The 144179-nt window shown below is 35.0% G+C and overlaps 1 protein-coding gene and 1 long non-coding RNA gene across 2 annotated transcripts in view; one reads left to right on the plus strand and one right to left on the minus strand.

Moving 5' to 3' along the window:
• Positions 1 to 12893: 12893 nt before the first annotated feature.
• Positions 12894 to 79195, minus strand: LOC136036854 (discoidin domain-containing receptor A-like). The gene is made up of 6 exons (XM_065719181.1): positions 79057 to 79195; positions 70468 to 70574; positions 65356 to 65461; positions 22372 to 22603; positions 17003 to 17150; positions 12894 to 13087 (listed from the first exon to the last, which is right to left on the minus strand). The coding sequence occupies exons 2-6, from the start codon at positions 70541 to 70543 to the stop codon at positions 12894 to 12896; spliced, it is 756 nt and encodes a 251-aa protein (XP_065575253.1). The 5' UTR covers positions 70544 to 70574; positions 79057 to 79195.
• Positions 79196 to 119498: 40303 nt separating this feature from the next.
• The window catches only part of LOC136037087 (uncharacterized), a 215806-nt gene continuing 191125 nt past the window's right edge, over positions 119499 to 144179 (plus strand). The window contains exon 1 of the long non-coding RNA XR_010619864.1: positions 119499 to 120355. This is a non-coding gene — a long non-coding RNA (uncharacterized LOC136037087). The remainder of the gene's footprint in view (positions 120356 to 144179) is intronic.

Below are 144179 nucleotides of genomic sequence, written 5' to 3' on the forward strand. Positions count from 1 at the left end.
AAATTTGATGAAACTTATATATTTAAAATCAACATGAAAAACTGATTCTTTTGATGTATATATTAGCATCAAAATTCCGTTTTTTAGAGTTTCGTTTACTATTGAGCCGGGTCACTCCTTACTACAGTTTGTTACCACGAACTGTTTAATAATGAACATAATGTTTGATAGAACCGTTTCACTTGCTGACCGTGTTCAAGAGTTTGGGAGACTTCCCACCAAAATTTTACAAACTCTTTTGTTGAAGTTTGGATGAGCAAACTTGAAAACTGTCCAACCCTCCCCTTAACCATAGCCTGTGACAATTAAATTGAGTTGTAAGAATAAAGTTTTCACTGGAGAAATTGAAAAGGTGTAATTGTTTAATCTAGAAAAATGAAAATATGAAATTATCCCGCAAAACAAACAATTTTACCGTGTAGTGTGGGTTAAATTTCTGCCAGAGGGCTGGAACTCCAATATAACTCTGACTGATATAAAAAAAACAAAATGTATTAAAAATAACAACAAGTGCAAAATATGAAAAGAAAATAAAAAGGAAAAATTAGAATAAATAGCGTCAGATATTAATTAGAATAAATACTAGCATTATAAACACGAAGATATTGGTATTGTTCTTTTAATTTAAAATATTTAGAAAGTTTCTACTCAATTTTCTTCTTTATCTGTAAAGGCTCATCTTATACACCTTAATAAATCGGTTTTGTACTCAGTAAAAAGTACTCAGTGCCGTAAACAAGAATATTAAAATTCAGAGAGATAATCACAGAAATGTTTCCACTAATCATTGAAATGCTAACAAAAGACGATGGATTTCAATAAATTCAAAATTTGAGTAATATTTTCACTAGTGCAACTATTACTAACAACTCAAAGCGTTTAGGCTAACTAAGAACAAAAATATAGAAAAAAGTATTTTTAGCGTTCTTTCTTAGGAGGTTAGATGGGCATTAGGAGGGTAGGTTACTGAAGATACAAAACTTCTCAAAAAAAATTGTCACATAGATTCGTAAACACCAATCTCTGGAATCAGTTAAATCTAATGTTGTTTCCAATAACGGTTTATCTCACTTTTAGAATTAGATCTAGCCAAAACCAAAGATCAGTGATTTCAACTTCTATAACATCTTTGAAAGTACATTTTAAGAATTATGGCCAAAAAAAGAGATCACTGTCCCTTATGTCATTGTTAAAAAGTGTGCTTTAACTCCATTAGTTTATTTTCGTGATGTGTTTTCAAAATCCTTTACATTTCTCCTTGAACAGTTGCCGAATAGAGAAGCGAGACACCATCTTTTTCTTACCCATTGTTGTAATTGCTCGTTGTCCAATCCTTACTAGCCCTTTCTTTAGCAATGTTAAGGCAGTAGAAAGAACGAAAAGCTTTATAGTCACACCATCTTTTAAAAGTAAACTCTCTGTTCTTCTATGGCATTGGCTTTTTTCAGCATTTAGATGAACACCAAAAGCTATTTAATATTGTCAGGCAATATCAGAAATCGAAAGTAGGTGAATTTAAGTGTAACTAAATTCCTATTGTAAATGGGCTTTAAGTAAATACCTTTAAAGGCCATTTTCCCCAATTCAGGATTATGTAGACTTAGCACTTTCACAGAAGAGAGAACAGCTGAACTGATAATCAGTTCAGTCTCTCTTTCTCTCTAGGCATGCAAGATGAATAACATGGAAATTCACTTAGCATCTACTTCAAAAGGTTCTACTAAAGCAAAAGAAAATGAAAAAAATGATGACAGCAGCTCGGTCAACCGAGATGACCGATCGTGTCAATTCTAACTACTCCCTATTCACATTGCAGCTAAGGGGCAGTAGGCACTATGTCATTTTGTGTATGTCAAAGGCAAAGAGGTATGAGGTAGGACTGCAAGCTGGAGGACAGAAGCAGTTGAGTAATTAACGGTGAGGGAAGAGAGGTGAGTAGACAAAGGTGCGCCAATGTATCGGAGATGATTTATCCTATTTGTTTTCAGATTAGTATCTCATACCTTAGAAGAAGAAAAACTACATTTTGAGATGCTAGCGAACATAAGATATATCATCGAATTCTTATTTCCAGAAAAACAAAATGAGTAATTTTCTTTTTGTTTCAGTTTTACACTTTTTTCTTTTTTTAGCTATTACCATAGAGTCGTTTTTGGAGAAAAACGTCATAGGTTTATATGGGTTTGTTTGACTTGTAACTCAAATCTTATTTTATCTTCTGATATTTCCAGCAACTGCTTTCCAATTATTAATTTTAAAATAATCTAAAATTTGGCATGAAGTAGAAAAAGAAAACCAAACTTCTTGAATATAAAAAAATTTATTTCCCTCGAGTAGACTAAATTAAAATGTTATATGAATGTAATGTGTTTTAAAGTTCTTTGTTTATCTATTGCAATACTCACTGGGATTTTAAATCTCTTATAAGGCTACTTTAAATGATTTGTAAATGTAGCTACGGTTTTCCCCGAATTTGGCTTGGTCATTTAATTTTGGCTTCTAATTCGTTTTTCTAAGATATTTTTTTGTAATAATGTAAGATATCAAAATAATAACATAAAAATGTCCGTTTCCATAGGCTTAAAATCGAAACTCTTCTAACATGACTAATTATTTTAATGTAATGTCCACTACGATACATTTTTGCTTATTCTTATAATTCTTTTAATTATTTTAAAAGCAGGAAAAATTTTTAAAAAAGGAAAAATTATAGTATCTTGCTGGTTTGTATAAATAAATTGAAATAAGCTTGGACGACAAAATCCGATATTCTTCCGCAATCTTTCAAGAGACAACATACACATTTATGAACAACTGATGATCTATTTATTTACAGAAACACAACCGAAAATGAGATAGGCTTCTTTTTAGGGGGGGGACTTCGCTTCCCAAACCCAGCCCATAAATTTGAGCCTCAATAATTTTCCCATAACATGCTATAGGCCTATTCACATAAATAAATTTTAATTTCTAACATTTTTTTTCAGACTCATCACAAAATCATCCCTCACACAATATTAAATTTCCGAGTAGATGGTTAGGCTTCGGCATGCAGACAAATTTAAATTTCTAAGGTAATTTCCATATACAATCATTAATTAAAAACTCGCAGCTTCCGATAGAATACCTGCTTAATAAATATGCACCATATAAAATATGAAAGCGAAGAATGTTTTTTTGGTCTAGTATCTGTTTAACTAATAAATCATCCTTTTACTATTAAAACAAATTATATGCATGTTTAAATAATATTATACATGTTTTCTAAAAATCCAGTCTTTCTGATTTCAATAAGGAATTTCTATCAAATTATATGTCTTTTCTAAATAGATTCTTTGCTGGGGTTTTTGCAGACTGTATTATGACCTAATAAAGTAAATAATAACGAGTTGGAACGAAAGGACAAGGTGTAAAAATGCACACTCATTCATGACTTTTTGTTCATTTATGGATACAAGTAATATGGTTGAATATTTAAGGGTATAAACTCGATAATGGTCATGGGCAAATAATCAAAAGATTCATTTGAATACAAAAATGGAATTTTACATACTTTTGTTAGATAAAAAAAAATCATAAAGGCATTTCAGATTCCTTTGTCTTAAAGGTTGCACCTTTTTTTCATAGCACGGATTGTGGCACTACTAATGGAACACCACCAACATTGCTTTACTGCTAATGTTAGCAAATATTATAAATGAAATGAGATAATAACCAGTTACGTGGGCAGTCCAAGGGGCTACCAGCTTTCTGTCGCTTACGGTGCATCTTGGAGCACTGCTTATTCTACAATGCATGACACACCTCCTCCATGCCAAGCCTCTTTTTGAAATTCAAATACATTCCCGTGCGTATGGTGAGCACAATGTATTGCAGAAGACTTTTGAAAGCGCATAGTCCCATAGGCAATCAGTCAACATACCAAACATAAAATTCATGAATAAAATGCTTCTTTTTAAGAAAAGAATCGTAAGTAGCCTTCTTTTCATAATCTGTAAAGATTGTAGTAACCCTCTAAATGGCCTAGACTAGGCACTCGGGACTACCTATCAGGCTCAAACTCTTTACACAGTTATCAGTCACATTGCTGTAATTAGTAGAGGCCAAGCTTAAATTGCACAAAAGATGTCTTTTTGGTCAAGCTATCTCGGGTCTAAAAATTGTCCTGGACTCCCGCTGATCTGAAATCCTAGCTAAGCCTTTCGGTTGGGACAATTCATAAGTCATTCTGTAAATTTAATATTCACACTTATGTCCTGTGGTGGCGCAGTGGGTTTGACCTTAGCTTGGTAATAAGGGACCCAAAGATCGAATCATGCTGTAGTAATGCACTGCAGGGACGACGCAGGGACCTGAGTAGTCAAGAAGCGTCGTTAATCTGTTACAATACAATATTCACACTTATCAATTAAGCTTGCTGAATGGATTACAACAGTCAGAATTCCATCATTTTCTCTTTTCGTTTGGTGTTAGTGTCACTTTTTAGAGGTTTTTTTCAAATGAGTTATGTTTCATTTTCTTACTTACAAGAGTAGGGGAGAAGTCACATTATTGGTTGCACAATTATTTTTTCCGAGTTTCGAAACACGCAAAAAAAGTCTCCCTTGTTTAAATATCAGATCATTTTTGGTAGTAATAACAAACATCGGTTTTTTCCTTCTTTCTTTCATTATTGTCTTATAACATGGAAAATTGTGAATTAGTTCAGCGGAGAAATTTTTCAAGTAAATTTTAGTAGGCTACTCTCGATTACAATACCTTGCATAGAAAATTCTTGATAGTTTGATGCTTAAAAAGCTCTTCATAGGGAGATCCTTGGGGAGAGAAGTCTTGCATCCTTCTTTAGTGAAATGTCCTCCCCCAAGAAAATTTAAATTAAGTATGTGGTTGGTTACTAAAAGCAACAAGGCAAGATTTATGTGACATAAGATGATAGGAAGTCCGTTATATCTCAGTATACTATCATGCCCAAAACAAAAAGATACACATTAGAAAAATTAAATACAAAGTGAAATATCTTAACAAAGTAGTGGTTTCAGGTTGCCGTATTTTATATTGCCATTTTGCCATAGTGGTTTCATAGCTACCGAAAAGAATGTAAAACGGTCTAGGATTAGTCAGTTGAAAATAATCCACCAAAAAGAAACAAGCTCAAATTCTTATTGGTTTTAAGCAAACCAGTGTGGAACTCCAATGTGAAACCACCATAATGGATTATTATCTGTTAATTACGCTCGGAGTAGCACGTTTACTTTATAGGATATTACTAAATATTTAGGGGGGGCAAAATTGTCTTCTTTTTAAATTTTGTCAATAAAAATACCGTCCTATCCCAAAAAATACAATTTTTGATGAGCTTCCCCCAAAACAGGCACTTCTCAAAATCTTGGGGGAGGGAAAGGCCAAAAATATAGGAGGCATAGGCCTCTATCCCCTCAAAATGACGCCGTTGATTTAGTACCTATAGCCCAAAGACGACAAAACACAAATGTTACTAAATTCTTCAACAAAAAGAAAAAATTCAATTGATGAGTTTAAAAACTATATTTCTGCTGTCTGTAAAACTATTAAAATATTCCCCCTTTCCTTTTGTACAGACCAATGTATAGAATATCAAACCTTGAAATAGAATACCTTTTCCCTTATCCTCAGAATTCTCAAGATCATGCAAATCTAAAACTTAATTCATCTATCGGGAGTAGAATCTATACAATTTCTTAGCTCATGCCCCGCATTTCCAAAAGAAAAACAGCTCCAGTATTTAGAAGGTTCCTAAGAAGCCATTACTTTACATTATCCAAGATCCCCTTGTCCGATGCTGAACGATTTAAGACAACTCTTCCGCAGAAAAAAAATTAAAGGAACTCTTAAATAACGAGTTTTGTTTGTATTAGTTTCCCTGCGATTTGTTAAATGCGGATAAATTTTAGAGAAGAATTTGCTTTTAGAATGGGACTTTCTGCGAGGTGTAAATGATCTATATAAAATAAATGGACGGGAATATTATTCTCCGTAAAAAATAATTATACGAGCAAGGGAAGATTGATGTCAAATAATATTGACTGAACTCTTAGAGAATTGCGTATTAGCTTTTCTGTGAGATTATTTAACGGATAAAATAAATTGGTGAATTGATCTGAGAAGAGCCTTCATTTTCAGAATGAGACTTTCCGTGAGGTGGAAATGATTGATTTCACAAGCTGGATAGAATTATTAATGGTCCATAAAAAATTATAAGAGTAATGGAAAGGAGGTGTAAAATATTGCAGACACTCAAGGAAGCGTAAGAGTGGGGTTTAATATTAGCCACTTGAGCAATGCGAGAGAAAATATTTATTACCAAGATGTTATGAATCCATGAAAGCATTCGGTATGCAATAACTATCATACAAGAGTTAAAGACCTGAGAAACAAGTTTTTGAAATATTTAAAAATCACCGTTTTCAAGTTGAGAGTGAACTACCTTTACTGTCATTTGGTACTGGAAGAATTGACGTTGGATTTTGTTATAAGCAAATACAATGGAAATTAAATTTTATTTTTTTTATAGAGTTTTAGCTTTTAAGCACTAAACTTATGAGTATTCAAAAATAATTCGTATCAATTCATTTCAGTATTTTCGAATTTTTTTCACCCTTATAGTTTTATATATAACTCATCAGGACCCTTTTATTGTTTGATCAAACTTTTAGCAAGAATTAAAAAACAAAAACAGAAAAAAAATCAAGTTTTTTCAACTGAAAGTAAGGAGCAACATCAAAACTTAGAACGAACAGAAATTATTACGTATATCAGGCGGGTTGCCTCCTCCTCAATACCTCACTCTTCACTCTAATGTGTTTAGTATTTAAAAAAGTTAAACTTAAGCGTAAAGAGCGAGATATTGAGGAGGGGGCAGCTCCCTCGTATATGTAATAATATCTGTTCGTTTTAAGTATTAATGTAGCCCTTGACTTTTAGTTGAAAAAATATTCTTTTTAAATTTAATTTACGATAGTTCTTTAAATAAAGTTGGGAATTCCTGTTCCCCCTCAACGGAAAATTCCCTCCCCCCTACAGGAAATCCCTACATAAAGTTTCTACCAGGTAAAATGGTTACCATTTTCAGGTTACCAGAACATCATAGAGAGATCCTTAATGCCTCATTCAGAAACTATTTTTCATATTTACGTGCTTTTCATAAATTCTGCCACCTGAACGTACCATATGGCACTAAAAAGGCACTTTTGTGCCATTTCTCAAGGGCTGGCACTAGCAGGCTACCAGTACATCATAGACAGAATTTTTATGGCTCATATAAAAAATATTGCTCATGTCTACGTTGGTCCTATGAATTCCACCATCTGTAAGTTCCAAGTAACGCTAAAAAGGGCACTATTGGAGCCATGTCTCAAGTGGAAAAGCTGGGGCTATTGGGCTAGCAGAACTTTTAAAAGTTATGTTTAGGCTCATTTGAAAACTATTGCTCATATCAACATACTTTATACCAATTCTACCCTTCTCAAGTGTGATGTAGCACAAAAAAACAAAACTTTTGGTGACACTTCTAAAGTGGAAAGGATCAGTACAAAACAGGTATTATTGTAATAGTGATGTTCCAGAACCCTTAACTGGAGGTTTACAATAACCCCTTCCGTACACTCCCCCTCTCAGCCCCCTTAGTAAGTTTCATAAATCGTCTGCTCACCAGTCAGCTACTGCAAAGTTAGCAGGCTGCCACACCATAGTAGATAGATGTTTAACGGCTGAATTAAAAACCATTGCTTAGATTTACTTAGTTTTTACAAATTCTACCATCTATTAGATTTCACAGATATCAATGTTAGCTAGTTTCTTGGGAGAATATGCAATGAATTTTTTGTCATGATTGAAGCATTAGCTGCATTCTAGTATAGAGCGAACCCCAGCCCATAGTAACTAAAAGTTGAAGGATATTTAAACGGTCTTTTTTATTCTTTTTCTAGGCCTACCGGGATACTAAACATCATATAGAGACGTTTAAAGTGGTTTATATAAATTCTGTCATCTACAAGCGCCAGATGGCACGAAAAAAGGTACTTTTCATGCCATTTCTCAAGGGGTGGGGCTAGTAGGCTATTAGGACATCGTAGATAGATTTTTGAGAGATCATAAAAGAAATATTGCTCATATCTACGTTCTCTCTATAAATTCCACCATCTGCAAGTTTCAAATGACATTAAAAAGGGCACTTTTGATACCGTGTCTCAAATGGAAAAGCTGAAGCTAGTGGGCTACCAGAACTTTTTAGGGTGATGTTTAATGGGTCTTGTGAAAATTTTTGCTCATATCTATGCACTTTTTATCAATTCTACCATTTGTAAGTGAGATATATCACTGAAAACAACACTTATGGTGCCACTTCTTAAGTTGAAAATCTTGGAAGTATAAAACGGTAGCATTGTAATATGGTCAAAACCTTTAACTGGACCTTTGCTAGGACACCTCCTGCATTTTCCTCCTCCAGGCCTGATTAATAAGCTAAGCAATTAAAGTCCTACAAATACCAATCTATTAAATTAGATTATTAGAGGTGTGGTTCTGTTAGTACAGCACTGAACTTCAAATATAGGATCATGCGTTCGATTCCTGCTTAATATTTTTTTTTTAATTCAATCATGGTTTGTCCCTTCTTATGATTACTTTTCAGATAATTCACCGTTTTTGCAAATGTGATGCACTCATATTTCAAAGCATTTCCCGGGACGGCTTATTTTACAGCTATTACTCATATCTACATGCTTTTTATCAATTGTACCATCCATAAGTGCCATATTGCACTAAAAACGGTACATTTGGTGCCACTTCTTAAGTGGAAGAATTTGAAAGCATAAAACGGTACCATTGCAAATATTAGGGTCCAAAGCCCTTAACTAGAGGCTTATAAGAATCCCTCACGCATACTCGCCCTCCAAACCCTCTTAGTAAGTTCTTAAATCGCCTACTCATCTTGAAAGTATGAAATATTATTGCGAAAACAAATTAACTAAAACTAAAAACTTTTCAACTAAAAATCTACCCAAAATTAAAGTTGAATAATCAACAGTTTTGAATTTAACCTTAAAACTTCACTCTGTGATGAAGCTTGTGTGCTAGTTCTAACGGTGGTAATTAAGAGGAAGGGACGTCCTTCTATTGGCGGTAATTAAGAGGAAGGGAAGTCTATTATGTCTTATTTGATCTTCATTTCAAGTAATACTTAAGCATATTTCTTACAATTTACATAATACTCACTGTTGGTATTATAGCTGGTGAGATCAAAATGCAATCTGATAAATCAATCCAATATTTCTGTATGCGGTTCAATGACTTTGCGGTTATTAAAAAACTATTTAATTTTACGCTTATGTTTTTAAGATAACTTTAATTGTATCCTGAAAGTTACTGATGTCACAATTGGCGTAAGACTATGAAAAGCTTTAAAGATTAGTTTATTTTTCTCAGGCTACATACTCACTTTTGACTCTCGAATAAATATTCCTGTTTTTTAAACTTGACGTTTGTGTTTTCAGTAAGGCGCTAGTTTTCTATAATCCTAGAAACAGAGGGAAACATAATCCGTTGGTTCGTTTGTATTATTTTCATTAATGCGGATTAGATAGGCTGTGAAGAAGCAATTTTTGTTTGTTTAAATTTCAACTTTGCTCTTTACTTCCCTTGGAAAACTTTTTTTTTCAAATTAATCGCTAGTAGGATCTAGTAGCATATAATTTGGGGAGTCTGCAGCCTCTACTAGCTTGTTTACATGTTGATTTTTTTTTAATAACATATTTCACGGCATTGATTGAATAGACCCCTTAGTAGGAAAGTTCCAGATTAATTTGAAGTATCAAAGGTGGGTGCCCGTTATGCCAGTTACGTTAGGCGCCAGTTACATTGGATATATAATATCCAATGGGAAATTAAGTTAGCTTGTAGGAATGTCTAGTGAAAATCTCAAATGGTTGAAAACAAGTTTGAAAACACTATTTATCTCATGAAGGAATTGACGCCCAAAATAGTTTGTTTAAATTTCAACTTTGCTCTTTACTTCCCTTGGAAATTTTTTTTTTCAAATTAATCGCTAGTAGGATCTAGTAGCATATAATTTGGGGAGTCTGCAGCCTCTACTAGCTTGTTTACATGTTGATTTTTTTTAATAACATATTTCACGGGATTGATTGAACAGACCCCTTAGTAGGAAAGTTCTAGATTAATTTGAAGTATCAAAGGTTGGTGCCCGTTATGCCAGTTACGTTAGGCGCCAGTTACATTGGATACAGAATATCCAATGGGAAATTAAGTTAGCTTGTAGGAATGTCTAGTGAAAATCTCAAATAGTTGAAAACAAGTTTGAAAACACTATTTATCTCATGAAGGTATTGACGCCCAAAATAGAGGAAACTAGGAAAAATCTGTAGACTATTTTCAAGCCCCAATTCGAATTTGATGCTAAGCCCACTAGCCAGAAACTCCTCGCACAAGAAGTCTGGGAAATGTAATGATCGCCTTTTTACCTCTAGAGGATCCTTAGCCCCTCGTGAATATTGATTTGCTTTCCGTTAGTCAAATATATAAAAGAAAGGTAATATCCACAAGCTAGCTAGCAAATATCACTAGTGGCACCAATTATAAGGGGTGTTATACTTAGATTTTTGCCCCCCCCCCTAAGATTTCAAATTTACCTTTTGTTTTGAGATTTTAATTTAAAAATTATCCTTCGCCCTACATCTTGAAAAATACATTTTGTTCCCCCCCAAACATTTTTGTGAATTGGTGTCAAGTTGTTTGTCTCTTTTTTCGCTTGTCGTCTTAACGATGAATGACCTATGGTTTTTCATATTTTGCAGTAAGATAACAAAACCAGTAATTTTATCAGATTGATTTATGAAAAAAAATTTCAAAAAATATGTTTCAAAGAAAAGAAAAAAGCTTTTCCATACCATATGTTATCCATACCTAAGACGAGCAGATATTAATTCATATAATAATTCAAACCTCAAGCGAAAAGAAAGTACTATGAATGAATAAATGTAATCATGAAACGAACTGAACTTAAAACGGAGACAACAAAATTTGTTTATCTAGTTCCAGGTGTTGCACATGGATGCAACCAAACTTCAAAATCCTTCCTTAGAATCGAGGTCTACTTGGCCCTTTTTACGTTCCCTGTAAGTTCTCAGCATATCAGAGACAAAACAAATATTAGGTCTATTTCCAGGCATCGGTTACTGATGCAGTGCAAATCATCTCCAATTTTTGTATTTTGAAATTATGTTTTCAGTTTTAAATGAATTATGTCCCAAGTATTTGCTCTATTGGTTTTTCTTGGAGTAGCGAAGACTTAGGACTGGGAGCCGCTTTAAATCCTTGGTAAATTCAACTTGCATGGTTTTTGTTCCGACGGAGAATTTCATAGCTTTCGTATAAAAAAAGGTAACCTAAAGTATTTTCCAAGAAAAATTTGCATTTGACCATGCACGAGATTCATGCCTATTATGTTGGACGGTGGACAATAGGGGGGACAGAGAAAAATATTGTCCCTATTTTTGATATCTTGAATTGATAAAGCATTGTTTTATTTCCATTTTTTCGATTAAGATTCTCTCATCCCCGTCTACGTATAACTTTAAAACGGATCGAAAAAAAAAATATATCTGATACTTTCCAAACCTACTTTTAGAAAAGAAAGTACGTAGGCTTTCTTTAGGGCCTTTTTCAAGGAAACCAATATTTTGCTCAAAGAATTGAGGATCTTAATTGGGAGCCAATGAAAAAATGACTCATTTTGTAAGACCTAGTCCTCAAATTATTTTTTTTACAATAGGTTTCCCCTGGTCCGGAGAACTGCAGCAGTCAGTTTCAAAAGGGCAACATGTTTTTTTACCTACTTTCAGACCCCCTAACACCCTCCTCTTTTTAACAACATGTTTGGTCCCCTTTGCCTGGGCAAAAAGCGGAGAAAATTTTTCAGACCATCGCAGGATTTCATATCTGGTGGCCTCCTGATCCAGCTAAAAATCGTCGGCAATTGCACAGACCTCCTTTTGGGGTAGACAATTTCCGTATTAGGTTTTTTTATTCGTGGATTGCAGTTACCATAGCCTGGTGACTCAAAGATATGAGTTTCAACCCGATTAAATAAGTACCTTTTTTTTTACCGTACATTTTTCTTTGCAGCTGTAAGTCTCAAACTAATCACGAATAAGAAGCTTCTTGGCCCATTTTTGGTCTCTTTAATATCCTCCTCCGACAATATCTATTATTCTCTAGCCCAGAGAGCAACTACTGAAAGTTTTACGCAAATTTGACAAACAAGATTGAACATGTGCCGCTTTACCAACTTTGATACATAAATATAGCCAATTCACAAAATGCATGGTCCCTGTTCTAGGAATTATGGAGGAACATCACTCCCAGAGGCACTTTATTAGATTTTTTGACTACTTTGAATAAAATGGCTATGTCATAATTTGGACTCGATATCAGGTGATGGCACGGGGTCAAGGTAGTAAAAAGAAGCAGACAGAAAGGCTTGATGATCTAAAGTCATTTTCGCCCCAAAAAAGAACACCAAAACTTCCTATTTCTAATAAAACAAGCCTCCTATTAAATTTCTATGACCATACCTTTCAATAAAAGTGCCTCTGGTAATATAAGTCACCGGTCAAGATCAAGCGCGTGACAAAATGAATTGCGGTGCATAATAACTTTAAATGTAAACATAGCTTTTGATCAGTAAATTTAAAATTAATGTAGCTATATTTAAAATTATAAATCGGAAAAGCATAGTTTTCAACGTAGTCGTGGTAGTCATTGGGCTAGGTTAAACCCAGTAATTATTCAATCTTAATTTCTTTGCGTAAATATTGTAATTTTTATTTTGAATAGTCTCATTAAAGTAGCTTACCTTTATCACGCTCGTAAAATGTAGACTTGAAGTTCTCGGGGCCAAGTCTACCATCCGTTAGTTGCCCCAGACCTTGTTTAAGGAAGGATCCATCCCAGAATCCATCATATGACGAGTCATAGAAATTCCAATTCGATCCCCTTTGGTCTCCTTGTGGCATAGAATAGCTTAGTATACCGTCTAAAAAGGAAGCAATTATTAGATTTTTAAAAACTTTTATGATTGGTTCCCGTCAAATATGAAAATAGCAGCAAAAATGTGATTTTTACAATGAGGTGCGAAAACTGAACAATCTTTGCGATCTTTCATTTTAATTAAATAGAAAAACTGGTTTTTTAAACTGAAAGTAAGGAGCGATATTAAAACTTAAAACAAACAGAAATTACTCCGTATATGAAATGGGTTGTCCCCTCCGCAATCCCTCGCTCTTTACGCTAAAGTTTTTAATTGTTTTAAAAAGTAGAATTGTGGCAAAGAATCAAACTTTAGCGTAAAGAGCAAGGGATTGCGGAGGGGACAACCCATTTCATATACGGAGTAATTTCTGTTCGTTTTAAATTTTAATATCGCTCCTTACTTTCAGTTTAAAAAACTAGTTTTTTTATTTAATTTCTGAACGTTTTTAAATTAATGCATTTTTGATTTTGGCTCTCCGCACATTAATTATTAAAATGAAATTTGCATATTAATTTGTTTTGGCTAAACGGCTTTCTCTTAGTTTTGATCAGACAATTTTGAGAAATAAGGGGTGGGGAAGGAGGCCTAGTTGCCCTCCAATTTTTCGGTTACTTAAAAAGGCAACTAGAACTTTTAATTTTTAACGAACGTTTTTATTAGTAAAAAATATACGTAACTTAAGAATTAACTTACGTAACAAACTTTTATACTCTTATATTTTTTATTATGAATATGAGGGGGTTTGTCCCCTCGTTAATACCTCGCCTTTTACACTAAATCTTAAGTTTTGTCCCAATTCTTTAAGAACGACCCCTGAATCAGAAAGGCCGTGGAATAAATAGTTGAAATTACTAAAAATACTTTAGCATAAAGAGCAAGGTATTTATCTCCTCCTAAATACGTCGCTCTTTATGCTAAAGTATTTTTAGAACCCCTCATATGCGTAATAATCTCTGTTCGTTTTAAGTTTTAATGCTACTCCTTACTTTCAGCTGAAAAACTTTTCGTGTTTATTTCTTCATTGTTTTTTTTTATAGTAATGCTAGAAAGTCCCGCGCCCTTTTCATTGAATTTCTCGCCCCCCATGACAAAATCCCAAGAGAAGATCCTCCCACATAGCCCCCTCCCCTCAACCCCACCCCAAACCAAAACAATCCCCCTGAAAACGTCTGTACACTTCCCAATAACCATTACTGTATGTAAACACTGGACAAAGTTTGTAACTTGCAGCCCCTCCCCCAGGGACTGTGGGGGAGTGAGTCATTCCAAAGACATAGTTAATATGGTTTTCGACTATGCGGAACAAAATGGCTATCTCAAAATTTGAATCTGTTGACTTCGGGAAAAACATGAGCGTGGGAGGAGGCCTAGGTGCCCTCCAATTTTTTGGTCAGTTAATAAGGGCACTAGAACTTTTCATTTCCGTTAGAATGAGCCCTCTTGCGAGATTCTAGGACCACTTGGTCGATACGATGACCCCTGGAAAAAAAAAAACAAATAAACACGCACCCGTGATCTGTCTTATGGCAAAAAATACGAAATTCCACATTTTTGTAGATAGGAGCTTGAAATTTTGCCAAAGGGTTCTCTGATACGCTGAATGCGATGGTGTGATTTTCGTTAAGATTCTTTGACTTTTAGGGGGTGTTTCCCCCTATTTTCCAAAATAAGGCAAATTTTCTCAGGCTCGTAACTTTTGATGACAAAGATTAAATTTGATGAAACTTATATATTTAAAATCAGCATGAAAATTCGATTCTTTTGATGTATCTTTTAGCATCAAAATTCCGTTTTTTAGAGTTTCGTTTCCTATTGAGCCGGGTCGCTCCTTACTACAGTTCGTTACCACGAACTGTTTGATACCGGAGTAAGCTGATTTTTTCAACTTAAATCGCAGTCATCTTTTGAAATGAGGATTTCTTAAAGGTTACAACTCTGAAACATAAAAAAACAAAAAATTATTAATTTGCATAATTTGTATGACAATTTTTGTGAAAAGTGATGATTAGCCGGGATTTTCAAGAAACTTTTGATCAGACATGTGAAAAAATATCAAAAATGAAATAATTCAATCAACACAGAGTTTTATCTTCGAAAATAACAACAACATAACATTAATATTGATTAAATAAATGTTTCAAATTAGAATAAAATACGAAATTTAAACACCCTTTTATCAACAATCCAATCTATAATTTACTGAGAGAATGATAAATATTTATAGTACATTCAAATTCCAGCGTAAAGAGCAGATATATAAATATAATATTAGAAAAAACACTCAATCTTCTTCTGTTTTGCAAAATATTTTCTCCATCTTCAACCCTGGCAAAGCAACTCAAAAATCTTCCGTCAGTTTAAAATTGCTATCCCAAACATTGCAGTAGCTAGAGTAATAACTAAAAACAATAAAAAAGTGAATATGACCACCCAGGATTGGTTTTCTGGACTATTTCAGTAGTCTCCGCCTCTTCTTTTATGTTGTTGTTGTTGTTTGTTGGTTTTCCTTTTTTCTTTATCTCTTTTGATCCGTCTTGTTGAAAACTTTATATTTTTGTATGTCTGTGTAATCACTTTATACCGTGCAGTTTGAAAGAAGTTAAGAAGTTTTTGTTGTTTTTTTGAAGTGTTTCTCTTCGCGCTCAGAATGTATTTCTTCTTTTTTTTCTTTCGATTACTGTTCCGTCTTTTACTTTTTTTGTATGACGGGTTTTCCAATAGATAAATAATAATATTAATATATATATATATATATATATATATATATATATATATATATATATATATATATATATATATATATATATATATATATATATATATATATATATATATAAAGAGAAATATAATATAACACAAACACATATAAAAAAAAATATATATATATATATGTTTTTAACTATGTAAAAATTGCGAATATACAACATTCTTCGATGTCCCATTGTCTGTGCATATAAATAGATTGTCAGGTTTACCGACTCTTGAACATGCAACATAAAATTGTCCATGGGAAAAACAATCCGTATTCAGATCTATACCTCATTATTCTAATGATTGCCCTTGAGTTTGATGGTGATTGCTAATCGAACACTCCCTGTGTCTCCGTCGTCATTTATATATCCCCCTGTGCCCCCGGCATCCCCATTGTAGTTGTGTCCCGGTCGTCATTTATATTCCCTGTGTCCCGGTTCATTTAGTTTTCTTTTTCCCTTTGTATTTTCATTTTTTTTTCCCGGTTTTTTAGTTTTTTTTTCTTTTAGTTTTTAGTTTTTTTTAGTTTTTTTAGTTTTTTTATTAGTTTTTAGTTTTTTTTTTTTTAGTTTTTTTCTTTTTTAGTTTTTAGTTTTTACCTTTTTTTAGTTTTTTTTTTTAGTTTTTTTAAGTATTTTCTTTTTAGTTTTTTTTTGTAGTTTTTACCTTTTTTAGTTTTTTTCTTCTTTTGTATTAATGCTAAGCCAAGGTTCGAACCTGGAACCTCTCGGACCTAGAACCTGGAACATAACGCTTTACCAACTCAGCTACTTCGGCTTGAATACATTCGTTTTTGAATTGGTATATGATGAAATAATTCAGACGTCATATGCGGACAGACAGACAAACACACAAACAAACAACTTATTTATATATATATATATATATATATATATATATATATATATATATATATATATATATATATATATATATATATATATATATACGTTGAGAGAGAGAGAGTGACAGTGAGATTTTTAGTATGCAATACTAATAAAAGATGTTTTTAGCAAGCAAAAAACCCTGAGAATCCATAAACAGTAGGAATACCAAATCCAGTGAAGGAAAATTGTATGCTCATATTCAACCAATGTCAAAATAACAAAAAAGTAGATTAGTAACTGTTATTTTCTATTTATTGTAATTAATTGTCAACTAGCTTACCATTCCAATGACATCCATAAAGTTCCACCCTCATACAAACCATCCTCACATGATGACTGTGCGGAAAAAATCTGATTTTGCTTGCAAAAATTGGAGGGTCAAGATCCTGCTTAACCGGTGCATAAGTGTTTATATTACCACGCAAAATCTAGAAAAAAAATAGGCTATATATATATATATATATATATATATATATATATATATATATATATATATATATATATATATATATATATATATATATATATATATATATATATATATATATCATATGTAATAATATATTGACATCTGGTTTGGGTTTTCGGTTTTAGATCAAAGACAGCGTAAAAAGTCGGCAAATATTACTAATTGACTTCATTAGTAGAAAGTTGAAACCAGCCGTAAGAAGTTATGTTTTTCCTTAAACATTAATCAAGTCTCTTCCTACAACATCATTACTATCAAAAAGTCACTATTATTACAGCTACCATTGTACGATATGCCCGAAAGGCGTAATCAAGGGTAGCAGAAAGCTCACAGAAAAGGGACTAATTAAAACGCATCCTTAACGTTTGTTTAGTTTATGAATTCTCGTAAGATTGGTGTACTAATAGGCGTATTTTTGGTAAATGAAAAGCCATATTTAGCGAACTAAAAAAAAACACATCCACGGTTATAATTAAACAATAGAAAAAAAAGTTCCAAATTTGAACCAAATGGGTATGTAATAGGCCGTGAAGACTGACATCATGAGCTCAAGCAGAAGGTTGAGGTCACATTAAAAAAATTAAATAAAAAAAACAAGTTTTTTAACTGAAAATAAGGAGCGACATTAAAACTTAAAACGAACAGAAATTACTTCGTATACGAAAGGGGCTGGTTCCTCATCAAAGCCCCGCTCTTTACGCTAAAGTTTGACTATTTCTCTCAACTCTACTTTTTAAAACAGTAAAAAACTTTAGCGTAAAGAGCGGGGCGTTGATGAGGAAGCAGCCCCTTTCATATACGAAGTAATTTCTGTTCGTTTTAAGTTTTAGTGTCGCTCCTTACTTTCAGTTAAAACAATTTGTTTTTTTATTTATTTAATTTCTGAACGTTTCTGAATCAATGCATGTTTTGATTTTGCCTCTCCGCAGTGGAATAATTAAAACGAAATTTGCCTGTTTATTGTTTTTGGCTAAATGGCTTTCTCATAGTTTTGATCGAATGATTTTGAGAAAAAAGTAACGGGGGAGGAAGCCTAGTTGTCCTCCAATTTTTTTTTTACTTAAAAAGGCAACTAGAACTTTTAATTTTTTACGACTGTTTTTATTAGTAAAAGATATACGTAACTTTAAATTAGTTTACGTAACGAACTTTTGTATTCTCATGTTTTTATTACATATATGAGGGGGTTCACCCCCTCGTCAGTACCTCGCTATTTACCGTAAAGCTTAAATTTTGTCCCAATTCATTAAGAATGACCTCTGAACCACAAAAGTCGTAGAATAAAAAGTTGAAATTACCACAGAACATGAGCCTAAAACGAATGAAAATTATCCGAGGGACCCCAACCATCAAACTTGTAACAGAAAGATGGCAGGTTACATCTTGTTCAAAACCGGAATCATGCAATATCTTTTTTTCAATCTGTATGATTAGACGGAAGAAAGGTTTTTCCTTGAAATTGGTCAGGACTTTCCTTGAAAGTCATCACAGGAGTACCTGGGGAGTGGGGGCAAAAAATAATGGGGGGAAAGAGTTTCTTAAGTACAGATACTAAAGAAGTGTTTTTGATATGTAATGGGGAGGGTGTGTTTTTTTTCTGATTTGTTGAATAAAAATAACAAAAAGACATTTTCAAAATCTATGAGCCCAGGCTAGACGCCAAAGCTGCGAACTCACTATGCGGAAAAACGAGGTGAGAACAAAGTGCGGAATTTGCAGTATTGCTGTAGACCAAACTTGTTCTAGTACACATATTCATTCGGTACACACAAGTACACACATATTCAGTACACACAGGAACTAAGTCCAAGGCTCCAAACCGACTTGGTGCAAAAGCAAGCTAAGTTTTGACGAGGAGCAGAATAGAGCAAAATCTATGCAGCAGAGCTACGCCCTGAAAGGGCAAAAAATCCAACAAATGGTCCATATTTTTCACAAAATCGTTCTTAGTCTAAAATCGGGATAAAACTGCCTAGGTCCGGCTCTGGAATGTTAGTTTTCGGCTGGGCAAAAACAGAGGATTTTCAGTCTATGTGATGGAAGAACCAAAGTTCATCGGCAGCCCCTTGGATTTCTATTCACCGCTTACTCTTCAGGAGACACTAAGTCATTTAATACCTTGTTTAAACTGGAATCATGTAAGGTCTTATCCTTGAACAATCACAAGATCCCGTGGACACTCCATCACCCCTCCCGCCAATCATTTATTGCAGAAAGTTAGGTATGTTGCACCTTGTTTGCGCCAAAATCTTACAAAAGTTTAATTTGACAAAGTTAAGTGTAATGTGACAGTGTGGCCCATAGTAAACCCCTCCCCCCGACTATCACCGATTCTTAAACATAAAAACTATGTAATTTTTATACATCGGCTAGAATCTTCTGGAGGAAGTACCTTGGGTCACTAGGACACAGAAAAAACGGTTTTTAAACATATACGCCCCTTCTCTGACATCAGCACAAGCCTGTTCATATTCAATTGATGTTTATGAAGCTAGTACCGTGGGCTAAGTCGACAGGGGATACCAGATTTTCAAAGGTAGACTTCACATCCAAATATATCCTACCTTCCATAAATAGCGCCTAGTTCCACTTGAATTTTAGTGAGCAAATACATAGCCTACGGTAAACTAGACTTCTCCCAAAAACTTTGAGACTGCTGGCTGTATCCAATGTAGGTGCCAGGAGGCTTCAAAGCTTCAAAATATAGAGTTTCACGAGCTTTTAACCATTGAAACACCAAAAACGCCAGGATTGTAAAATTCATTGGTCAAACATCCATTCCCCAATACCTACAAAACTATTCTTTGATTGGCATTTCTACCTTTATTTTATTTTTATCTTAACAAAGAAACTTTGAAAATTTTATCTTGAAAAGGTTGTTTTAAAAGTAGTCGAAAAAAAAACATTTATTTAATTTAATTTAAAGACAATAAAGAAAGAATTCTCACACGAATGACCAATGCCTATACATACGCTCACGATACACGCCACAAGATAAGTATAAAATGCCTTCTGCCCTTAGAAGACCAGTAATAATGCAAGAACTTCAGTCCATGTGATTGAACATATCCCTCTCTATACATCCCAATTTTGCAAGTCTTGACTTATTTTGAATAAAATCTAAAGAATTAAAAATCTAGGCTTAAAATTAGACTTAAATCTTATTTGATTAATCAAGCTAAATAACAAGAGCCAAGAGCTCATTTGGCAATTGTGACGAGGTTGGAAGAGCCAAGAGCTCATATAGCACATGTGACGAGGTCGGAACCTCGGACAAGAACCATGGACAAGAACTTCAGTCCATGTGATTGAACATATCCCTCTCTATACATCCCAATTTTGCAAGTCTTGACTTATTTTGAATAAAATCTAAAGAATTAAAAATCTAGGCTTAAAATTAGATTTAAATCTTATTTGATTAATCAAGCTAAATAACAAGAGCCAAGAGCTCATTTGGCAATTGTGACGAGGTTGGAAGAGCCAAGAGCTCATATAGCACATGTGACGAGGTCGGAACCTAAAATAAGACTAGGTACAAGAGTTGTCAATGTTGCTGTTCTTCGTTTATAGGCAATTATTGCAAAGATAAACGATAAAAGATTAAAATATAGGCTTAACTTCACTCTATAATTAACTAAAAAAACACAGACTTTAATTTCACCTGGGTCAGGGACTAAACGACATTCTTCTATTTTCAGAAGTTTTTTCGACACTTCAGACAAAATGAACCATTGACTAGTTAAATACTTAAGCAAGAAGAGGTTATTTTCTACAGGGGTATGAATTTATCCGTTCTATCGGAACATAAAAAAAAGACAAAGAAAAAATACTTTAGCGTCTTACTCTTTGCGGTTAAACAAAACGCTGCAAACTGATTTCAGGGTAGCCTATCCATAAAACATGCTAGTTACAACCCATTACAGAATTTTACAGTATAAAATATTGTCATTTGACCTCTGTAGCTCACGCACACAGTGATGACGCTGATGAAAAACAGCGCGGAATTCTTAAGTTAAGTGTTTATTACTAATGTTTAACGTTGTTTTCATTGTAAGCTGTTTGATGTAAACTCTCTATTAAAAAGCAATTCGTAGACAAGCAAAACCATGTCATACTATCAAAAAAGGAAAAAAAAAATCTGTCAACTAAGGTTTATGTCATGTAAGATTATCCCTGCATAGTAATCACAAAGTATAACATGTTTTCAATGTAAATTAGAGACCAAATTTGGGTATGGACGCCAAAGTAGATGATTCATGGAGGTAGACTCATCACGGTACAATATAACGGCACAGATACGGATTTAACAATAGCAGTTATGGATAATATTGCTAATTTTCACTTGGGGGGTAAGAAGTCTCATCAGTATATAGTACTTTTAGTTGGTTAGAGGCATTAAAGAAACGAATTTTGATTAAATAATTTCGAGAGGGGTTTTATAAGATTAAACATGTGATTTGTTGTATTTCTGTGTTTGCGACAAAGATTTTTTACACGAAACGTCAACTCCTAATAAAACCTAACTTTATTTACATATCCTCAGGAGTCTTAGCCGCTTTAACACATTAAAATTTATAGAAAAGAAAACATATTTTTATCGGGCATATTCAGATGCATTCACAGGACCCTAAATACTATGATGCTTAAGATCGTCCCAGACGTCTGTTCCAAAAGTCTCATTTAATTTGCATGTTTTTGTGTATTTGACGAACATGAGGAGCTTATAAAATTCAGCCTTTCCTTTGCCTCTAAACAAACTTCTGCGTGGATGTCTAACACGAATGAACATTCTAAGAGAAGTACATTGTTATATAGGGAGTTACGAGGCACGCGTAATTTTCAGAACCTTCTTGGACGCCTCCACAAAACATTCGTATCAATCTGACATAAGCTACACACCGTAAATTGAGAGGTGTATCCAGAATCGGGTGGGTGGGTGGGTTTGAAGCTCTCTACCCAAAACTATCTATCCAACCCATAAATTAGCATTTACAATACAGGTGAAATTAAAATCCCTGGAAATACCCAAACAAAACCGTTTTTTGAACTACCTCCCCCCAACAAAATCCCTCATCATGGCCCTGCATAATTCACACTGCGAATTTGCTTTCATTCTCGCTAGATACTATTTGTCTTCTCCTGGGAAATTTAAAGCATTGATCTAAGTGTAAAAAAAGTACCTCTTCTCCTTTGTAGTTTTTATAGCGGGTCCATTTTCCAAGTGACTCTCGCCAGTACTCAACCATAAAATGCTCTGCGTATTCTTGGCCCTGGCCATTCCCAAAACGCCCTTGTGTCTCTAAGCTAGTTATTACATGTGTGATCTTCAGATTTACCTCCAGCCAATCACTTGGTTCGTGCATAGTAGGCTGGTTGGGACACCACGCTCCTCCTAGTCGTTCTTGTCGCACCCTGTAAAATTAAGTGTTTTGAATTTTTACTTCTAAGACTCCTGCTAATAACACCTCATTGTAGCACCAAGCCACCTGAGGTCAAAGAAGCTACGCACGCTTTTTTTTTACAAACCACTTTGTTCAGGACTTCGCTCTTTACTTCCTCTCACGAAGTTCTGATTTCCCAATGCTGCGGGTAAATGAAGCTGTCCACTTGAGGGATTTTTATTGTATAACATCATCTCTTCATCTACTTTAACTTCTCTGCTATCGTACAAGAAACTAGAATTCTGATACTGACCTGCTTTTTTCAGAGTAATAGTTCTTGTAACATGTGAGGTTAATCTTGTACCTCAAGTGTCAAGGTTTAATTAATATTACTTATCAGATAAGTGACTGGTAAAGACCGAAACCGCAAATCAATGAATATATAGATTTTTCAGTAGGTACCACAGTAGAAAAAATAAAGACTCAATCGATAAAAAACACATCTTTCTAATTTTACAGTTTGTGTTTTTGTTTTTTTCCTTTCCATCATATGTTTTGCTCAATCTTTTTAGTTTTATTTTTTCGCTAATAAGGGCCTCCGGACGTGAAGCCAAAATATTTGAACTTTTATTATTATTAGTTTTAAAAAGCTTTTTCCACAAAATAAGTTTTTCATAGAAAAGCAAAGAACTCCATTAAACCGAAAATGAGCATTTGAAATGAAATAATCTAACAAGCGTGAAACTAAACTACCACAAAATCAACATTAATAACTAAATGAAACCAAAAACGAACAGAAATTACATTAAATAACAGAGTCAAACTCAAAACAAGCAGAAATTAACATGAGTAGGAGTGACAACCCCCATACCTTCTCAAGACTAGAACAAAATTAGTACTTCACTAAAAAAATATGTTTTATAGACTGACAATGCACATGGATTCGTTTTTTTTTTTCGTTTTTTTTCAGCAGCGTACAAATTATGTTCTGGCTTGAGAAGGTATGGCGTTTCTCAATCCACCAGTGGCGTAGTTTGGGGGGAGGCAATGGGGCAGTAGCCCCCTAATAATTTGAAAAAAACAACTATAATTCATTAAGTAACTTTAAAACTGTTACTCGTTTTAAGCTTGAAATTCGCTCTTTACATCGATCAGATAGTTTTTTTTAGTTTATCACACCTCGTTTTTAATATAAAAAATACTAAAATTAGTGGCGCATTACGCTTCCTCATTAATATTTATACAAATATACCGCCTTTGAAGTCTTATCATCAAGGAAATAGGTCATCTACTTCTTATAGAAGCGCTCAGCGTAACATCAACCAGGGAGGCTTTTGCTCTTGTTGGCAGGATTAGTGCTTGAAACCCATAAAACGAGAAACAAGTTCAACTGTTTTCAATATATGTTATTTGATACTTGGTCTAGGCTATCTCATAGGGCAGTGCCGAAGGAATTCAGAAAGACATAGGTGTAAGAACCTAAAATCCTGATTAATGAATGGTATTACGCTCTTGTTGCTATTGAAACTGGTTCCAGTGGTGCCAACCACGGGTGGGGGTATGCTTCCTAGACCCCCCATCCCTTGATTTCAAAAATAAATTTTTATTTGGTATTTTCATAGAAAAAAAAGAAGAATATAGAATTGAGGCGATTGAATATGTTAAAAACAATCCTTTGACCTACTTAATAATATGTCGAATAATTTTAGTTAACACATTTTGACCGCAGCTGCACTAAATCTTACACCCACCCCTCCTTCCCCCTAGTATGCAAACGTGACTTTGCCATGTGTCTCTCTGGTTTAAAAGCGAAAAATTAAATAAAAAGACATTAAATGTTTAAGATATTAAAGATAAACATTAAATAAAAAAAAACAAGTTTTTTTAACAAAAGTATACGTTGTGAGTGTCATATCGCACTTTATGATTGCCTTCACAGTTCAGAATTAACTAATAAATGTGATTTTATAGGCCCTTAATTGCCCCGAAAACGTGAAGTTCCAGTGAAATTAGGTGGGGGTACAATAGTTCCATATGAAACAGCAAAGGAGTTTTTCAAAAATACAGTGTTGTATCCTGTTATTGATGTTCTAACTGCAGAGATTGAAAGTAGGATAGAAGAGAACATTTTGGACGATTTGAACAAATTAACCGTAATACTAGGTACAAAAAACATGAACAAAGACAATTTAAGCTTTGTGTGTGAATACTATAAGCCCGACTCTGAAAGATGCATGTCTGAGCTACAGCGTTTTTACGGAGTTGAGGATATAAAAAACAAAAATATTCAGGAAAGAACATCTGTTTGGCTGAAAAACGCTTGAAATGTGTGTTTTCTATGATATTTGATCAATTTAAACTGTAATTAATTTTTTCTATGAATTCTGCGTAATCTGAAAGATCTTTTTCTTGCCTTCGATGGTTAAAGAGGTACTGCCGCAACACCACGGGACAAGAAAGATTGTCTTCACTTGCACTGTTGGCATTTGTAAGAGAATTACAAACTGACCTTGATAAAGTAATTAAATAAAAAAAAAAATTAACTGAAAGTAAGAAGCGACATTAAAACTTAAAACGCACAGAAATCACTCCGTGCATGAAAGGGGCTGTTTCCTCCTCAACGCCCCGCTCTTTACGCTAAAGTTTGGCTGTTTCTCTCAGTTTTACTTTATAAAACAGTAAATAACTTTAGCGTAATTAGCGGGACGTTGAGGAGGGAACAGCCCTTTTCATACACGGAGTAATTTCTGTTCGTTTTAAGTTTTAATGTCACTCCTTACTTTCAGTTAAAAAAAATTGTTTTTTTTTATTTAATTTCTGAACGTTTTTGAATTAATGTGTGTTTGATTTTGGCTCTCCGTAAATGGATAATTAAAACGAAATTTGCGTATTATTATTTTTTTTTTTTTATAAATGACTTTCTCTTTCTCTTTGATCAGACGATTCTGACTTTCTCTTTGATCAGACGATTTTGAGAAAAAGGGTGGGGAGGAGGTCTAGTTGTCATCCAAATTTCGATTACTTATAAAGGCAACTAGAATTTTTAACGAACGTTTTTATTAGTAAAAAATATAAACTTACAAATACAAATTTGTAACTTACAAATTAACTTACGTAACGAACTTCTATATTCGTACATCTTTATTATGTATATGCGGGGTTTGCCCCCTTGTTAATGCCTCACTCTTTACACTAAAGTTTTAATTTTGTCCCAATTCCTTAAGATTGACCCCTGAATCACAAAGGCTGTAGAATAAATAGTTGAAATTACTAAAATACTTTAGCGCAAATAGCGAGGTATTTAGGAAGACATGAACTCCTCATATGCGTTATAATCTCTGTTCGTTTTAAGTTTTAATGCTGGTCCTTACTTTCAGTGGATAAAAAACTTTTTCATATTTATTTTTTCATTGTTTTTTTTTAATAATACTAGAAAATCCTGCGCCCCTTTCATGGAATTTCTCTTCTCCCATGACAAATTTCTCCAAGGGAAGACCCTCCCACGTAGCCCCCTCCCCTCAATCCTCCAACCAAAAAATCCTCCTGAAAATGTCTGTACACTTCCCAATAACCATTTCTATATGTAAATAATGGTCCAAGTTTTTGACTTGCAGCCCCTCCCTCGGGGACTGTGGGGGAGTAAGTCAGCCCCAAAGACATAGTTGTTATGTTTTTCGACTATGCTGAGCAAAATGGCTATCTCAAAATATTGATCCGTTGAATTTGGGAAAAAGTGAGCGTGGGAGGGGGCCTAGGTGCCCTCCAATTTTTTTGGCCATTTAAAAAGGGCACTAGAACTTTTAATTTCCACAAGAATGAGCCCTCTTGCGACATTCTAGGACCACTTGGTCGATACGATCACCCCTGGGAAAAAAAAACAAAAACAAACAAATAAACACGCATCCGTGACCGGTCTTCTGGCAAAAAAAAAACAATAAGATTTTCAAACAGTTCGTGGTAACGAACTGTAGTAAGTAGCAACCCTGCTCAATAGTAACCAAAACTCTTAAAATCGAATTTTGATACCAATAGTTACATCAAAGAATTGCATTTTAATGCTGATTTTAAATATATAAGTTTCATCAAGATCAGTTACACCCATCGAAAGTTACGAGCCTGAAAAAATTTGCCTCATTTTAGAAAATAGGGGGAGACACCCCCTAAAAGTCATGAAATTTTAACGAAAATCACACCATCAGATTCAGTGTATCAGAGAATCTTATTATAGAAGTTTCAAGCTCCTGTCTACAAAAGTGTGGAATTTCGCATTTTTTGCCAGAAGACAGATCAAGGATACGTGTTTTTTTTCCAGGGGTGATCATATCGTCTGAGTGCTCCTATAATGTCGTGAGAGGGCTCATTCTAACGGAAATGAAAAGTTATAGTGCCCTTTTTAAATGACAAAAAATTGGAGGTCACCTAGGCCTCCTCCCACGCTCATTTTTTCCAAAAGTCACCGGATCAAAATTCTGAGATAGCCCTTTTATTTATCATAGTCGAAAAACTTTAAAACTATGTCTTTGGGGCCGACTTACTCCCCACAGTCCCCGTGGGAAAGGCTGCAAGTTGCAAACTTTGACCTGTGTTTACATATAGTAATGGTTACTGGGAAGTGTACAGGCGTTTTCAGGGGGATTTTTGTGGTTTAGGGGGAGAGTTGAGGGGGGGGTTACATGGGAGGATATTTCCATGGAGAAAATTTTCATGGGGGAAGAAAATTTCAATGAAGAGGGCGCGGGATTTTCTAGTATTATTTGAAAAAAACATTGAAAAAATAAACTTGAAAAGTTTTTTCTACTGAAGGTAAGGAGCAGCATTAAAATTTAAAACGAACACAAATTATTACGCATAAGAGGGGTTTACCTCCTCGTTATACCTCACTCTTTACGCTTAAGTATTTTTAGTAAATTCAACTATTTATTCTACGGCCTTTTTGATTCAGAGGTCATTCTTAAGGAATTGGGACATTTAAGCTTTAGTGTAAAGAGCGAGGTATCGACGAGGTTTGAACCCCCTCATATACGCAATAAAAACATACGAATATAGAAGTTCGTTACGTAACTTAATTCGTAAGTTACACATAATTTTTACCAATGAAAACGTTTGTAAAAAATTAAAAGTTCTATTTGCCTTTTTAAGTAATCAAAAAATTAGAGGGAAACTAGGCCTCCTCCTTCACTCCTTTTTTCTCAAAGTCTTCCGATGATTGCAATTAATTAATATGGAAATTTTGTTTTAATTATTTATGTGCAGAGAGCCAAGATCAAAACATGCATTAATTCAAAAACAGCCAGAAATGAAATAGAAAAAAACAAATTTTTTAATTGAAAGTAATGAGCAACATTAAAACTTAAAACGGACAGAAATTACTCCGTATATGAAAGGGGCTGCTTCCTCATCAAAGCCCCGCTATTTACGCTAAAGTTTCACTTTTTCTCTTAACTCTATTTTTAAACAGTAAGAAACTTTAGCGTAAAGACCGGGGCGTTGAGGAGGAAGCAGCTCCTTTCATATACAGATAATTTCTGTTCGTTTTAAGTTTTAATGTTGCTCCTTACTTTCATTTAAAAAACTTGTTTTTTCTATTTAATTAAATAAAAAGAACTAGTTTTTTTTTAAACTGAAACTAAGGAGCGACATTAAAACTTAAAACGAGCAGAAATCACTCCGTATATGAAATGGGTTGTCCCCTCCGCAATCCCTCGCTCTTAACGCTAAAGCTTTTAATTGTTTTAAAAAGTAGAATTGTGGCAAAGAGTCAAACTTTAGTTTAAAGAGCGAGGGATTGCAGAGGGGACAACCCATTTCATATTTGGAGTAATTTCTGTTCGTTTTAAGTTTTAATGTCGCTCCTTACTTTCAGTTAAAAAAACTAGTTTTTTTTATTTAATTTCTGAAAGTTTTTGAATTAATGCATGTTTGATTTTGGCTCTCCGCACATAAATTATTAAAATGAAATTTGTATATTAATTCTTTTTTTTTTAGCTAAATGGCTTTCTCTTAGTTCTGATAAGACGATTTTGAGAAATAAGGGGTGGGGAAGGAGGCCTAGTTGCCCTCCTATTATTCGGTTACTTAAAAAGGCAACTAGAACTTTTAATTTTTAACGAACGTTTTTATTAGTAAAAAATATACGTAACTTAAGAATTAACTTACATAACAAACTTTTATATTCTTATATTTTTATTACGTATAGGAGGGGGTTTGTACCTTCGTTAATACCTCGCTCTTTACACTAAATCGTAATTTTTGTCCCAATTCTTTAAGAATGACCCCTGAATCAGAAAGGCCGTAGAATAAATAGTTGAAATTACTAAAAATACTTAAGCATAAAGAGCGATGTATTTATCCCCTCCTATATACCTCGCTCTTTATGCTAAACAATTTTTAGAACCCCTCATATGCGTAATAATCTCTGTTCGTTTTAAGTTTCAATGCTACTCCTTACTTTCAATTGAAAAAAACTTTTCATGTTTATTTTTTCATTGTTTTTTTATAGTAATGCTAGAAAATCCTACGCCCTTTTCATTGAATTTTTCTTTCCCCATGAGATATTCCTCCAAGGAAAGATCCTCACACATAGCCCTCTCCCCCCAACCCCACCCCCAAACCAAAAAGATCCCCCTGAAACGTCTGTACGCTCCCCAATAACCATTACTATATGTAAACACTGGTCAAAGTTTGTAACTTGCAGCCCCTCCCCCAGTGATTGTGGGGGAGTAAGTCATTCCCAAAGACATAGTTAATATGGTTTTCGACTACGCGGAACAAAATGGCTATCTCAAAATTTTGATCCGTTGACTTTGGAAAAAAATGAGCGTGGGAGGGGGCCTATGTGCCCTCCAATTTTTTGGGTCACTTAAAAAGGGCACTAGAACTTTTTATTTCTGTTAGAATGAGCCCTCTTGCAACATTCTAGGTCCACTTGGTCGATACGATGACCCTTGGAAAAAAACATAAAAAAACAAAAACAAACAAACAAATAAACACGCACCCGTGATTTGTCTTCTGGCAAAAAATACGAAATTCCACATTTTTGTAGATAGGAGCTTGAAATTTTTGCTATAGGGTTCTCTGATACGCCAAATGCGATGGTGTGATTTTCGTTAATTCTATGACTTTTAGGGGGTGTTTCCCCCTATTTTCCAAAATAAGGCAAATTTCCTCAGGCTCGTAACTTTTTGTGACAAAGACTAAATTTGATGAAACTTATATATTTAGAATCAGCATAAAAATTCGATTCTTTTGATGTATTTTTTAGCATTAAAATTCCGTTTTTTAGAGTTTCGTATACTATTGAGCCGGGTCGCTCCGGTCGTTCGTTACCACGAACTGTTTGATTGTAGATAGGAGCTTGAAACTTCTTCAGTAGGGTTCTCTGATACTCTGAATGCGATGGTGTGATTCTCGTTCCTATGACTCTCTATGACTATGACCTTTAGAGGTTGTTTTCCAAAACAAGGAAACTTTTCTCAGGCTCGTAGCTTTTTTAAAATCAGCTTAAAAAATCTGATTCTTTTGATGTATCTATTAGTATCAGAATTCCGTTTTTTAGAGTTTCGTTTACTATTGAGCCGGGTCGCTCCCTACTACAGTTCGTTACCACGAACTGTTTGATAAAGGAATTTAATATAGAAAACATAGACGACAACAATTTTCGTAACGTCTGTGTAGTAGAGAGCCAAAATATTCCTTTTTTTTATTCCATCATCAAGTGTGTGTTGTAGGTTTATTTAATATGTTCAGTTGTTTAATTTTTAAATATCATACGAATCATGTTACAATGTAATATTAGATTTAGAATTATTAAATTAAAAAAATAATTTTTTTAACTGAAAGTAAGGAGTGGCCTTGAAACTTAAAATGAACAGAAATTACTCCTTATATGAAAGGGCTGTTCCCTTCTCAACGCCCCGCTCTTTACGCTAAAGTTTGACTCTTTCTCTCAACTCTATTTTCAAAACATTAAAAAACTAATGTAAATGGTAATGTAAAACTAGGTAAATGGTAACTTTTCTTCAGTTGCGCTCGAACGATTCTTTCCCCCCTCCCAATAAAAATGCTGGCACTACGCCCCAGCAATCCACGGTCATTTTTTCAGTAAAGTGCAAAATATATTCTGTAAATTAGATCAAAATTAAGCAGGTGAAAAAAAATAATTATCTTAGACACTTGTAATTTTCTTACTCCACTGAACATGTAATGAGAAGAAATCCTCATACAAATTGACCTTGTAAAATTTTTCTTTTTTTTCAAAAAAAGCAACACAAATAAATTTCTGGAAAAATTCTACGATCCATTTATTCATTTCTTTTCTGACTTTCCTTTGAAACTAATATAAGAATATTGAAGAGCCAGCAAGGTTTCAATAATAACAGCTCTTTGTTAGCTTAGCGGTGCCGTCATCCGAAAGAAGGGGGCAGATTAAAGCTATTCTATGACAACTTTGATATTTTCAACATATGAAAGCATTTGTGCCTGGTTCTAATCAACTGTAAAATGTGTTTAGCTTCAAATTTGATCAAGTTTAATTAGGTGTGGCATTCTAAGAGTATCAAATTTTGCGACGCCTTTCACATGTGAGGAAAACTAATAAAAGATACTTTACAAAAAGTTGGAAAAACAAAAACTTACCGAAAAAATAAGCTTCAAACATGATCAAAATTAACTAGGTGTGGGGTTTTTACAGCATCTAAGATGGTTCGCGACGGTACTTTGATGTGAAGAAGAATGACCAAAGGTACTTCGTAAAAACATTAACAAAACGAAATTCACCAAAAAAAACAGTAATATGTAATTTTACTATTAAAAATAAAAGAAGAAATACCTAGCGAATGGAAAGATTAAAGTGTGAAAACTATCCACGTTTTTTCATGAGATCAAATAATGAAATGCAACGTAACACAGATGTTTATTGAAAAAGAATAAGAAATTAGAAGAAACTGAATATATATATTTGCCCCCCTCTATGAATGAATTAAAGCTCAGTTTACCAATATTTGTATACAATATAACACTTATTGACTAAAAATCTTTTCAAACTTCTACCAATAGCAAGATATACCCGGCTTTCCTCTAACCACTTTCCTTAATTACAGCTTTGAATTATCATTGTTTAGTTCCTACAAAACCACTTCAGATTTTAATGTGCTACCTAATTTTGCACAGTCTGGGAGGTATTGAAGGAGTAACAAATGGAATAAGACAGGAAGAGAGAGAAAGGGGGGGGGGGAGATTTTGAGTATATCTGAATATGCGTCTCGGTCCACTTGTCTTGTAAAGATTATTATGATAACAGAAATATACTGTAACAATTTTTTTTTTACTTTTTCCTACTCTTTTAATTTCTCTTTTCCTGTTAACATGCACTGTTTACTCCTTCTTCCCCGCCCTGGAAGGGACACACCTGGAATGCGACTCCTTCTTATCTAAGAGTTGAGATATCAGTTCCACAAGAGTACAACACATGTAGATTGAATGCATGGTTAGGTAATCCTATCTCTCATCTTAATGAGCAGTGACATGACGGTTTAAAATTTGGAATCCACTAGGAAGTTCCGCTTTCGAATTTTATAACACCATCCGTTCCAGGTGAATAAAAACTAACAGGATGCAGGGTTAAAGGGTAGAATAACCTGAAATCGACAACTAAGGAGCTGCTGACTTCCAAAAAACGAAATAAAAGTGTTTTCTTTTTCTGGGGGGGAGGGAGTCGAGGGAAATAAACCAGGCTGGTTTTAGGGGAGGGAACAGGATACACCTTATTCTATTTTATTCTTGACTTTCGCTTTCATAAAACAAGAAGAAGAAACAAGACAAAATATAATTACAAGAACAAAACTTTATTAAGTATGTAAATGGTAAAATTTGGTGTTGGTTTTGTCACTTACCCTTTGTTGTTTTAAAATTTACAAGTAAATATAGAACATTCAATTACTGTGGATTCACCAATAAATAGAAAAATCAGAAAATATCAACGCGGTAGCTCCCGAAAATGTTTGGGACAATACTCTGCAACGCAACTGTGACCACGGCTGGAGGCTCATACGGAGGTAGTTTTAGACTGATTAGAAACCAGTCTCATTTAGATTGCCTCTTGGGTGGGTCCTCACTGTACTTCAAGGCCATGGTCATAAAGTAGCTGCGTGCGCAAACGGTTAGCAATTCTATTCTAAAAACAGTTGCCCCGTGGGCGCTGGGCCTAAGACGCATTGTTGGAAAGACGAGCGATACCAAAATCATTCATTTTTTCTATTCTGGTAAATATGTACCTCAGGTTAGGATCTGTCAGGAAAAACTAAGATCTAATCATTATTTATTAGCAAAATAGTTAAATTGTCTGCTGGTCAGTTATGTTTGATATGTGTTGACAAGACTAAATTTACCCCTCAAGACCTAAATTTACCTCTGTAAATTTACACCTCTCTTTACCCCTCGAACCGTTTCGGAACAGATATCAGAAGTAACGAGTAGATAAAACTAAATTAAAACAAACAAGCTGTTCGTTCATGATCTAGTAAAATTAATCATTTTGGATTGTCCGTAGAAAAACACTGTTTATTTTCAAAACATGGTGTGACTCAAAATATTGTCCAGGCTTGTACCGGCTTATAATTTTGTACAAAAGAACCTACCAGGTTTCACCTACTTTTTACTGACAAAATTGACAAAACAACAAGATATTAAAAAGAAAAAGTTATTTGGCCTCCATTTTTGATTTTTGCTTAAGGAATAATGGACTGGCTTGTAAAAATAAATCAAGAAAGTAAACCAATGAAATTAAAGCACATTTTCCAACATGATGGCAAAGAATAGTAGTTTCCATGTTGTTCTTTGGCTGATCTTTCTTCAAATAATACTTGAGTAGCGTCAAGGAGATGCGTAAGCTTACAACTGAGTTAAACAACGAGGGTATCCCAACAGTAATGTAGCCCTAGTTGGAGGAGTTAGGTACTATCCCTGAAAATTGAAAAATAATTGAAATTGAAAATTGAAATAAAGTTCTATAGCACTAAGATCTTACTTCTAAGATCTTACATCTTTCTGTATAGATTACCGTTTTTTAGTTCTTCACTGTTCTAAGATATTACAGCTCGCTTATGTTAATAAAAAATGCAAAGAACGCCATTTTTCTGACGCATAGAACAATGACGAGAGAGTCTTGATGATATACTCATCATTGTTCTAAGATGTTGCAGCTCGCTTATGTTAGTAAAAAATACAAAGAAAGTAATTTTTCTTACGCATAGAACAATGATGAGAGAGTCTTGATGATATACTCATCGTTGTTCTAAGATGTTGCAGCTCGCTTATGTTAGTAAAAAACACCATTTTTCTGACGCATAGAACAATGACGAGAGAGTCTTGATGATATACTCATCGTTGTTCTAAGATGTTGCAGCTCGCTTATGTTAGTAAAAAACACCATTTTTCTGACGCATAGAACAATGACGAGAGAGTCTTGATGATATACTCATCGTTGTTCTAAGATGTTGCAGCTCGCTTATGTTAGTAAAAAACACCATTTTTCTGACGCATAGAACAATGACGAGAGAGTCTTGATGATATACTCATCGTTGTTCTAAGATGTTGCAGCTCGCTTATGTTAGTAAAAAACGCCATTTTTCTGACGCATAGAACAATGACGAGAGAGTCTTGATGATATACTCATCGTTGTTCTAAGATGTTGCAGCTCGCTTATGTTAGTAAAAAACGCCATTTTTCTGACGCATAGAACAATGACGAGAGAGTCTTGATGATATACTCATCGTTGTTCTAAGATGTTGCAGCTCGCTTATGTTAGTAAAAAACGCCATTTTTCTGACGCATAGAACAATGACGAGAGAGTCTTGATGATATACTCATCGTTGTTCTAAGATGTTGCAGCTCGCTTATGTTAGTAAAAAACACCATTTTTCTGACGCATAGAACAATGACGAGAGAGTCTTGATGATATACTCATCGTTGTTCTAAGATGTTGCAGCTCGCTTATGTTAGTAAAAAACGCCATTTTTCTGACGCATAGAACAATGACGAGAGAGTCTTGATGATATACTCATCGTTGTTCTAAGATGTTGCAGCTCGCTTATGTTAGTAAAAAACAACATTTTTCTGAGGCAAAGAACAATGACGAGAGAGTCTTGATGATATACTCATCGTTGTTCTAAGATGTTGCAGCTCGCTTATGTTAGTAAAAAACACCATTTTTCTGACGCATAGAACAATGACGAGAGAGTCTTGATGATATACTCATCGTTGTTCTAAGATGTTGCAGCTCGCTTATGTTAGTAAAAAATACAAAGAAAGTCATTTTTCTTACGCATAGAACAATGATGAGAGAGTCTTAATAATATACTCATCATTGTTCTAAGATATTACAGCTCGCTTATGTTAGTAAAAAACACCATTTTTCTGACGCATAGAACAATGACGAGAGAGTCTTGATGATATACTCATCGTTGTTCTAAGATGTTGCAGCTCGCTTATGTTTGTAAAAAACGCCATTTTTCTGACGCATAGAACAATGACGAGAGAGTCTTGATGATATACTCATCGTTGTTCTAAGATGTTGCAGCTCGCTTATGTTAGTAAAAAACACCATTTTTCTGACGCATAGAACAATGACGAGAGAGTCTTGATGATATCCTCATCGTTGTTCTAAGATGTTGCAGCTCGCTTATGTTAGTAAAAAACGCCATTTTTCTGACGCATAGAACAATGACGAGAGAGTCTTGATGATATACTCATCGTTGTTCTAAGATGTTGCAGCTCGCTTATGTTAGTAAAAAACACCATTTTTCTGACGCAAAGAACAATGACGAGAGAGTCTTGATGATATACTCATCGTTGTTCTAAGATGTTGCAGCTCGCTTATGTTAGTAAAAAACACCATTTTTCTGACGCATAGAACAATGACGAGAGTGTCTTGATGATATACTCATCGTTGTTCTAAGATGTTGCAGCTCGCTTATGTTAGTTGAAAACACCATTTTTCTGACGCATAGAACAATGACGAGAGAGTCTTGATGATATACTCATCGTTGTTCTAAGATGTTACAGCTCGCTTATGTTAGTAAAAAACGCCATTTTTCTGACGCATAGAACAATGACGAGAGAGTCTTGATGATATACTCATCGTTGTTCTAAGATGTTACAGCTCGCTTATGTTAGTAAAAAACGCCATTTTTCTGACGCATAGAACAATGACGAGAGAGTCTTGATGATATACTCATCGTTGTTCTAAGATAATGCAGCTCGCTTATGTTAGTTGAAAACTCCATTTTTCTGACGCATAGAACAATGACGAGAGAGTCTTGATGATATACTCATCGTTGTTCTAAGATGTTACAGCTCGCTTATGTTAGTAAAAAACGCCATTTTTCTGACGCATAGAACAATGACGAGAGAGTCTTGATGATATACTCATCGTTGTTCTAAGATGTTACAGCTCGCTTATGTTAGTAAAAAACGCCATTTTTCTGACGCATAGAACAATGACGAGAGAGTCTTGATGATATACTCATCGTTGTTCTAAGATGTTACAGCTCGCTTATGTTAGTAAAAAACGCCATTTTTCTGACGCATAGAACAATGACGAGAGAGTCTTGATGATATACTCATCGTTGTTCTAAGATGTTACAGCTCGCTTATGTTAGTAAAAAACACCATTTTTCTGACGCATAAAACAATGACGAGAGAGTCTTGATGATATACTCATCGTTGTTCTAAGATGTTGCAGCTCGCTTATGTTAGTAAAAAACACCATTTTTCTGACGCATAGAACAATGACGAGAGAGTCTTGATGATATACTCATCGTTGTTCTAAGATGTTGCAGCTCGCTTATGTTAGTTGAAAACGCCATTTTTCTGACGCATAGAACAATGACGAGAGAGTCTTGATGATATACTCATCGTTGTTCTAAGATATTACAGCTCGCTTATGTTAGTAAAAAATACAAAGAAAGTCATTTTTCTTACGCATAGAACAATGATGAGAGAGTCTTAATAATATACTCATCATTGTTCTAAGATGTTGCAGCTCGCTTATGTTAGTAAAAAAACACCATTTTTCTGACGCAAAGAACAATGACGAGAGAGTCTTGATGATATACTCATCGTTGTTCTAAGATGTTGCAGCTCGCTTATGTTAGTAAAAAACACCATTTTTCTGACGCATAGAACAATGACGAGAGAGTCTTGATGATATACTCATCGTTGTTCTAAGATGTTGCAGCTCGCTTATGTTAGTTGAAAACACCATTTTTCTGACGCATAGAACAATGACGAGAGAGTCTTGATGATATACTCATCGTTGTTCTAAGATGTTACAGCTCGCTTATGTTAGTAAAAAACGCCATTTTTCTGACGCATAGAACAATGACGAGAGAGTCTTGATGATATACTCATCGTTGTTCTAAGATGTTACAGCTCGCTTATGTTAGTAAAAAACGCCATTTTTCTGACGCATAGAACAATGACGAGAGAGTCTTGATGATATACTCATCGTTGTTCTAAGATATTACAGCTCGCTTATGTTAGTAAAAAACGCCATTTTTCTGACGCATAGAACAATGACGAGAGAGTCTTGATGATATACTCGTCGTTGTTCTAAGATGTTGCAGCTCGCTTATGTTAGTTGAAAACACCATTTTTCTGACGCATAGAACAATGACGAGAGAGTCTTGATGATATACTCGTCGTTGTTCTAAGATATTACAGCTCACTTATTTTAGTAAAACATACAAAGAACGCCATTTTTCTGACGCATAAAACAATGATGAGAGGGTCTTGATAATATACTCATCATTGTTCTAAGATATTACAGCTCGCTTATATTAGTAAAAATATGCCATTTTTCTGACGCATAGAACATTGACGAGAGAGTCTTGATGATAATATCATCAAGACTCTCTAAGTTCTAAGATATTACAGCTACATTATTCCTCATAAAAAAATAGCTATTAGACTGTGAAGAGAAAAGCATGCTTTTATTGTTTAGATATTCTAATTTTAAAGAAGATTAATCAAAAATCCTTAAGTAAACAATCTGTTTACACTAGACTTTTCGCCCTTTTTCGAGTCCCAACTTAATTAGAAGGTTATGAATATAAAGTCGTTTGTAATTCCTTACCGAGTCCCCTACAGAGTTTTGGGCGTGTTATTATTCATGTGAAATGGTTAGGTTCAACTTCCATTTTAAAGTTCTTGTTATGTAGTCAGCATGCCGCTTAAGCCTTTTTTGTTACTGAAATGTTTATCCAATCTTGTCAAATTGATTTTTGATAAAAAAATTAACTTTAAGTCTACTTAAATTAAAAATTACATGTTTTTCTCTTGGTACCAGGAAAATCGAAATTTTTTCAACTAAAAGTGAAAGCATTGGTCTAAGTCGTTAAATGATTATAAAATGTACCATGGCTTTCCCACGGTTCTACTTTCAGTCTAAGAGTTCAACTTTTCTAAGTAGCAGGAAAAACATATTATTTTTCTCGTTTTAGTGCATTTGGAAATAAAAGTGTTAAAATCATTTTTTTTTATATCATCCTTTATTGACCCTTAGTAATTTTTTCAGGATAGAAAGTCATATTCATCCTTCGTTCTATTTATACACTCTTTATCCTAACGATTTCGGTTGCAAAACCTCGTGCCGAGACCCCGCCTTCGTCTCGTTCAACCAATAGCCATAGCGTTAGCTTTATTGTTATGAAAGTCATCCTGGAAACGACTATGTGATCTCCTGGTGATTTTATTTTTGAATTAAATAATAACCATTTTTTTAACTGAAAGTAAGGAGCGACATTGAAACTTAAAACGAACAGAAATTACTCCGTATATGAAAGGGGATGTTCCCTCCTCAAGGCCCCACTCTTTGCGCTAAAGTTTAACTCTTTCTCTCAAATCTATTTTTTTAAAAAGTATATTTTTTAAGAAAAAAAGGACAGAATATTTTGAGACCAAAAAAAAGAAAAAAAAAGTTTGACAATAAGGACACTAAGTGGAATAGTATCCGATAAAATCTTAGCATTATTAGGTTGCGTGGCTTATGTCGATATTTGACTTGTATTTTCGCTATTTGACTTGGAATTTTGTATTTTTTGCCAGAAGGCAGATCACGGATGCGTGTTTATTTGTTTTTTTGTTTGCCTGTTTTGTTTCAAGATAATCGTATCGACCCAGAGGTCCTAGAATGTTGTAAAAGGGCTCATTCTAACGGAAATGAGAAGTTCTAGTGCCCTTTTTAAGTGACCAAAAAATTGGAGGGCACCTAGGCCCCCTCCCCACGCTAATTATTTTCCCAAGTCACTGGATCAAATTCTAAGATAGCCATTTTATTCATCGTGGTTGAAAAACCTTATAACTATGTCTTTGGGGACGACTTACTCCCCCACAGTCCCCGTGGCAGGGGCTACAAGTTACAAACTTTGACCAGTGCTTAAACATAGTATGGGTTATTGGGAAGTGTACAGACATTTTCAAGGGGACCTTTGGGTTGGGGGAGGAGTTGAGAAGAGGGGGATATGTTGGGGGAACTTTCCATCGATGAATTTATCATGGGAGAAGAAAATTTCCATGAAGGGAGCGCAGGATTTTCTAGCATTATTTAAAAAAAATAATAAAAAAATAACATAAAAAAGTTTTTTTAACTGGAAGTAAGGAGTAGTGTTAAAACTTAAAAAGAACAGAAATTATTACGCATATGAGGAGCTCACATCCTCCTAATACCTCGCTCCTTACGCTAAAGTATTTTTAATAATTTCAACTATTTATTCTACGGCTTTTGTGATTCAGGGGTCATTCTTAAGGAATTGGGACAAAGTTTAAACTTTAGTGTAAAGAGCGAGGTACTGAGGAGGGGGTGAACCCACTCATATACATAATAAAAACATGAGAATACAAAAGTTCGTTACGTAAGCTAATTTGTAAGTTACGTCTATCTTTTACTAAAAAAAAAAAAAAAAAAAATCTAGTTGCCTTTTTAAGTAACCAAAAAATCGGAGGGCAACTAGGTCTCCTCCCCCACTCCTTTTTTCTGAAAATCATTCGATCAAAATTATGAGAAAGCCACTTAGCCAAAAAAGAAAATGAAAATTTCGTTTTAATCATTCATCTGCGGAGAACCAAAATCAAAACATGCATTGATTCAAAAACGTTCAGAAATTAAATAAAAAAAAACAAGTTTTTTTTAACTGAAAGTAAGGTGCAACATTAAAACTTAAAACGAACAGAAATTACTTCGTATATGAAAGGGGCTGCTTCCCCATCAACGCCCCACTCTTTACGCTAAAGTTTTTTACTGTTTTAAAAAGTAGAGTTGAGAGAAAGAGTCAAACTTTAGCCTAAAGAGCGGGGCGTTGATGAGGAAGCAGCCCCTTTCATATACGAAGTAATTTCTGTTAGTTTTAAGTTGTAATGTCACTCCTTACTTTCAGTTTAAAAAAACTTGTTTTTTTATTTGATTATAAAAACGTCTTTGAGACTGGCTGCCAAAAAAGCAAGATTAGTTTTGAAAACATGTATCTATTTCTTTTGCTCTGTTTTGTTTGAATGAATTTTATATTCATTGTATATTCATTGTTATCAAACAGTTCGTGGTAACGAACTGTAGTAAGGAGCGACCCGGCTCAATAGTAACCAAAACTCTGAAAAATGGATAGCTACATCGAACAGAAAACGAACAGAAATTATTCCGTATATGAAAGGGGCTTTTCCTTCTCAACGCCCCGCTCTTTACGCTAAAGTTTTTTGCTGTTTTAAAATGTAGAGTTAAGAGAAAGAGTCAAACGTTAGCGTAAAGAGCGGGGCTTTGAGAAGGAAAAGCCCCTTTCATATACGGAATAATTTCTGTTCGTTTTAAGTTTTAATGTCGCTCCTTACTTTCATTTAAAAAACTTGTTTTTTTTATTTAATGAATATAAAATGAGTATATTATCAAGACTCTCTCATCATTGTTTTATGCGTCAGAAAAATGGCGTTCTTTGTATGTTTTACTAAAATAAGTGAGCTGTAATATCTTAGAACAACGACGAGTATATCATCAAGACTCTCTCGTCATTGTTCTATGCGTCAGAAAAATGGCGTTTTTTACTAAAATAAGCGAGCTGTAATATCTTAGAACAACGATGAGTATATTATCAAGACTCTCTCGTCATTGTTCTATGCGTCAGAAAAATGGCGTTTTTTACTAACATAAGCGAGCTGTAATATCTTAGAACAACGATGAGTATATCATCAAGACTCTCTCGTCATTGTTCTATGCGTCAGAAAAATGGCGTTTTTTACTAACATAAGCGAGCTGTAATATCTTAGAACAACGATGAGTATATCATCAAGACTCTCTCGTCATTGTTCTATGCGTCAGAAAAATGGCGTTTTTTACTAACATAAGCGAGCTGTAACATCTTAGAACAACGATGAGTATATCATCAAGACTCTCTCGTCATTGTTCTATGCGTCAGAAAAATGGCGTTTTTTACTAACATAAGCGAGCTGTAATATCTTAGAACAACGATGAGTATATCATCAAGACTCTCTCGTCATTGTTCTATGCGTCAGAAAAATGGCGTTTTTTACTAACATAAGCGAGCTGTAACATCTTAGAACAACGATGAGTATATCATCAAGGCTCTCTCGTCATTGTTTTCTGCGTCAGAAAAATGGCGTTCTTTGCATTTTTTATTAACATAAGCGAGCTGTAATATCTTAGAACAGTGAAGAACTAAAAAACGGTAATCTATGAAGAAAGATGTAAGATCTTAGAAGTAAGATCTTAGTGCTATAGAACGGAGCTAATCTAACCAACTATATAACAACTTATCAAAACGATACAGCCACTTAATCATAAGTACTGTCAGCTGAGTGACCTTGAAATTTTTTTCTGTTTTGTTCATTCTTTCTAAGGACACTCGTCGTCAACACCCCGCCGAGGGTCTTGAGTACATGTGCAGCTTCGTCATATAAAAAGAATCCGAGTCGTAACTTATTGCTTTTATTTTTGAGAAGGCACAGTTAGAAAAACATAATTTGGTTAAATTATATTTTCTAAATAACATACGGTTGAATCATGGGTGTACTCCATCTATGCTATGTTTGTGTTCACTGTCCATTTAAATTTCGATCATCTTTTCGATGGGTTTAGGCTCTTTTTTCACTTGAAAAATCATATTCCTTTTGCAATAAATTACTCTTCGGTTTAATGAGAACAAATATAAATATTCTTAAATTAGTATTAGATGGAAAAAGTTTGTCACTAAAACGTTTGTTGCAAAAGTTGGTATTTTGAACTTCATCTCCTACGGGTCATGGTTCGATATTTACTAAGTTGTAGACGAGGTCCGCTTTTTTTTTCTAGGTTGATCAGTGTAAATTCTGTCTAAGTTGGTACGGTAAAGGGTAAAGGATACGGCATTAGACTTTACAGTCCGTACCGGCGGTGCTGATCTCCGTTTCTTGGCACTTCAGCCAGTAAGTTCAATGGGGGGTTGGGGGTCAGCCATCCTGTGCTTTCGCACACCCTTCCTGTTTACCTTCCCCAGATTTCTCCGGGTACCCATTTAGAGCTGGGTCGACTCTGGCTAAGCTTACAGAGTCATGCCACTGACCCCCGTCCCAAACTGAAGAATGGGGTACATTGGGATTCGAACCCGCGTCCTCTCAGACGAAGGATCCCGTATCCAGCGACCAACCCTGACTAAGTTGACAAGGTGACCATTGTGCATTAGGCATATCAGCCAACTCTTCAATCCCAGGTGATATTTTCTGACATTCTTCTTGTCCCTATGGTGCCACTGAAGTACTGAAATTTAAGGTTTTGTATATCCTTAAGCAAGTATAGATGCTATTTTTAGGCCAGAACTTTCTTTTAGTGACAAATTTTACTGAGCCCCCACGTTCAGCAACGGATTCAAATCAAACATCTACAGAAACATTTTCCAGCTTTAAAACTAATTTTTCGTGAATTACAGACGATATTACAAGCCACCTCTCCCACTACTCTTTTTTGTAGATCCCTGTGTTTGTGAGTGGATAATTAAACAATAAAGAAGTCAGAAGTAACTGGATACTCCCATCAAACAGCTTTGTTCGGCTAAGTCTGTTTTATCTCTCTACCTGGGAAAGTAGAAAGAAGGTAGGCCTGTATTTGACATCCACTTGTCTTTGTAATCTTTGATCTTAATCACAAAGAAGCCAAGGAAAAAAATGTTCCAAGATACTTTGTATTTTTTGTTTCAAGGTTGTATAAGTGTCTCGAGAAATATGTCACTACATTGATAAAAAAAAAAATAAAAAAGACCGATTTCTCTCAGTTACGCTCTTTCTATGTGTTTATTTTTGTGTGACGAAGATTAGGCATTTAGCAGCCTTGGAAAATGGCTCGAAAACTTCCTTTTCAAAATTACATGCTTTAAAAAAGAACTTGAAGTGCCAAAATTGGCCCAAAACACACTTGGTGTTTCTTACCGGGTGTTTTTTAGAGGTGAACAGGATAGTATTGCGACTTAAACATTGGGTGGTAAAAAAAAAATGCACGGTTAAACAAACACTGACGACAACAATGAAGCCGTCCACAGTCACTGCAATAAACGAACTGCAAAATAAACAAGCGTTTATTTTAACGCCTATGCGGAGATGATGGCCTATTTTACCGTTTTTACCGATTGTTTTTTGTCAGAAATTCAAGGAAGTTTGTCTATGTCTACTGACAACTGTTGTTGTGTTGTGTGTTGTTGTGTTTCTACTGCTGTTGTGTTTGAATTGAGAAAGTGTGTTTTCAGAGAGTAAATCCTGAAAAAAAACTAAATTTGAATACACAAATTAATTGTTTTTCCTGGGAAGGGAGAGGGCAATGGTAAAAAAAAAGCTTGATAATTTGGTTTGGAAGCGGCCAGAAATTAAAGAGAGTTTTGAAGTGTTAGGAAACTGGACCTAAATTAGCCCCTGCATTGACCCTAAACAAATGAATGCCTATTTATTATAAGTAAAAAAAGAGGACTAATCTTATTTATGTGTCCTTAACTAAATACTATATTAAAAAAAATTTGAATTCATTTACATTAAGAAACTTTCAGAATAGCGTATATTTTAACTGCCCTCTACCCCCCCCCCCCCAATGCCTCTACGTGTAGTAAGTTTACAAGAATATAGGGGGGCACATAATGTATTTCCAATATTTACGGTTTTCCAATTACTTCCAATGAAAATACAAAAAGGTTTTATTTAATGAAGAAATACGTAATAATTAGTCCAAAACTTGCACCTGCTTAACATGCAACTTCCTCGAAAATTCAATTTACCTCAAGAATTACATCAATTGAAGAAGCAAAGCGGGTTTTCGCTGCACGGGAGGTAGCGAAGTGATTCCAGCTTACTTCAGGCGCCTCCTGCTTAGTTAAATAAATGCCTTATCTCCGTTGAAATTACAAAAAGAATTGATTGTAAAGAAGGTTAAGAACTATTAAATTTCACCTATTTATTGTATCCCTGCCATAATAAAAAGATTTTTCCCATTATTCAATTATTCAATCATTGATTAACATTAATTATTAAAATTCATTGTTAGCTCCGATATCTGATCGATTAATATTGCGTTGGTAGGATGTTTACCATCCTGTATGCAAACCCCCGAACAACGACGGCAAAAAAACGCATGGTAAAAAACGCTCAGTAAAAAAACGTTTGATAAAACAAACGCTTGGTAAAATAAAAACACCAAGTGTGTTTCGAGCCATATTAAGCCTAACGAGAACATAAGTTTACTGGGATCAATAGGCTCAGATCAAACCCATGATCTTATCCATTTTAAGAAGGTATCCAAGATAATTGCTTTTCCAATAGCAGGCGCAAAGACCATAGCATCTGACGAATTGATCTGAGTCCCTCGATATAGTCACAGAACATACCTCTTAAATTTTGCCGTCAATTATGTTTGCTGAAGGTACAAATTTGGGTTCCACTATAAATCCACTTTGTTATTAAATAAATAAAAAAGTTTTTTTAACGGAAAGTAAGGAGCGACATTAAAACTTAAAACGAACAGAAATTACTTCGTATATGAAATGGGCTGCTTCCTCATCAACGCCCCGCTCTTTACGCTACAGTTTGACTCTTTATCTTAACTCTACTTTTTAAAACAGTAAAAAACTTTAGCGTAAAGAGCGGGGCGTTGATGAGGAAGCAGCCCCTTTCATATACGAAGTAATTTCTGTTCGTTTTAAGTTTTAATGTCGCTCTTTACTTTACGTTAAAAAAAATTGTTTTTTTATTTAATTTCTGAACGTTTTTGAACCAATGCATGTTTTGATTTTGGCTCTCCACAGATGAATAATTAAAACGAAATTTGCCTTTTTTTTTTTTTTTTTTTTTTTTTTTTTTTTTTTTTTTTTTTTTTTTTTTTTTTTTTGGCAAAATGACTTTTTTCATAGTTTTGATCGAATGATTTTGAGAAAAAAGGAGCAGGGGAGGAGGCCTAGTTGCCCTCCGAATTTTTGGTTACTTGAAAAGGCAACTAGAACTTTTAATTTTTTACGAATATTTTTATTAGTAAAAGATATACGTAACTTACAAATTAGCTTACGTAACGAACTTCTGTATTCTCATGTTTTTATTAGGTATATGAAGGAGTTCACCCCCTCGTCAGTACCTCGCTCTTTACACTAAAGCTTAAATTGAGTCCCAATTTCTTAAGAATGACCCCTGAATCACAAAAGCCGTAGAATAAATAGTTGAAATTACTAAAATTACTTCAGCATAAAGAGCGAGGTATTAGGAGGAGGTGAGCCCATCATATGCGTAATAATTCCTGTTCGTTTTAAGTTTTAATGCTGCTCCTTACTTCCAGTTGAAAAAACTGTTTCATATTTATTATTTTATTGTTTTTTTTTAAATAATGCTAGAGAATCCTGCGCTTCCTTCATGAAAATTTTCTCCCCCCATGGCAAATTCCTCCAAGAAAAGTTCCCCCGACATACCCCCATTCTTCTCAACCCCCCTCCCCCCAACCTATAAGTTCCCTTGAAAACGTATGTACACTTCCAAGTAATCATTACGATATGTAAGCACTGGTCAAAGCTTGTAACTTGTGGCCCCTCCCACTTCTGGCACAAAATACAAAATTCCACATTTTTGTAGATAGGAGCTTGAAACTTCTACAACTGGGTTCTCTGATACGCTGAATCTGATGGTTTGATTTTGTTAAAATTCTATGACTTTTAGGGGTTGTTTCACCCTATTTTCTAAAATAAGGCAAATTTTCTCAGGCTCGTAACTTTTGATGGTAAAGGTAAAGGTAAAGGATACGGCATTAGACTTTACAGTCCCTACCAGCGGTGCTGATCTCCGTTTCTTGGCCCTTCAGCCAGGAAGTGCAATGGGGGGTTGGGGGCCAACCATCCTGTGCTTTCGCACACCCTTCCTGTTTACCTTCCCCAGATTTCTCCAGGTACCCATTTAAAGCTGGGTCGACTCTGGCTAAGCTTACAGAGTCACGCCACTGACTCCCGTCCCAAACTGAACAATTGGGTACACTGGGATTTGAACCCGCGTCCTTTCAGACAAAGGATCCAAATCCAGCGCACCAACCGACTTGGCTAGGACGGCTAGGACGGCAAACTTTTGATGGGCAAGATTAAACTTGATGAAACTTATATCTTTAAAATTATCATTAAAATTCGATTCTTTTGATATAGCTGTTGGTATCAAAATTCCGTTTTTTACAGTTTTGGTTACTATTGAGCCGGGTCGCTCCTTGCTACAGTTCGTTACCACGAACTGTTTGATTCACTAATATTCAATATTACAGCTAATATATACTGCTAATTACAGATAATACAGCTAATATTCAATATTACAGTTCGTTACCACGAACTGTTTAATTAAGGGAAGAAACACAAGTATGTCTTAAAAATTCTCTGAGCCGACAGCTTGCAAATAAGTTCCGTTTGTCCTAATTAGTTAGAATCTTTAACTGCTAATGTCTATTCCTTTCTAAGGAAGTCCTTTATGCAATTCTAAAACTCAGATTGGTTGTAAATTTTCGTCTAGTTAAAAAAAACTTATTGAATTAGAAAAAAGGACCTGTTTTATTTTAAGTGCATGCATATTTGATTTGGAACAGTTATATTCTCTTATTATGGCTGCTTGGTATAAAAAAAGCAGTTCTAATAGACAAATATTCAACTACGAGCTTACCTCCCAGTAAGCTTAACATTTCCTTAGCTGGGAAGCATATACAAATATCCAAACAATAAGGTGTGGGCTGAACAAAATTCCTAGTGCGTTGCTTCAGAAAAAAAGCGGTAGAAATGAATTCAAGTATGAGAATCCTAATAAAAGAAAATAATATGGCTGACTAACCATTCTGACCAAATGATAGAGCCTAAGGGTGTTGCCCTAGAAAAAGTAGAAAGATTTCTGTCCTGTAGTTTCGTGTTGAAAAGTGTGCTTTGATTCCATTGGTTTTTCTTTGTGGTGTATTTTTGAAGGCCAATCACATGATTCCATAGGCTTGAGTTAAAAAAAAATCCCAATAAAGTCACCTTTTTTGCCCATTTGTATGAAATATTTAGTCAGTAAAAACAACAAAACACTTTTTTAGTTGCAATATTTCTTACAAATAGACTCTCTATTTCTCTGTGGTATTGCTTTTATCTTGATTACAGCTAACTGTAAGAAAAAAACTAGTAAAAAGAGCTTCAGGGAATCTTTCCTTAGCTCCTGGTTCAGGGGCAATCTTCAAATTTCAGACGGAAACCCCATGAAATATTAATAATTTGGGATTTCCAAGAAAAATAAGTCAGTTTCGTCAATTTGTTTTAGAAAGAGAGCAATGCTTCTATGAAAAGTTCCAAGCATATAATCGAGCGAATATTCAATTGCAGTAAATTAGCATTGGTAATAAAGAAAAAAAGGCGGGGTAAATCAAAGGCTATACAAGCACGAGTGAGATTATAAATTACCCCAGACAAAGTCTTAAGCTTAGATTCAGCACCTTAAGCATCTTATATGTCTTAAGCATCTTACATAAACCTAGATTTAAATCCTAAGCGGAAAGGAGGGACGTATATTGTTTCTATGACCAGTAACAGGATATTACATAAGATGGTACCTCTACACAACGAAACATATTTGAGTTCTAATCAGCGAAAATATTTTTCTTCCTTATCTTTTCATAATTAAATAAATTTTATAAGAATTTAACAATGAAACCGAAAATTCGTTTCTTATGCATTAGGGCACGAGTAAAGTGGGTTAAACATTTTCATTTCTTTTCTTTTTCGAAACCAATTTACTTTTGCTCATGAAATGGGGTTTTTAATTTGATTCTTTGCAGCAATTATTTTGGTTCTCCCTGAACCTAAGCACCCATCCCTTGGTATAGAAGTATTATTTAGATCTAGAAGTGCTGCGTTGCCTCCCCTTTTGGAGAGTATTCTTTTCGATAACAAGGGATTTTTTTCAAAGGCAGATCTGAAATATTTCTCTTTTTTTTGGAGGGGGAGGCATTGTGACAAGGGCACCAATAATTGACCAAATTGACAAGTTTATTTAAAAAAAAAGCTTTAAAAAAGGAAAAAACAAATGAGGGTGGCCATAAAATCCCATAAGAAAAGCCATAAAAATCTCGGGAGGAGGCACAGTCCCTCCCATTGGCCCCTCTGTATCCACCCTTGTTTTTGGATTCAGATACATGGCTTGCGCTTCACGTGCATAATCATTATAGAGAGCTCTCTCACTAATGCTAAGATTTTTTTTTTGCAGTCAGAAACCTGGTTTACCCTTTGCAAAAATTGTAATTTTTGAGAGTATACTTTCTAATATTAGAAAGGAACATCCCTTAACCTTCACTTGTATATTCGATTGCACACAGCCTTGATGAGAATAAAACAAAACGTAATTAATACGATTTTTGACTGTCAGAACTTGCTGCTCATCGACTTGAAATGTTTTTGTACCTGACTCTCCGCTTTCATGTTCAAATATAAATTGAGCCAAACAGCTCAATATTTTGCCTGCCTATTGGTAGAACACTCAAGCCATTTAAAGCATTAAAATTGAAAAACCTAGAGATAACTTCCTTATTAAGAACATTAAAGTCAGTCGGCAATTGACTATCGGAAGGCACAACCTTAGTCGAGCGCTTTAAAAATTCAACATATGAGTTTCAATTTTAGCTATGGACTAGCCAAGGGTAAGTAGACGTACCAAGTCTCCCACCAAGTCAGCCAAAATTTAGGCAATCACGTTTAACAATTTGCCAACGAGACGTTAAGTTATTGATGTTGCAGACTAGTTTTATCTAAGCAATGAATGCAATACCGAGTAAGCTTAATCACTCCATTGTCAGTAACCACAGGGTGCTATTGTGGGACAGAAGCCATGTCCTGAAGTAACTTCTCAGGGGGTGAATAAGTTATGGACAATGTATCAATCATGATACAATTCATAAAACAATAATTTATTATTTAAGCAAAGTCAAAGGAAAGGTAAATAAAAAGTAAGACACATAGAAACAGGGGCGTAGCTTCAGCATTTTTGTTGGAGGGGGGACAAGAGAGGGTCCATATCTCAATGGGCGTGGGTTATCCTTCAGAAGTAGGTATTAAGCATTCCTCTAAGACTTGCTGCCAACTAAGACCTCTGCTTTATTTAGATTATTATTTCAAATTTTCACTCCTAAATTTCTGCGCCCGGGACGAGTACCCCCTCAACCACCCTCCTGTAAAACCACTTGTTAGGAAAGGGGTTTCGGAAAACTTGTTAAAAACACAACCCCAAATTTGTTTAAGGATGTCTGAAAACTCTGATGATTCTGTCATGAATTTTATCCCGTTAGTGTAGGGAAAATCAGATTTCTTTGTTGAGAGGGGACTATAAAAAAAAAATTGAGCAAAAGCTTTGGCTACACCATTAATTGGATCCAGTTTGTTAATTAATTTGGTCAAAGTTGAGCTGCTTTCACCGTTAAGATTACTTTCACTTTTTGTTAATTGCGTTACTATAGGAAGACATTGATGGGAATCAAATCCCTTTTAAATACCTTCTTCTTCTTATTCCACTTTCTGTTGCTTTTAAAAGTTGGTTCTGAGCCATAGAAAAAAAGTAATGAGCTCTTCGCTTTATTGGTTTTATTAGCCTGTTCTAACTAAGTAAAACTGAGACAAATTATATTTTTAATAACTTTATAAAACATATCAAAGTTGAGAGCTCAATGAAGCTGGTTTTTATAGTACTGGTTAAGGAACCAAAAGTATTGCCATCTTGCATCGCTAAGCCTACGGACGTGCTTATTCTGAATGCATATTTTACAAATTATGCTGCAGTCCAACAGTCCTGATCCTGCGACCACACGTGCATACGCTATTTTCACCTAATGGGGGATGTATCAAGCGGTCAAAAGTAAATATAGCCCATTGCTTCCATTCTTCGATAAGACATTATTTTTCAAGGAATAACGAAAAAAGTTAATATTTAGCAAATACTTTGCCTGGTTAAAATCAAAAGCATTACAGAATACACAAGTAAACAGTTCACACACATCAAACAAACATAATTTAAGGTTGATTCAGCTTTTTACTAGGACTGTCAGCAGCAAATTGCTGCAGGCAACAGTACTGCACTGTAAACAAGCTTTCGGGTTGGTGCTGGTGAGCTTAATAAGCTCGTTTTTTGCCAGCTTTACCATTTATATTAAAGTGTGCAGTTTTTTTTTCACTTTCTTCAACTCCCGTACCCATCGTAGGTGATTCAAGCCCGTGCATTGCAGCAATCAGCTGCAATTGATTTGAAAATGAAGTCTTAGCAAATCAAAGTATACCCTTTTTAAAATACTTTTTTAGTATTTTTAAAAACAGTTTTTACATGGGGAGCAGTGATGTGTCCTCATATTTTTCTTCGTCACTTTTTAGGCACTGGAACATCATAGAGACCTCTTCAAGGACCCATAAAAGCTAATTCTTATATCTTACAGTTTTTTTATATATTAGACTTCATGAGACCGACATAAAGTGTCATGAAGCACACTATAAATGCAATTTGGGTGACATTTTTGGAATGGAAAGGCTGGGCTGGACACGCGGACACCATTGAGAGCTAGTTATGGGCTTATTCATAAACTATTTTTTATACTTAATTGATCTTTATAAATTTGAGTTAATAAGGCAATCATAAAGCACCACAGATGTGCACTTTGGATTTTTTTTGATTTTTTAAAATAAAAAAATACAAAAAGGGAGTTATTCAATGAAAAAAATTGGTGGACACATCCCCCCCCCCTACGAAAATTCTTCCCTGTGGATAGTCCTCCATGGAAATTTTTCTTAAATTTAAAATAGCGACGGTATTTTTAATTTGAAGTCTTCAACAGCAAAAAATGTGTGAATTTTTAACTTGCTTGTTGAGCATGATATGATTAAGAATATTCGGAAAATCTAAACAATTCCTGGTTGCATTCGCGGTACAAACCTCACATAAATTAAAACTTGCTAGGGATGCCAATGGGATGGGAAAAATTGACACCTAGTGCTTGAAAATCACCTTCTTTTTGTGTCTACAATTCCCCTCGCCAAGTGAATCTCAGTCGCGTAGTGCTGCATGATAAACGTTATAACAATAGATAGGAGTAGGGGCTGCTACCGCTTATAAGTAATGATAAAATTTCTAAATTGCGAGAAAAATATACACATACTAGCTGTTGGGGTGGCGCTTCGCGCCACCCCAACACCTAGTTGGTGGGGGCGCTTCGCGCCCCCCCCCCAAGCCCCCCCGCGCGCGTAAGTCGTTACGCGCCATATTAGTTACGCGCCATTGTAGTTGTGTCCCTATGTCCCACCTGTTAGCTTTTTAGCTTTTTTAGTTTTTTATTAGTTTTTAGTTTTTTTTTCTTTTTAGTTTTTTTGTAGTTTTTACCTTTTTTTAGTTTTTAATTTTTTTTTTACTTATGTCCTGGTCGTCATTTATACTCCCTGTGTCCCGGTCGTCATTTGTGTCCCGGTGCTTTGTTGATGGTGATTGCTAATCGAACATTCCTTGTGTCCCGGTCGTCATTTATATTCCCTATGCCTATGTGCCGGTGTCCCGGTCGTCATTTGTGTCCCGATGTCCCGGTCTGTAATTTCGTCAGTCGAAAACATGACGTCAGTCGACACAGAAACATGACGTCACCTGACAGATCCACAGACAGACAAATTATTTTTATATATATAGATATATATATAAATATATATATATATTTTCTTTTTAGTTTTTTGTAGTTTTTACCTTTTTTAGTTTTTTTCTTCTTTTGTATTAATGCTAAAGCCAAGGTTCAAACCTGGAGCCTCTCGGACCTAGAACCTGAAACATAACGCTTTACCAGCTCAGCTACTTCGGCTTGAATACATTCGTTTTGAGCAGCTTCCTCGGGTGTTGCCATTGTAGGTTCTTCAGTCATTTTACAATTAGAATTTTCTCTTTCAACGGTCTTCTTACAATTAAAAATTTGTCTTTGAACGATATTCTTAAATACCTGTGTCCTGGTCGTCATTTTTATTCCCTGTGTCCCGGTCGTCATTTGTGTCCCGGTGTCCCAGTCTGTAATTTCTCTTTGAGTGTCCCGGTCGTTATTTATATTCCCTCTGTCCCGGTCGTCATTTGTGTCCCGGTCTGTAATTTCTCTTTGAGTGTTTATTCTTTTTAGTATTTTTTAGTTTTTTACATTTTTTTTTTCAGTTTTCTTTTTCTTCTTTATTTTTCACCTTCACTATGAAATACATATCGCCGAACCTTTGTTTTTTTAACTAAAATCTGGTAGGCATTGATGACCTTATCCAAGTCAAAATCCCAAACCCAATCATCATCGCTATCATTTTCAGTTTTGATATGTTTTGACTCTCGCTGTCCAGGGGGATCTTCATCTAACTGCGCGGTTTTGCGTTCTTTAGCCTCAAGCCTGTTTCCTTGCTGTTCTTTTGATTCCTCGGCACGCTTTCTTTTCTGACTTTCTCTATCAGCAGCAAGTTTTTTGGCATAGACTCTTTGAGCATCTTCATCGGCTTTTGCCATGGTAAGTTCATCAGTCATTGTAAACTTAAACATTAATAGATTTCTACGTGAACATATGTCTTAAATATCTTGAATGACGTCACCGTCAAAGCAAAAATGACGACAACTAATTTCATGACGTCAGCCGACACAGAAACATGACGTCACCTGATCCACAGACAGACAGACAACTTATTTTTATATATATAGATAGATAAGATATAATCTGGCGTAACAGACATAGTGTAACAGACATAAAAGACAGACAACTTATTTATATAGATATAGATTTTTATGTATATGGATACAGTTTCTTCTTTAGTTTTTTTTCTTTTTTAGTTTTTCTTTTTTTTTAGTTTCTTCTTTTTATTGATTTGTTTTCTTCAATTTGTCAATGTTCATTCTAACATTGACACTTGGAAAAATCTTTACGTGCCAAGTATGCTAAAGCTCCAACAATTTATATTAAACCTCAAAATTGGGGTATCTGTTTTAAGGTTTTCGAATTACTTTAATCTATTGTAAAAATATATTGAAATATTTGTGGAATTCCCAGTTTTTTTTAGTTTTTTCTTTTTTTTTAGTTTTTTAGCTTTTTTTAGTTTTTTTTAGTTTTATATCTTTTTATTTATTTACATTTTTTCTTTTTAGGTTTTGACTTTTTTAATTTTTTTAATTTTTAATTTTTTTTTTAGTTTTTTTTTAATTTTTTTTTAGTTTTTTACCATTTTTCTTTTTTCGAATTACTTTAATCTATTGTCAAAATATTTCGAAATATTTATGCAATTTCCAGTTTTTACATTCTAGTTTGTTTTCTTTTATATATATAGAAGATATAATCTGGCGTAACGGACAGACAACTTATTTTTATATATATAGATTGTTCGAATTCAAGTTATCATACTTGCAGCCAACGTTTATTAAAGCATGTTGATTCAGAGATAGATGTACCATGGGCGTTAATTTTGGGTAAATTGGTAGCCTACCCAAGTACCATGGGCGTTACATAAAATTTTACAAGTCAGATGAAAATTTTGGAGGGCGGTTGAGGGGAAAGGGGTCCAAACCCTTTGAAACTCACCCCCCCAGTGGATACATTCTTGATAAATAGTAAGGTCATTCTCTACCTTTAGTCATTTAATATTAATCGATCTGGTATTGCTGGACATACACAAGGCGATGTTTGGTAGTGACTTAAAGGTACCCTTTGATAGAAAATCAATCACTTTGCAATGAAAGCCCATATCCGGTGATGATTCTTTGTTAAATTTACCAAAAGCAATTTATCATTTACTAGAATTTATTGATTTTGAGGTTTTCACAAGACTTATTATGGGTGTCTTTAATTCAGCAGGGTGACCGTCAAGAAGGAGTGCCTTTCTCACTATTTTGACAAGGGTTTGTTAGCACTTATAGCAAAAGGGCATCAAAGAAGTAAATGAAAGATTTAATATTACGGTTGATGATGTCTAATATTTTATGTTTCAAAGCATCCAAAAACCTTTGGTTCAGAACCCCCCTCAAGATTATTATGGTGCACAACAATTTTCCATATATTTACAGTACGTTCCATATTACCATAAATTCCCCTCATAAATCTTCTTTTTAGTGTTTTTATTGAATCTATAACCCCTCCCCAAAGATTTCAAACCCCCTTCGACATAAGCTCCTGTTTACGAGTCTGACCCCATATTTCCAAAAATCTAAATTTTTTATGGTTAATCAACGAAGCTCTAATTTTTCCATTGGCAAAAATTTCTCCGCAGTTGTGAAGCGCTTTTAGTTATAGGATTTCCCTCCTCAACATATATAAGCTGGATATGTCAGTTTTCACTTATTGTTCTTATCTTGAATAGAAATTCGAGTAGATCGGTCTCTTAATTGTTTAATGATACACATAGTTATTACTTTAGTAAAATCATGTACATGCGTTGAAGCAGCCCTACTTAAATTTTTCTCTTTTTTTTAATCAGTGTGCTGTAGGTTGATAATGGTAATAAATACAAATTTGAATTTTCTTTCGGATATAATAATGATTTCCTGAGAAAAAGAGCTCCCTTAGAACTGTCAAAACTAGCTCACTAAATAATAAAAAAAAAGAAGAAATGGAACCTGTCTTATCTTTCGAAGTATATTCCTCTGGGATTATGTTATGTTAGACTTGCGCATGCCCTGGAATTATTTCTCCAAAAGCTTGTAATAAAAATTATGTATCTCCTCTGGACTCCCAGGAAATAAATCTATAAAAGATGATCTTAAACCCCCAATTCCAGTTTTGAGATTTTTTGCAAAGCTTTTGATTTTGATCGAATTTTCATTGAGTGTACCTGAAGTAGGACCCAGGATTAAAGTGAAACAAGTCCGGCTTCATTCTTAGTTATAGCTGAACTTTGGGAGGAGTTTTTTTCGAATGTTTTCATCTGAAAATCTACCAAAAAAGGTCTGCAAGACCCTTGGTCCTACCTCTTTGGGAAACAAAGAGGGGCATAATGTGTCATTAGGATATTTGCCAAAAGGGATATAGTCAAATTTTAAAATCTAGTCAGAAGCATCCGTCAATATCCTAGTTATGCCTATTCAGAATTTCAGATCGCCACGACTTCTTGAGGAAAGAGAGAAACGGTGTCCATAAAGTCTTTTCATCAGCTCATCTACCAGAAAAGGGCGTCAGGTTAACTTCGAGGGCATGTGTCTCGAAAGTGACTTCTACAAACTTTATACAATATAATTCTTAAAACCATTAATCATCCTATAGACAAGAAAAAAAAAACATACCAGTCAATGTCCAGAAATAGAAAATATTGATTTCAAAGTCACTATCGAAATTCTTTGTTCATTTTGATTAATTTGAAATCCTTTGAAGAGTGCACGCATTTAGGGGATAAGTTTACATAAGAAAATGGTTCAAAGGCATTCCCAGTTGTCAAAGTTGCGTACTAAGGTAAAGTTCCCGTTCCGCGAATAAGCAACTTCTATGTTTCTTTTTTGGTGGTAGTGGGGGGGGGAATCATTATTAAAGATTAATTATTTTTGTCTTAACCCTGAAACAGAAATACGACCTATATCTCAAGGCAATTTTTATTTTTTTTTTAACAATTAGATTGAATAAGTATTATTTGCCTTGCAACAAATTTCGCCTGTCTACAATTTCGGTTTTCATTAGATATGCGGACAGGTTGTCTTAAATTAGACTGGGCGAAAATACTCATAGAGTCTTTTAATATTAAATTGCTATAAATTGGGCTTAAGGAAATATCTCCCGTGTCTCTATTTATAGCCAAATTTCTATTTATATGTTTTTTTTTATCTCAATTGCCTCTTTAAAAGATTGCGGTAGGCCATTTACGGTAGATATTACAGTTGCCTCTTCAAAAAGAACTAAATGCTCAAGATTTTCGTATATATGCTGGGCCAGAGCTGAATCAAATTTGTTATTTTTATTTTCCAATCTCAGGAACTTATCTCTTGAAATGTTGTGTTCATGCAATCGTTCCCCTAGTTGTTGATGGGTCCTGCCACTGTAAAATTTTCCACATGAACGCGGGACTCTGTAGACACCACGACCTAGTATAGGGTCCGATTTATCCTTTCCCGAGTTGAAAAGATGTTCAACTTTTTGTTCAGTTTTGAAAGAAACAGAGAGATTATGTTTTTTTTTAATTTTTCCAAGTTTGTCGCTGAGTTTCGAGTTTACTGAAACTCAGTAAAGTTTACTTTACCGAGGTAAACTCAGAGAGTTTACTGAGTTTACCTCGTATGGTAATGTAGTGAAAGTTTTTTCTCAATTGCCAGTGCAACTGAATCAAGGGGGACGGGCTCCCTATTTTCCTGTTTTACCTTTTTTAATCTTCTATATATTATATTTTCAATGAGATTGATTGGGTAGCCATTGCAGAATAGAATATCTTCAACAAAATCTAACTCGGATTTTACATGATTAAATGAACATATTTTTAGAACCCTGTCGACTAAAGAAATTACTACCCCTCCTTTTACACAAGGAGGGTGATTTGACGAGAAATGTAGATACCGATCATTATGGGTCGGCTTTCTATATATAGAACATTCAAGGCTAGAAATATTTTTTATAATCAAAACATCCAAGAAAGGGAGGTTTCCTGAATCTTACAGTTCTATTGTAAATTGAAGATTCGAATCAAAAGAATTCAAATGTGCCACAAAATCTTTTAGAGTCCTGACCATGTTCCCAAACAGGAAAAATATCATCAACGAAACGAAACCAGAGAGAGTGTTTTAAGGGGAAACTATTCAAAGCAGACTGTTCTATGAAATCCATGTAAAAATTTGCCAAAAAAGGAGACAAAACAGTGCCCATGGTTAGGCCCTTGACCTGAAGGAAATTTTTTTCTCGAAACATCAAATATAAAGAGGACTTGTTGCAAAGACGTACAAGCGTCATTATTGAGTCAATTTTCAAGGTTTTATAATCTGACCAAGCAGAATTTTCCTCTAATTTTCTTTGTAAGGCCTGTTCACATTTATGGACATCGCATGAAGTGTACATGGAAACTGCATCAAGACTAGATAAGATAGTTTTTTCTGTTATACTATGATTTTTCAGCTTCTCAGCAAGATCTATGGAATTTTTTATATAAGATTTTTGTGTTGTTAGAAGAGACTTGAAAAATGTAGCTAAGAATCTTCCTACACCTGTAGTTGAAGAACTATAACATGCTACAATAGGACGTAACGGAGTATCCTTTTTATGGATTTTGGGTAGACCATAAAATTTTGGGGCTGAACAATATTTTGGGTAAAATTTTGTGTACATTTGAGGGGTGATTAGTCTATTGTCTTTAAAAATGTTTTCATTCTTTCCTCAACTGCTTGGTGTATTTATCTATGGGATCAGTTTTTATTTCTTTATAAGTATTTTTATCCAATAAAAGTGTATTTATTTTATTTTGATAATCTGCAGAATCCTTAATCACAACTGTGTTTTCTTTGTCCACTCTTGTAATTACTGTATTTTTATCTTTTTTTAAATTTTGGAGGATTTTAATTTCTTCCTTTGATTGAGTTGTAAGCGACCATGACGGTTTATAATCAAGAATACTCTTTACTATTTCTCCTCTTAGTAGGTCTGGATTTTCAACTTCACCATGAGAGGTAAACATACCGGACTCCACACTCGTAATAATATCTTATTTATTTACGTGTGTCTGAGCCATTGCAAATTTAGGTCCTTTTGATAGAATACTTAGCTCCTTGGGGGTGAAAACCTTGGAGGATAGATTTTCCAAAGGAGAGCAAGGACAAAATCAAGGAAGGAAAATCCGTGTTTGTTGAAAATGTTGAAATTCGAGTTTTGAATATTTTTCTGATAAGCGTTTCACTAAATTAAAAACGTGTCGGAAAGACCTTTGTGAGATATTTAAAATTTGGAGAAAATCTGGGGCGGAAAAAGTCTGATGTAATAAAGATTTAGATTAGATATTTTATTACCAAAGACATATCTTTTGAGTCTACGGTCTTTTAAAATATGTGTTAGAGTTTTGAAACCCATTCTGTGGCTAAAGGCAAAGGATACTTATTCAATCTAATCGGTAACTTCTCTTTCATTGATTTAAGTTGGTTTTTGTTGTTAGATTAAATAAAAAAAAACAAGTTCTTTTTTAAATGAAAGTAAGGAGCAACATTAAAACTTAAAACGAACTGAAATTATTCCGCATATGAAAGGGGCTTTTCCACCTCAACACCTCGCTCTTTACGCTAAAGTTTGACTCTTTCTCTTAACTCTATTTTTAAAACAGTAAGAAACTTTAGCGTAAAGAGCAGGGCGTTGAGGAGGAAAAGCCCCTTTCATATACGGAGTAATTTCTGTTCGTTTTAAGTTTTAATGTTATTAATTGCAATTAATCGGAAGATTTTGAGAAAAAGGAGCGAGAGAGGAGGCCTAGTTGCCCTCCAATTTTTGGATTACTTAAAAAAGCAACTAGAACTTTTAATTTTTTACAAACGTTTTCATTGGTAAAAAAAATACGTAACTTACGAATTAACTTACGTAACGAACTTTCTATGTTTTTTTTGCGTTTATGAGGGGGTTCAACCGTCGTCAATACCTCGCTTTTTACACTAAAGCTGAAATTTTGTCCCAATTCCTTAAGAGTGACCTCTGAATCACAAAGGCCGAAGAATAAATAGTTGAAATTGCTAAAAATATTTTAGCGTAAAGAGTGAAGTATAAAGAAGAGGTAAACCCCTCATATGCGTTATAAGTTTTGTTCGTTTTCAGTTTTAATGCTGCTCCTTACTTTTGGTAGGAAAAAACTTTTCATATTTTTTTTCCTTGTTTTTTCAAATAATGCTAGAAAATCCTGTGCCCCCTTCATTGAAATTCTCTTCCACCATGAGAAGTTTCTCCATGGAAATATCCTCCGACGCAACCCCCTCCCCCCTAAACCAAAAAATCCCTCTGAAAACGTCTGTACACTTAGCAGTAATCATTACTATATGTAAAGACAGGTCAAATTTTGTAACTTGCAGCTCCTCCCACAGGGACTGCAGGGGAGTAAGTCGTCCCTAAAGACATAGTTATTGGGTTTTTCGACTATTGTGAATAAAATGGCTATCTCAGAATATTAATCCGGTGACTTTCGGGAAAAATGAGCGCAGGAGGGGGCCTAGGTACCCTCCAATTTTTTGGCCACTTAAAAAGGGCACTAGAACTTTTAGTTTCCGTTAGAATGAGCCCTTTCGCGACATTCTAGGACCACTCAGTCGATACGATCACTCCTGGGGAAAAAACAAACAAAAAAACAAAAAAAAAAAAAAACAATAAACACTTATCCGTGATCTGTCTTCTGGCAAAAAATGCGAAATTCCAAATTTTTGTAGATATGAGCTTGAAACCTCTACAATAAGGTTCTCTGATACGCTGAATTTGATGGTGTTATTTTCGTCAAAATTGTATGACTTTTAGGGTTTTTTTTCTCTATTTTCTAAAATGAGGCAAATTTCTCAGGGGCTGCTTCCTCAAAATATGAAAGGGGCTGCTTCCTCATCAACGCGTTGCTCTTTACGGTATAAAGTTTTTTACTGTTTTAAACAGCAGGGTTAAGAGAAAGAGTCAAACTTTAGCGTAAAGAGCGGGGCGTTGATGAGGAAGCCTTTCATATACGAAGTAATTTCTGTTCGTTTTAAGTTTTAATGTCGCTCCTTACTTTCTGTTAAAAAAAAACTAGTATTTTTTTATTTAATTCTCTCCAGAAAGAACGAATAATCCAATGGTATAAAAAAATACGTCGCGGATATAAACCAACGAAATTATAGGACGGAACTGTAGGACAGTAATATCCCCTTTTCTCTTTGTGCTATCTGCATAAGGATGCTCACGTAACAGGAAGTTTAATTTATTTAAAAAACTGATTATAATATGAAATAACATTTGTAATTATATAGTAGTCTGAAATCCATAGCATAGCTGGGCAACAATAATCATGATTAGAAGTTTTTTTGTTGGTAAGATGGAGACTCAAGCCTGTGCCCCATCTAGGTTTTTACGCCCCCCCCCCCTCATATTTTGATAATAATTTGTAGAAGGCATTTTCATTGAAAATGCCTTCTAAAAAAAAAAATATTAAAAAAAAATTAATATTTTTTATATAAAAAAATATTTATGTTAATAATATTAATTAAATATTAAATATTAAAATATTAAAATATTAATATATTAAAAATATAAAATATTAAAATTTTAACAAAAATATTAAAATATTAAAATATTAAATATTAATATTAATTAAATATTAAATATTAAAATATTTATATTTTTATATAAAAAAATTTTAATATTAAATATTAAAAAAAAGAAACAGTGACTGAAATTACTGTATGCTCAATTTCTGAAATTGAACAAGACTAAATTTCAGATAAAGAACTCGTATTTTTTTTTTTTATAAATGAAATAAGCAATGGCTTAGTCTATTATAGTTTTGAAAATCTTACAGAGCTATTTTTATCAGTCCGTTATATACTCTTATCCATCTCCTATATTTATTGTTTTTGCTACTGTATCAGCACAAATGATTGTTTTTTATATAATCATGTATGGCGTTGTTTTGTTGTTTTTTTTTCTTTTTTTCTCCTCTCCCCTTTTTTGTGTTTTTTTCTTGTCCTTCTTTTTGATTTTAGTGATATTATACAGATACAGAAAAAAGAGAATAATGAGGACTTTTTTTTCCCAAGACAGTGAACCAACAAAACCTATTTGAATATTTCTTCAACAAAGAAAATAATAAACAATAACACACTTACAATAAAAGTTCTCGGTTAAAAATCCATGTTTTTTAAAAAAAATAGCATTGACATCCTTACTTCTTAACGAAAAGTTCAGCCAAGACTGTGTGATAAAAGCTAACATTTTACAAGCTAAAAAGGTTCATTCGTTTCACTAACTGTATTTATTACAAATTGGAATAAGCAAATATCGCAATAAGAAATTATTAAGACGGCCCTTGAAATAGGGCCGAAATATTCAAATAGGTTTTGTTGGTTCACTGTCTTGGGAAAAAAAAGCCCTCATTATTCTCTCTTCTGTATTTGTACTATGGAAAGACAGTGTGGTCTTCGCCATTATTTAGTGATATTATTTAATGTATTGTTTAGTTTCCCACTCTCACAGGCCAAAGAGCCTTTGCTGGGGTCTAAAGCTTGGCAATTTTTCTATTTTTTCCTTAAATAAATTGATTGATTGATTAGAGTCTCCTATTGCAAAAAGTTCACGGCAACTTGTAGCAACTGGTAAAATTTCTCTCCTGCCAATAATAATTATATTGCCAATGTATTGTTAATGTATTGCCCCCTAAAGCTAGAAAAATATGTGGTTCACCAATACCACTTAAAATAAATTTATTAGGTTCCCTTACCTCTTCATAATAAACTAAAGAACCAAATAAGCTTAAGACAAATCGCATTAATTGGCATGGGTATTAATTAACAGACATTGTTAATGATCATACATTGGCCTTCCAAAATCAGAGCTAAAATGGTAGGTAATAACTAGGTTAGATGATCTAAGTTCTTTTGATGGGAAATGTTACAGTTTAATCGCTTTTCCACATAATTTTCCCATTTGCATGTTTTCCCTGATTTGTCGCCAAAGTCACTGCCTTATCCCCTAAATAAATTTATATGCACGTCCCTGACTGGAAGCAAGTAAAGGATCGACTAATCAAAATAATCCCTTTGTGCTTACATTTATTTGAAAACTCTAATTATAGCAACCCGACTAAAATTCGTATACACCTTGACAGGCTTCGTATGTATGACGAATTGAAGAAATCTTAAGTAAAGCCTATCAGATTTCTTTCATTTCCTACCAAAAGCTATTTTTTAAGAAATCTTACAACTGCTTATCCAATATTTGGAGACGGTTCTTAAGCTCATCCGCAGCTATGGATTTGCAGGCATCAATTGAAGCGAACACTTTGAAGAAGCCAACATTCTACCTTATTCCTTCAGGAATAAAAACAGACACTTTTCCCTTAAAAATAAAATGAATTGTTGCAATTTCAGCTTCTTCAAAGATAAGCTAATTTATTTTTGTATTTCTTATGCGCTGTTTTTCATTTCTGACGATTACTTTCTGGACAATGATTTTATTTTTGGTCGTATTTTGGCAGATAATTTAAATTCAAATAAGCTGATTATGACATTGCAAAATCACCAGTCGAAATATTGCTCAATTGAATAATTGATGCCAGGAAATCCATAGCTGCTGGTGAACTTTAATACCATCTTCTAATTATGTCCAGCAATAGGTTTTGCTTGAAAAATGATCTTGCTTATTCCATTTCATTAAAACTTTTTATTTGAATATCAAGGAGCGACCTGGCTCAATAGTAACCAAAACTCTAAAAAATGGAATTTTGATATTTTAATGAAAAACACCCTCTAAAAGTCACAAAATCTTAACGAAAAACACACCATCAGATTCAGCGTATTAGAGAACCCTATTGTAGGAGTTTAAATCTCCTATCTACAAAAATGTGGAACTCTGTATTTTTTACCAGAAGACAGATCACGGATGCGTGTTTATTTGTTTGTTTTTTTTTTCCCAAGGGTGATCGTATCGACCCAGTGGTCCTAGAATGTTGCGAGAGGGCTCATTATAACGGAAATGAAAAGTTATAGTGCTCTTTTTAAGTGACCAAAAAAATTGGAGGGCACCTAGGCCCCCTCCCACGCTAATTATTTTCCCAAAGTCAACGGCTCAAAATTTTGAGATAGCCATTATATTCAGCGTAGTCGAAAAACTTTATAACTATGTCTTTGGGGACGAATTACTCCCCCACAGTCCCCGTGGGAGGGGCTACAAGTTACAAACTTTGACCAGTGCTTACATATAGTAATGGTTATTGGGAAGTGTACAGACGTTTTCAGGGGGATGTTTTGGTTGGGGGAGGGGTTGAGAAGAGGGGGATATGATGGGGAGCTTTCCATCGAGGAATTTGTCATGGGGGAAGAAAATTTCTATTATAAATTATTACGTATATGAGGGGCTCACCTTCTCCTAATACCTCGCTCTTTACGATAAAGTATTTTTAGTAATTTCAACTATTTATTCTACGGCTTTTTTGATTCAAGGGTCATTCTTAATGAATTGGGACAAAATTTAAGCTTTAGTGTAAAGAGCGAGGTACTGACGAGGGGGTAAACCCCCTCATATATGTAATAAAACATGAGAATACTAAAGTTCGTTACATAAGCTAATTTATAAGTTACTTATATCTTTTACTAATAAAAACATTCGTACAAAATTAAAAGTTCTAGTTGCCTTTTTAAGTAACCAAAAAATGGGAGGGCAACTAGGCTTCCTCCCCCGCTCTTTTTTTCTCAAAATCATTCGATCAAAACTATGAGAAAGCCATTTAGCCAAAAAAATAAACATGCAAATTTCGTTTTAATTATTTTCTGCGGAGAGCCAAAATCAAAACATGCATTGATTCAAAGACGTTCAGAAATTAAATAATAAAACACAAGCTTTTTTTTAACTGAAAGTAAGGAGCGACATTAAAACTTAAAACGAACAGAAATTACTTCATATATGAAAGGGATGCTTCCTCATCAACGCCCCGCTCTTTACGCTAAAGTTTTTTACTATTTTAAAAAGAAGAGTTGAGAGAAAGAGTCAAACTTTAGCGTAAAGAGCGTGACGTTGAAGAGGAAGCAGCCCCTTTCATATACGAAGCAATTTCTGTTCGTTTTAAGTTTAAATGTCGCTCCTTACTTTCAGTTAAGAATCTCGATCTTGTTTTTAATCTCGATCAAAAAAGGAAATTCAAATCCCACATATCCCAAAATAAAAACAGGGGACTATCGGTTAGCCATGTAAGATTAGGATCGAGTAAGAAATTTCCGTCTTTAATACAATGTTTGACGTTATTGCAATACTATATCTTTTTTATATTTAAATGGATATAAATATGACGTCATTCCCTTTAAAAACATTAGGTACTTGTGTATTATTCAGAGCACACTTAATAATTGAAGTTAGGTTCTTTCGTGAAACAAACTACGATGCAGGTACATTCTAATTAAATATTCTATATATAGAAATGGTTAGGTAAGGGTATGTTATATTGAGTGTGTTCTGAACAATACACAAGTACCAAACATTATTTGACACTTAAGGCTCTAAAGTATAGTCAGTAGAAGCACTTCCTGTCCCTGACTCTCCGAGATAATACCATGCCCCATTGGCGGGCATACACCCCACACGGGAATCATGGTTCATGGGTTTTGAATGTATACAAAATCATTGTTTCATTAATTCATGGAATACAACAATTAAATCGAAGATATGGCCGTAATTAGACAATTAGCTGACCTGTGTGCAATATTTCATCTAATTATTATTTCCTCTCAATAATACTCACAGGCAAAAAAAAACAAAAAACAATCAAGCAGAAAAAGTTAGTAGAGGAAATAACAAAAAGGAAAAAAAACAGAAAATGAAAAAAAAGGAAATATAGATATAGGAAAAAGGAAAAAGATATAGGTACACAAATGTAGCTTATTACAGCATAAATCATTCACTTTTTGCAGTGCACTGAAACATTGCTTCGAATTTACAGTAGGAGAGGAAAAGTAGAAACCCAACAAGTTTCTAAATTATTTAACAGAACCTAAATTAGTCCCAATTTCCTTCCTAAAATAATTGATAATTTTGAAAATTCCTTTACAGCTAAAGATCTTACAAATGACAAGGTCAAAATCATCAAAGGTCAAGGTCAAAAATTAAATGTAAAACTTGGATAAATGCAAAACACGATCTTGATCAGGGGCTGGGTTTAGGCATTGATCCCTACTGCGGAGGTTAAGGGACATGTGGTTTACTTCAAAAAAAAAAATTGAAGGAGCCAGACCACGGGCTGAAGTACAAAGCAGCACTGGTTTAGCTTTATATTTTTTAGACTGTTTTATATTTTACGGCCACCCATCTTATATCACATATTTTCTTGGAGTTGGGATAAAAACAAATATTAAACATCCAAAATAGACTTAATAATGGCTCTAAATATATAAGTAAAATATTCAGGCTATTTGCGAGTCTGTTTTATGTTTTAAAGAGCCATAGAAATACAGAGGGAGGATGAGATGCACAGGTGTAGAAATAAAGAACAGAAGGAAGGATTAAAAGTAGGACGTCATGTATAGTTACACCAGACAAAAAGGTGAGAGCCCTTCTTGAAGAAAACAACATTTTTATTGTATGCGTTTTTATATATGTATTGAAAACAAATCTACCTTGCATTTTGAGGTCCAACACTCCCATTTTCAAATGAAGAACTTGCCTGGATATCTTCGTCTTTAATTGTACCAGACTCCATACCAAGAGCAGCTAAACAACGAGCTAAAAGATAAATTTGACAACCTATTAGTAAATAATTACTGTTAGTATATAATAGTGTACAAGCTTTGGGATTACCGGAGATAGCATAAAGATACATACAAGGTAGCGAACGTGGTCTACAGATCTCATTTTCGCAATGCCCAAGTATCACCAATTTCAACCGGTGCGCTTGCGGTCAATGTACATACAGATGTATGTCTGGTACAAGAAACTGTACCAGAAGCTCCAAATTCGGACCAGAAGGACCATAAAATTTTCATTTTACTTGACAAATTTTTCTCTCAGTTACTCTTTGAGTAAAGACATAGCATACTACTTTCCCTTTCAATACCTTTATTTAAGTGAAAAAAAAGCCTCTCATTAGGTGAGAGTGTTGTCATGCGATCATTTTCATCTACTCAAAAGCCATTCACGATCCCTCTGGATTGAATTTGGTACTTCTGGTAGCCTTCAGTCTCCATTACACGGCATCCATGCGTATGCGCATTGACAGTGCGCAAGCGCACTGGTTTAAGATAGCAATACTTGTATGTTCCATTCTTAAAAAGACTGATCGTGATACTTCTGGAGCACGGTCGCCAGCCTGAACCATATAAAAGGAAACGGTTGCGCCTTTGAACGTATCCATTGTTGGCAATGTTTTGCTGCAGCAAAAAGGATAATTGGTTCAAGTCTAGCCGTGGGTGTATCTTGCAATTATATCTTTGGGTACGGGGAAACTGGCCAGATAGGGAAGTGGACTTACTGCCTTTTGTTCGAACCTAGCTTCGCGCTCTCTTTTGAGGATTTTAAAAGGAAAATAATATGAACTATAGGAGGAGAGGAACTAGTCCTCTAGCTATGCTCACGACTATGACCTTTTACATTGAATCAAACAGGAAAATTTTTGTTAAGGTATATGTTATAAAGTAGCCCTTTCTTTTATATTTACCCTTTTTATCAATTGAGAGACTTTTTTTTTTCATTTCTTTAAGTGTTCTTCTTTTCTTTGTAGAATAGATTTCGTGTTAAAAAGCGTTTTGAAAAAGTGAATTCAACAGGGGCGTAACTTGCTATGGGGCAGGGAGGGACAACTGTCCTCTACAACCCAGTTTGCCGCCCCCCAGCTAAATTTAATGTGTTCAAATATCTTGTCAAAACTAAGATAAGTCTACCTAATTCAAGCATCCACAGAAACAGGTCAGTTTTCTTTAGTATACCATTACCTTTATGGTACTATATGGCCCACAGGCTTTTTCAATAAATCCTATCTATCTTATCTATGGCCCATTCTTCAGTTTTCAGTCATTTTCACTTGACCTAGGAGAACCGGTTCCCTTCCAATTCCCTTCCGCTCCCCCCTTTGTATAGGTTTTCACAAGCATCTGAGTAACCAGGTATCTCTTGTCTTGATACAACAGTGTACTTCAGTAAAAAATCAAAGCTGGTCCTACGATATCAAAAGCTGTGGTCACGCTAGGCACACCCAGGAAGAGGCTGGCCCCATTTCACCGAGACACTGAATAATTAGTCGTCGATTTTAACATCACTCGGCTATTTTGCCAGAAAAAGACATATGCAGATATACACGTAGGCAGGGAGAGGTAGACTTTTGGCCCACACCCTCCCTCCACAATGCCAAGATTCTTACCATTTTTCTTATAACTCCTTATTTTATCACATAAAATTAGTGTGTTTTATTCACGTTTTTCGAAATTGTGTAGCTCTCCAAAATAGATTGTCAAGTTGATAACTCAAAGTTCAGACAAATCTGAACAAGGTAAAAACGTGCAAGAAATAATCATTTCAGAATAATACTTTGGCTCCGAAATCACATGGTACATATTCGATTAATCTCACGATATACAGTTGTGAGCTACTCCTCCGACATGCAATGGGCTGGAAAATGATTTTTGATGAAATATATTATTCTGTAAAGGGACTTTTCGTCACTTTAAATTCTGAAAACCATCATTCTGTGCCAGCACTTGGATAGGGGAGACACGTCACTGTCAGCATAAAATTATGCCGATATTGGAAAGAATATCTGCTTTTCAGCTTTCTTTTTTGTGTATTGGTTGTAGCCTTTACAAATTTAATGACAAACAAAAGCGAAGCTAAACTTGCCCAACTTATTGAAACGGAAATAAGTCTCTACTTTGTGTACGCCAGGGCCAAATTTGTCAAACTTATTAAAGAGAAGCACAGTGAACTTTATCCTCCTTGACTTAGCGACGTCTGGTGCCCTTTTTAAACGCTGGTAAACGATTCTATTTAACACTATTTGTTTAGATCAAAGATCAAATATTCCACAAGTTTTGTAATCAGTATTTCACTGACTCTCCGTCATATAACTGACCATCAATTTTCTACTCGTATCTATATCGATGACAATAAATAAGCCAAACAGAATCAAGGAACATTCTTTAATTTTACCTTTTTATATTAAGTTTTGACACGCTACTACGTTGACTCCGATTCTATTGCAGCTATTTAGAGGCACATTATAGCACATGCTTTAAATCGTTTGAAGAGGAAGGCGTTGTCTCATGATGAAACGTTAGAAAACGTTAGGCTTGAATAGTCAAAGTTCTAGAAAGGTCCTCCTAATAAGACTGTCTTTGGACGCGTTTTAAGTATGAAGGATGAAAATTGATTATAAGATTTGCCAGAGTAAAAAAAAAGCCACCATTATCTTGAACTCCGCGAACAAGTGCAATTTTTTTATTATTTCAGATCAATTTTAGTTTTTTGCGACCAAAATGGAAAGGGGAGGCAGTCAAAATATGTTTTATAGCCGTAGCCTACAAAGACCTTTACGACATTATGAACTTCAGCATGAGCATATCCCATGACCATCTAGAAGTGCTATTGAGTTTTAATGCTATGACTAACCCATTAATTCACTTGTATATTTTTTTCAGAGACAGGAAAAATTTTACTGATGGAATTTTTTCGACGAAATAGCTCTCACTTTTATGACGAACCAACTTTTCGAAGGGAAGAATTTATTTAGATTTGTTTTGTAAATGGTGATTCGATGAATGGTTAGCTACCACCTATGGACCTTACCATCTATAAAGACAAGCACATTCTTGCGCGAATACAAGTATGCTTAAATTTTGTGCTAAAACCAGCCAATTTAAAAAAAAAGCCTTTCTGTTGGATACTCCTTTGAAGTTGACTTAAGCTTGATGTTTTCTGAGAAGAATGACAAGTTGCCTGATGAAAACCTTGGGGGTCAATTATTCAATAGAGTATTTTACTGGTCAGTTCTTTTGGATTTATAGTTCATAATTATAATTAAGTGTGTACTTTACAGATCTAGTATTTATTTAAAGTATAGATTTGTTTAGAAATCCTCCAAAACTGAATAACAACGATCATCTTGGTAATGTGGTGTTAACAGCAGGGGATGTAAATTAAACTTTTTGTTCCATGGTAGACATGAACTAAAGTAATTTACCTTATAAAAATTTCTCGCAAGACACAGCGGTGGTACAGAGGGTGAGGATAATACAAGAAGCAATTTTAATACTCAGGCTGTTGCAATGCAAATTAACCATGGACCGCACAATATCAACATTAAATTTCTTTTTTTACCAATTGTGGAATTCGAAGCCTGAAATTTTCTTTCTTGGAGGACATTTCCGTCTTCCGAAAGTCTGTGTTGTACTTAATTTGCAGATCAGTAAAGTTTATTCATAACTCTGCTGCAGACTAACCCCATGCTGCAGACCCCAGGCTGTAGACGTTGTTTAAACAGAAAGCCAATATCTCTATTCGCTCGGTAGCTGCCTCGACGCATGAGTCTTAGATAAGAGAATATTTAATCTAGGATTTCTTTTAGCTATCCTCTGAAGATACCCTCTTCTGTATTATCGCATTCTTCGTTCTCTGCTTCGGAAGGTGACTGACTTGTCTTATTGTTTTCATATTTCTGAGGTACTATACTCTATTTCCAGTACCTATGTGATATAGATAAGTTTTACGAATGCGAATGCTTTACAAAGTCTTGCGTCAGGAATGCTTTTTCAGGTGTTAAAAAGCCTTGAAGTGATGTACAAGCCTAGATCATGTGTGAAATTTTCTATTAGATTTTAGCCAGTCAACATATCCCATAGTCTTTTCCCAAATTACTAACTCTGGGCATTAAATATATCTTGGAAGTGAAGCAATGTGACCTACTATTTTTTAGCTTTTACTGCTTATGGTTGTCAATAAATTAATTTATTTGCTCTAGCCTTCACATTCCATCTAGTTTTTGAACCACGTTTCAAGCTTCTTTTCGTTTTTTCATAAGAACGTCTGATCTGCTCGTCGTGCCAGAAAAGGACGAGCAGAGTCTTTAGTTCTATAATCATTGCAGTTCCACTTCTGCACCTTAGGCTCAACAAAAGGAATAAAAGGCCTATGAGAACGATTTCTACGATCTGAATTCCCCGAATGTTCGCACTCCTTAGCTGAATGGTCGTGATGCATCCAAAAACTAGCTGTTGATACTCATAAATAAAAAAAAAAAAAACTCAGACACAGATAACCATACAATTCGTTTTTCTAGAACTCCATGGAAAAAGTAATGCAACACTAGAAATATCCCTTTTTATGTGATTTTCTCTTGGCAGCCAATTACATTCTTATTAGCTTAGCCGTGAAAAATATGTTGAATGAACACTTTTCACAGAGCTTCGATACAGTTTTAGAAAGTCACTTTCATGCACACACACACACACACAAAAGCAGTGACAGGGGAATTATAAATCTAGCAAAAAAATTGTTCTCATGACATCTATGGGATGGAAATCTTACAGGGGAGAAAGTCATTTTTTTTTTTGGGAAAGAAAACTTCGTAATTAAAAAAAAATGAAAGAAAAATTGCGAAATGATATGCAGTTTTGTCACAGGGTAGGTACAGGGCAAGTTTAAACCCTTTCACTATTTCTTTCAAGCCTACATATTTCTGAACCTGCATATGAGTAGTACAATAGAGTATTAAAGAAGATAGAACCAAAAAAAGGTTAACTCACCTGCATCAAATGCGTCTACTGATTGCTTGAGAAAAAGAAGACTTAATAGACTGATAAAGATTTCTTTCCCTGCCATTCTATGACAAATATCGGCACATGACCTGCAACTAAACAAGACACCTTCAATAGTATGCGACATTTTAGTTTCTTCTTATTTACTTACAAATATTAAAGAGAAAAAGCAAAAATACAGACATTTTGTGACCGAGAATAAGGCAAGGAAATTCCATTTTCAATTGGGAAATTGTGCTTTTCGTAAATGCGGTGTATTTCTTCTCGAATGCATAAATATCTTTGCGAGCCTTTTATATCAAATTTTACTGTCTTATCTACAGGATCAGATAAAAGCCTTACATGTACCCAAAACTTTAATATAAATCACTCAAAAGGTATTATACGCTAGGATGGAACTTTTGGCAAAGCCGACTATTAGAAGCAGTATTCTGTTGTGCGTCTCTTTTGAGGGAATTGAGTTCCTCAGAATATACATGCCTACTCACTACAACAATATTGTCTCTCTGACAAAGTTCTCAAGAGCAGCAGAAGCCCTAAGCCAACATTTGGAGTCTCTTGAGCTTAGTATGTGTAATTGGCTAATTGCCGGGGACCTTAACTGTAACCCATACGAGAATCATATTTATTCTGATATTTTTATGAATTGCCTCCCCACCACTTTTAAGATTTGGCCAAAGTCCCTCGATTCTCCGTACACCCACACTAGTGGTCATACCTCTAATATTGATCACGTACTTTCATGCTTATCCATTCCTAGTTTTCCAGTTACAGTCTGGACTTTCGTTCAGATTCAGTCATAATAGACCACTAAAAATGCTTGTTCCAAAAAGTGGGTCTACACGCAATTGGGAGAAATGTAATACTCCTCTTTATATTGCCACAGTTGCTTCCATCCCAAGCAGCATCAAAGTTCTGTTTCATCTTTTTTGCTCTGGCCACCGTTTATTTTAATACTTATTTCCGCCAAGTCATCCATGCTCTGTGAGAGTTGTCGAATCAAAAGTGGTTCCTACAATACAAGCCAAAATCGGGACAGAGAAACCGATGCGGTCAGTCTCCCCTAAACTCCATTGGGTCCGTATGTTGTTATGTTACCAAGAAACCGGGACGCAAAGCACATTATGTGCAGGTTTAATATTTAATTGTGATTCTATGCGTTTGAACAAGAAAATATATAATAGCAGCATATTATAACTTACGTCCTCTTCATATTTGTTTTTCCAACTCACAGTTCATTTCGAGTCAAACGAAACATCTTTAACTTCCACAGAGTTTGGTGTTACACTTTTTTTTTTGATCTTTTAGCTTCTTTCGCAGTAGAATTACTAATGGGAGGTGTAATAGCAGTAGACATATCTTTAGTTTTATCACACTTAACTTCTACAAAATTTCCTCAAAATAAGATCGCCCATTCATCGAGATTTAGAGATCCTTGAAGCTGATTAGTTATCTTAATGCAAGGATAATCCTGGTTTTTAAGTGAATTTAACTTAAGAGATGCAGTGGAAAAACTTTATATGATATAACAAGATAAATTCATTAATGTGATTAGTACAATGTACGGGAATAATACCGCTGCGGTTAAGGTAAGAAATGGGTTAGTAGCTGGTTTCGTATTAAATTAGGAGTTAAAAAGGTTTGTGGTCTATCCCCATTTGTATGGATAATTTAATGGCCTTTGTCTTAAGGAACGCAGGAAAAACAAACAGAAAACACAAAATCAAATGGAGAAGTAAAACTTTCCTTAACTTAGATTATATTGATGACTTAAGCATCCTACATGAAATGGTGAGGAAAATGACAGAACTTTTGTAGGTTTTGCGAGTTCGGTTGCTAGAATAGGTTTAAAACTCAAACAGTTGGTGATAATTAGGAGTAAGTATGGAGCAGCCCAGCTCAATAGTAACCGAAACTCTAAAAAACGGAATTTTGGCACCAATATATGTATCAAAAGGATCGAATTTTTACGCTGATCTCAAATATATAAGTTTAATCAAGGTTAGTTAACCCATCAAAAGTTATGAGCCTGGAAAATTTGCCTTATTTTCGAAAAAAGGGGAAACAATCTTCATAGAATCCTAATGAATATCACGCCATCAGATTCAGTGTATCAGAGAACCCCATTATAGAGGTTTCAAGCTCCTATTGGCAAAATGTGGAATTTAGTATTTTTTGCCAGATGAAAAATCACGGATTTCTTTTCTTCCCAAAGGTAATCACATCGACCTCATGGTCCTAGAATATTGCGAGAGGGCTCATTCAAACGGAAAACTAAAAGTTCTAGTGCCCTTTTTAAGTGACAAAAATTAAGAACAGCTAGACCCCCTCCTACGTTCATTTCTTCCCATAGTAACCCGATCAAAATTTTGAGATAGCCATTTCGTTCTATATACTAACAAATCGAATAACTAAGTCCTTGATGATGACTTAATCCCCCGCAGTCCCCGAGAGAAGGGCAGGAAGTTGTGGACTTTGCCCATTGTTTACATATAGTAGGCTATTGGTTCTTAAGAAGCATACAGACGTTTTCACGGGGCATTTTTTCTGATGGGGTGGTTGGGAAGAGAAGATTACGCGGGAGGATCTTTCCATGGAAAAATTTTTCATGTGGGAAGAACATTTTCCAAGAAAGGGGTGCCAGATTCCCCAGCATTATTTAAAAACGATCAGAAATTGAATAAAAAGAAGTTTTTTTAACTATAATTAAGCAGCAACCTTAAAACTTAAAACAAACAGAAATTATTCCGTATATGAAAGGAGCTGCCCCCTCCTCATCTTCCCGCTCTTTACGCTAAAGTTTGACTCTTTCTCACAAGTCTACTTAAAAAAAAAAAAAAAAAAAAAATAGAGTAAAGAGCGGAGCGTTGAGGAGGGGACAGCCCCTTTCCTATACGGAATACTTTCTATTCGTTTTAAGTTTTAATGTTGTTCCTAACTTTTGGTTAAACAAAAACCTTGTTTTTTTATTTAATTAAGGTTAAGAAGACTAAGTAGCTAGGGCTGCTAATAAGTGAAGATGAAAAAGTGACGATGGGTAACAAAAAGATCTATCAAGTGGACCGCTTCACTTGCCTCAGTAGTATTATTAGTAAAGACGTTGAGTGCAAAGAAGATGTTGAAATATGAACAGCCAAGGCCCATGTTTTTTAATACAGTTGAAGAAAAGTTTGGAAGAACAGGAAGATAAGTCTGTGACCAGGATTAGAATATTAGAAGCTACAATGATGACAGTGGTCAAATATGATTCTGAAGCATGGGTGCTCCGAAAAACGGGGGAAGATTTTCTAGAAATTTTCCCGAGATATTGTCCACAGACTGTTTTGGGTTCCCGACTGACCGACCGTATTTATAACGGAAGGCTATATGAAATGTTTGGTTCAATCTCTCTTTCTAGCACTGTAATTAAAGAAAGGTTGAGATGGCTATGGCACATTCTGTGGATGAAGGATGATAGATTGCCAATGATTGTCCTTTTCGGCCAACCTTCTGGGACTAAACAAAAAGCAGCTCGGGTGGGGTGGGAGGATGTCGTAAGGAAAGATCTAAGGAAATGTGAACTTCCTGGGAGGATGTAAAGAGGGTCGCTTTGAATATGTTGGGATAGAGAAGGGACCTGTGAAGCTGTATCGGCCTCAGGTGGGTTAGTGCTGTGGTGAATTTTAAGTAGTAGTAGCCGTAAACTTCGTAAAATTCTACTTTAGCCGTCTTGGAAAGGGGTTTGGTTATGAAAATAAAACTTTCAGGGCAGGTCTACGGACTAAAGTATGACCTGGGAGGGTACTCTAAAGTGACTATCTCCACTACCCCCCCAAAAAAAAATATTTTAGCTTTGAACCCTTTTTTTCCAAACTTTTTCTTTGTATTAGAAAGCTGTAGCAGCAAAACAAAGTTCAAGCAGATCTGATACAACAGCAACAAGGACTAAATGTCATAATTAAGACAATCTCTGGAAAAACAAAAATTTTATTTTTTTATTTTGTTTCTTGAAAAAAAATTTGAATTTTGAATTTTGTTTCTTGAAAAACAAAAAATTTAGCTTCGAAACATTCTTTTCCATACTTCTTCTTTGTGTTAAAAAGCTGTAGCAGCAAAAACAAAGTTCATACAGAGCTGATACAACAGCAACAAGGACTAAATGTCATAATTAAGACAATTTCTTGAAAAACAAAATTTTTCTTTTTGATTTTGTTTATTGAAAAACAAATTTGAATTTTGACTTTTGTCTCTTGAAAAACGAAAAAATAGCTTTGAACCATTGTTTTCCAAACAATTTCTTTGTATTAGAAAGCTGTAGCAGCAAAAACAAAGCTCACAAAGAGCTGATACAACAGTAACAAGGACTAAATGTCATAATTAAGATAATTTCTTGAAAAACAAAAAATTTGTCTTTGATTTTGTTTCTTTAAAAACGAACTTGAATTTGGAATTTTGTTTCTTGAAAAAAAAATTTAGCTATGAACCATTTTTTTCAAACTTCCTCTTTTGTATTAGAAAGCTATAGCAGCCAAAACAAAATTCATACAGAGCTAATACAACGGCAACAAGGACAAAATATCATAATTAAGACAATTTCTTGAAAAACAAAAATTTGGTGTTTTTATTTTGTTCCTTGAAAAACAAATTTGAATTTTGAGTTTTGTTTCTTGAAAAACAAAAAGTTTCGCTTTAAACCGTTTTTTCCAAACTTTTTTCTTTTGTATTAGAAAGCTGTAGCAGCAAAAACAAAGTTCATGCCGAGCTGATACAACAGCAGCAAGGACTAAATGTCATAATTAAGACAATTTCTTGAAAAACAAAAATTTCATTTTTTGATTTTGTTTCTAGAAAAACGAATTTGAATTTTGAAGTTTGTTTCTTGAAAAATAAAAGAATTAGCCTTGAATCGTTTTACCCCAAACTTTTTGTTTGTATTAGAAAGATGTAGCAGCAAAACCAAAGTTCATACAGAGCTGATACAACAGCAACACGGACTAATGTCATAATTAAGACAATCACTTGAAAAACAAAAATTTAAGAAGTTGAAGAATCTTCCTGGAATGCGAATAATTGCTCCGAACTGTCATTTTGCGACTTAGAGGACAAGTCAGACAGGGGATATTCCAAATGTAAAGACACATGTTAGCAACCATACAAGAATTTACATGTTTATTTTTTTCATATTCATGTTTCGCATTATATTTATTGCACGTTGTTTATAACTTCACTTCATTAATACAATGAAATTAAATAAAGACAGATTTTGTAGTTAGTAAAAAAGCTTCGGATTTAGGCCAGAAGCAGTATTTTCACGAGAAATTGCCAAAGACAAGGAGAATATCACTCTTCAATCTCCGAATAGTGCACTGTTGTCTTTGTTTTACAGATATACACACCTCTTCAATAGATATACACACCTCTCAATAGATATACATATAGATATACTCAATAGATATAGATATACTCAATAGATATAGATATACAGATAGATATACAGATAGATATAGATTTAGATATATAGATAATAGATATACTCAATAGATATAAACAGATATACACACCTCTTCAATAGATATACACACCTCTCAATAGATATACATATAGATATACTCAATAGATATAGATATACTCAATAGATATAGATATACAGATAGATATACAGATAGATATAGATTTAGATATATAGATAATAGATATACTCAATAGATATAGATATACTCAATAGATATAAACAGATATACACACCTCTTCAATAGATATACACACCTCTCAATAGATATACATATAGATATACTCAATAGATATAGATATACAGATAGATATACAGATAGATATAGATATAGATATATAGATCAATAGATAATAGATATAGATATACTCAATAGATATAGATATACTCAATAGATATACACAGATGTACACACCTCTTCAATATTAAATAGGCTACTTAATTATTTTAGAAAACTAGAGACAAACATTTTATGAACAACTTTTTGTCGCTATAAAGGCTTGTACATTAAAATTCTATTAGAGTCACGAGATGGAAAATGCAAAGCATAAACTTCACTGACTAGAACAGTCACCACAGTTTCAAACCCATTTTGGCCAAAATGGGTGTGGAAATGTTACCAAAACCCATTTCGGCTGCTGATTTGTCTAACATGGCTTTTGATAGATTTATTATACTCTGTTATCGCAATGCTTAGCACTAAGATGCCTCTACAATTCCCAGACTTATTGTCAATTATTTTTTGAATAACAACTCTTCTACCGCCCTGAAATTAGCTGCATTATCGTCAATAGGACATTAAATTACTTTTAATTATAAATAACAATTTGTAATTAAAAGATTAGTTATACTTAATTAATTATAGGCTACTAATTAATTATACTACAGATTAATTATACTCTTTTATGGCAATGCTTAACACTGAGCTGCCTCTACAATTCCCAGACTTATTGCCACATATTTTTTGAATAACTACTCTTCTACCGCCCTGAAATTAGTTGCATTATCGTCAATAGGACATCAAATTACTTTTAATTATAAATTACAATTTATAATTAAAAGATTAATTATGCTTAATTAATTAATAAATTAATTATATTAGAGATTAATTATACTCTTTTATCGCAATGCTTAACACTGAGCTGCCTCTACAATTCCCAGACTTATTGCCAAATATTTTTTGAATAACTACTCTTCTACCGCCCTGAAATTAGCTGTATTATCGTCAATAGGACATAAAATTACTTTTAATTATAAATTATAATTTTTAATTAAAAGATTAGTTATACTTAATTAATTATGCTAATTAATTATACTACAGATTAATTATACTCTTTTATCGCAATGCTTAACACTGAGCTGTCTCTACAATTCCCAGACTTATTGCCAAATATTTTTTGAATAACTACTCTTCTACCGCCCTGAAATTAGTTGCATTATCGTCAATAGGCATAAAATTACTTTTAGTTATAAATTATAATTTATAATTAAACGATTAATTATGCTTAATTAATTAATAAATTAATTATACTACAGATTAATTATACTCTTTTATCGCAATGCTTAACACTGAGCTGCCTCTACAATTCCCAGAATTACTGCCAATTATTTTTGAACAACCACTCTTCTACCGCCCTGAAATTATCGTCAATAGGACATTAAATTACTTTTAATTATAATTTATAACTAAAAGATTTATTATACTTAATTAATGTAAAATTCTAGTTGATTGTCATTTGGCTATCTCGGAAAGGGGTTAGGTTAGGAAAATGAAACTTTCAGGGATGAGTCTAAAGGCTAAAGTATGTCCCGGAAAGGTATTTTGAAGTACTCACCTCCTCTCCTTCTCCCTCTAGAGGGCCCTAACCTTTGATGATCTTTAAAAATACGTGTGTTATAAAAGTGAAACCTTGCAAAATAGATCTTCTGCTTGAATGAAGTACACAAAATTGTTTTCAGCCTCAAAACTTTGCTCAATCACAATTTTCAAGGTTTTAAAGATATGCAAATACATTTCCTAAATTTGAAAAAAAACATTGATATGTTCAGCGAATATATTTAAGGCAAATTTCAGGGTCCCCTAGAGGGAGAAGGAGTGGAGGTGGGTACTTCAAAATACCTTCCCGGGACATACTTTAGACCCATCCGTGAAATTTTCATTTTCCTAACCTAGCCCCTTTCCGAGATAGCCAAAAGTCAATCAACTAGAATTTTATTTTCATTAATTAATAATATTAATTAATTAATTATACTACAGATTAATTATAATCTGTTATCGCAATGCTTAACACTGAGCTGCCTCTACAATTCCCAGACTTATGGCTAATTATTTTTTTAATAACGACTCTTCTACGGCCCTAAAATTAGCTGCATTATCGTCAATAGGACATTAAATTACTTTTAATTATAAAATAAAAATTATAAAATATTAATTATGAAATATTTAATTATAAAATTTAATTATAAAATAAAATAAAAAATATTATAAAAGTAAAAGTTGAAGCTGATCCCTGATTTTTTGTATTTTGTATTTAAATTAGTAGAAATTCAAATAATTCGATTAATTATAATGTATCCTCAAAGGTCATCAAACATTTTTTTTGTTATATTCGTTGAACAAGCTTAGATGTAATATCTTCCATAGGATATTAAAAAACAATCGTTGAAATTACTTTTGAACAACACGTCTACAAGTAGGAATTTAAATAATTCAGTTGATTATAACATATCTCCAGATCTTAAAAAAAAATTTTGGACATATTCGCAACAACTTTATTTTGAATTTTCATTGAACAAATTAGAAAATCAACCCCCAGATACTGAGAAATAACTTTTCTGTAGCTCGATTAGAAATTCCATACCCCTCGCCCAATATTTTCGTGAATTGGCACCCCTGCTTGCCACTGCATAAGAAAACGAAGATCTTGGTCAGAGGCTAGGTGAAAATCTACCAAATAAATTTTTAGACAATATTTTGCTTTCTGCCACTCGTTTTCCGAATTTGTAAAAGCATCTTGTATTTTTTTGAAATTTGGTCTAAACAGACAAGCAAAAACGTGGACTATAAAAGGGAAAACTTATTTAGTTACATTTTCTGTAAAGTATCCGACAGTTCTCAAAATTTATCCAATCTCGCACGCCAACGACTTTGCATTCACAGCTCTCTTTCAGACATCGGGACACTCCGTTGTTACACAGAGCAAATTTTAGCAGTGACTGAAGTTTCTGAAGTTTTGGAGCACATTAGACCCATGGTGGATCCAGCAGTTTCAGCGGCGCTATTTCTCGCGCACCTACGGAGATCTGATCAGCAAAGGTAACGCTACGTACTTGATTGAAAGGTTTCTGAAATGTTGGGTTGCACCATTTCACTCATTATTAAATTAAATAAAAAAACAAGTTTTTTGAAATGAAAGTAAGGAGCAACATTAAAACTTAAAACGAACAGAAATTACTCCGTATATGAAAGGGGTTTTTCCTCCTCGACGCCCCGCTCTTTACGCTAAAGACTGATGAAACTTATATATTTAAAATCAGCATAAAAATCCGATTCTTTTGATATATCTTTTAGCATCGAAATTCCGTTTTTTAGAGTTTCGTTTACTATTGAGCCGGGTCGCTCCTTACAACAGTTCGTTACCACGAACTGTTTGATAGGTGCTTGAAATATATATCGTTTTACATAGACATTGAAAATAAAATTTATACTTCTTCAAGTGTAATTTCAAAAAGTTAAACACGGACACAGCAAGAAATAAAAATGTGGGAAAGCCCAAGTTAAACCATGAAGATATGAACAGGTTTTAGCATTATTTTATGTTTGTATTCATTCCTGTATACATGGATTTGTTTATATTTAAGGTAAGGAGGTATTGATGGAACCCAAGTTTGTCGTAACTCTCTCCGAAAATTACGTAAATTATTCGAAAAACCTAGCGGTAATCGTAACAATTTCGGCATTTAGAGGAGGGGCTTTGGAGGTGGTTAATAGAACAAGATAATTTTATTTCAAAATTTAAATAAAAAGCACCCAGAAATTTTTCAAGAAAATATCAGACTTGGGGGAGTGGGAATGGGGTTTTGAGCTCCCCCTCTCCTCTGTGTGCATCCCTGTGGGCACATGTCTTTATGCACTATTTTTTGTTAAAACCCCTAAAAGAATTACTGCATTTTACATACCTATGTCTACACACTTCTTATAATATAAAAAATAAAACTTGCTACTACAGTGTTATAGGAAAAGGTAGGTTTTCCTAAAAAATTGATCTAAAAAATTTATTCTTATATTATTATACTATCGAAAGATAAGCGTGCATAAATATGACATTCACTTATTACATCATATATGGTTATAACCTATAAGATTATAACGATGGCACTAGATGTAGCAATTGTCTTTAAAATGAGCTATTATACAGCTCTCTATGATTTTCTATGATTTTAAGTGCCCAGCTAGCCGAGGAGAACAAAAAAACAGAAAGAAAAAAGGATACCGTATATGCAGAATATCGTGGCTGCAGCCACTTTTCTTGATTTTAAAGCCAATATAATTTCCTTATTGTTCAAGCCATGAAATGGTGCAATTTCTATACAAGGGTTTTATTTTAGTTTTTACTATGGTGTGTGATCGTCTCTTATAGGTTGCTAGCTACCTTTGCAACCCTGATTAATTAAGGTTACCATTACGTAAAGCAAACAAAATAATTACTACTACTACTACTACTACTGCTAACAACTTACTGCAGCATCAAGCCGCCTGAGGTCAATAAATCTACACACACTCATCCTCCTCCCCAGCCTGTTCAAAGTAAATATCTTTGCCCTCTACCAGGAAGTACTATTTTCCCTTAAATCTTTCCTTACGGCATCCTTCTAACCCATTCGGGGGAGAAAGGAAATAATGGTCAATAATATTTCAGGAGCATGTTTATTTTCCAAAGGTACACTAAAAAAGCTTGCCACTTTTGGTTGTTAAATTAAACAGAAAAAAAAACAAGTTTTTATGACTGCATGTAAAGAGCGACATTAAAACTTAAAACGAACAGAAATTATTCCGTATATGAAAGGGGTTGTCCCTTCTCAACGCCATGCGATTTACGCTAAAGTTTGACTGTTTGTCACAACTCTACTTTTTAAAACAATAAAAAACTTTAGTGTAAAGAGCCTTACATACAGTTAAAAAACGCTTGTTTTTTATTTAATTTCTGAACGTTTTTGAATTAAGGGATGTTTTGATTTTGGCTCACCGCACTTGAATAAATAAAACAAAATTTGCACATTAATTTTTTTTTGCTAAATGTCTTTCTCAACGTTTTGATCGTACAATTTTGCTAAAAAAGGGAGTGGGAGAGGAGTCCTAGTTGCCCTCCAAGTTTTGGCTACTTAAAAATGTAACTAATTTTTTTATAAACATTTGTGTTAGCAATAAACATGCGTACCTGACGAACTAACTTACGTAACGAACTTACGTAAGCTATATTTGTGTATTTTTATTACGAATATGAGAGAGTTTGCCCTCTCGTCAATACCTTGCTCTTTACTTTAAAGCTTGAATTTCGTCCCAAATCTTTAAGAATGAACCCTGAATCACAAAGGCCGTAGAATAAATAGTTGAGATTACTAAAAATACTTTATCGTAAAGAGCAAGGTATTGTGGAAAAGACGAACCACCTTACATACGTAATATTTTGTGTTCGTTTTAAGTTTTAATGCTGATCATTACTTCCAGTTGAAATTTTTTTATTTATTTTCTCATTTAAAAAAAAAATACTAGAAAATCCTACGCCCCCTTCGTGGAAATTCTCTTCCCTCGTGATAAATTCCTCCATGGAAAGATCCTCCCACATAACAGCTCCCCCCCCAACCCCTACCCCAACGCAAAAAAATCCCGTGAAAACGTCTTTGCACTTCATAATGACCAGTACTATATGTAAACAATGGTCAGTTTGTAACTTGCAGCCCTTCCCCAGGGACTTTGGGGGATTAAGTCGTCCCCAAAGACATAGTTATTAGGTTGTCGGCTAAGACAAATTACTATATCAAAATTTGGATCCGGTGACTTTGGGGAAAATGTACGCGGGAGGGGGCTTAGGTGCCCTCCAATTTTTTTGGTCACTTAAAAAGGGCACTAGAGCTTTTAATTTCCGTTAGAATGAGCCCTCTCGCAAAATTCTAGGACCACTGGGTCAATACGATCACCCCTGGGGAAAAAAATAAATAAAAAACAAACAAACAAATAAACGCGTATCCGTGATCTGTCTTCTAGCAAAAAATACAAAATTCCACATTTTGTAGATAAGAGTTTGAAACTTCTACAGTAGGGTTCTCTGATACGCTGAATCTGACGGTGTGATTTTTGTTAAGAATTTATGACGTTTAGGAGGTGTTCCATCCTATTTTCTAAAAATAAGACAAATTTTCTCAGGCTCGTACCTTTTGATGGGTAAGATTAAACTTGATGAAACATATATATTTACAATCAGCATTAAAATGTAATTCTTTTGATGTAACTGTTGGTATTAAAATTCTGTTTTTCAGAGCTTCGGTTACTATTGAGCCGGGTCGCTCCTTACTACAGTTCGTTACCACAAACTGATTGATACAAGTTTGAAAAGGATTTCAGATTCAAAAAAGTATTTCATTCCGAACAGAAGAAAAAGCTTGATTCAAGGTATACCTTACTTTAATTTTCGAACAATCATTTATCATGAATTTGTCTTACTATAGACGTCCCCGGCCCTTTGCTTACTGGCTCCTGAACTGTTAACAGTAGTCTTGTAGTCCCAAATCTTAACATTTTCCGAGCAAAAAAAAAATATGGGTTAGATATTCAGTATATATGACTAAATCTCATTGTAATATTATGGGCATAATCCTTAATTCAGGGAGGTATGGTGGGAGGAAGGGACTTTAGTGTCTGAACCCTCCCAAAAATCAAGATTTTCTCATGTTTTCAACCTATATACTTTAAATTAACATATTAAATTTGTTTCCTTATTATCGCCTCCCCCAAAAAATTCATACGTACGCGCTTCTCTTAGTTTGTTGCGAGAAATTTGACTTATGTGCGATAGCCTAAAAGTCACTTCTATCAAATCATTTGGCTTCATTTCGTTTTCCCGATTTGACCATCTGGGGGGGGGGGAGTGGGGGCCGGTTAATTCGGAAAAACTAGAAAAATGAGGTATTTTTAACTTACGAAGGAGAGACCGAATCCTAATGAAATTTGAAGTTTGGAAGGATATCGTGTCTCAGAGCTCTTATTTTAAATACCGACTGGATCCGGCGACATTGGGAGGAATTGAGGGGGGGAACCTAAAATCTTGGAAAACGCTTAGAGCGGAGGGATCGGGATGAAACTTGGTGGGAAAAATAAGCACAAGTCCTAGATACGTGATTGGCATAACCGGGACGGATCCGCTCTCTTTGGGGGAGTTGGGGGGGGGTTAATTCTGAATAAATTAGAAAACTAAGGTATTTTTGGCTTACGAAGGAGTGATCGGATCTTAATGAAATTTGAAGTTTGGAAGGATATCGTGTCCCAGACCTCGTATCTTAAATTCCGACTGGATCCGGTAACATTTGGGGGAATTGGGGGGGGGGGAACCTAAAATCTTGGAAAACGCTTAGAGTGGAGGGATCGGGATGAAATATGGTGGCAAAAATAAGCACAAGTCCTAGATACGTGATTGACATAACCGGGACGGATCCGCTCTCTTTGGGGGAGTTGGGGGGGAGATTTAATTCTGAAAAATTAGAAAAATGAGGTATTTTTAACTTATGAAGGAGTGATTGGATCTTAATGAAATCTTGGATCTTTGATGTTTGGAAGGATATCATGTCTCAGAGCTCTTATATTAAATTTCAACATTATCTGGTGAAGGGGATGTTGGGGAGGGCGGAACCTAAACTCTTGAAAAATGCTTAGAGTGGAGGGATCGGGATGAAACTTGGTTGGAAAAATAAGCACAAGTCCTAGATACGGGATTGACATAACTGGAACGGATCTGCTCTCTTTGGGGGTGTTGGGGGGGGGGTTACCTCTAAAAAATAGAAAAAATGGGGTACTTTTAACTTACGAAAGAGTGATCGTATCTTAATGAAATTCCACATTTAGAAGGTCCAGTGTCATTTGGGGGGGGGGGGGGAGCGAAAATCTTGGGAAACGCTTAAAGCGGAGAGATCAGGGTGAAACTAGACGGATAGAATAAGCACAAGTCCAAGATAGGTGACTGACATAACTGGGCTGGATCCGCTCTCTTTGGTGGGGTTGGGGGGGAGTAATTCGGAAAATTAGAAAAAATGAGGTATTTTAACTTACGAACGGGTGATCAGCTCTTAATGAAATTTGATATCTAGAAGGGTCTTGTGCTTTAAAACCCTCATTTCAAATCCCGACCAGATCCGGTGACACTGAAGGGAGCTGGAGGGGGAAGCCGGAATTCTTAGAAAACGTGAAATCGAGGTATCTTACGAATGGGTGATCAGATCTCAATGAAATTTTTAACTTACGAAGGAGAGACCGAATCCTAATGAAATTTGAAGTTCGGAAGGATATCGTGTCTCAGAGCTCTTATTTTAAATACCGACTGGATCCGGCGACATTGGGAGGAATTGAGGGGGGGAACCTAAAATCTTGGAAAACGCTTAGAGCGGAGGGATCGGGATGAAACTTGGTGGGAAAAATAAGCACAAGTCCTAGATACGTGATTGGCATAACCGGGACGGATCCGCTCTCTTTGGGGGAGTTGGGGGGGGGGTTAATTCTGAATAAATTAGAAAAATAAGGTATTTTTGGCTTACGAAGGAGTGATCGGATCTTAATGAAATTTGAAGTTTGGAAGGATATCGTGTCCCAGAGCTCGTATCTTAAATTCCGACTGGATCCGGTAACATTTGGGGGAATTGGGGGGGGAACCTAAAATCTTGGAAAACGCTTAGAGTGGAGGGATCGGGATGAAATATGGTGGGAAAAATAAGCACAAGTCCTAGATACGTGATTGACATAACCGGGACGGATCCGCTCTCTTTGGGGGAGTTGGGGGGAGGATTAATTCTGAAAAATTAGAAAAATGAGGTATTTTTAACTTATGAAGGAGTGATTGGATCTTAATGAAATCTTGGATTTGATATATAGAAGAATCTAATGTCTAAGATGCTCCATTTTCAATTCGAATCGGATCCGGGGATATATAGGGTTGAAGGGGGGAAACAGAAATCTTGGAAACCGGGAATCTTGGAAAACGCTTAGAGTGGAGATATCGGGATGAAACTTGATGAGAAGAATAAGCACAAGCTATAGAAACGAAATGGACATAATTGATACGGATCTGTTCTCTTTGGGGGAGCAGGGGGTTGTTAATTTGGAAAAGTTAAAAAAACTGGGGTATTTTTACTTAAGAACAGGTAACCGGATCTTAAAGAAATTTGATATTTAGAAGGAACTCACGTCTCAGAGCTCTTATTTCAAATCCCGACCAGATCTGTTGACATTGGGGGAAGCTGGAGGGGGAACCCGAGATCTTGGAAAATGCTTATAAATGTCGTAGATACGTGACTGACGTAACCGAACTGGATCCGCTCTCTTTTGGGGAGTTAGATGGCGGAGCTCAGTGCTTTGGCAAGTTTGGTGCTTCTGGACATGTTAGGACGATGAAAATTGGTAGGCGTGTCAGAGAGCTATACAAATTGACTTGATAAAGTCGTTTTCCCCGATTCGAACATCTGGGGGGCTGAAGGGAGAGGAAAAATTAGAAAAATTGAGGTATTTTTAACTTGCGAGTGGGGTGATCGGATCTTAATGAAGTTTGATATTTAGAAGAACCTCGTGACTCAGAGTTCTTGTTTTAAATCCCGACCGGCATTGAGCCTCAGATTTTCCTTTTAAAGCAATTTATGGATTCTTAGAATTTTGCTAGAGCTCATACCCTATGAGCTCTTGGCTCTTCCGACCTCGTCACAAGTGCCATATGAGCTTTTAGTTTTTGTTATATGCCCTTTTGGAACCCAACATTCGCTAATCTTTTTGATTTAGCCTGTTGACTGCAAACCTCGTTGGATTTTTGAAGAGAACATATTTATTTTGGACGATCGAAATACAGATATTTCTGAAAAGGTGAGCACTTTAAGAAAAGTTATTAGAGTCATATTAGAGTAGCGTATCAAAAGTGAGATCTCTGAAACTGTCCAAAGTCTAACAGACCCTTGAAATTGAATTAATAAAAAAAAAAAGACAACTTTTCCGTGAAGTTTATTTAAAAAGGTAACGTGCAATTCCTTTTTGAAAAACCATATTTTGGTCAAAAACATTAATGTCTTCCAAAATAATTTATGGACTTTAAGAGTCCAAAAATTCAAACAGTAGACACTACTTAATTTTTCTTTCCCATCATAGCTTAAATTCAGAGAAGAAAAAAGGTAATGTCAAACATAGTAGCATCAATTGCATGCAGGGGGGGGGGGGGGGGTGCGTGAAAAAATAAGAAATACAAATTTTTCCTCTAGATTTAGAAAATATGCTCCCCCCCGTTACAGTCTTGTAAATTGACACCACTGGCCAAAGAAACAGGGTAAGTCATTATTTCGGAGACCGTCTATAATAACACTTATTTCACTATATCTTTACTGCTCTAAATATTACCTGAAACACAATCGTGTGATTCGCCATGTGCTAAAAAGAGTATGTTATATTTCGTAAGCAAACAAGCTAAGTAAATACAGTAGGGTGAGTTCCGTAGTAATTTGTTTTCCAGTCATACATAATAGAGATGGCTTAACTAAAAAGGACAGCTGACAATTTCAAACGCCCTACAGACCATTATTATTTTCATAATGACAAAAAGTATAGCAAAGTGCCAACGTCTTTGTTTTAAGGCCCATTTTGTTTGTTCCATTTGTTACTAACCATTTTCTGTTAGCTCAAGAAAATAGAATTATGACTAGCAAAAATTCATACTAAGAGTTAGCGGAAATATTAATTGGACGAGAAATTTAGAAATGGTACCGTCAATGAAAGCAAGGGTTTAAAACAGCATTTGAAACTCAAAACAAACCGAGTCCATTAATTTTGAATTAAATTCAAGTAGTTGTGGGCATCAAGCCATGGCTAATTGTAGAAATAGCCAAGAAGATAGTCCGAATGAGAGAGAGGCAAATCTGGCATAAGCTCTTATTAGGATTGTTTAAAAATGATATCCTGTTCATTTGTTAATACGTCTACAGTTATTCCTTAAAGAAAAACATCTGCAAGTTTTTTATATTTTATTTCTAATTTCTGCTCAAAGTCAATCAAGAGTTTCCTCCAACAATGTTCCGAATTATTAGAGCACTTCACTTCAATTCATTAGTAACAAATGTTAGTAAAAATTAGTTCAATTCATTAGTAGTTTTAGCTCCTAGAAACACAATTACCATGTGGAATCGTAATTATTTTGACTCTTTAGGATAATAGATATAGATCTTTTAATTTCTAAGAATATTGTCTTCATTTTTTCCCTTTCTTTGTTTGAGCTACTAAAGATAATTTTGATAAAATGATAGTATCTGGTCCCTCAATTTAAATTTTTTACAAACTACCTAGATCTATTGGGCGGTTGGTGTCTCACAAAGAAAATTTTAGATAAAACTAGCTGTTGGGGTGGCGCTTCGCGCCACCCCAACACCTAGTTGGTGGGGGCGCTTCGCCCCCCCAAGCCCCCCCCGCACGCGTAAGTCGTTACGCGCCATATTAGTTACGCGCCATTGTAGTTGTGTCCCTGTGCCCCACCTGTGAATATAGATATATATATATATATATATATATATATATATATATATATATATATATATATATATATATATATATATATTTAACTACGTAAAACATGCGAATGTACAACATTCTTGGCTGTCCCATTGTCTGTGCATATAAATAGATTGTCAGGTTTACCAACTCTTGAACATACAATATATAATTTTCCATGGGAAAAACAATCTATATTCAGATCTATACCTCATTTTTCTAATGATTGCCCTTGAGCTTTGTTGGTGGTGATTGCCAATCGTACATTCCTTGTGGCCCCGTCGTCATTTATATATCCCCCTGTGCCCCCCGGTGTCCCCTGTGTTGTTGTTTCCCTGTGTCCCGGTCGTCATTTGTGTCCCGGTGTCCCAGTCTGTAATTCCTCTTTGAGTGTCGCGGTCGTCATTTATATTCCCTGTGTCCCGGTGTCCCGGTCGTCATTTTTGTCCCGGTCGTCATTTGTGTTCCGGTGTCCCGGTCTGTAATTTCTCTTTAAGTGTCCTGGTCGTCATTTATATTCCCTGTGTCCCGGTCGTCATTTGTGTCCCGGTGCTTTGTTGATGGTGATTGCTAATCGAACATTCCTTGTGTCCCGATCGCTTTCTCTTTGAGTGTCCCGGTCGTCATTTATATTCCCTACTAGCTGTTGGGGGGCGCTTCGCGCCATCCCAATACCTAATTGGTGGGGCGCTTCGCGCCCCCCCCCTCCCAAGCCCCCCGTACCTGATTATTCTAATGATGTGTCCCTGTGTCCCGGTCGTCATTTATATTCCCTGTGTCCCGGTCGTCATTTGTGTCCCGGTATCCCAGTTTGTAATTTCTCTTTGAGTGTCCCGGTCGTCATTTATATTCCCTGTATCCCGGTGTCCCGGTCGTCATTTGTGTCCCGGTCTGTAATTTCTATTCGAACAATCCCTGTGTCCCGGTCGTCATTTATATATCCCGCCTGTGCCCCCGGCGTCCCCGTTGTAGTTATGTCCCGGTCGTCATTTATATTCCTTGTGTCCCGGTCATGATTTGTGTCCGGGTGTCCCAGTCTGTAATTTCTCTTTGAGGTTCCCGGTCGTCATTTATATTCCCTGTGTCCCGGTCGTCATTTGTGTCCCGGTATGTAATTTCATCAGTTGTCAAACATGACGTCAGTCAACAAACAACTTCATGACGCATACAGCTCGATCCTTATAATGACGTCAGTCAACAAACATGACGTCAGTCGACACACAAATATGACGTCACTTGACAAACACACACACACACACACAGACAAATTTTTTTTTTATCTATACTGGCTGTTGGGGTGGCACTTCGCGCCACCCCAACACCTAGTTGGTGGGGCGCCTCGCGCCCCCCCCAAGCCCCCCCGCGCGCTTAAGTCGTTACGCGCCATATTAGTTACGCGCCATTGTAGTTGTGTCCCTGTGTCCCACCTGTGGATATATATATATATATATATATATATATATATATATATATATATATATATATAGATATATATATATATATATATATATTATATATATGTTTTTAACTACGTAAAACATGCGAATGTACAACATTCTTCGCTGTCCCATTGTCTTTGCATATAAATAGACTGTCAGGTTTACTGACTCTTGAACATGCAACATATAATTGTCCATGGGAAAAAAAAATCCGTATTCAGATCTATACCTCATTATTCTAATGATGTGTCCCTGTGTCCCGGTCGTCATTTATATTCCCTGTGTCCCGGTCGTCATTTGTGCCCCGGTATCTCAGTTTGTAATTTCTCTTTGAGTGTCCCGGTCGTCATTTATATTCCCTGTGTCCCGGTGTCCCGGTCGTCATTTGTGTCCCGGTCTGTAATTTCTATTCGAACAATCCCTGTGTCCCGGTCGTCATTTATATATCCCGCCTGTGCCCCCGGCGTCCCCGTTATAGTTGTGTCCCTATGTCCCGGTGTTCATTTATATTCCCTGTTTCGTAGTCGTGATTTGTGTCGGGGTGTCTCAGTCTGTAATTTTTCTTTGAGGTTCCCGGTCGTCATTTATATTCCCTGTGTCCCGGTCGTCATTTGTGTCCCAGTGTCCCGATATGTAATTTCATCAGTTGACAAACATGACATCAGTCGACAAACAACTTCATGACGCATACAGCTCAATCCTTATAATGACGTCGGTCAACAAACATGACGTCAGTCGACACACAAACATGACGTCACTCGACACACACACACACAGACAACTAATTTTTATATATATCTATATGTGTGTGTGTGTGTGTGTGTGTCGAGCGACGTCATGTTTGTGTGTCGACTGACGTCATGTTTGTCGACTGACGTCATTTTAAGGATTGAGCTGTATGCGTCATGAAGTTGTTTGTCAACTGACGTCATGTTTGTCAACTGATGAAATTACATACCGGGACACCGGGACACAAATGACGACCGGGACACAGGGAATATAAATGACGACCAGGGACCTCAAAGAGAAATTACAGACTGGGGCACCCGGACACAAATCACGACCGGGACACAGAGAATATAAATGACGACCGGGACACAGGGACACAACTACAACGGGGACGCCGGGGGCACAGGCGGGATATATAAATGACGACCGGGACACAGGGACTGTTCGAATAGGAATTACAGACCGGGACACCGGAACACAAATGACGACCGGGACACAGGGAATATAAATGGCGACCGGGACACTCAAAGAGAAATTACAAACTGGGACACCGGGACACAAATGACGACCGGGACACAGGGAATATAAATGACGACCGGGACACAGGGACACATCATTAGAATAATGAGGTATAGATCTGAATACGGATTGTTTTTCCCATGGACAATTATATGTTGCATGTTCAAAAATCAGTAAACCTGACAATCGATTTATATGCATAGACAATGGGACAGCGAAGAATATTCTATATTCGCATGTTTTACGTAGTTAAAAACATATATATATATATATATATATATATATATATATATATATATATATATATATATATATATATATATATATATATATATATATATATATATATATATATATATATATATATATATATATATATATATATATATATATATATATATATATATATCTCTATTCACAGGTGGGACACAGGGACACAACTACAATGGCGCGTAACTAATTTGGCACGTAACGACTTACGCGCGCGGGGGGGCTTGGGGGGCGCGAAGCGCCCCACCAAGTAGGTGTTGGGGTGGCGCGAAGCGCCACCCCAACAGCTAGTATATAATAATAGATAGATGTCTCGGTGTTCCGGTCGTCATTTAGGTCCCGATGTCCCGGTCTGTAATTTCGTCAGTCGACAAATATGACGTCAGTCGAAGCACAAACATGGCGTCACTCGACGCACACACACACAGACAACTTATTTTTATATATATAGACTATAGAGTCGAGACGTCTTAAACTCAGATCCACTTCTAACCCCTTACTCAGAACGATTTCTGACAAATCGCAACATTGTTTCTTTTAGTTTCTTACAACGTGCTCTCTCTCTCTTATTTTTTAAAAATCATCATTAAACTAAAAAAAAATGTATTTTTCACTTACACTGGAATTTTATGGACTCTTTTTTTCGCATGAATATAACGGGAGGTTAGTGTCTAAAGAAAAATTTAATAAAAAAAAAGACACCTGGAACCCCTAAAAATACTTCACAATGAGACTACTGTTGTCGCTAAGGTTTGTTTCTTGTCTAAGGTTGGTTTAAGGTTTCTGTCTTATTTTAGGTTTCCATCATATGACACCGTTTTTGGAATTTTTCTTATTTTGTAATTCAATACGTTCGTGAATTAAAGCATAATTTACAAAGTTTATTGTTGAACATTAAAAACAGCCAATGTGTCCTAAACCTAAAAAATGAGCTCAGGTACTGACAACTACATAGGTATGTAATTACTATTACCGGCTAAATTTTGGATTCCTGGTGAGCGCAGATCTTCGGAAGGGTCTTCTCCCTTTCATGAAAAGTTCTTTTAATTAGTAATAAATGACAGAAAGAATAATTGTCATGTCAACCTGAGCTGGTTCTTCCATTCTTCAGCTGCGAGGAAAATAATGACCTATCCAAATAACTATTGCATGAGAGCAATAACGCTAGATTTTTGCAGTGGACTCTAATAATATTGCCAGGAGGACCTGCCGTATGGTTGTTGACTCCCTGGACCAACTATAGTCTTCCATTGTTTTTCAACACATTTACAAAGATATATTTTCACAGAGAAAAACGCATATATTGAAAATAGGACGATTGGACTTCTTCCGTTCGTATGGAGGGAGTCTGAAGCTTTACAAATTACGTTTTGAGGGTCAACAATTCAAATTTTTTTACAGGAGGTCTATCGGATCAATTGGGGGGGGGGGTAAAAATAGAAGATGGACCGGATTAGGTGGCACCTTTGCTCAGTTGTAGTGAAATGATGTCCTTAGAAATATTGAAGAGGGTGAAAATTAGATTATCAAAAGTTTTTTCTTACATGAAAGGTAAATCACAACCTTATAACTTAAAACATGTAGAGCCCGTCTGCATACCAGGTTTAATACCTAGCCCGTATCAAAATTACCGCTAACAACAGTGGACTGTCTCCTATATGCCCTTAATTTTGATGTTGAAATTGAATATATGCTTTTCTGGAGACAATTTATAGTGTTTTGTCTCTCAATTTCTTCTTCCCTCCCCCTCTATCTCACTCTCTTTCGCTCTCCCGCTCTAGCAATATTTTTAAGAAAATATAAAAAATTTCCAAGAAAGTGTGCCACAAATGATAGCTTCGACTATTCCACTAATTTGCCTGACACAAGTAAGGATCCAAGTATCCTTCAGCACATCGTCCCTAGGGCAAATGCCCCAGGCGTCAGTATCTGGAGTTATACTGATTACCGATAATACTTAGAATTTATTTTGTCTAAATAGTTCACACTTTGAAATATTGCTGTCGATATTGCGTATAGTTGTTGCAAAGCCTGGCGAAGTACCTTTCTGTTCATAAAAAACTGGTCAGTATATCTGGCTAAATAGACAGTAGAATAATTAGAATTAGAACGTTCCAAGTTTCTTAGATGCGTGCCACCATCAATAAGAAGCGTAAATGGGGGTGCTGGCACGACTACGCCCTATAAAATATCAAATAACGCCAAATATGCCAAATAAAAATATATAAATACCAAATATACCAAAATAAAATACCTGACGAAGATAAATACAACCTGAAGCGAGGAAATTTAAAGCTCCATTCTGCTTCTTGCGCTTCCTTCTCTTATGTTTTTGTAAAGAGGCTTTTCTGAAAGAAATCCATTAATTGCCAGAAACAGTCTAGTGAATTTAAAAGAATTGAAGCTTTCGTTTCAAAACTCATGATTCATGAAGTCACAAACGTAATTCTGAATTTACTATGGTACAGCCTATCCATAAGAAAGTAAGATAAAAGAGATATGTATTTTTATCTAATTAAAAGGAGTGACAAGATTTTATTTTGCTTACTCGGCTTCTTACTTGTCACTACCATTTTACAGACAGAGATTTTCTGCAATGCCCATTCATTGTCACAAGAATGACTATGTATATTTAATACATGTAATAATTTTAAGCCAAAATATCTGAAATTGTGAATTTGCTTGTCAGTATCTTGACATGTTGATGTTGCAACAAAGAGTTTAGAATAAAAAAAAAAAAAAAATTAAGAAAAGGATGAGAAGGCTCTAGTTATATTAATTGCATTTTCAGTGAGCCATAAGACAAATTGAAAGAGAATAGTACCCCTCACTTTTGTTAAGTTTAATTTTCCCCTAAACAGTTCTTCTTTTTCTTTTAAACACTTAAAGCGATTTGTAAAAAGTTAAAGATGCACAGATAGATGAGATGCTTGAAAGCATAAAATGATTTTCAATATCGAATGACACAATTATAAAAATATGAGAAGGAGAGAAGGATTTATTAACAGAACATACTAACAAAAATTATTGCTATTTCCCTTAAAAAGCAAAGCTAGTCCATGGGGGAGGTAGAGAAAACAAAATTCTTAAAGCAAAAGAACACTTGGCCACCAACATCAATAATACCATCTTTTCCTCCGGGAGCATCATATCAACAAAACTCTCACAAAAAATAAATCAATCAATCAAAACTCACATTCAGCAAAAAGCACTTCCTAACTGGTTTTTCTAAATATATTGGGGTCCCCAATAACTGAGACCCCAATCGAGAGCTTTGCTAGCTAAAGTTACATGTTGCTCAAAAGATAGAGTTAATAAAACCCTTGAATCATGAGAATGAACAGCAGACCTAATGGACAATAAATCACAAAAACTGTCCAAAATAAACCACAATACGTAGAATTCACGAAGGCCTGAAGCCGGAAAATGTTTTTCAAATTTGGTTTAAATTTCTCAAACGGACTTAAGTGGAGATATGCCGGCTAAAATCCTTCCTGCATGATTTTGTAGAACTCCTATTGGTTTTAGGATAGAAGGAAAAGTAGAGGGCGAATTACTCGAACAATAAAGTTTATATGGGTGTATTAAAAAATAGAGATGTCGTAGGACACATTTAAGAAACAATATTGGAGTTTCTTTATTATACCTAGACTTCTTGTAAGAACTTTGCTAGTTTAAGTTACATGTTGCTTAAAAGATAGAGTTTCATCTATTACAATCCCAAGGCATTTCAAAGAAGCAGTCCGTCTGCTGGACATATTTAATTCCTTGATCCATGGGTAAAAATCAAGTTATCGTGAGAAAATGATAAAGTTAGGCTTAGCGATATTAATCCTTAGTTTATATACCCTCATCCATGGTACAGTTCTACTAACTGATTCCTTCATGGAAATCTACTGCTGTCTTAGCTTTGCTAATGGCTGTCGTGTCATTGGAAAAAAGTGCAACAGTTTCATTAGTTGGGTTTTCCATTGGTTCATTTATTCTGTAGCAAGAATTATTCAGACAATTTGGTAGATCATTAATAAATATCAACAATAATATAAGACCAAGAAGTGATCCTCGCAGAACACCTATTTCAGTCCTTGCGGTCAAATAGATCCCCAGGAAATTTCTATGGATCTCAGACCTCGTTAAAATTTGAATATGGCTACGGCGTCCCCGGTATGCGACAAGCGAGCCATAACTGTAGATAAACCCTGTACCACTATTAGGCAAACTAAAAAAACAGAACATTCTACGGTGTAGGTGTAGGATTTCTTAGCCAAAAAGCCAGAAATGCTCTTCCAGAATAGGAACCAATTTCCCCTCACCTAGGGCATAGGCGGCCCAGCTAATGTATCTCTACTATCCCCCTATGCTCCTACGAGTGATACACTAGACAAAACGAAAAACGATTTTCACACGGAACTACAGACCTTGACTTTAGCTATAGCCACCCGAGACTACCTAATTGTAGCTGAAGACTTCAATGCAAGAGTGGGGCCTAAGGACCAAACCCCTAGCAAAGTGTTTGGTAGTTTTGGATTAGGTCAACGTTGCGAAAATGGTGAAAAGCTAGTCAATTATGCCCTATTGAGTCAACTGACTGTTTCCAATACTCTTTCCCAGCATAAGCCAAGCCACCTATTAATTTGTTAATCCAACGATGGCGTTAACAAAGCCCAAATTGACTACTTACTCATCCGACAGCGGTGGAGAAGCTCTGTTCAAGATTCATGTTCTTATAAGGGAGCGGAATCTGGATTGAATTATGGTCAGATCATAAACTGATTATAACAAAAATTCTCATTGGTCTTGCAGCACGCAGAAAGAATTAAACGAAACCTTACATTGCTAGCAGTAAACTCAAGGATGAAACTGTCAAACATGCCCTCTGCTTAGAATTGATTAACCGCTTTGATGCACTAGATTATGATTCATTAAGCCTTGAGGATGAATGGGGATCATTCAAGAAAATTATGTTGACAACAGGTGGGAAGTTTCCAGCGAGCACAAAAGCGAAACGACTACACTGGATCTCTGCCAAAACTCTTTCCTTTTGAAAGAGAGCAAAGGAGGAATCTGATCGGCCCTGTAGAAGCAATCAAAGACCTTGGTAAGCAAAAAAAAAAACGGTCGTCACGACTTGATCGTCAGCAGAATTGAGAAGAAGCCACCACCTCACAGGAAAAAGCAGCTCCAGCTCATGACAACCGAAAGCTTCATCATATTCTGAAAGAAACTATAGGAAAAAAGATAGCTGTGTCAGAAGCTATTAAAGACAACCGAGGAAAAATCATTTCCTTCCAGAATGATTGGTTGATTAGATGGAAACAAAATTTCCAGTCATTGCTAAATCCCTCTCATTCATCCCTCTCTGATGATTTTCCCCCATCTGTCGAGAAAAAACCATACGATGTTGAATTGGGCGCTCCTACAAGAGTCGAATTCTCAAAACTATAAAAACAATAAAGGATCATAGATCTCCTGGTAAAGATAGCCTTTCTTCTGAACTATACAAAAAATACCCCGAAGTAACAGCTGACCAGATCTATGGCATCCTTCAAGACACATTGAAAACTAATGAAAGCTTCAATTATACTACCCTTTTATAACAACTGAATGTTCATTGTTCACTATTTTTTTATTGTTTTTAAATAATATTAGAAATCCTGCGTCCTCTTCACGGAAGTTCTCTTCCCCCATGACAAATTTCTCCATGGAAAGATTCTCCCAAGTAATCATCTCCCCTCAACCCCCCCCAAAAAAAAAACAACCTGAAAATGTCTGTACACTTTCCTATAACCATCACTATATGCAAACACTGGTCAAAGTTTGAAACTTGCAGCCCCTCCAGTGGGGACTGTGGGGGAGTGAGTCGTCCCCAAAGATATAGTTATTGGGTTTTCGGATTCTGCTTAATAAAATTGCTATCTCAGAGTTTTGATCCGGTGACTTTGGGAAAAAATAAGCGCGGGAGGGGGCCTAGGTGCCCTCCAATTTTTTTGGTCACTTAAGAAGGGCACTATAACTTTTAATTTCTGTTGGAATGAGCCCTCTCGTGGCATTCTAGGACCATTGGGTTGATACGATCACCCCTGGAATAAAAAAAAAAAACAAATAAACATGCATCCGTGATCTGTCTTCTGGAAAAAAATACAAAATTCCACATTTTTGTAGATAGGAGCATCTTGAAACTTTTACATTACGGTTTTCCGATGCGCTGAATCTGACGGTGATATTTTGTTAAGATTCTATGACTTTTAGGGGGTTTTTCGCTCTGTTTTTCAAATAAGGCAAATTTTCTTAGGCTCGTTACTTTTGATAGGTAGGGCTAAACTTAATGAGACTTATATATTTAAAATCAGCCTAAAATTGCAATTCTTTTGGGTGTAACTATTGGTATCAAAATTCCGTTTTTTAGAGTTTGGTTACTATTGAGCTGGGTCGCTCCTTACTACAATTCGTTACCACGAACTGTTTGACTGCGTACATTTAAGGATACGACAACGTGTCGTAACCACTGCAACCGCGAGTACTTGTAGCTGACACTACTTGTGACTGTGAACGCAATCTTTTGTAACTAATACTGCTACTATTGTGATCAAGATTGTGGCTGCTACTACTGCTAGTACTACTACTACTACTACTACTACTACAGTTTTACCACGACTGTTACGACTACTGCTACTCTTATTGGTACTACCACTACTACTACTACTACTACTACTACTACTATTACCCCTACTGCTATTACTACTACAAGTACTACTACTACCATTACTGCCACTGCTACCAATACTACTGCTGATACTACCAATACTACTTTTCTTGCTCTTACAACCACTACTACTACTACTAAGATACTACTAATATTACTACTACTAATACTGCTACTATTAATTCTTCTACTGCTACTACTGCTGCTACTTTTTTGAACTACTTTTTTGAATTTTCTTTTCTAACTATTCTTCAACTTCTGTTTTCTTTCACTTACATACACGGTGAGGGGAACTTAAATGAATATTAAAACCTTCTTTTTTATTCTAGGTTATTGAAGATTCATCATTACCTGAAAGAACAATGAATGACAATGAATTCTATTTTGAAGAATTTCTTGGGGAAGAAGACATGTATTCTTCTGGTCCTCTGGATTCTGATGTACCTAAAGATCTTTTAAATATGATAGAAACCATCCAGAACCATCAGGAATTTACTAGTTCTCCCATTGAAAACTTAACAAAAATTAAACTTATCTTCTCTCTGCCTCTCTTGCGTGTGTTTATGTGTGTTTGTGAGTGTGTGTGTGTTTTATTATTATTTTTATTAATTATTATGCATGTGTTTTAAATGGTTTAGGGGGATACAAACTCTTTGAAGGTATGGAGATACGTCTATTGACACCACCAACGCAATTTCGGGATAATCATCATATTTCCCTCCAATCACTCACCCTCCAACAACAACGAGCTTGACGACTTCACTAGTAAGTTATTAAAGGTTGGCTTGGAAAGGTGAGTATTAACAGTGAAATTCACCCAATAATATTTAAACGAGGGGTTTGGATATTCTTTTGGCTCAGCCAAGTGTCTTTGAGCACCAAAGTGCATCAGGGAATGATTTGGGTTGTGTTGACCATCTCACCCTTGATACACTCGAAGGTGTGTTGATTCAGCTGGGTGATTTCACTCCGGCTCCATCCTTCTAATTCAAAGTGATGGTGAAGTAGGACAAAGTGGTAATGGTGTGGGGCAGGAAAATCCTGTAACATCCCCTGCATTGCCAGACACACTGCATTAACAATTTAAAGCGGGTAGCATTATCATGGATACAAATTACATAGTACACTCCTATGTGGCAAGACTCGAGCCATTATTGAACAGCAGATTCAGGAATGGGTTGGGAAAGATGGCTTTAAAGCATCCATCGCGCAAATGTTTTAAACAAAAAGTTGGTTGAGGTGGATTCACATTATATACAAACTGAAATGCAAACACTTTACCCGAACTTGTCAATTCTGGAGTTTTATTTTTAGAATGGGTAGATAATACTGTAGCCAAATTGAATCACTATAATGAGAGGGGGAGTGAGTAAATTGTCTTATTTATTGAGAAATTAGATGTTAATGGAAGAAAATCTAAAAAAGATTTCATTTTAAGAGGCTGGAGGGAGAAGAATAAATAATTTAAATATACCTCAGATTTAAAGGGATGTAAGGGAGTACAACGAATTCGCATCGACTGAGGGCTTCAGTGCGTCAAAGACCCATTCCTTGTGGCAGAATACAAACCTCTTTTCAATGATGTCAATAAGGTATATTCGGATAGGTTGGCAGTTGATGGACCAGGAGAAGGACAAGAGTTTCCTTAAGTATATTTTAATTTTTTAAGTGGACAATATCCAGTAACGCTTAAAGAAATAGGTATATTTGAACGGGCTAAGTAGCGTTTAAAGATTGGTGTTACTGTTTTACAATCTGAAACAGAATTTGAGGAGGTATAACACAAAGATAAAAAGGATATAATATATTCAGTGAGGGTTCCCTCCATTGAATTGGGGAAGCACTGGGTATGGCTTCTGTACAAGGGAGGAAGTTGTATAAGGCGCATGGTTGGATAGCTTGTTTCATATAATATCTTACCCAAATTATCTGAGAAGCCGGTAGTCTTATATTTCCTTAGGAAAACAAGATATAGTGGTAATACGTGGGTGAATAATATGCGTTTTTTAGACTCATGAAGTTTTTCGGCAAATCTCTAAGTCAATTAATTCAAGTGCAGAAAAGTTACGATTTAATAGTTTCCACCTCCTTAAAGCCAGAAGTCACTCTCTACGCCGAGCAGCGCCCGGCAGGAGACATAAATCAAAGTAAGTCACCTCCTTAAAAATGCTTCTCAGGTGGTGAAATATATGATTTGTTAACATGCAACGCCATATACTCGTATGGGTACTACAACTCTATTTCAAGGCCTCTTGAGGAATTGCCGCAAATCGAAATGTTTTATGATTCAGTTAACAATCGTCAATGCACCACTGCCGACTATAAATTTTCTGAAAAAAATTTTGGGCTAAGGGAAATGTAAACGTGGGAAGGATTATTGTAAAATGTACCTGGTAAGTGATGTATTGACGCTATTGGATATTGTATGTAAAACACAGATAAAGTCTATCAGAAATTTGGGTTAGATTTGAGCTATTATTTTCGCAGCCCCTCATCCGGTAATGGATTTATTTCTTAAAATCAGCAAAGACAAAATAGGTCGGATCACCGGTATGGATTAGAACTTATTTTTAAGCGAGGTGCATAGTAAGAGGGTATGTTTTTCACGGGGATCGTATTCTACAAACTGACCAGACTGAACAGCGCACCGGTGAAAAGTCAGACGTTGTTTTTCTGTATATGAACTCGTTTTATCCGTCAGCAATGTCTCACTACTGTTTGCTGTGTAGGAATTACAAATAGCTTAGCAATCCTTTTGAATCAAATTTCCACAAAATCCAATTCGATCAAAAGCCTTACAGGAAGATGTTATTGATACTTTTGTCAATAAGCATTTTGAAGCAAAAGTGAAGGTTGAAAAAGAAAATTTTAACTTATTTTGAAAACAGGCTTCGATAAGATCTATCAGGTTATGCCGATGACATTTTTCTCTTGGCTCACAGTGTTTGGGTACTCCAAGACGCTCTTGATATTGTTTGCTCCCGACTGAAAAAAATCGGTCTTTCAGCTGCTACTTCCAAAGCTTCTTGTCTTTGGTCTTTGGACTGGAGATCGCCTCCAATGATACAATCCAAGTCGGTCCCGCCACAATCTCATCTTCCTGTTCATTTAGGTATTTAGGTCTTCCATTTGGAGCTTCAATTAGATCCACTAGGCAGCTTATAATTGCTTTTCTGAAAGAGAAACTTAGAAAATTTTATAGCCTTCTTGCCAGGGTAAAAGGCCAGTTTGATCAAAAAACCCCTGGTCGGCTGTATCATGCGTTTGTTGTACCGCATGGGTTGTTTTTGACACCTGTTTATACATTTTGTAAAAATCGAATCTGATCGCTCTTCTTTAGGTTCTATAAGTGTTTTCTTAGTATTCCCATTTGGACTCGTAATAGTTACCTTTCGCGACGGTACGGTGTTTTTGAGATTTGTCAAAAATGGACGAACTGTCACGTAGATTTGCTGACCGCTGCAACAGAATTATCGATTTTCCACTGACTTGCCTTCTATCCAGTGCCTGTAAAAATTTTAATCTTTAATCCATATTATAGAGCATGAAGAAGACAATGGATAGAGGGTTAATTCAGGTATATTGATGTAATACGTAGAAGGGATCGGGAGTGAGTTTGAAGAGCCGTTTTGGTACCAACCGGCCTAAAGGCCTTAAACTGCTGGGGACAGGCAGCTCAAGTAATTTCATAATTTCGTAATTCATAAGAAGAACCCTTTGGTAGCTGATTGGAGGATATTTTCTTTTTAATAAAAAAGGGTTTTAAAATGTCTAAAGTTTTCAAACGTTGTGCATGTTCTTTTTTTTTCTTTTTTTCTGTTCCCTTTTTATTATTCTTTTTATATTTTTTTTGTACTCCTCTTTAGTGAATTTTTGTTGTACGCAGAGGGTAATAGTAAATTATTAACATTTCTTAGTTTAATAAGTCTCATCATGCTAAGTAATTTACTTCGTTCAGAAATCAAACTAATGCCTCTGTAATTATCACACTTTTTCATCTTTTTTAAACCGGGGTTCAGTTAAAGTTTTCCTAAAATCGCCACGTACAACCGCTTTTCCAAGGATTATGCTCAAAATTTTTAGTATATTACCTCTAGCTTCACAGCCACCATATTTAAAAACTCATTTACCACACTTTCAGCTTCTGAGGCATTATTACTTTTTAATTTACGTTATTGTAAGCATTATTTCTAATATTCTAACGTTATCCTAACGTTATTCGGTTTGCCATAGGCAATATTTTTTCAATACTGTTAATATGCAAATTTAGTTGCCATAATACTCACAAAGGTTTTCCACGTCGTTAAGGGTTAGAGCCAAGGCTTGCAGCCTAATTGAATAGTCACTCTCATCTCATGGCTGTTGCTATCGTTAAAAAAAAGGATCTTGGAAAAATTGTTTAGTTGCCCGGTAGAGGCTGACTTTTTTTGGTTCAACTCAATTAATTGCTTGACATTGGTGGATGGTTAAATCACCGTGACAAGAGAAAATTGCTCATGTGTGAACCTATGCTATATGTCTATTTGTCGCTGAAGGCTAGTCTCCTTACTAATTATCACTTTTTTAATTTTTAAATCAATATTTTACAGTCGCGGTAAAGCCACCAACGGCTGGCTTCACTCTTAGCAGCCAACCGTTGATAGTTGATACAACAAATCGAAGTCTGCTAATCAATTTCTTCAAATTCAACACCAAACAACATTCACTGAAAGTTAAAGCTATTCAAAGGCAATACTTCAGGGTTGCAGAAGTGAAGAAACATAAGCTTTTTACGTATTATTGATTTATTTATTCTCTCCCCCCACCAGCCACTTCGTACGGAAGGGACGGTCGTAACCACATGGGAAATGGCTAAATTAATTGGAAATTGGTTCTTATGTATTATACCGTCTACACTCAGGTTTATGAAGTGTAAAAACTTTAGAACAAATCGGTTTTATCTATCTGTATTAAGAAACAATTAGCTTATACTCAGTGGAAAACAAGTGGCGTGTGACAGGATACACTAGAATTATTCAAATTGTGCTATATATTTCCACATTAGGGATGAGGGGTAGGGGGTAGGGGCTTGGTTATGTTAGGCTAGGTTACCTCCACCCCCTAAGGTGCAAATATATAGCCCAAATTTGTTTCTAAAGTATCATATTTTCATCTTGTTTTGGTATTCTTCATTAGGATTAACCTAACATCACTTCTTAAGTCTTAGTGGTATAATATATAAGTACCGGAAATTGTATTAAGGCCCCTCCCCTACCCAAACTCTCCAAGGAATCAAGTCAAAATTATAGGACAGCCATTCTGTTTGAAATAGTCGAAAGTTTTAATAAACATGCCAACGGGAATGGAATGATCCCAAGACCCTTGGGTCAGGAACTCTGGGGAAAAATTACCAATTTTTTTCAACTTGTGGAAAAGTAGGGAATATTTTAGCTCGGGAAAGAATCCTATTTTTTTCGGGTTGACTCAAAAGTCTCAGGATTCATTGCCTGGGCTAAGGAGATCATATATATTTGGAAGTCGAAGAGTGTAGTGGGTTTCTTAAAGAGGTCAAACCTGTTGTCCTTGATTATTTGGAACCTAGAGCTAAAAGTCCTTGAGACTAGAAAAACCTAAGTAAACATAACTTAATTGGAGGTCATTAATAGGGTCTAAAAAGAGCATTAATTTTTTTTTTATGATTGGCTCAAAACGTATATCCATGAACTTTAGTCAAAAGGATTCCCAATGCAAAATAAAAAAGAAAACACTTTTCCCCCAAAGAAGGGGTAAAAAGATACAAAAAAAAACACGTTTGCTCCGAGCAGCATATGATTTTCTTGGCTAATGAATCATAGCTAAGAAATTATTTGTTTGGAGGACAAGCCTCCTAAAATTACGGCCAAATGTTTTTTTTTTTGAATGGCCTTGCACCGATATTTGAAAGTTATCGCATAAAGGAAATCTGCTAACCATTTTACATAATAGTTGCATTTCAAGAAGCACAAGCAATAATTAATTTATTTCTCTAGAAAACCTAATATTAAAACAAGGCACAAAAAGCCAGAAACCTAGTCTCACATCTTGTTATCTTAGATACATTGTTGGTTTTCTTTTTTCCCTCTCTGTCTCTGGCACTCCCTTTCTGTCTCTCTCTCTTTGTAATTCAGTACAGAATTCATTTCGGTCGCTTTGGGCTTCGGTTAAAAACTTTCTTTATTCCATTCCTTTACTATAGTATCGGTCCCAAGAATGTTTTATATTTTCTGCTTCTCCTCCTAGGTCATGTTAATGGTTAAATTCCGTGAGTCAAAACCGATTTTCAAAAGAGAACAAAACTTGTATTCATAAAAGAAATTAAAATACCGTTATCTTGACCAATATAGAAAACGAAATTTAAATGTAAAAGTGAAGAAATTATTTATTCAAGGTAATAAGTAGGTTTTAGTATCTAAGTGTTTTTTTTTTTTTTTTGTTTTTTTTTTGTTTTTGTTTTTTTGCATGGTGCAATATATAGAACAATACTCAATAGGGTGTGTTTTCTAAAAGACTCAACTGTTTGTTACTTAATAAGGAATGTTTTCTTCAAGATTTCAACAGGACCAGGAAAAAAAAATCTTCAGGGCTCGCTAAATCAAGGCGGAAAAGTAGATGTCACGTAGTAATTGTTTTTCCATTGTTCAAAAACCTAAGAATATAGGGGAAAAGTCTCAGGACTCGACAGTAGGGGGGCTTTCAAGACGCCAGGCCCTAGCAACTGATTCCGACAAAAATCTTAGCGAGCGGTTCCAATGGGGCCCTAGCAATCAATACCAACACGGGCTCTAGCAACCAATCCAAACGGGGCACATTTGTTAAATGGGGAATCCCTGGCTATAACTAAGGACGGCGCACACGTGGGATTTTAGGGAACACTTTAAGAAATTTCTTTCTTCGGGATTTCATTTTTTTCTAGGCGTTTTTTCTTCAAGGTGTTTTCTCTTCGAGATTTTCTTTTCTTCCAGATTTTTCTTCGTCGAGACATTTACATCGAGATTTTTTTCCTCAGGGTACCTTTATATTCAAAATTTTTGTCTGTTTTAGGAATCGAAAGAGATTCCCCCCACCCAATAGAACTGTGTGCTAGACAGTTGGACCCAGAAAGCCTTCCTAATATTATGATTTGGGAAGTATTTTCAATGGAAAAGTTTCAAATCATCTATACATTGCGTGTTTCCTAATCATTTTCTCCCAGATACGTAACTATCCAGCAGGGTCATTGATTTTCACTCTGGTGTACACACCTACTTTGTACATTATACTAATGTTCTAACGTGACCTAGATAAGTTAAGTTATGTATTTAATCAGTGAGATGTTACATAGAATTGGCTTTAGATATTTCATTGCTTAAATGATAACGTATTGAAGATTCATCCTGGAAGAAAAAATATAAGAGACAGAGAATGTTTTGATATATAATGACTTATTAATAAAAACATTAAAAATCACAAAATCACAAAAAAGCAGTTAAAACTCAACACATGGAAAAAAAATATGAAAAAGGTGACAGAATAAAATACATGCATAAAAGCTCAAATTAAAGAGAGGTGGGAACCCTAGAAACCAATTCCAGGAGGAGGGGGAGTTTTTACTAGAGGTAAATTTAAGCCATATTAAGGTACATTCCTGAGAGGTGCTACGTTTGAAAATGCTAGAATGCTACGTTTCTGAAATAAAAATGAAAATGCTATGTTTCCTTGAGCCAAGACCATGCATTCCTAATTGCCAGGCATCTCAACATTATAAAACCATGAAATTACGGAAAAGCAGTTAAAATTCAACAAACGGAAAAACCGAACATGAAAAAGCTGATGCAGGATAAAATATAAGCAAAAAAGCGTGAATTAAAAAAGCAGGAACCATAGCAACCAATTCTTGGGATAGAGGGTTGTTAATAGAGGTCAATTTAAGTAATATTAAGAGATATTTCTTAGAAGTTTTAATGAAAATTCCTCGTCTCTTTGAGCCAATACTATGCATTCCTGGTTGATAAGCACACATTTGAATACTATTGTTATCCGTATTTCGCATAATCCCGTTAGAGATATTTTTAAGAGATATTTTTAAAAGCTTTCAAAAATGCCCCGTTTCTTTCATTGGATGTTAGACTGCAGCCCCCCTCCGCCAAATAAAACTTGGTTACCACCTCACACCTTAACTTTAATCTATAGAACGTGATAGTCCAAGTCAATTCACGCCACCGTGGCAAACTACGGATGGCACACGACACCCTCTTGCACCCTTATGATTACAGGATAATTTTTCAGATATTTTCATGATAAAAATCATGCTTGAAATCCATTGTTTCTTGTTTTCTCAAGCTACCCGTAACGATACACCATGTAAATTCACGCCACCGTGGAATCCTCTGGCAGGTCCTTGGCATCCCTGTGATACTCAGTGTCAGGGCCACGGCACCCTTTGGCGTGCATTCTCACATATTAGAATTTTTTCAGGCAGAAATATCCGTTTATACTAGAATCGATTGTTCAAACTTAAAGGAAATTTCTTTTATTGAAGTTATTTAGCCACCATAGCTTATTGAGTGTTAGATTTCAGTCCCCAGTCATCCAAAAAATTCTTTTAGCACCTCCCACCTTAACTTTAAGCTGTTTTGTGGAAGTTATTCATTTGTGATAGCTTAGTGGGTATTAGATATTAGGTATTAGATCCAGGGAGATATTCCAACTCCCCCTGAAAAATTCCTTCAAAACCTCCCATCTTAACTTTAAACTGTTTTTTGGAAGTTATTTCTTTACGATAGCTTATCGGTTGCTAAATTTTAGTTCCCCATCCTGACGGAAAAATTCCTGTACCACCTCTCACCTTAACTTTAAGCTATTTTATGAAAGTTATCTATTTAAGAAAGCTTACTGGGTGTTGAATTTCACCCCCCCCCCCTAGAAAAATTCTTTTAAAACCTCCCACCTAGCTTAAAAGAATTTTTTCGGTGGAGGGGACTGAAATCTAACACCCAGTCGAAGAAACGGGGTATTTTTATTAAAAGCTCTGAAAATATCAATTGATGTGGCTTAAATTTATACCTAACGAGATTATATGAAATAGGAAGAGAAATATTATTCTGTTCTTATAAGAGAGATAAAAGTGTGCTTTTCGACCAAGAATGCATAGTCTTGGCTCAACGAAAGGAGGTATTTTCATTCAAACCTCTCAGAAATATCTCTTAATATGGCTTAAATTTACTTATAATAACGACCCTCCCCTCCCGCTGGAATTGGTTGCTAAGTTTCTTACCTTTCTTTAATAAGGTTTTCACGTTTTGTGTTACTATTTGTTGAGTTTTAACTTTTTTCTGTGATTTTTGTGATTTTACAATATGTATTATTAATAATTCTTGTATGCACAAAAAATAAAAGTTTGTCTCTTAGATTTTTTGTTCTAGGATGAATCTTCAATTTTTAATCATTTACGCATTAAACATATAAAGCCAATGCTATGTAACATCTCACTGATTCAATACCTGGATGAATCTTTCTAGGTGACGTTAGAACATTAATAGAATGTAGCATGCAGGTGTGTCCAACACAGTGAAAATAAATAGCTTCACTAGATAGTTACGTGACTTGGACACAATGGTTAGGAAACACGCAATCTATAGATTTCTTGGAACTTTTCCCTACGAAAGTATTCTCCGAACCATATCGTTAGGAAGGCTTTTTCAGTCCAGCTGTCTAGCGCAGAGTTCCATTGGGGGAAAAATTTTCGAATCCTATAGCGGACAAAAATCTTAAGAATATAAAAGTTCCCTGAGGAGCAAATCTTGAAAAAATGTCTCGACTAAGAAAACAAATCTTGGAGAAAGTGAAATCACCAAAAAAAAACGCCTTGAAAGAAAAACAAAACCCTGAAGAAAAAAAATCTTAAAGTATTACGGAGCATCTCCCGTGTGCGTCGTGGTCAGTTAAATTAGGAGATTCTCCACTTGACTGGAGGGTCCCTGTTGGAATTGATTGCTAAGGGCCCGGTGTAATTGAATGCTAAGGCCCCCTTGGATTTGACTGCTAGTACCCCCGTTGGAATTGACTAGTAGGAAACCGATTAGAATTTATTTCTTGGGCCCCACCGGAAAAGTTTGCTAGGGCCTCGCTGAAATCGGTTACTAGGGTCTACGTTGGAATTGATTGCTAGGGCCCCGTTGAAATAGGTTACTAGGGCCCCCGTTGGAATTGTTCACCATGACCACTGTTGTAATTGGTTGTTAGGACCAGAAGTTTGGAAGGTTCCCCCACAGGCGGGCCCTGAGGCTTGTTACCTACATCCTTAAGTTTTTATACCATTAAAAAAGCTATAACGTAACGGCTTCTTCTGCACCTTCATTTGGCGTGCTTCTTGATTCTATACCCTTAGATTTTTAAACAACCAAAAGATTTTACCAACTAGGTGGTCAATTTCACCGACTGTTTTTTGTCAATAAATAGTATAATTTCTGTTTCGAATAAAATATGTACAATCACTGCACGAGTCAGTAAAACTGCTGCAAGTACTAAACGACATTCAGATTTTGGTACATATCATGTGACTATTTTAATTCTGGTTATTCAACCAAATGAAAAGTTTTGGAGCCATCTGTAAATTCACGACAGGAGCCGGTAAAACTTCTGCGTTTACCAATCAAGTTCCAAATTTCTGTAGATGACATATCAGTATTTTCGTGGTTTTTGTTGAACCCAACACAGACTTTTAGCAGCGTCAGAAAAGTCGTAGAGCAAGGCGCCACAATTTTGATGAACTATTTTATTTTACCGAGTGACCAAAACATGTGAGGTGGGTGTCCCCCTCCCCCTCATGCGTGAAGGTTAGCAAATTTTATGTTTGAATCTTAATTTGGCAGGCCCTGAAGTTTTTTTCTTGACCCTTGTGGGTTTTTTAAACAATCAAAGAAGTTTTGAAGAAAACAATCCTTATTATGTAACAAACATCTTTTAGAAAACACACTATTACGTAGTAAACACCTGCATTTTGAAGAAAATCAATAACACCCGATTTAGAATCACCGTTAAACTTCTTCATGATCTTAAACCATTGAGGAAGAAAAGAGTATAGGCTATGTGTCTTTTTAAAACCATAGGACCATCACTACTCATATATACTTTTTTGGTTAATTGGATGTTGATAGTGTCTTATGATTTAACTCAAAATGCCCCTCAATATTCACCAAAATTACATTCCTGTACGTTTTTTTCGGGCGTACCCAGGTCAAACACTCCCACCTTTCCCAATAATAAATCCTGCATGTTAAAAATTGACAAATTGAATAATTTACAATCCTTTTCCAAGGGGCTGTGTCGGGATGGCACCCACAGGGGCAAAGCTATTAGACCTGGTGACTATTTTGAATAAAATGCCTTTTTAATGCTTCTATCATTGTAAAAGAAAACATCTAGAATGGAAAAGTAGAAAGTGGTGAGCTGATTGCTCTCTGTTCCTTTTTTTTTTTACTTGGTTCTCAACAGGAATGTGAAATTTCAAATTAATACCCTTAGGCATTCCTTAGTTATTTATATTGTGCCCTTTTGACAGCCCTCCTCCATATACTGTGTTTTGATTTTGTGTGACATCCCTATCAACATTCTTTAAAAGTCCTAAGGTAATACTCTTAGCGTTTAGGAGACTCAGGATCAAACTTTCCCTCTTATATATAAACAAAGGGCAACTTATGTAACGTACAGCACTTGCCCCTGGGGCTATGGGAAGTTGTGTCATCCTTAGAAGCATATATATTCGAAGTTTTGACTACTTTTAACAAAAGAGCTATTCCGAATTTCTATCAGATGTCTTTGTGGACCCTGCAGCTAAAACTGGAATGTGGGATTGGTTGCCGTCCCAACACTTTTCAACATCCTCCTCAACATGCCCTGAAAATTTAATTTAATAGCTTTAGTTGTTCTCAAGATATTACAAACACATTTTTTTAAAGACCGGATGCACATAGTAGCTTTTGATTCAGTTAAACATGCCCCTCAACATTCCCCGCAGTTTCACCTTAATACATATAATCTTTCTGAACACAATCAGAATCAAGCCTAACGACAACCTTCCAACAGTCAAATCAAATCATCAGCAATCAAACAGTGAAATCTTCCTCCTTTTCTTTACAAGTCCTGTAATTAAAAAAGGGTAAATTGCATAATTTACAGTCCTTGCGCTGGGAGCTTTGGGGGCAATGAAACCCCGGAAGAATAGCTACTAGACATTTGCCTATTTTGAACAAAATCAATTTATATTGATTGGTTATAAGTATTTAGGGGAGAGGGTATCAAAAAAGGACAAACTGAGAGGGGGGCTTTTAATCCTCCAACCACTTTTTAGGATTCTTCTCTACATACCCTGTAACTTTCCTAATACACTACACGTTTCTTAAATATTCCTTATACGCACTCTGACAACCGGAATGCACATATTAGGTTTTGATTATTTTCGGTATTCCCCTCCAAAGTTGTGGAGGGTCTTGTTATTCCCATAGGCATAATTACTTGACCTTTAGACTATTTTAAACAAGATGTTTACTTAAAAATTTGGATTGATTTTGGAGGGTGGACACCTAAACAGGCCATGAGAGGAAGGCTGGGAACCCTCCAACCAATTTAAAACATCCCCTCAATATATCCTGAGAGTTTCAGCTTAATACCCTCCGTACTTGTTAATATATTTACTTTTCGCTATTTACTTTTTTACTATTACCCTATTTATTCGCTATTTATTTTTGGCCTTTTTGGATAAAACCAGAATAAAGATTTTGCCTTTTTCCTAGTAACAAATCCTGCGTATAACATTCCAATTGTACAATTTGCGATCCTTGCCCCGGAGATGTGAGGGGGGTATGACATCCCTGGTTGCATATCTATTACACTTTTTGACTAGTTTAACAAAATGATAGTTACAAAAATTTCAACCCTTTATGAGGAGAGGGAGCACATAAAAAAAAGAAATAAGGGGGGACTGGTTACCCTCCCGTCTTTCTTCAACATCCACTCAACATACCTTAAAAGTTTCAATATAATGTCCTCAAGCGTTCGTTAGATATTGCAGATATTTCCTTTTCAAAACCAGCAAGGACAAAGGATGTTTTGACTGTTTTTGGCACCTCTCTATACATTTCTCTAAAGTTTATCCGTAATGCTTTGTTTTTTGGAGACCCAGGTTCAAACATGCCATCTTTTCTTGATAAAAGACCTTATATGCAAACAATGGACAACTTGCAAAATTTACATCACTTGAACCAAGGGCTGGGGATGTCAGCCCCAGAGATATAGTTATTTTACATTTGAACTATTTGGAACAAAGTAGCTATCTCAATATTTTGATCGGATGTATTTGGCCAAAAAATGATACGGTAAGTTACCCTCCGATCACTTTTGATTCTTGAAAAGGGAACTAGAATTTTTGTTTTCCAATTGAATGAACCTTCTCCAAAGCTTATACAAGCACCACTTTTATAAGAACCTTACATGTTATAACAATAGGTAGCTTGCATAACTTGGAACCCTTGCTCCAGGGGCTGTGACGGGTTTTGTCAGCCTTGAAGGCACACCTGTTTGGCCTTTGAACTAATTTTAACCAAAAAAACCTTGCTTCTCAACAATTGGCAACTAGTAAATCTTTTAGCCCTTGCCCCTGGGAGGTTGTCAACCTCCAGAGGCATTACTATTTTCTCTTTGGACTATTTTCAACAGAATATCTAACTTAATATTTGGTCGGATCCATTTGACAGAAAAGAGTGCAAGGGAGGAGGGGAGTGGCTGGCTGACCTCCGATCTGTTTTGACTTATAACGGGAACTAGAAGTTTTCAATTTACAATAAAATGAGCCTTTTCCAAAATTTGTATGACCACCCTTCCATAAAGACATTAAATATAAGCAATGGGCAACTAACATAACCCGTAGCCCTTGCCCTGGAAGCTTGGGGTGTCAACCCTGGAGGCATAGTTGTTATCTTTTGAACTCTACTGAACAAAATGGCTATCTGAAAATCCTTACTGCTATCTTAATGTTATTTGAATGCTGAAGTGCGTAGGGGGGGGCTAGTTGCCCTTCAATCCTTATAGACTCTTAAAAGTGCACTAGATCTTTCAATTTCCAATCGAATGATAGCCTTCCAAAGTTTTTACGACCACCCCTTCCATATGAAGTGCCTCTGGAAAAAACAGCATTGAAACCTTATAGCTCTTTGCTATAGGCAACTCTGCCTCTGACTTGCCAAAAAAACGCAAAGATTTTGCCAATTTTTGGGCTTCTTACTGCAAGAACGGCAATGTTTGTAGCTTATCTTGCGTAGTCTGAATGAATTTGTACGAGCTCGTGCCCTAATTCCAAAGAGACACAACAGGTCCCAAAGGCTACATAATGATGGACGAGGCGTGATCCGTCGATGTTGATCTTATTAAATAGTTTCAGTGATGCGTCAATTTTCTATGAGAAACGTCAGAATTGTGTAAACTTTAATTTGACGCCTTTGACGGATCCCTGATTTAAGTAAGATAAAGAGTCCCAGAAAGCGGTTAGAATTCCAATTGCATTTATATTTTTTTGCTTGAATAACAAAGTTATTCAAAGATCCATGTAGATATACAGGGAAGATGATGGGGACAAACCCAAAATTTGAATTAAGAAAAAAAATGTCTAAAATAAATCATTCCCTTACCAAAAAAAATCGGCGTATGCAACGGGTGGTGAAGTTTCGTGCAACTCCTCGCTCTGTCTGATTTGTTGAAGGTAATGTTGAGGGTAAATTGAATCTTATATCTTTGTACGGGGTTTCCCTCCCATGAAATACAATTTTTTTTGTAAAAAGCACCCTTTTTGGTTTTTCATTGAAAATAATGAAAAAAGATAGTGTTGCCACCGCTGGATCTTGAAAAATACACTTACCCCCATCCCTCTTTCCCTGCATTTTATGAATGTGAAAAGTTTTTGCGGTGTTGTAGTTGTGTTTTTAAAAGACAAGATGAGTTGACATTGTGTTGGAGGCAACAACTGGGTTGTGGGGGGGGGCTAAAATAGGAGGCAGTTGACCAATAGTTTTCGAAAATATCTGTTATGATATATCCATCGTAAAAAATATTTTTACTATTTTCGTTAGAAAAACAAAAAGCAAATAAGTGTCTTAAATATATCTCACCCCCCCCCCCCGTTTATTCATGACTTGTTCCAAAGTATTATATTAAGTGATAGTAATCTTGCGGAGTAATCTTGACAGTAATCTTGTGAAATACTAAATAAAAAAACCCTCTCTACGCTAAAGTTTGACTCCTTCTCTCAATTCTACTTTATTAAACAGTAAAAAAGCGTAAAGAGTGGGGTGTTGAGAAGGGAACAGCCCTTTCATACACGGAGTAACTTCTATTCGTTTTAAGTTTTGATGTCGCTCTTTACTTTCAGTTAAAAAAACTGTTTTTTTATTTAATTTCCGAACGTTTTTGGAATTAATGCATGTTTGATTTTGGCTCTCCACACATAAATCATTAAAATGACATTTGCATATCAATTCTTTTTTTGGCTAAATGGCTTTCTCATAGTTTTGATCAGACGATTTTGAGAAATAAAGGGTGGGGAAGGAGGCCTAGTTGCCCTCTAATGTTTCGGTTACTTAAAGAGGCAACTAGAACTTTTAATTTTTAACGAACATTTTTATTAGTAAAAAATATACGTAACTTAAGAATTAACTTACGTAACAAACTTCTATATTCTTATATTTTTATTATGTATATGAGGGGGTTTGTCCCCTCGTTAACACCTCGCTCTTTACAATAAAGCTCAAGTTTTGTCCCAATTCTTTAAGAATGACCTAAATATTAAAAATACTTCAGCATAAAGAGCGAGGTATTTAGAAGGAGAAGAACCCCTCATATGCGTGATAATCTTTATTCGTTTTAACTATTAATGCTGCTCCTTACCTTAAATTGAAAAAACTTCTTCATGTTAATTTTTTCGTTTTTTTTTTTAGAACTGCTAAAAAATCCAGCACCTCCTTCATTGAATTTCTCTTTCCCCATGACATATTCCTCCAAGGAAAGATCCTCCCACATAGCCTCCTCCCCTCAACCCCCCCCTCAAACCCAAAAAAATCCCCCTAAAAACGTCTTTACACTTCCCAGTAACCATTACTGTATGTAAACACTTGTCAAAGTGTGTAACTTTCAGCCCCTCCCCTGGGGACTGTGGGGGAGTAAAGTCGTCCCCAAAGACATAGTTATTATGCAGCTGTAATGAACAAAATGGCTGTCTCAAAGCTCTGATTCGCTGACTTTGGGAAAAAAATGAGCTTGGGAGGGGGCCTAGGTGCCCTCCAATATTTTTGGTCACTTAAAAAGGGCACTAGAACTTTTCATTTTCGTTAGAATGAGCCCTCTCGCAACATTCTAGGACCATTCTTGGTCGATACGATGACTCCTGGGGAAAAAACAAACACAAATAAACAAACAAATAAACACGCACCCATGATCGGTCTTCTGGCAAAAAATACGAAGTTCCACATTTTTGTAGATAAGAGCCTGAGACTTTTGCATTGGGATTTTCTGATACGGTGAAAACGATGGTGTGATTTTCGTTCAAATTCTATGACTTTGAGGGGGTGTTTCCGCCTATTTTCCAAAATAATGCAAATTTTCTCAGGCTTGTAACTTTTGATGAAAAAGACTAAATTTGACGAAACTTATATATTTAAAATCAGCACGAAAATCCGATTCCTTTGATGTATCTTTTAGTATCAAAATTCCGTTTTTTAGAATTTCGTTTATTATTGAGCCGGGTCGCTCCTTACTACAGTTTGTTATCAGGAACTGTTTGAAAAGAAAATTCACCTCTCTCAACTCAAAAGAAAAAAAAATCCAGACAGGTCAGCAATCAAGAATGTTAGAACTTTCTAAGAAAAAATTGCTAAAACCATATGAGTAGAAAGCTAAATAAAGCATCTTTGCTAGGCGACTTAATGTAAAAAAAACATCGTAATGGACAATTTAAAAAAAAACACACTTGAAATGTCTGAGCACCAATTTTATGATGTCTTTCATGTTTTCAGTAAAGTGATCAATCAATAAAAAACATACAAGGAAACTTTTAGCATCGACGGCCTACTATGTGCCTTAAGTAGAAAATGTACGCTCTAGTTTGAAAACAATTACGAAATATTGCAAAGAGGAATTTTAGCATCAACAGTTATGATACAAGAGAAGGAGTTAAACAGTTATGCCAATCCCGTAGGTTTCAGGATTTTTCAAAAATACTTGACATTTGTTGATGTCTTGACTAGGTAAAAGGTGTGTGGCTTTCTTGTCAAGTGTGTGGGCCTTCGCAACCTTCAACCACTCACCTCCTCAGTCCCTTCAACAGCTCAGTCCTTTGGACTATGAATTTGCTTTTGAATAAATAATTGATCATGTTTCTTATTTTTGGCTTCGGCCAAATTAATACACGAGTATGCAAGAACATGGAGGGGATGATTCACCTTAGGTAAAGGGGCTAAGGATATACTTAATTTTTTGCTCCAAAATAAGTCGAATTTAGTTTCTGCTAATTTCTAACTCAAGTTTATATGACAACCTTTCTTGACATGATGACCCATGAACAAAAAAATGGAGACACTTAATTCCAAAGGAGTTCAGCAGATTTTACTTTAGTGTTTGGAAAACCCATGGATAAGGGTTTTCGAATATAGGAAGTGCAATGTTAAGATTTTGTTTAGATCTGTCCTTATTTTTGGGATATTCGTCCCATCTAAAAAATAAACAAACAGAAATTTAGTTTCAACTCTAACATTTTAAGAAAATTATCTACGCAAAATAGGTTAGGTTTTTCTCACTCAGATATGCGGAGACAGTGTCTTCACTAAATTAAATTTAAAAAAACACATCGTTTTCAACTGAAAGTAAGGATCAGGACTAAAATTTATTTTGCGTAGGAGGGGGATGCCCCTTCCTCAATCCTCGTTCTTTATACTAAAGTCTCAAAATTCATTATAAATACTTTTCATTCAAAATCAACGGCCCTTGTGCTATCCTACCCAAAATCAATCCAATATATCATCCCTTAGTTCTATGACTATACTTCTTAGTTCTTCTCTAGGAATGACGTATGGACGGATGATAGATAGATTCATCTATCAACAAATCCTTTCCCGACCTTTAAAACCATTGTTTTAATATGATCACCCCTTGAGAAGAAAAAACAAAACAACAAATAAACACGCATCCGTTATTAAGTCCTCATTTTTGTCTATAGGAGCTTGAAACTTCTACGGACTCTCTAATATGCTGAATATCTTAAAGTTTTGGAATCAGCATAATAGTTTGGTCTTTTTTATATGTCAATATATCTATCTATCTATATATATAAAAATAAGTTGTCTGTGTGTGGATCTGTGGATCTGTGGATCAGGTGACGTCATGTTTGTCCGCATATGACGTCTGAATTATTTCACACTAATACAAAAGAAGAAAAAAACTAAAAAAGGTAAAAACTACAAAAAAAACTAAAAAGAAAAAAAAAACTAAAAAAGCTAAAAAACTAAAAAAAAAATAAAAAAAAGGTAAAAATCTAATAACTAAAAAAAACTGAAAAAAATAAAAAAAGGCAAAAACTACAAAAAAAATAAAAACTAATAAAAAAACTAAAAAAGCTAAAAAACTAAAAAAATTAAAAAAACTAAAAAAAGGTAAAAACTAAAAAAAATAAAAACTAAAAAAGAAAAAAACTAAAAAAAAGGAAAAAACTGAAAAATAAAAGAGAAAAAGAAAACTAAAAAAATATGAATAAATATATATAAAAATAAGTTGTTTGTGGGTTATGTCTGTCTGTCTGTCTGTCGAGTGACGTCGTGTTTGTCCGCATATGACGTCTGAATTATTTCACACTAATACAAAAGAAGAAAAAAAACTAAAAAAGGTAAAAACTACAAAAAAAAACTAAAAAGAAAAAAAACTAAAAAAGCTAAAAAACTAAAAAAAACTAAAAAAAGGTAAAAAACTAAAAACTAAAAAAACTGAAAAAACTAAAAAAAGGCAAAAACTAAAAAAAAAACTAAAAACTAATAAAAAAACTAAAAAAGCTAAAAAACTAAAAAAACTAAAAAAACTAAAAAAAGGTAAAAAACAAAAAAAAACTAAAAACTAAAAAAGAAAAAACTAAAAAAAAGGAAAAAACTGAAAAATAAGAGAAAAAGAAAACTAAAAAAAATATTAATAAATATAAAAAATATAAATATAAATATAATATAAATTAGCAATCAACAAAGCACCGAGACACAAATGACGACCGGGACACAGGGAGTATAAATGACGACCAGGACATAAGCAAAAAAAAAAAACTAAAAAAACTAAAAAAAATGGTAAAAACTACAAAAAAACTAAAAACTAATAAAAAAACTAAAAAATATAAAAATCTAAATAAACTAAAAAAGAAAAAAAAGAAAAAAGGAAAAAAATAAAGGAGAAAAACAAAACTAAAAAACGAATGTATATACAGACCGGGACACCGGGATACAAATGACGACCGGGACACAGGGAATATAAATGACGACCGGGACACAGGGACACAACTACAATGGGGACGCCGGGGGGCACAGGGGGATATAAATGACGACCGGGACACCGGGACACAAGGAATATAAATGACGCCCGGGACACTCAAAGAGAAATCACAGACTGGAACACCGGGACACAAATGACGACCGGGACACAGGGAATATAAATGACGACCGGGACACAGGGACATAACTACAAAGGGGACGCCGGGGTTCACAGGGGGATATATAAATGACGATGGCGACTCAGGGAATGGTCGATTAGCAATCATCATCAACAAAGCTCAAGGGCAATCATAAGAATCATGAGGTATAGATCTGAATACGGATTGTTTTCCCATGGACCATTATATGTTGCATGTTCAAGAGTCGGTAAACCTGAAAATCTATTTATATGCACAGGCAATGGGACAGCAAAGAATGTTGTATATTCGCAAGTTTTACGTAGTTAAAAACATATATATATATATATATATATATATATATATATATATATATATATATATATATATATATATATATATATATATATATATATATATATATATATCTATATTCACAGGTGGGACATAGGGACACAACTACAATGGCGCGTAACTAATATGGCGCGTAACGACTTACGCGCGCGGGGGGGCTTGGGGGGGGGGCGCGAAGCGCCCCCACCAACTAGGTGTTGGGGTGGCGCGAAGCGCCACCCCAACAGCTAGTATATATATAAAAATAAGTTGTTTGTCTGTGTGTCTGTCTACTGACGTCATGTTTGTGTGTCGACTGACGTCATGTTTGTCGACTGACGGAAATTACAGACCGGGAACATTGGGACACAAATGACGACCGGGACACCGCTATATATATAAAAATAAGTTTTCTGTGTGTCTGCCGAGTGACGTCATGTTTGTGTGTCGACTGACGTCATGTTTATCGACTGACGAAATTACAGACCGGGACATCGGGGCACAAATGACGACCGGGACACCGGGACATCTATGTATATAAAAATAAGTTGTCTGTGTGTCTGTCGAGTGACGTCACGTCTGTGTGTCGACTGACGTCATGTTTGTCGACTGACGAAATTACAGACCGGGACATCGGGACACAAATGACGACCGGGAAACCGGGACATAGGGAATATAAATGACGACCGGGACATTCAAAGAGAAAGCGACCGGGACACAAGGAATGTTCGATTAGCAATCACCATCAACAAAGCACCGGGACACAAATGACGACCGGGACACAGGGAATATAAATGACGACCATGACACTCAAAGAGAAATTACAGACCGGGACACCGGGGACACAAATGACGACCGGGACAAAAATGACGACCGGGACACCGGGACACAGGGAATATAAATGACGACCGCGACACTCAAAGAGAAATTACAGACTGGGACACCGGGACACAAATGAGGACCAGGACACAGGGAAACAACAACAACGGGGACGCCGGGGGGCACAGAGGGATATATAAATGACGACGGGGACACAGGGAATGTTCGATTAGCAATCACCATCAATAAAGCTCAAGGGCAATCATTAGAATAATGAGGTTTAGATCTGAATACAGATTGTTTTTCCCATGGACAATTATAAGTTGCATGTTCAAGAGTCGGTAAACCTGACAATCTATTTATATGCACAGACAATGGGACAGCCAAGAATGTTATATATTCGCAAGTTTTACGTAGTTAAATATATATATATATATATATATATATATATATATATATATATATATATATATATATATATATATATATATATATGTATATATATATATATAAATATATATATATATATATATATATATATATACATATATATATATATATATATATATATATATATATATATATATATATATATATATATATATATATATATATATATATATATATATATATATATATATATATATATATATATATATATATATATATTCACAGGTGGGATACAGGGACACAACTACAATGGCGCGTAACTAATATGGCACGTAACAACTTACGCACGGGAGGGGGGCGCGAAGCGCCACCCCAACAGCTAGTATATATATATATATATATATATATATATATATATATATATATATATATATATATATATATATATATATATATATATATATAAATCGACAAAACTAAAGTGTTGCTCTCGCAACACAATTATTCAGTTGTAGACAGTGAACGAGAAGAAAAAAGAATAAATAATAAAATATTAGAAAGCTTTTTGTTGAGTTAATAATCGTACCATCCTTTACTTTCTCCTTTTTTTTTTTTTATCTCAGACACCTGGTGATAAAAATCTCAGACACCTGGTGATAAAAAATCTCAAATACCTGGTAATATATATATATATATATATATATATATATATATATATATATATATATATATATATATATATATATATATATATATATATATATATATATATGTATATATATATATATATATATATATATATATATATATATATATATATATATATATATATATATATATATACATATATATACATATATATATATATATATATATATATCTTCTATATATTTAAAAATAAGTTGTCTGTCTGTGGATGGATGGATGGATGTGTCAGGTGACGTCACCTGAAAAAACTGGATTAGGTGACGTCAAAACTGAAAAAACTAAAAAAAGGCAAAAACTACAAAAAAAACTAAAAACTAATAAAAAAATAAAAAAGCTAAAAAACTAAAAAAACTATAAAGGTAAAAACCAATAAAAAACTAAAAAAAAAACTGAAAAAACTAAAAAAAGGCAAAAACTACAAAAAAAAACTAAAAACTAATAAAAAAAGTAAAAAAGCTAAAAAACTAAAAAAACTAAAAAAACTAAAAAAAGGTAAAAAACTAAAAAAAATAAAAAATAAAAAAAAACTAAAAAAAAGGAAAAAACTGAAAAATAAGCTAAAATAAAGGTAAAAACCAATAAAAAACTAAAAAAAAAGGAAAAAACTAATAAATGACGACACTCAAAGAGAAAGCGACCAGGACAAAAGGAATGTTCGATTAGCAATCAACAAAGCACCGGGACACAGGGAGTATAAATGACGACCAGGACATAAGTAAAAAAAAAAAACTATCTATATATATAAAAATAAGTTGTCTGTGGATCTGTGGATCGTGGATCAGGTGACGTCACCTGAAAAAACTGGATCAGGTGACGTCAAAACTGAAAAAACTAAAAAAAGGCAAAAACTACAAAAAAAACTAAAAATTAATAAAAAAGCTAAAAAACTAAAAAAACTAAAAAAAAGGCAAAAACTACAAAAAAACTAAAAACTAATAAAAAAAATAAAAAAGCTAAAAAACTAAAAAAACTAAAAAAAGGAAAAAAACTAAAAAAACTAAAAACTAAAAAAAAACTAAAAAAGGTAAAAACTAAAAGAACTAAAAATCTAAATAAACTAAAAAAGAAAAAAAAAGGAAAAAAATAAAGGAGAAAAACAAAACTAAAAAACGAATGTATATACAGACCGGTACACCGGGATACAAATGACGACCGGGACACAGGGAATATAAATAACGACCGGGACACAGGGACACAACTACAACGAGGACACCGGGGGAAACAGGGGGATATAAATGACGACCGGGACAAAAAAACTAAAAAGAAATAAAAACTAAAAACTAATAAAAAAAACTAAAAAATCTAAAAATCTAAATAAGCTAAAAAAGAAAAAAAAAGGAAAAAAATAAAGGAGAAAAACAAAACTAAAAAACGAATGTATATACAGACCGGGACACCGGGATACAAATGATGACCGGGACCCGGGACACAGGGAATATAAATGACGACCGGGACACAGGGACACAACTACAACGGGGATCTATATTCACAGGTGGGACATAGGGACACAACTACAATGGCGCGTAACTATTATGGCGCGTAACGACTTACGCGCGCGGGGGGGCTTGGGGGGGGCGCGAAGCGCCCCCACCAACTAGGTGTTGGGGTGGCGCGAAGCGCCACCCCAACAGCTAGTATATATATATATATATATATATATATATATATATATATATATATATATATATATATATATATAGATATATTGACATCAGAATTCTGTTTTTTAGAGTTTCGGTTACTATTGAGTCAAATCACTCCTCACTTACAATTCGTTACAATGACATGTTTGATAATGCTACCCAGGGAAGTAAAGCTTTCTACCTGATTCATTTTCTCGCTACCCAACATCCTCATTTATTCTTAATATAAGTGGATATATCAATGTTTTCTTGTGTGGACACGATGAATACATTTATTTGGCTTGGACATTCTTTAGTTCGGACATATTTGGTTTGGATGTATTTTGTTAACTTTCAACTATAAAAATGTAAGTGCATACATAGTACCACAAACAAAGTAATATAGCCTACTAGGAGAGATGAAGCTAGAAAAAGAAAAAAGACTCAGTTATATTTAAGCCACCGGGGTGAAAGATCCAAGGTGTTAGAAATATTTTTCACCTTACTTCCATTACTCTTTAGCCAATTATTTACAGACCATTAATAAATGCTCTTTCATTTTATCACATCAATCATTTCCTACTGGCACTCTAAGAACGGAGTCTCTACTTAGATCTATATTCATTATGTCATTTTAGCCATCAAAGTGCACACGGAAACGATAGTGTATAGTCTAACTCATTATTGAACAGAGCTTATATTCTTCCGTTCAGGAAATATGGTCTCAAATCCCTCAATGTCGGACAAGCGAATATAAGACTATCAAAATAATTGGTTCTTTAAACTCTTCTATTGACAGGAAACGCTTTCGTTTTGAAATGGACTAAGAATTTTAGAATGCAAAATATCAATGATAAACTAAGTATGTATATGTCAGAAGTTTTTTGGCCCTGGTCTTCACCCCCGTATATAAAGATATTTAAAAAAAGATCGGCATACTTTCCATTTTTCATGGCACTAGAAAATAATTGACTCTACAAAACTCTTCTGTACACAATAAAAAGGGTTCCTTTTGGAAATAGACCAATTTGAAAAATACAGAATCAGGGTGAATTACCTACTTACAAAAGGTAGACCGACTGTGCAGCATGGCCTTTGGGTTCCACCCTTCCCCCAAAATCGAAGGATGTTAAAGATTTCTCAAATGTTTTCAACATATATTCATCCTTCAAGACATGAAAAAATTGGTTCTTTAAACTCTTCTATAGAAAAATACGGTTACTTTGGAAATGGACTGAGTGTTTGAATAAGCCCACTTTGAGGATACCAAATTAGGGTGAACCGCGTAAGCAAGCAGAGAGAGCCTCTACATCCTGTCCTCTACCCACAGTCTCAAGATATTTACAATTTTCTGCATACTTTAAAATGTCTTTCAAGATATTGGAAGTAATGGGATGGGAAATTGTTGCCTTTGGAAGCTGAGCAAGAGTTTGAAGGACTACAATTCTAAGAGTAAGGAATAAAGTTGGGCCTACATGCAGAGAGTAGTCCCCCCTAAGCCTAGGTACTTTTATCGTTTCCAATGCATTTTCCCGTATCTTTCATGGTATTGGGAGAAAATCGGTTCTTTAAACTTACCTTTAGACAGGAAATGGACTAGGAGTTCGAATTAGTATTATTTGAAGGGTAAGGAATTAGGGTAGACTATATACCCACGAACATTGGTACTTCTAACCCTCCCCCAAACCAAAATATATTTACAATTTGCACATATTTTCTTAAATCTTTTACCAGACTACGAAATGGCCCGTTCTGTATTGACAATTGATATCCATTGAAAATGGACTATGGATTTAACGGGGTACAATTTGAAAATAATGGAATCAAGGTGGATAGAGTATGGATGCAGAGGAAACTTTCAGGTCCTTACCCTTTTCAAAACATTTAGAGATTTTTAAAAACACATCTTAAATTTGCCTGCGCCTTTCATTTAATTCACCTACTTTTTTATTCTTTCAAGTGTTCCCCCGAAATAAGCTGCTGCTTACTTCTCCACAGTAGTAATTTCTTATTTTTAAACCGTTCATAATAAATACATAACGTTTAGAGAATTGCTTACGGTATTCTATGTGAAATTAATCATTTCGCATAGCAATTTCAATGGTTCTTTTAAAAATTTAATTAAAAAAATATGTTCTGGTAAAAGTTATAACGAAGAGAGCTTCAGCATTAAAGCTTACAACGAAAAGAAACTATCCTATATAATAAGATAAGATATAATTTTATTTAAAAAAAAACTCGGCTATCAAAAGCCCAAAAAGGCCGAATTCGTACTATAGTGTCAGGACAAAATTATAGAATTGCAATCAATAAAAAGTCAAACGATAAAAACTCGTAAAGTTAAAACAGGCAAAACAAAATTAAACAAAAGTCTATCTAGCAAGCATTACAAAGTACGCAATTGAAAATAAACACTAAGACTCCAAGATAAAAGTAGAGTGAGAAGGGAGGGGGGTGGGGCATTGATTTAAAAATTCAACTCTGTGAGGATGAACGTTCTTCTATATCTTTCAGTGGAAACTCCTATTGGGGCAAAAAGGGGGGTTTTCCTTGAAGCAAAACTTAGAGGGTGAGTCCGGGGGGAGGGTAAATGATAACTAGGGAAAAGAGAAGTAGTACAAGGGTTAGGTACGGCATTGTGGGCAAAATGCAAGGAAATTTGTCCTCTCCTTTCCTTAAGGAAAGGGTGACAAGATTTGCTCTCCGAAAAAGGGAAATGTAAGGCGCTTTACCCTCATGGAAGATAATATTTGAAGATTCATAGTCACCTTTTTTGAACTGCCTCTAAAATAGGGTATTGCTAAAATAGGTAATAAATATTACCTAAAATAGGTAATATGGTATTGCTTTTCAAAACTTTTGAACTGAAAATTTGATTATTTAAATCAAACGATAAAATATAACCTATGTCATTCTCGAAGCTGTTTAATTAATTGTTTTAATTTTTCAGCATTTTATCATATTTTTCTTCTGCAAGAGCATCCATTCTTGAAGTACTAAGAGAAAAAAGCCTCTTTACCGTGAAGAGTGTGGGAATAGGGGGGGGGGCATTCCTACTTTTGTGTAGAATAATTTCAGTTTCATGTTGCTTTTTTACATTCATTTAAAAACATATTAATTTATTTTCGTTTATAACACTCTTTTCAGTTTAATTTAAATAAAGGAGGAATTCTCGCCCCAACCTCCTGGGCTTTAAGCTAAAATTGAAATTAGCATAACTATGCTTTGGAAATTAAATACATTCCTCATATCAGTAATGGTCAGAGCCCATGGAAAATTTCTTACCTTATTTGCATAATTTACGTTATATTCCACCCTTACATAGCTCATTAACACTACCTTGACAAAGGCGATGCAGAGGCAATCTAGCTGCCTATTTGCAATTAGGTCACGCATCCAAAGCTTGGAATCAGCGGTATTTCTTGGTTTTCCCCTGAGAATTGTTTGTGCCTTTGAGTGATTAAAAAAAAGCACAGCTTTTTTCAACTAAAAGTAAGGATCAACATTAAAGCTTAAACGAACAGAGATTATTACGATGTGGGGAGGATAACCCTCCAAAATACCTCGCTCTTCACGCTAACGTTATTTGGAATATTCCAGAAGTCCTCTTATTCTAATCTAACGAACATTCTGTTTCACTTATTTTTGTAAAGGATTTGGATACAAAATCATACTTTAGCGTAAAGAGCCAAGTATTTAAGAGGGGTATCCCCTACATCCCACCTCTGAAAATTCCCCAAGAGAAAATATGTCTGCAGAAAAATGCCAGTTTACTTTCCAATAACAAATACTATGTGTAAGCAATAGGCCATAGGCTTTTTTATGAATTAAATGAAAAATATTTTGGAGGGACTGTATTTCAAACAGTGGGTTGTAAGAAAAATGTGGTTCAATCCCACTTTCTAGGACTATAATGAAAGAAAGGTTGAGATGACGAAGCCCTGTTCTGGGGATGAAGGATGACATATTGCCAAAGATTGTCCTTTTTGGCCATCCGTCTGGGGCTAGATGGAAACCAGGTCGTCCTCGTCTGGGGTGAGAGGATGTCATAAATAAAGATTCAAAGGAAATGGGAGCTTCCTGGGAGGGTGTAAAGGGGAAGGGCTTGAATTGATTAGGATGGAGGAGGAGCGTGCGTAGTTGTGATGGCCTCAGGCGGCTTGGTGCTGCGGTGAGTTATTATTATTATTATTAGTAGTAATAGTAAATGAAAAAGACAAGTTTTTGAACTGAAAGTAAGGAGCAACACTGAAACTTAAAACGAACAGAAATTAGTCCGTATGTGAAAGGTGCTGTTCCCTCCTCAACGCCTCGCTCTTTACACTAAAATTTTAACTCTTTGTCACAATTTACTTTTTAAAACAATAAAAAATTTAGCGTAAAGAATGAGGCGTTGAGAAAGGAATAGCCCCTTTTCATATACTGAAAGTGTAAGTGAGCCACAAAGTAGTAAGTATATTTCTGTCCGTTCAAGTTTTAATGTTGCTCCTTACTTTCAATAAAAAAAACTTGTTTTTTGTATTTAAAATCTGAACTTTTTTTAACTAATGCAGGTTCGAATTTGGCTTACCGTGCAGGAAAAGTTGAATATGAAAAGTGCATGCAAATTAATTTTGGAAGATTTATTCCTTATATGAAGAGCTGCCCCCTCCTCACTACGTTACTGTTTACGTTAAAGCCGCTAACACTTTTAAAAAAGATGACTATTGTAATTAAAAAGCCCCCGTTTTTCAGTAAACGCTCTGAAAAAATTGGGATAAAAAGTCAAATTTTAGCGTAAAGAGCAAGGTATTAAGGAGGGGACACCTTTCCTATATGGAAGGGGCAACTATCCCCCTCACGGAAATCTCCTTCGGTGAAAATTCATCCAGCGCAGAGTAAACTTTTTCCCTGTCAAATTCCCTCCAGACAATTCCATCCTCACTGAGAATCCCCCTGCCTGTAAAATTACTTGCGGTCGATTCAGCTTGAAATTTCTCCTTAGCATTCTTTCATTTGGATAAGACTCTAGTCTCTAATCGATTTCTCGATCATTCCAGAAATGTCCTCTTCCGTGGAAATTATTTCCTAGAAATCAAAACACGCGGAAAATAGCCCCCAGATAATTCCACGGGAACATCTCCAGATGAAAAATTGGCAGAAGCCGTAAGTTCTGGGCCGGTACTGATGTTTTCAATTATCTAGTATTTGCTATTAAAATATCTGTAATATTCAATGCTACTGCAGAGGCGGCATTTGGGGGGGGGGTCAGGGGTGGGCAAATGCCCACCCCAGATTTTCCAGGGGGTCCAAGCTTCCACCACAAAGGGCCCTTTTCCGGCCTTAATTATACATTATGTCCAACATAATCCATTCTGTTCAAATGATTTGAACTAACTGCACGCCTATTAGCCAAAGAGCGTAATTACCTGACGACCCTTGAGGTAATTACGCTATTTGCTATTAATCATTGTAAACTTTGAAAGTAGGTTAGATTCATAATAAAAGTCTCAAGTTCTGTCAAATGCCCCATGCCCACCCCAAGATTTGGCCCAAATGGTGCCTCTGTGCTACTGCTACTAATACTAATACTACTAACTACTTATCGCACCACCAAACGGCATGAAGCCATTGACAAATTTAGGCTATATACTTGCACATTAGAGGCGGGAGGGGTAAAGTATAGCGAGAATGCATGCAAAATTTGTTAGGTAAAATTATTCTGAATGTTATTAAATAAGAATTGTTTTCTGACTTTAAACTGTCCAAGTAATTTACCCCCCCCCCTTATGTGTAGATATATAGCCCAAATTGTATACTTCCAATCAATTCTGTCACTTGTCTTTGTGTTGTCTCGCGCTAAGCTGAAATAAACAAATGAAGACAGGGGCTTGTTCTCGAGTTTAACTCAGCGTAAACTTGACTGAGTGGCGCATAATAAACAAGTACTACAATTCTTTCCCCCCACGAAAAAAAAAACTCAAATAAATATCCCAAATTCGGAAGGCCTTATTTTCTGAGGCGGGGGGGATATTTCCAGGGGTGTTTCCTGCAGGGGGGATAAACACCTAGAAAATGAGGAGGATACTCCCTCCACAATACCTTGCTCTTCACGCTAACGTTATTTAGAATTTTTAAAAAGCTTCTTATTCTAATTTAACGAACCCTGTGTTTCACTTGTTGTTCGTAAAGGATTAGGATACAAAGTTGTTATTAAAATATTTTTAATATTAATTTTTGTTAGGTACAATTATTCTGAATGTTATGAAGTAAGAATTGTCTTCTGACTTCAAACTGTCCAAATACTTTACCCCCGCCCCCCCACTTATGTGCAAATATATAGCCCAAATTATATATTTCCCATCTATTCTGTCACTTGTCTTTGTCTTGTCTCGCGCTAAGCTGAAAGAAACAAGTAAAGACAACGGCTTGTTTTCGAATTTGACACAGTGTAAACTTGACTGAGTGGCGCATAATACACAAGTACCAAAATTCTTTCCCCCCATAAAAAAAAAGCTCAAATAAAATTCTCAAATTAGGAAGGCCTTATTTTCTGCGGCGGGGTGGGATATTTTTCGGGAATGTTTTCCTAGGGGGGGGGGGTAAACACCTAGAAACATGAGGGGGATACCCCTCCACAGTACCTCGCTTTTCACGCTAACGTTATTTAGAATTTTTAAAAAGCTTCTTACTCTAATTTAACGAACCTTGTGTTTCACTTGTTATACAAAGTTGTTACTCGAAAAATACAAAGTGATACAAAGTTGTTACTAAAACATTTTTAATATTCAATGAAGCAACCCTTTTATGAAATTAACAATTTATTGAAACTTTAAAAGAAAAACAGGCTTTTTAACTAAAAGTAAGGACCCATACTAAAACTTTAAATAAATAAAAATTTTCCATATATGGGGGGGGCTTCCCCCTCTTAAATTCCTCTTTCTTTACGCTAAATTTTGACTTTTCTCTTAATTCTCCAAGAAAGACTTCACAAATATTAGGGTCGCTTAATTAGAATAAATGCTTTGTCAAACCAATATAGACTTTAGTTTAAAGAGCAAGGGATTTGGAAGGGTGCAGCGCCACTCATATATGGACTAATTTTTTGTCTTTTTCTTTTCTGTACTTTCAGTTGAAAAAACTTGTATTTCTAAATTTTAATTTTTGATTGTTAATTAGATCATGCCTGAAAATCCAGCTCCCTCAAGGTTGTTTCAGGCACCATCCCCTGTCCTCACTCTGCATCCACCGTCTCTCTTTCATAACCAATGATTAGAAATTTTAAAAAAAGGCTTATTATTTTTATTAAACCGATATTCTGTTTCAGGATTTGCTCTTAAAGAATTGGGACAAAAGTCAAAACTGATGATTAATTAAAGGTATACGTATACTAAAGCATACGTATACTGCATACCAAATTATACTAACTAAGCAATACTATACTAAACTATAACAAAGTATACATAAAAGTTTCTGTCCATATTAAGTTTTGGTGGTGCTCCTTAGCCTACTTTCAACTAAAAAAAAAACCTTTTTTTAAAAAACTTTTAAAACTTTTATTTCTAATCGTTCTCAAATAATACCGAGCAATTTGGCTCTTCTCCATGAAAAATTCCTTCCCCCGCGGAAAAACTCCATCGTGGAAAGCGATTTTCACGTAAAGCCACCACCACTCCAGGTAAATCCCCCCAAGACAATTCCATTCTAGCTGAAAATTCTACCCAGAAACTTTCTTGCGGACGATCTCAGGTGAAAAATGTTTCTTGTACACTTTTTTTTGAAAAAGACTTTAATTTATGATTGTTTTTAAAATAATATCGGTAATCTTATCCTGAAAAGTTTAAAAAAAAAAACAGAAAAAAAGGGTTTCCAGTAATGTTTTTTTCGGGGGGGGGGGGAGAGGCACAAAATAAACTTTTTAAAACGCATCAAAATGCTTTAAAAACGCACCGAAATTGATATCTACTTCCTTATGATTTTTAGGTATTTTTCTGGTCCACGCTGTTATTATGAAAGTAGAGAATAACATTAGACCCCAAAATGAGCAGAATGTATTCCATACAGGAGGTGGATTGCCCCTTTTTTTATCCACACCTCCACCTCAAGATCAAAGAAACTTCGAAGTGTGCTCATTACATCGAGTTCTAGTCCTTTTTTTAAGTCCATGAGCACAAAAGTGTGCTCATTAGATCAGAAAATGAGAGTTCTAGTCTTCAGTCCAAAGGGATTGGAGACCAACGAGCTGCGTGAGCTTTATTGGTGGGGAGGTTTATTGATATTTCTTGGGGAGGGGGTATTTTTCACGGGGTGTATTCCCCGAGGGGGAGGGGGGTAAACACAGGTCACCGAAAAACGACTAGGAAAGATAAGAAAAGACCGCTAATATCTTTAGATACGTCAAACGAGGCATGCTCAATGTGGTCAAAAGCCAGAAAAGAACAGAAACGTCTAAGAATAAGAAAAAATGATTTGCAACTAATTAAGTGGTGAAGAGAAGGGGAAAATCAGAATTGCTCGTCAACAAAACTAAAAATGTGAAGTTGATATCTACTCCCTTATGATTTCTGAGTGTATTTCTGGTTTACGCTATTATTATGAAAGTAAAGAATACCATTAAACTCCAAAATGAGCAGAATTTATTCCGTGCAGGAGGGGGATTGCCCTTTTCAAATCAACACCTCCACCTCAAGGTCAAGGAAACTTCGGAGTGTGTTCACTATATCAGATATTGAGAGTTCTAGTTTTTTTTAAGTCCAAAGGGATTGGAGACGCCCCGCTCTTTACGCTAAAGTTTGACTCTTTTTCTTAACTCTACAATTTAAAACAGTAAAAAACTCTAGCGTAAAGAGCGGAGCGTTGAGGAGGCAAAGCCCCTTTCAAATACGGAGTAATTTCTGTTCGTTTTAAGTTTTAATGTCGCTGCTTACTTTCATTTAAAAAATCTTGTTTTTTTTTGTTTAATTTCTGGACGTTTTTGAATTAGGCCTAATGCATGGTTTGATCTTGGCTCTCCGCACATATATAATTGAAACAAAATTTACATTTTAATTTTTTGGGGCTAAATGCCTTTTTCATAGTTTTAATCGGAAGATTTTGAGAAAAAAGGAGTGAGGGAGGAGGTCTAGTTGCCCTCCAATTTTTTGATTACATAAAAAGGCAACTATAACTTATAATTTTTTACGAACGTTTTCATAAGTAAAAAATAAACGTAACTTACGAATTAAATTACGTAGCGAACTTCTATATTAGTATGTTTTTATTGCGTATATGAGGGGGACACCCCTCGTCGATACCTCGCTCTTTACATTAAAGCTTAAATTTTGTCCCAGTTCCTTAAGAATGACCCCTGAATCACAAAGGCCGTAGAATAAATAATTGAAATTACTAAAAATACTTTAGCGTAAAGAGCGAGGTATTACGATGTGGTAAACCCCTCATATGCGTAATAATTTCTGTTCGTCTTGAGTTCTTATGCTGCTTCTCACTTTCAGTAGAAAAAACTTTTCGTATTTATTTTTTCATTGTTTTTTTTTTAAATAATGCTAGAAAATCCTGAGCCCCCTCCATTGAAAGTCTCTTCCCCCATGAGAAGCTCCTCCATGGAAAGATACTCCCCGGTAACCCTCCCCCATCAAATATCCCCCTCCCCAAACCAAAAAAAAATCCCCCTGAAAACGTCTGTACACTTCCCAGTATTCATTACTATATGTAAACACAGGTCAAAGTTTGTAACTTGCAGCCCCTCCCATGGGGACTGCGGGGGAGTAAGTCGTCCCCAAAGAAATAGTTATTGGGTTTTTTGACTATGATGAATAAAATGGCTATCTCAGAATTTTTATCCGGCGACTTTGGGCAGAAAATGAGCGTAGGAGGGGGCCTAGGTGCCCTCCAATTTTTTCGGTCACTTTAAAAGGGCACTAGAACTTTTATTTCCTTTAGAATGAGCCCTTTCGCGACATTCTAGGACCACTGAGTAAATACGATCACCCCTGGGAAAAAAAAACATTAAAAAAAAAAAAAACAAATAAACAAAAATAAACACGCATCCGTGATTTGTCTTCTGGCAAAAAATTCGAAATTCTACATGTTTGTAGATAGAGGCTTGAAACTTCTACAATCAGGTTCTCTGATACGCTGAATATGATGGTGTGATTTTCGTTAAGATCATATGACTTTTAGGGGGTGTTCCCTATTTTCTAAAATGAGGCAAATTTTCTCAGGCTCTTAACTTTTGATGGGTAAGACTAATCTCGATGAAAACTTATATATTTAAAATCAGTATTAAAATTCCATTCTTTTGATGTAACTATTGGTATCAAAATTCCCTTTCTTAGAGTTTCGGTTACTATTGAGCCTGGTCGCTCCTTACTACAGTTCGTTACCACGAACTGTTTGATATGGCACTTATTACAACATTGGAAATTGAAAATGAAATTAAAGTAAAACCAAATTTTGAACTGATTGGCTTTTCATTTGTTGACATTATTATATTTCAAATATTTAGTCATTGCCGCTTCACTGAAAGCAAATTATATTACAAGTATTGTCTTTTCCTGTTATTGCAGAACTGAAATGAAAAATACTGATTAAACAATTCAAATCTCACTTCTTCAATTTTATTTATTGTAAAAAGAATTTTATTTTTTCAATTTTGTATTGAATTAGATTAAACTTTAGCCTCCTTATAGTATATTAAAGGCTAAATGTATAAAAAATGCATTCAATACATTTTGGCAATTAATGTCGTTCCTTGCATTATAAAAATATTAGATTGCAATTGCGATTGCAAGTATAGCATATATAAGACTGTTCCAGAGTTGCAAGAACGTAAAAGAATCCTAAAACTGCAGTTTAAAATATTATGCCCAATGAAAATATTACACGGGTAAGGGAACTAGAATAATAATTCTGAGGTGAATACGTTTGAGGATAAAAGGTGGTATGACAAATACGATTCTCAGATAAAAAAGAAAAGAACTGAATTTTTACAAAATAAATGGAACAAAAATTCAAACGGTAAGAATTACTGGCAAAAAGATCAATTCCTTTAATACATCATGCGTTCAATCATTAAGTATTAAATATTAATACAGAATGTCTAAAACCAAAAATAGCAAAAGAAAACAGAATTTAAACTTACGATTCGACTTCAAAAAAATTGTCCTTCTTTAGAAGTTCAATTTCAAAACCCAAAATCCAACCGATCGTTCCGTTAAACAACTGTAGTATAATTCTTGTTAAGGTTGTTTGACCACGATTGATGGAATTGTAAGGGTCATATAGAATTTGGAATACTGCATTGGAAACGGTTTAATCTAAATTCAGGAAAATGATACTTGTGTGAATCAATGAAGAACCGTCTATGTTTAAATTGTACCGGTCTGGTTTTTATGCACAGTAACACAGGAGACGAAAATTAACGAACAAGATAATAGTGAAAAATTATGGTATCTAAAGTAAGATTTGCTAGGGATAGTCACTAGGGGAGACACCATGATTTTCGGGGAACCAATTTTTTTTCGGGGAGACACAACGATTTTTGGGGATTTGAGGGATCGAGCTCAATTAATCAATTATAGGTGATCAAAGTGCACGTCCTACCTAAGAGGTAAACAAGTGCACATTCTCCATTGATTTTTGAATTAAAATCGAATAGTTGTGGGCATCAAGTCAGGGCTAACTGTAGAAAAAGCCAAGACAGATAATCCAATTGAGTGAGAGGCAATTCTGGCATTAATAGCCCCCCTTATTAGGATTGTATAAAAAGGAGGCTAGTTCATTTGTTAATAGATACGTCTATCTATTATCCGTCCATGCGTCATTCCTACGGCAGTAGAACTAAAGTAGACAGTCATAAAACCTATAGTTTAAAAGGGTTTTGTTAAATGGTAGGGATAAACGGCGGGAGTGAGTGTCCCTTTTATTGGAGCCAGTGTTTCCACTTCATGACGGCAAGTTTTCCGTTCTGGTAGACCAAAAATCCGTAAAATTCCGATGACTGAGAGCGAAAAATCCGTCAAATTTTCCGTTAAAAAATCTATAACAAAAATCTGTTCCAATAGAACTCTTGTGGTAAGCAGCTGTTACAAGCACATCAGTGTGGTCTGTTGAAACACTTCCTGGAGTTCAATGCTGCCCTCAAAAAAGATTCCTTCGGATCTGTGGACAGTCACACAAGAAAAAGAAGCTAAAGATTCTATTTATTCATCCCTTGTAAAAGGTGGTGTGAAAGGGGATAGATAAAATGGTTGGATAAATGATGCACTGGCTACTTGAATTTCCCCTAAAATATCGTCAAGCTGAAATGCAGATCAGTAAGTGCGTTCTTACCCAGAGTTGTCTTCCGAGTTCGCATCTTGTTTCTCCCTTTTTGTATTTTTAATGAAACTAATGACCCCTCCCCCACGAAGATATCAAAAGAGTTGTAAGACCGATGTTATATAGTTCATGGATATTGTTCATATAGTCCAGAATGTCACGGAGTATCTCGTTGCCTGTGAATTGATAAATGACTTCTGCAACTATCTCATTGTGAAAAAGAGTACAACTTCATCAAACCAAGTGTGTCAGTGACTCTTCTGCTTGAATTGGACTAGAGTATATCTCGGGACGCTTGTTTTTCAGTCTCTAGTCTAGACTCTCTCTCTGATGGTACAGCTCGAACACACAATATTCTGTTAAGTGGTATACGAATCAGCCCGATTGTCTGAATAAATAGACAACTAAGCTAACTCAGTAAAGATTGTCTTTTATCGTGATAGACCACGATCTGCAGTTACTTTGGGCTAAAAGAGCTCGACGACTTTGATGTTTGTGTACGGTAAATCTACTTATGAAGGCTAATAACTCGGAAGCTAACTCCTTTGAAAGCCTCTAAATTTTGAGAAAATACACACTTAGTGACTAGAACGGATATCAGTTAAATATAATATATGATACTGTGTAAAAAACAAACAACCATGGTCCAATTTGGAGTAATAATTGTTTGTTAGCTTTTTAGCAAGTCACACCTGTCTAGGGTCTCAGGCAGATTTACCCATATAAATAACGGTCCTATAAATAGGACCGTTAAATTTTCTGAGATAAATGATTCAGTGTTTCCACTTCGCGTGCTTCGAAAATCGGTATGGCGTGCCTAAAATTCGGTAGATAATCGGTAGATGGCGTCACGCTATCAGTAGAAAAATCGGTTGGGAATTTCTAGACATGCCCAATCCCTCTAATTGCATGTTAAGCTAGCAAAATTGTTCAATTTTCTGCTGAATTTCCAGATCAGTTCAGAATTAGACCATTCGACAATAGACTATTGACTTACGATTGATCATACGACGATTTAAAGCAATGTTTTCTTTAAAACTGCAAAAGAGTAATGGGGCATTTTTGATCTCGTTGTAATAACGATGCAAATGTCGTTGCAAATGCAGCGTTTGCAGTGGTTCTTGTAAATCGCTAGTATACTAATATGGTATACTCTTGAGCTAGCGGCGATTCTAAAATGTTGCAAACGCGGTATTTGCAGTAGTTGCTGCAAATATGCAGTGCCTGTGAATCCGAATGCTCACATAAGGAAATAACGATTTTTATTTATTAATTAAATTGGCATTTGGTGTTGATGCCTACATGGGAACAAGATATGTTTTGACAGGAATATATTGCCTGGCGCGCGTAGACACAGATGCTTAGCTAGACACGCATGAGAACGGGGCTTAAAAATGCTCTTTCAATATCCTCAGTTATTATTGATGGAATCCTATTCTACTTAATCAGGTACTGTTCATCATAATAAAGCACTTAAAATTGGACTTAAAACAACAAATTAGATACAGAATTCAAATGATTAAAGCAACTGATGCGCAACTGCAAACAAAGGAATCAAGCCTAGGATCGCATCGGTAGAATAGGATGATTGAATTCTAATCTACTTTATTAGGTACTTTTCATCACAATAAATCAATAAAGCACACTTTGGTCTTCAAACAACAATTCAGGACAGCTGCAGTTTCAAATATCTAATGCAAATCAAAACAGAAACTTTTGTTCTTCCACTGTAGACATACATCACTAACATTTTGAAGCCTTAGCCTATGATCATATCAATGCATACGTTGATTGAATTCTAATCTACTGAATTAGGTACTTTTCATTACAATAAATCAATAAAATACATTTGGTCTTCCAAAAATAATTCAAGAACAGTGGCAGTTTCAAATATCTAATGCAACACAAAACCGAAACTTTTGCTATTATAGACTAACTTTGATCACTATATACACTCTCCAACGGTCGCAGATGCTCTTATTTCCTTTAGCCGTTTCTCTAGTTCATGATCAACTATCAGCGATGAAGAATGCATATTCAACATCTTCGTCCCACATTTGGTACCCAGGATGTATATAAAATCTACCAGGAAAATATAAAATCTTTACGAATGATAAATAACAAGAGATATAAAACATAAAAATCCAACCTGTAGATCAACAAACAATCTGACCAAAGCTTGAGCAGTGAAAATAGCTTCATTATTGAGGAGAGTGTCCTTTTGTATTCGAAGCTCCATTGCTCTTCGCCACAGTGCAATACAAATATCGTAGCGCAAAGCATCTGCATATGCAGCACCACGGAACATCACTCTAAAAATTAAAGATAAACACGAAAAATTGATTGAAGAAAAAACGGGTTTAATTTCTATAAAGCAGTGAACAAAAATAAAATATATAAACTACACTTTAGCTAACAAAAATAAGAATACTCCGAATATTTTGGCCCCACGTCCGGGAGCCTTTCTCAGCGGAAAAAAAAGAAGAAAATTAAAAATCAACAATTCAAGACTTTTTTTTAAGACATTATAAATAAAATGCCATGACAAATAAAACACAACAAATAAATATAAACAATAAAATAAATAAGAAACAAACTCACATTATAAAACAAAACTCTTATTTATTTTATTGTTTATATTTATTTGTTGTGTTTTATTTGTCGTGGCATTTTATTTATAATTTTAAAAATTTTAGAGGCAAAACAGTTATAGCCATTCGGTAATTTTAGAAATTTTATTTTTATTAAAATACGGTAGAGTAAGTAAGAATAAATGGAATCCGAAATTTCCATTATTCACATATCTTCACCACCATTCCTTGAAAATAAGAATTTAGAAGAATGTAGAAAATAAGAATAAGAATGTAGACCGAATTTAATTACTTTTAGCATTTTTTTTTTGTGATATTTAGCATTCAAACCTTTTCGTATTTTACAGGACTTCCAGATAATTAGAAATTTTGCAGAGGCTATTTAAACAAATGAAAAATTTTGTTAATAAATAATTTTTTTTTTAAATTTGGCCTACAAGTTTTTGGGAGGTGGGGATTTATCCCTGAGCACAAGAGAGGCCAGAATCACCACCGCAAATGAACCATAATACAAACTTCAAAATAAAATATGGTACGAAGAAATTTACTTTCTGATGTCAGTCAATGGTAATTACACAATCAAGACAGCTTCACTTTGGGTTTGTCGGCAAAATAATCATGAAATATCCGTATCCACAAAAAATTCTATTCTTGAATTTATCAGATTTCGCAAAAAATGTGCCAAATTAATCAATTCAAATCTATAAAACTTTAAAACACTGCATTATAAAAAAAAAGTGTAAAAAACGTTTCTACGGTCTATCTTACATTTTGTGATTTCAATAAAACGCTTAGTGGATAATCCCATCAATTATTGAAGTATTACCATTCAGTTTTTTTTGTGCTAAACTTGTAGCTCCATCTAGTAAAGCTTGAGAAGTGATCATATTGTTCGTCTCGAGTTTCAATTCCACTCTTAATTTTCAACAGAAAAACTTTGGTTAATACTGGACGAGGATAGATATTTCCTTACTTTCTGAACAGTTTGTCATTATGATATTATATTATTCTTGAAATATCTTTTTGAATCGTTAATAGAATGCTCGAGATTATTTAATGTGCAGTATTTTTTTTTTTTTTTTTTTTTCATTTCGTTAATTTCTGCTCATTTTCAATTCTTGACAAAGTGCGCTATCTAGATAGGTTAGTCTTTTCGTGATAGATAAATACACAGTACCAAAAAAATTTCGATACGATTTTTTTTTAATATTAAAAGTTAATTTTTTCTCAATATCATGTATTATTTATTAACAATACATTATTAATACATTTATTAATAATGCTCCTTAATGTTATTCTCTTAATCTTTCTTTTTTCTTAATATATTTTTTTTCTTGATATTGATTTCAGCTTTACTCTAACGTTATTCATAATTTTCCAGAAATATTTGCCAGTTGGCCATTCTAGCAAGAATTAGGGGTGAGAGGGCCATACTATATGGGGGGGGGGGGCAAAACTGAATCTTCGATTTTCGGCTTTCTTATATTCAGTTTGTTACACACAAAAAGTTATGATAGATGGCCTTGATGTTGTACAAAATAGGCACAAGCTTAAAATCAGTTTGAAACAAGAGATTATAAAAACCTGTGATAATTTTTAGCCTGTGCTCAAAATTAGAACACAGCTGGTTGGTAACATATATTTCCGTTAATTGAAACAACTATAATTTTTCATTCTTGTCGGTCTATAGGTTTCAATTTTTATTCTCAATGGAGTGATTCTCATATTCACTGGCCAATCGGCTAGACCACAGTCGCTCTTTATGATTTGTTTGTCCGTCTAGGATGATTAGTCATAGGGCTCTTCCGAACGAATTGCAAGCGTCCAGTTTCACTCCTTACAAACCAAATAAAGTGAAATTTTGTGTCTGCATGTTGTTTGTTTTATCTGTTGCTGCTTAAGATTAGCAATGGATACAAGGATGGTTTGCCTTAGAAGATATTTTGAGATAACCCCCTAAATGTGTTGGTCTTGCCCATCAAAGTGGTTATATGAATGTAGACGATTTTTACTTGTCTAATCAACATTATCGGAAGCAACCCAATCCAACTTTAGAAAATCCTGTCTTAATGCTGCTCGACAAACATGAAAGCCGTCTTTCAATTCAAGCTCTCAATTTTTGTAAGAAAAAGGGAGCCAACGTCTCACATCAAAAAAAGTCATAGATAAAGTCAGCGTCAACAATCTATTTCATTTATCAGTCTTCACCTCTTTTAAAGTGCTGAAAAGACGTTCTGCAACAACATTCGAGAAAGGCAATGAAAAGAAAAAGTAAATAACGTGCCTGAGATTTGCGAACCTTGGTCGACCACTTGGGGTAACAATGGACAAAATGAATCTCCAATATTCTACTGGTGACTGATACAGATCCTTTGGAACATCAACAGAGCTTTGTTCACGGCATTCCTAGTCAATGACGGCTCTAGGACATGTAGGAGGGAAATGATTAAGTAGAAGTGGTGCAAGGCTAGAAAGATTGAGCTTAGCAGCATTTGAAGGCTCTATAAGATAGGACATCTCATACAAATCATCATCAAATACGAACCTGGTTTTGATCTGTGCAGCTGCTTCCTTGTAAAATTCTCTTGCTGTGAGGTTTTGCCTTCATCAGTTCATTATGGTCCACCTTAGAGTCATGCTCTACAAGCTCTGAAATAGCGAGCTGGGCATTCAGTCCAAAATAAATATTTTGGATAGCTGCATAATAATTGTCATCATTTACATCAACATCTAGTGGATTCTTCAAACTATTTACATATTCTACCTCAAGAAAGTTCTTGGAGAGAGTTGCAACAAGTCTTTTTGTTTCTAATTTCAAAGTATGGAAAGGGGGGGGGGGCTGTGATTGGAAAAGAGTATTGAAGTCAGCCAACATGCCCAAAACATAGTCCAAGAACATCATCATTATTCTCAGAAAGGGGCTTTTCAAGCCACCAAGAGCTAAACCGTTTCCATGGGTTGGATCATCAAACACAGCCTCAGTAAAATATAATGTCAGAGCATCCCATTGCTCAAGAATCCTTCTGACGCAGCTATGTACAGATAAATATCTAGTTTCAATGAATTCACTCGTTTTGCACTATGACTGAAGTGGCTGTGAATATTTCGAATCAAGTCCTCAGAAGTTCTGGGAAGTTTCTTACATGTATATGATACAACGAGGTGGATCAAATGACATGCACACTTGACTATGAAGACCCATGGATAAGCTTCTTTTATAAGCCTTGCAATAGAGTTGTAGGGCCCAATCATCAAATTAGTTGCGTCGCTTCAGAAGCCTTTAAAATTGCGAACAGGAGCTCCATGTCTTACAAGACCATCTAAGCATTCCTTGAGTTTAGCAAAAACTGTGCCTGCTGTGCCATCGGGGCACTCAATTAAGTCCAGAAAGTCAAATTCCATCTCAAGCTTTTTGTTGAAAAAAAAACAGCACAATTGCTTCGTTGTCCCGATATCGGTAGTCTCGTTGATTATGATCGAAAATGGTTTTTCTTTCAAAGCATCAGCTAGCTTGTCCTTGAAATAGGGTGCTAGACTTTGTCGCATCAAATTCGTAGCTTTCTGCTTGTCAAGTCTCAGTTTTTCAATCACATTTTTGTGGGGCAGGCTTTTCACAAGCGAAACCAAATCATCAACTACTGACAATGCAATGTCATTTTCAAAAAGAAAAGTTACAAGCTTTGCTTCAGTCTGGCGCAGAGTGATATCTCCAGGGGTAGTTGTAAAAAGGCTGGTTACAAAACTTGGTTTTCCTTTGCTACAGCCAGCCTGCTTATATGTTTAGCTGTCTGAGCATGTTTATTTAGTGCAACCTTACCTTCTTTATAAGAAAGCTTTACCTCACAAACAGAACAAAATGCAAATTCATCAGTTTCTCTCTTAATAAGCCAGTCTTTGAAAGATTCTTCTGTTTCCCATTCTTTCAAGTATTTCTGAGAATATTTGATTAGTCTCTTGCTTACTTTCATTTTAGTTGATTTGCCACATTTTCTTTTCTTTATTGATTTTCCTTGATCAGAAAATTGATCAGAAAAAGCACCACCATCTTCTGATGATGAAATCATTCCACCTGAAAAATAGCTTGTCAGACATGCAATAGGTCTATTTTATTTGCAGCTTTTTTGAAAACATGAGAACCGAACCGAAACTGCACTAATGGTGTTTTATTTGATTTTGTTTTATCACTTGGTGCAGTTTCTAAAATGAGGTGATCCTTATCCAGAAAGGCAAGCATGTGGCAAGTCAGGGACCTTGTTCTAAGACATGCAACTTACTATAAATATTTTAATAAGGGTTTCAATGTGATGTTTACCTTCAGTGATACTTGATGGATGATCATGAACAGTATTTTTCCTGAGAGGATATCCAGAGAAAAGTTTCGGGTCTTTAAGTGCCATAAACTACTAAATGTTGCTTGTAGTTGTTAATTGATATAATCAGGATATTTCCTCCACTTGCCTTTAATTTTAGATGATTGAAAGATATGTCAATAATGGTGCACGTTTGAGATAAGCACGATTTCATATCTATTAAAGGAATTGCTTTAACATTACCTACAATATTCAAATTCTGGAATCCCTAAGCGCTGAGTAATGGCTCCGGGATTTCGCTAAATAGCGCTGTTCGTAGTCACACCTATTATGTCCAATTAAAAAGAAAAAAAAATCGGTAGATAATCGGTATTTCGGTAGGCTTGAAATTTATTCGGTAGAAAAGTTCGAAAATCGGTAGATCTACAGATAAATCGGTAGAAGTGGAAACACTTAAAAGTAGTATCAAATATCTAATCTAACAAATATTTAATTGAAGACAATGAACTTAATGTTAGTATCCACCAATTTCAGGATAAATCATTTCTCTCATCTTAATGTGCTTATTAGCTTCAGCCAACAACAATGTCTCGAATCAACATTGAACAAGCTTCACAAAGGGTGATGGGAGATATCAACCTTTCTCTATTGAAAGCTTTTAAAAAATTTTAATTTTGATGGAGTCTTCAATTTTGTCATTAATTTATATGAAACAGTCCAAACTAATTGTTATTTATTTATCAACATACAGTAGCTGTTTTGTAAGTAATGCGAGTCGGAAAAATTCTTATTATAATTTTCTATTTTAAGAGAAATATTAATTATAAGCTTAAAATTAGTTTTGCATCGTAGTTTAATAGAAATTAAACTAAATGTGATATTTGTTTTAATTTTGATTCCTCCGCGAGGGAATAGAGACTCACCAGAATGATGATGATGAATTTATTTAGTGATTCGACTTACAAAAAGTATTTCACTTTCTATTCTAAAGCTAAACACTATGGACAAAAAGAAAAAGAAAAAAAAAATTAGCCTTATGGCATTTCACGACTAACAAAGAAACAAAACTAAACATCTAAAATAAACTACAAAACACATAATTTTGTACATACAATCTAACTAAACAAGAGAAAACAAAAAGACAAACTAAATAATACACACTGAATTCCGTTATCAGACATAAAAAAAATCCACATATTTTTAAATAAGATTATAACCCCAAATCCAAACGTTTAGTTTTTCTTATGTATTCCAGTAAAATATTTCTAACATTCCTAAATTTAAAAATCAAATCAAGATTAAACGGAAAAGGAACATTGATACTATTAAGGTGAAATATTAATTCTAAACGTTCACGAACAAAAATAGGGCACTCAAAAAGAAAATGGGAACAAGTTTCATTTACACCGCAAAGGCACAACTCCGTATCAATTTTGTTTATTCGGTGAAGAAAGAAATTTAGCCTGCAATGACCCGTAATAATCTGCGTTAGATAGTAGGAGGGCTGAACTTTGCAAACAGCTAATAAATCTTCTGTTGAAGCAAAAAAGCGAATTGACCAAGAACTAACTTTATTCTTAAATTCTTCATACCATCGTCCGTAAAGTATATTTTTCAATGCCTTTCTATTAATATGAAAAGTTGAAGTATGGATTTCTCGTACTGTCGAAAGGCCTAAGATATCTACTAATGATTCATCAGTGAAAGTACTATGATTGGATGAGCGTTTAGAAAGGGGGGATTCAGGAAAAGTGAAATTTGGCCAGTGACTTGGACGGCCTTTTTTCGCATAGCGCAATGTCGCTAGCTCAGTCGCTCGGAAAGAAATTGGCAATACCCCAGCAATGGCCGTAATTACGTCATTTTGGGCAGAACGGAAAGATTTTGAGATTATTATCATTGAAGTTCTTTGAGCAGACTGTAGCATTTGTAAAATATTTTTCTTTCTAAGAGCTGAAAACCAAACTGATACCCCATACAAAACTGTACTTTCTATAACTGATTTATATAATTTTCTTAAAGCTTGTGGTTTGAGACCCCATGTCATCTTCGCTGCACAAAGGAGTCTCGTCGGATACTGCTTTGCAGCAGTAACTCGGGAAGAGACATGATCAGTCCATAAAAGTTTCCTATCTAAAATAATTCCTAAGTAACGGACTTTTTGTTGTATATTAATTTTTTCTCCTCCAAAAAAATGATTTACAACAGGAACTTCGTGTTTGTTTGTGAACAATACAGCTTCTATTTTACGTTGGTCGAAAGTAAGTTTGTTTTCTGCAGCCCACACTTCAAACTTCTGAAATATTTTTTCCGCCAAATTTTTTAAAAACAGAATATTTTTACCTGTTAAAATTACAGTGACATCGTCAGCATATGCCTGAATCGTACAATTTTCACCAAAAACCATTTCTAAAAGGTCATTTATGTTGATTAACCATAAAAAAGGAGACAAAATTGATCCTTGCGGACAAGACTTTCCAACTTCCGGGATACATCTTTTCCATATGATACCGTCCTATCTGATAAAAAAACTTTTCACTAATCTTAACAATTGAATTGGGCATTTCTTATCCTTGAGCTTTTTTAATATACCTGGATGCCATATATTGTCGAATGCTCCTTTAATGTAAAAAAAAAGACAAAGTGTGAATTTCTTTTCCACTTTATTTTTCTCAATAACGCTTACCATATTGTCAACTGCATCTATTGTACTTTTACCCTTGCAAAACCCAAATTGTCTTTTAGAAACCCAACAATTATCCAAACTAAGTTTATCTAATCTATTCATAATAATCCGTTCAAAAATTTTTCCGATGTTTGACAACAAGCTAATCGGGCGATAAGAACCGGGGTTACCATCATTAGTTTTCCCTTTTTTAAGAATTACTATAATGTTTGCTTGTTTCCAAAGGACAGGAAAATATGATGTCTTTAGGCAACTATTAAAAAGCTTCAACAAAGTAGGTGATAAAACATTAATATTTTTCTTTATAGTAAAATTCATTATACCATCAGGTCCCGGAGCCTTCATGGGTTTGATCGACTTAATAACATCCTGTAAAATTTCCATGGTAATAGGTTCCATTTTATCCTGATTTTCACTAGAGATATTTTCTGTTTCATTTCTTATCAACTTTTGAGCAACACTGTCATTAGAATTATCATCTGACGAAAACCATTTACCTACAAGTTGTTCTCCAGCCTCCTTAGGTGAATCTGTCATCGACCCATCTTGTTTTAAAATATGAACTGGGAGAGTCGCAGAGCCTTTTAACTTGCAAATTTTATTTATAGTGTTCCAAGGGTCCAAACTAGCTTTTTCTTCGCAGAACTTTTTCCAATCTTCCTTTTTCGCTGCCAAAATTTTCGTTTTATAATCTAGATGTGTTTGATTCTTTATTTGCTCGCTTTCAACGGTACCAAGTCTCTTATAGACCCTTTGAGCATGTCTGTACTTCTTTCTTAAATCTGTCAAATCTTGGTTCCACCACCTTGCATATTTGCTTTGTTTGTGACTATTTTTAAGAGGGGTCGATTCCTTAGTTGCTTTTTGCATTAAATTCTTAATTTCATTAGCAGCACAATCAATTTCCTCCACCGAGGACATAGGTAGAGAATAAATGTCATCGATTCCACGTAATAAAGTAGCACTAAAAGTATCCCATTTAGTTTTCTTATAAATGTATCTTGGCTCTTCAGTCACAAATATGGGAAAATTAAACTCTAAAGTAAATAAAATGTACGAGTGATCCGAAAGAGAAGGGTATTCATCAAGAACTTTCCAACACTTTACACTTTGAACAAGATTAGTACCTACAGAAGTAACGTCTGGGCTAGTTGTATTGCGTAGCCCATACGTTGTCTCACTAGGATCATTCACTACTAACAATGATTTACTAGCAAAAAAATCTTCAAGCTCCTTGCCTTTCTTGTCAGTTTGACTGTTACTCAGCCACAAAGGGCTTTTAGCGTTAAAATCCCCCCCAACAACGTAATTAGCAAAATGTCTGACCTTGTCTAAACAACTG

Source organism: Artemia franciscana, chromosome 16 (genome assembly GCF_032884065.1).
Source record: "Artemia franciscana chromosome 16, ASM3288406v1, whole genome shotgun sequence".
NCBI classification, from domain to species: Eukaryota; Metazoa; Arthropoda; class Branchiopoda; order Anostraca; family Artemiidae; genus Artemia; species Artemia franciscana.

What these genes read in the sequence shown, in the direction of transcription:
- LOC136036854 (XM_065719181.1), bottom strand. Translation starts at nt 70,543, where the DNA reads ATGGCAGGGAAAGAAATCTTTATCAGTCTATTAAGTCTTCTTTTTCTC. An exon ending in AGTAGACGCATTTGATGCAG is followed by an intron (nt 65,462 to 70,467) that starts GTGAGTTAACCT and finishes TTTATCTTTTAG; the next exon opens with CTCGTTGTTTAGCTGCTCTT. An exon ending in TTATGGATGTCATTGGAATG is followed by an intron (nt 13,088 to 17,002) that starts GTAAGCTAGTTG and finishes CTTCCTTTTTAG; the next exon opens with ACGGTATACTAAGCTATTCT.